The sequence below is a fragment of the Eptesicus fuscus genome, chromosome 11 (assembly GCF_027574615.1).
Source record: "Eptesicus fuscus isolate TK198812 chromosome 11, DD_ASM_mEF_20220401, whole genome shotgun sequence".
NCBI classification, from domain to species: domain Eukaryota; kingdom Metazoa; phylum Chordata; class Mammalia; order Chiroptera; family Vespertilionidae; genus Eptesicus; species Eptesicus fuscus.
Window position 1 is genome coordinate 50,553,692 of NC_072483.1, and position 144,179 is coordinate 50,697,870.

General features: G+C 44.5%; 2 protein-coding genes and 1 long non-coding RNA gene across 5 annotated transcripts in view; 1 reads left to right on the plus strand and 2 right to left on the minus strand.

The window, feature by feature from the left end:
* Positions 1 to 5,016: 5,016 nt before the first annotated feature.
* WIPF1 (WAS/WASL interacting protein family member 1) lies at positions 5,017 to 118,444 on the minus strand. Of its 3 annotated transcripts, none has more exons than XM_008138538.3 (8): positions 118,367 to 118,444; positions 29,443 to 29,531; positions 25,873 to 26,002; positions 19,992 to 20,186; positions 16,176 to 16,916; positions 12,472 to 12,684; positions 11,393 to 11,506; positions 5,017 to 8,063 (listed from the first exon to the last, which is right to left on the minus strand). In XM_008138538.3, exons 2-8 carry the CDS (start codon positions 29,491 to 29,493, stop codon positions 8,008 to 8,010), a joined length of 1,500 nt encoding a protein of 499 aa, XP_008136760.2. In that variant the 5' UTR covers positions 29,494 to 29,531; positions 118,367 to 118,444; the 3' UTR covers positions 5,017 to 8,007. The 3 variants fall into 3 exon arrangements, with proteins under 3 accessions (XP_008136760.2, XP_054578856.1, XP_054578857.1); XM_054722881.1 differs by lacking the exon at positions 118,367 to 118,444 and adding an exon at positions 77,444 to 77,495; XM_054722882.1 differs by lacking the exon at positions 118,367 to 118,444 and adding an exon at positions 42,059 to 42,283.
* On the plus strand, positions 17,105 to 39,028 carry LOC114230468 (uncharacterized). Its single transcript, XR_003616376.2, has 3 exons — positions 17,105 to 17,230; positions 22,439 to 22,514; positions 38,567 to 39,028. It is a non-coding gene; the product is annotated as an uncharacterized LOC114230468 (long non-coding RNA).
* Positions 118,445 to 140,444: 22,000 nt separating the features above from the next.
* The window catches only part of CHRNA1 (cholinergic receptor nicotinic alpha 1 subunit), an 18,032-nt gene continuing 14,297 nt past the window's right edge, over positions 140,445 to 144,179 (minus strand). The window contains exons 7-9 of the mRNA XM_008138537.3: positions 144,069 to 144,179; positions 142,673 to 142,912; positions 140,445 to 142,353 (exon numbers count right to left, since the gene is read on the minus strand). The exon at positions 144,069 to 144,179 is cut by the window's right edge and continues 113 nt beyond it. Of these exons, the coding sequence (XP_008136759.1) occupies positions 142,222 to 142,353; positions 142,673 to 142,912; positions 144,069 to 144,179 (483 nt within the window). The 3' untranslated portion in view covers positions 140,445 to 142,221. The remainder of the gene's footprint in view (positions 142,354 to 142,672; positions 142,913 to 144,068) is intronic.

A 144,179-nucleotide genomic window follows, 5' to 3' on the forward strand; every position in this document is an offset into this window, starting at 1 on the left:
GGCTTGATCACCCCCAACTGCCCTCTCTTGCAGGCCGGGTCCCTCCCAACTGCCCTTCCCTGCTGGCCATCTTGTGGTGGCCATCTTGTGTCCACATGGGGGCAGCCATCTTTGACCACATGGGGGCAGCCATCTTGTGTGTTGGAGTGATGGTCAATTTGCATATTACTCTTTTATTAGATAGGCTAGAGGCCTGGTGCATGGGTGGGGGCCAGCTGGTTTGCCCTGAAGGATGTCCCGGATCAGGGTGAGGGTTCCCTTGGGGCATGGGGTGGCCTGGGCGAGGGGCCTGTGGTGGTTTGCAGGCTGGCCATGCCCCCGGCGACCCAGGCGGAGGCCTTGGTATCTGGGATTTATTTATCTTCTACAATTGAAACTTTGTAGCCTTGAGCGGAGCCAAGCCTCCTGCTTGCTCCGTGGCCGCAGCCATTTTTGTTGGGATTTATTTATCTTCTATAATTGAAACTTTGTAGCCTTGAGTGGAGGCCTGGGCCCACCAGGGTGTGTGGAAAGCTTGGCTTCCTCCATTGCCTGGGAAACCCAAGCCTCCTGCTCACTCTGTGGCTGCAGCCATTTGGTTGGGTTAATTTGCATACTGGCTCCTGATTGGCTGGTGGGCGTGGCTGGTGGTGTAGCGGAGTGATGGTTAATTTGCATATTACTCTTTTATTAGATAGGATACTGACCTTTGTATATTCAGCATGGCTAACCCTTGGCCTTCTCATTATTGAGAAGTTGCTCAGTAATACTTGTCAAATGAATGAAGGCAATAGGGTAAAAATACAATTTGAAGAGGGTGATTGAAATAGTCAGAAAGAGCTTAGTTTTGGCTCCTTTCTCCTGTCAGCTGTGAGTCTCGTCATGTCTCAGGGACAGAACCCAGCATTTACAACATCAGAGATTGGTTTGCTTCTCTTTCACAGGCTGCTATGGGGTAAAAATGAGGCAGTGCATGTGAAAATGCTTTAAACTTGTAGAACCACTTATTTCAATTGTTTTGAGTATGTCTAACCCAATTTTTGCTGAGAATGAGTGCTAGGTTGTCTGACTTAGGCAAAGAACACACACTTTATTTCTGGCCATTATAGAAAAGCAAGTCCTATTATTTAGAATTTAAAAGGGCCACATGACTTCTCCAACTTCAAGAAGAGTAATCAAATAAATTAAATACTAAAAATTTATAATATGAATGGAAGGAGTAACCCACAGCTAATGAAGGGAGATACACAGGGGAGCAAATTATTCCCATTGCAGTTTGATTCTGAGATGGGGACTTTCAGAAGTCTGCAAGTGTTTAATGAAATGACGTCTGAATTTTACTGGCTCCCTCGAGATCATTTAAAAGATAGCATGTATCTGATAAGATGAGCTGAGAAGCGCAGGTATATAACATTGCTTTAAAACCTCAAGGTAGGAATTACGACCACCCCTCAAGCTGTGAAGAACCAAAGAACTGAAAGACGTTCAATCAATGTGTCCGGGTGGTAAACGCAGGTGCAGGGCTAGAGCAGTCCATAGCTCAATGAGGAAAATAAGGACAATGCACAGTGCGTTTTCCTTGGAGCTGTACTTGTTCAATGGAGCCTACTGTGTTTCATTCTAAGATTAGGTATTTTTCTTGTTTTGCCTTATTAAAATGTCCTTGCTTTTATGAAGTGTCAGTATGTTTTTAAGCTGGATATGAAAAGTTGACAATGATATTACGACTCATCATTCAAATTTATTTACTCAGCCTTGATTTTGAATTCTGGATCTATTCAAGGCAAGTGGCTTGAGGATTTCTAATCCACTCAGGCTTTGATTTCTCCATGTGTAAAGTCACGAAGATCAACAGTAACACAGGCAATAATATTTACAAAGATCTTAGCACAATTTGTCGTGCATTGTAGGTAATCAGTAATTGGTGGCGGCTAGATGAAGAATGAGGACAATATGGAAGTGTTGTCTTCTAGATAAGTAAGTTATATGGAGTGTCGATGGTATAAAATTGTGTTTTCATTATTGTGTTTGATGTTTTCCCATATATTCCATGGGGGCCTCATTTGGGACCTATCCATGCCTTTGTTCCAAGCGTTAAGACCAAGGCAATTTCCCTTTCATGCACACAGCCAACCCAAGAGCCTTGTGTCAGTTGTTAGGAACATTCCAGAATCAGCGATAGGGTGGGGTTGTGCCTACTGGCTGAAGTTCTCATTGGATCTAGAATTTAAATATACATCCTTGGTTCTAGGACTAGTACTTCCCTGTTGTAGAATGTGTATCTTTGCTTAAATCATAGTCAGTGTTTGTTGATGATTTGAATGAATAAATGTAAAAATGAATCTCAGGGAATATAATAGCTCCATAGCATTAAGGTTTTCCCAATTATCTGCTGCTGTTTGTTACAGGGACCTAACGGAAATAGATAGCATTCTTACAGGTGACCTTTAACTTACTAACTTGCTAAGAAAGACAGCAAACAGGAAAAAAGTTGGAGTTCCTGATAACTAAAATACATTTATGTGAAGTCCATGATGGATATTGCAGGTGTTCTGGCAGGCATCGTCCTAGTGAAGATTTAAGCCAAATTTCAGCTCATTGTCTAATAACATCCAGACTTGTTTCCCTAATAATTCTAAGAATTCTGTAATTACATTTTATCAGACTCCTTTGAATGCAATGAACATTTTTTACTGAATATGGCCTAGGTTCGATGGCAAAAGGATTAGGAAATGGAATGGAACGAACTTTCACTGAGTGCCTAACATGTGCCAGATATTTTGTACATTTATTTAAGCTTCGTAACCATTTTGCAGTCGAGGGAGCTAGAGTTCAGGGGGCTTAAATAACTTTTCCGTGGCCTTTCAGGGAGCAAGTGGTAGAGCCAGGATTCAGATCCAGGTTCATGTACCCACGACTCATTCTGACTCTGTAACTTATCATTTGTCCTTTTCTTTCCAGTAAATGTGAAAGACACGTGAAACAGACTTTAGCAAGTGACAGGAAGGATTATAAAGAACTGAGTGTGTTATGATGAAGGGCCATACTGCTTGTCTATTAGTATATGATTTGGGACCTTAATTTGCCCAACTGTAAGGCCACAGAGTTGGACTAGATGACCTCTGAACGGGGTGACCACATGGCCCCATTTGCCAGGGCAGCCCTGGCTTGTATCTGTGGTGCCAAGGCAACGATTATTAGCATCCTTTTCACTTTAAAGTGTTCCACTGTGGGTCATAAATTCCAAGGCTGCCCTTATATAAGGCTCTTTCCAGGTCTCAATTTCTATGATTTCCAATTGAATATAATAATTCCTTTGACAACTGAAGTAACATGAATTTTCGTTTCCTAGGCCTATGAAGTATAAGGGGCTGACAGCACCTAAGGTGACTTTCGTCTGGAGGTTGTTTGCATTTCTCATAGGGATAATTTTTCTGCTCTTACTGCTTTCCTTTAAAAGTACAATAGTAAATCCCCTTCTAGTCAATTTGGTTCTAGTTAATTTGAGATCATTATATAAATATTTGTTTTCAGTTCATACTAATAGTGGCTACCACTTATTGAGCACTTAGAGAAGTCAGGGTGAGTGCGTTATCATTTAGTGCACTTATTAATGCTGTAAGATAGCTCACTTTATACATAAGGAAACTGAGGCTTAGAGAAGTTAAGTAAGAGATGGAGCCAGGTCTTCCTAATCTCTTAACTATTATACTACTAGAGGCCCAGTGCATGAAATTCGTGCATGGGGGAGGGGTGGCCCCTCAGCCCAGCCTGCTCCCTCTCCATTCTGGAACCCCTTGGGGGATGTCCAACTGCCGGTTTAGGCCCGATCCCAGGGATTGGATCTAAACCGGCAGTCGGACATCCCTCTCACAATCCTGGACCGCTGGCCCCTAATCGCTCACCTGCCTGCCTGCCTGGTCACCTCTTACTGCCCCCCCCCCCCCGCCGGCCTGGTTGCCCCTTACTGCCCCCCTCTGCTGGCTTGGTCACCCCCAACTGTCCTCCTCTGCTGGCCTGGTTGCCCCCAACTGCCACCCCTGCCGGCCTAGTCGCCCCTCACTGCTCCCCTTGCCAGCCTAATTGCCCCCAACTGCCCCCCCTTGCTGGCTTGGTTGCCCCCAACTGCCCCCCTCTGCTGGCCTGGTCACCCCCAACTGCCCTCCACCCCCTCTGCCGGCCTGGTTTCCCCCAACTGCCACCCCCGCCGGCCTAGTCACCCCTCACTGCCCCCCCTGCCAGCCTAATTGCCCCCAACTGCCCCTCACCCCCTCCGCTGGCCTGGTTGCCCCAAGCAGCCTGCTGTTCAGTCGTTTGGTCATCCCTCACTAACCCCCCTGCTGGCCTGGTCGCCCCACACAGCCTGCTTGTTCAGTCGTTTGGTCCTCCCTCATTAACCCTCCTGCCAGCCTGGTCATAGGCAGCCATCTTGTGAGGGTTAATTGCATATTACCTCTTTATTATATAGGATACTGAGATATGTGCACAGGCACACATACATACACAGCTATTAATTTAAAATCACACAACAAAAGGCAAGGCTGGCTACTCCCTAAGGAGCTGTATTTGCATATCTGCATTTGGATAGTTTCAAAGCAAATTCCCTCTGATTTCCAGTAGTAGTTTCTTTCTCTCAACCCCATAACCATCAGATTTAGATTTTTAGAGGTTTGCCCATCCACCCAAATCTGGTCCCGTCTTCTGAGGGAAGGCCTCCTACATTCCCATTGACCTTTCCTATATTTATCAATGTCAGTGCTAGTCTTTGTGATTTCATCTTCCATTGCTTCCACCATCCATCTTTACCACAGAGTAGAAGCATCTGCCTCAAATATAGACAACAAATTTTGATGACAGGTTCTCAGGAAAAACAAGGTATTAGAAAGTGTATGTGATGAATATTTACTGATAGAGACCTTATTTTCTTCTTCTTCTTCTTCTTTTAAATGTCTTTCTTTACCAGAGTATAAAATAGAAAACAGACACTTGCTTTTTTGTTTACATTTACATAGACAATACTTAAATAAAAACCACCAGTTGACACTCATAGAATTCTGCTTTTATTTATTTTGTGGCTAACTTACAAAGACACAGATGTCTTGGATAGACTCTGTACCATTTAAACTATCCCCATGACTTAGATACCAAAATGTGTTTGTTTACATAGTGCAGTGGTATGAAAAATGTTTTTTCTTTCTTTACAGTCCCTGACTATAAACAGGGGAAAATTAATTTCATACCAAAAAATTCAGGGCACTTTAACAATCATCCCATCCCATATCTGTTACTAAGATAACAAAATTGGTATTACAAGTTAAAATATAAAGGCCTAACCGTTTGTTACAAATATGCAAATAATCTGCTGCTTAGACATAAAAAGTTGATTTCTTTCCAATCACAAAGTAAGGCACCATTGGATTAAACATTTTCTAGGCTTTTACTAAATAAAATGCATAGTGAAATAAATACCGAACACTGAATTTTAATACTGTAATACATTTCAATATAAAATGATATGTGAATGTTAAAATACTGTATTGCATCTTGAATACATTACCTGGAAAATTTATGGAAAAACACACACACGTAAGCTCTGATTTCAGGGAAGAAAATTATTCAGTTTTGTGATTTACCATAGTTGAAAATTTTAGCATAGAACTTATTCAAAGTTTTGGATGCAATTAGGTTGCTAACTTTCAAAGCAAGATGGTAAGTGTATTCATGAAACATTCACTTAAAAAACACATTCTAACGCCTCTCCCTCCTGGTGAATAGTAACTTTGAGTTGGGACCCTGTTTCAGACTTTAGGATGGCACCTGCAAAGTTGAGATATACAAGGACCTTGGCCATTCCTACTTCCCTGTACAAAGTCCAGATCCCCTTTTTATGGGTCACACTTTCCTCTGCCATATTTGCTAGCAAAGCCCCTTTTCTGAAGTGTGTCATTAGGCTTTCTCATAGGAGTTTTAATCAACTATAGATTCAAGAATGATAACTGATCAAAGAATCCCAAATAAAACGATGTTGCTGTATTACCAAAATATGAGCAATACCATTTTTGGGGGGAGGAAATACTTTGCCAAGCTTGTTATACCTTTATATTTTTTTATTCTTTGGGTAAAGGACCCCAAGTGCCTAGAAGACAAATGAATGGTAGAGGAGGGAGGGACCCAAGTTCTCTAATGTACTAAGCCCAGGACTTTGGCAAGAAAAGTTATAAAAATACAGTATATTCAAATGGGCAACATCATAATTATTTAGACATCCCATTTAGTAGAACTCCAAGTTCTTTTGCTTTTATATAAATGAAACAATTATTTCTTCTATAAATAGGAATGCTTCTTTCAAAATTTTCTTTGGATTGATTTCTTGTTAGCATCTCTCCGTCACAGTTGAATAATACACTGAAACCATGATACAAACTTTAGGTAGATATACATATACATTTGTGACCATGTGCTTTTGAAAAACAAGTAATGGTAATTTCAAACATAATCAACTGTTATAAAATAAATGGAAATTGTTCCCCCAACTCTATAGCTAGATGAAAAATCCCAGTAAGGTCTGTAAACAAAATCATACAAAAAAAGGCAAGGCTGGCTCTTCCCTAAGGTCCCTTTGGGAGCTGTATTTGCATAGCTGCATTTGGATAGTTTCGAAGCAAATTCCCTCTGATTTCCAGTAGCAATCTCTTTCTCTCAACCCTATAAGCATCAGATTTAGATTTTTAGAGTTTGCCCATCAACCCAAATCTGGTCCCTTCTTCTGAGTTTCTGATTTGCTACCTTTCCCTGACTACCCCCTCCCCACCCCCACTACTGGGCCTACAAGCCTCCCCGCCTGAGGAGCAAGCTGGGCGGCCTCTTCCAATGGGCAAGGCAGAAGTCCAGCTGACAGGTGAGCTCCAGCCAGCTGGTTCTGAGCCCAGAAGCCCCAACAGGCTTTCAGTTTCTTTGCAATGGCTTTATTCCACGTAACTGTAAACCCTATTAGAGTAACTTCTGACCTTGGGACTGTGAAGCAACACTTGTACACAGATATTAAGGGAAGAGGGAAAATAAGGGAGCACAATCTAAGGTCATGCTGTCTGCCAGGCAAGGTGTTGGGTCCTAACTTTATTTTTAGTTACCTTTTGAATTGCTAAACATCATTGTGCATTTTTTTTTTCCAAACAGGAGGTATTTGTGCTAGCCTCTGTCTTCTAGACCTGCACTGCCCAACATGGTAGCCACTGCCATGTGTGGTCACTGAGTCCTTGAAATGTGACTAGTCCAGATAGCGATGTGCTTTAAGTGTAAAACACAAAACCAGATTTTGAAACATTAGTACAAAAAAAAAAAGTAAAATATCTCATTAATGGTTGTTACTTTAATTGCAGGTCAAAATGATATTTTGGATAAAAATATATTAAAATTAATTTTACCTATTTCTTTTCCTTTTTTATTGTGGCTACTGGAAATATTTAAATTGTATATGTGGCTCACACTATATTGCTATTGGACAGTCTGTCCTAGAGCCTACCTCAGGCTGCCAAAGATTATAATCTATAACCGCAAAAATGTCATGTGCACCCTTGCTCAGCAACTTGTGTAGGTGGTCTGTGGTTCCTGGAAACAGACAGGAGGCCAAGCACGCAAAAATGGCACGGAAGCAAGCAGCTCTCAGGGACTTTAACGTTATCTGTGGCAAACATGCAGTGAATGTTTGAATTTGGTTGGTTGAAAGAAGCTGGGACACAGTTCATCTCTGCCTACTTGCCATAAAAGCTAGTCGAACCCAAGCAGTCGGCACTGGTGGGCTGTAGCTGAAGCAAGCAATAGCTTTGAGGATCTACACAAAATAAAAATCTAGGTGCATTTCTTCATTGGATTCCCACCCCCCCCACACACATATTCCCACATCACCCTCCCTTCTTCCCTACTCCCAATATGAAAAGGACAAGGAAGACAAGGGGAGGAGGGTGTGCAGCTCTTGACAGCAACAACAGAAGTAGCTCTTGGGCTCGGGCGGAGAAGGGCCGGCTGGGATCACCTTGGGATGGGAGGAAGTGGGGGGGCACCCCTTTCTCTTCGGTTGGATCCACCTGGATGGAAAGACAGACAAAATGTAAATTTTGGTTAGAAAGCTTACGTTCTCACTGTAGAAACTCAAGGATGTGTGCAAAGGTATTCACAACCCTACACCCTAACCAGGGATGGAAATAACTGGCACAGGTGGATGAGAAGTGAGAGGGGACAGGAAGAAGCAAGTAAGGATCTGAACAAACATTACCAAGGACGACCCACCACTGGCTACCGAGTACTTGCATAAAGTTAAGAAAATTTTAAAAATTGCTTTTCTTCTTATCACAAACATAGTATGCATTTATTATAGGTTTAGAAAAAATAGATAAGTAAAAACAAAGCAAAAGATTCACCCATGTTTGCACCGCCCAGAGATAACATTATTTACATATTTTCTATATATAAACAGTTCCTTTTTGTCTTCCAAAAATTGGATCATAGTCATTTTGAACATCTTTCAAAGTCATTACTCCTTACACATGTAATTATTGACACACTGCATTCTATGCATATTTGTAAGCTATCCAGGTTTAAGCCATTTACAATATTTGAAATTCATTTGTCCCACACACATTTGTCTGAGGATCTTACTGTTGTTAGGCATAGGGCCAGGTGCTCAGATGCTTAAGCATGTCTACCAGGGGCACATGACAATTGAGTATGCATGCTGAGGCCACTGCTCTGAGACTCAGGTGAGCTGGCACCAGCAGATTCCTCAGCAGGCATCTCAACAATGATCCTAGTGGCCCTGTTAGGGATTTCTGAGATAGAACCAAATCTCTGAGCAAGGACAGGAGTCAGAGGAAAACACTGGCATCCCATTGTCTTGTCTGTTCCTCTTACTATCCCAACCAAGTCTTTTCTTGGGCAGGCATCTGAGGAAAGACTCATCTGGTTTTACAGCAGCCATCTGTCCTGGGGCCTTGACTGTCAACTGCTATACCACAGTGGTTAGCAAAACAAGGGCTGGCCTTGTGCAGAGCTTGAACTAGGTGGCACTGCTCTGGGCTGTCTGGGTGCCCTACCAGGCTGTGGGCCTGGAGGCCAAGGTAGCAGGAGCAGAATAAAACCATTTGATAGTACTTTATGTGTTTTTTAGAGAGATGATCCTTTATCAGTATAAAAATATTAAAATGCACAATGCTAGAAATTTAAAGTAAATCTACAAAAAGAGTTTTGGGGGAGCAGTGGAAATTAATCCACCAATTTAAGAAATATTTTTAAGTGTCTACCATGTTTCAGGCTCTGTGCCACTCCAGAAAGATACAACAGAGCAGGACATAGTTCCCATCTTCAAATTTCATAAAGTCTTGAAGACAGGAGGATGGGGAAGGGAATGTGTTCAGCTTTTAAATAAAAAAATCTAGAGGGGCTGGGGAAGATGGTTCTGTAACTGACCAAAAATATATGGAATCTGTAATACTTTCAACATAATGGTAAATTAAAACACACACACACACACACAGCACACACACACACACACACACAGGGGCAGGCAAAGTAAGTGCATTGTGCCACTGAGACATTCTTTTGAGTTAATAAAGCAGTTCTAATAATCATATCCTGCATGTCTTTTTCCATAATAACCCACTTTTGCCCACCTGTGTGTGTGTGTGTGTATTAACATGTTTAGAGTCTATGTGAACAACTCCTTAAAGCGAATTCATTTATTAGTGCCCAAGAGGGAAGAAAAACAGGCTGTACTCTTATCAGATAGAAGCCCCTCTTATGACGTCAACACACACACTACACATGCACACTACAAACATGCATATAAACACGCAGAGCTCAAAGAGATTTGTCCCATGTGAACTCGTTTTTCACCCAAAATTTCAACCACCAACTTTTGTATGATAATTTTTATTATAACTATACCTCTTTTATTAGGCATCATCTAGGAATGCAGTATTCCACATAAATGATTTCCCCCAGGAATTAAATTTCTCATTTTAAGCAGCAATATTATGTTTACTTCTGTCTATTTGTTCATGAAAATTTTCCTAAAATATTTTCTAATTCTTTAAATTCTTTAGCACAGGCACAAAGCACAATTTGACCTATCTTTGATAACCCAATAGAAACATCTAGTGTTGTCCTGTGCTCTAATATATAGCACAACTCTGTGTCCCTATCTCCTCCTTTGCCACCTATCACTTCTCTCTGAAGCCAGTGATTTTGCTTCTAACCAACCTTAACTTCAGTTGATACTAATCTGCTCTAAGGCTGGGAATCAACTAAATATTAAGAACTCTGTGATAAGAGTCAGCAGGCTCTGAGTATGTGTAAGGAGCTCAGCCAGGGAGTGAGGGCAAGGGGTGTGTGTGTGTGTGTGTGTGTGTGTTAACATTTTAGGGACATTGTGACAGTTATCTGTCATGCTCAGATGCTTTTTCTCCACACATTTCTGCTTTGGGAGTTTGGTTCTGAAGCTAAGCCTGTCACAGGTCTGAGTCTCATCAGTGATATATATATATATATTTTACGGTAATTCTTTTTCAGTTCTACACATTTATTGTTGTAAAATTTTAGTTTTCTGTTTCCTCTTCTTGTTCACATTTCCCCCCAATGGTAGAAAAGTGATTCACTTCTTATGGTAGCATTACACATATTAGCAAAAAAACAGAAACAACCTAAGTATCCAATAATGGTAAACTAAATTATTATATGCGGACTTGATGGAAACTTGTATCATAAAAACCATGTGATAAAATAGGGAGGTGTCTACTAAATAATGTTATATAAACCCCAGTACCAATAACTTCATTCTCTAACTACAACCATATAAATTAATCAGAATTATTATTAGATGGATAAAAATTAGATGAGAACCTGGTAAATGAAAATATGTTATGTGGAGAGATTATGGGTACACTTAAATTTTTCATGTAATACTCTATAAAGCTATAATTATAATATATTTAAAAATATCAAGGCCATTACGGTAAGTTTTTGTCAGAATTAAGACATTTTGCTTGTCTCAAAACTAATAGGAATAGAAAGAAGATGGTTCTATTTGTGCTATCTTAGGAAGATCAAAATGGGGACAATTGTCTAAACAAGCAAAATAATACAATTTGATCTACTAGCAACCCAACAGTGTTTTGGGCTTGTGATGACACATTAAAATAATTGTTTCTCATATGCATTCTGGATTATCTTCATTTTTCCCATCATGTGCAGAAGGGGAGTTTACCAGAATTTAGATGGCATCAAACCAGAAGTGACTTCTCCGAAGTCTCCCACTCCAGGCAAGAGGCCTGGATTTTCTATGCACCCCTCAGTTGTATATAAACCAGAGTTCTATCAATTAGAGTAGGAAGCCACCAAAAGCCCTTGCAGAAATACTCACTCCGGCTTTCACTTCTTGCCAATTTACTGGGATAACTTTTGGTTGTTGGCACATATGGCTCTGGAGGTGGCAAGTCAGAAATGGGATGGAAGTTGAATCTGCTTTCCCACTCATCTGAGGGAGAGAAACAAACAGTGCCTTCAGCAACAGGCAATCTGCTCTGAGAACATGTCATGGAAAGCACAGGATGAACTAGAACTGAAGAGATTGCTTCTAGTCGTACGTCTGGAAGTTTAGAGAAAAGCTGGAAGTGCTAGAAATGTCACTGACAGCGCACATGAATAAAATATACGGGTCTGCCAATCAAACCAAAGCGAGATCCAAGGGATTTTAAGTAGAGTGATGCTCAGGAGCTGGGGGCCAAGGCTTGAGATATCTCTCTTAACTATTCCTCCCACCAGTGGGAGGAATGCCTGGGACCCTCTGATAACAGAGGAAGAGGGAAGCTGCTTAATACCTCAGGCTATTGGGCCTCTTACCTACAGCAAACTGTTTAGAAAGGTAGGTAATAAGAAGCTAAGCTACAAAAATGGCTCTTTTCAGAATTCTGGTATCGCTGGAAAGTTAACTAAAATATGACTCAAACGAACAGCGAAAATGACCTGACTTTTTGGAAAGTAGAGGAGGGGGATCACTATTTTTTATTTGAAATCATGGTGGGCCCTGAAATGGTTAGAATAGTGATTTTCAACTGCTGTGCCACAAGAATTTTTAAAACATGCAATACCTGACTATTTAGTCAAGGACACTGACCTCTTTTCCCTTAGATTGTCAAATAAAAAAAATGACAACAGCAAACACAACAATAGTCATCCAGGGTGAATGAATCACAATTAAACCTATTTTTCTTGTCAGATTGGCAAAAAATATGTGCCTCAGAATTTTAGTAATTAGTTTATGTGTGCCATGAGATGAAAAAGGTTGAAAATCGCTGGATTAGATAGAGCAGTGCAGTGTGGTAACAATGAGGGTCATGCAAACAAGAAATGTGAATGCAAACACACACACAAATATAAATTTCCCATGCAGCTGCTGCTCTATAGCTTGTACGATTTCAAGGAGCTGGGACCACACCTCACCTTCACATGAAGAGTCTTGGAAGCCGTTTCTAATTGATGTTGATGGTGGAGGTGGGGGAGGCACCCCAGCACCAGGCCTGTCTGGAGGAGGGGGCGGCCGGGGCCCACTCCTGGGATTGTCTACTCCTCCTCTGGATGGCAACTGTGGGGTGGCAGGCAGGGCCCGAGATGTGCTGCCATTTCTGTTTATTGGAGGAGGAGGTGGGAGAGGGCCTGGAGCAAAAGAAAAAAACAACACTTAGGGCCATGCCTTACATTCTCCATCCCCAATGTGCAGTTACTGTGTGCCTGATGGATACAGGCCCTTTTACCAGAGAACATGGAGAAATGGTGGACACTTCGTAGGAGATTTAGCCAACCAAGGAGTAGGCACATACAAACTCAGAAATGCACATGTGTATACACAGATGTGGAACGAGGGCCTATGGAGAGCTAAGTGGCTGTTTTGGCTGTGCGTTAGTATTGAGATTGGAGATGATGCAGTTGAGAACAGGTGATAATCTGTTTATACAGACAACTGTACCCATACTGAAAACACATTTAATATCCTTTTAAGCAGCCATTGGACTAATTACTGCAACATGATACTTATTAAATAAATGCTGTACCAAAAGAGGATTTTTAAAGAAGAACAAGATAGCTATGAAGTTATTTTAGATCTTCAGGTGGATTAAGTTCTTTAAATGCAGAGTAGTATTGCTAATCCCACAGGCACGCAATCTCTTTCCAGACAGAAGTGGGTCAGGAAACCCAGTGTTAGTCATCCTGAGAATAGAAGTTCCTTCTTGGTTCTTCCTCTTTCGGGGGGCGATTAACACAGGGAGTGACAGACAGCTCGTCAACGAGCGTGGCTGGAAGTGCTGGAGCAGGACCCTGACCCTGACCCTGACCCTGACCCTGAGCAGGCTGCTTGCAAAGAGCACCACACAGTCACCTTTCCCACCGCACTGTTGCCAGGAATACTTAGTCAAAAAACAAATAAAAAGCACTACATAAGTATTTGAAACCATTTTTTTTAAAAATGCAATGGTATGGTAGAATCAGAAAACCTTAAGTTCCTAGATAAATAACTCAAAGTAAATTCTTTTTGATAATACAAAGGAACCTATCTTGCTTCTTCCATCCTCCAAGTGCAGAGGCTGTTTGGGTCATGAGTAAAATAAACAAAAAGAAGGAACTTAAGCATTTCCTGTAAACCAAAATGACCTTAGTAACTCCTGATCTTCAGCAGTGTGCTCCACTTGTCCGATGCTGACATTTTATGTAACACGCAACTTAGTGCTATAAATACAAATATCTCTTACTAACTGCATATTCAGAATCCAATCAGGGGACCTACAAAGGAAGGACTCGTCCATCGCAGACACCCCCGTCTGAAGTCTTGGCTCAGACACTTGATGAAGGCAGGAGGCATGCCCTGCCCTGGTCGGTCTCTCAACCTGGGCAAGCATAATAGGAAACATTTCTATTTCCCATTGGCAGCATAATAACAAAAATGGTCATTTATGTTGGGAAATAAGATAACCACTATATACACTTAATCTCGTTGGATTTTTATAACAGCCCTGAAAGGTAGAGACAGCAGATGAGGTGTTGAAAGTTAAAAAGACCAAGTCAGGAGGCTAATGAGAAGAACCAGGATTTGACTACAAATCTGTCAAATTCGAAAGCCTATTCTCCTAACAATGAAGCTAAGCCACCTCTCAAAATCCAGGTGGCCCTCGATGATCTCGCATATGTTCCTTGTGGGGATGTAAATTGGTAGAAATTTTCCAGAGGCCAATTTGGCAGTACCTATGAAATCCATAGTTTACTGTGCACACCCATTGACCTAGACATTCCATTTCTAGAAATTCATTCCAAGGAAATAGATAGAGATGTGCACAAATATTTGGTTACAAGAATATATTCCTGCATTATCTGCAACAGCAAAAATCTGGAGATGGCCTATATGACCAAGTGAGGGATTAAATAATCAAGGTATTTTGTAGGGTTTAATATTATGCAGTCATTAAAAGTCAGATTGTATCATATCAGGAAATGTTAATGAAATATTGTTAAATAAAAATCAAATTAATACTAAATATACATAGTATGATACTAATTTTATAAACATTTTAAAAAAAAGATTTTAAAAACTTATGAATGATTATTTTTAGATGTGGTGGTGGTAGGATTATAGATGATTTTAATTTTCTATAATAAACAGGTCTGACTTATGTAATTGAAAGGAACAATAAATGTTATAATTATATGCGACTGCCCTATTTTGGGGGAGATTTAATCTGTTGACTCATCTATTTGGTATAGCCATGCAATCAGCTTCTCAACCACTTTGGGGGGAAATCCATAGCTTTTGGATAAAAGGAAGACAGTGCATTTCACTTATCTGACTACCTGTTCTTGTTAATTCACCTCAGACTACTTAATGAGATGCCCCAATGTCTAGGGACTGGATTGAATGGATTAGTAACTTTGTATGTTTGGAGTGGACTCTCCCTGGCAGGGCAGTTTGAAGGAGCGGCTTTCAAACTCTTCTGCACATTACAGTCACTGGAATATTGCAATCCCAGAATCCTGCTGCCCCGTCTGCAACCCAGACCAACAAAACCAGAAGCCCTGGGGAAGGGGCCCAGGCATCGTGCTTTTTAAAGCTCCCCAGGTGATTGCAGTATATCGTCAAGTTTGGGCCACTGGTTTAAAGAATGGTGTTTATTAGGTTCCCGAGGTCACAGGGTCAAAGGTCCGTTAACTTTGCAGAGAGAGAGAAAAAAAATGCCCCATTTCCAAACATCTTGCGTGTATAAGGTTAAATTTTAAAAGTAGATAGTTCCTCTGATTCCATCAGTAACCGATGTAAAACAAAAGAGCACCTACTATAATTAGCAGAGAGAGTATGATCCTGGGTAACCCTCACGCTTCATTTCATACTCTGAAAGCTACTCCCTCAGACTCAGGTTTCTCAGCCCTAGGCAGGGGCCACAGATGTGCTTCACCAGGTCCTCCAACCCATGAACTATCGTGCGTAGCTTGGGTTTATGCTTCCGAGCATTTCTGTCAAGAGAAGGCCTGTACCTTTATCTGATTCTCCAAAGGCTCTGTGTGCCAGAGACGTCAGCAAACAGCCAAACGGGCCCTAGCATTTGTCTTTAATATGCCAGGAAGTGGCCGGAAAGCTTGACAGATAAAGAGAAGTGCAGGAGAAGTTCACTCCCTCTTCAATAATTGCCCTTGTTGTTGGATAACGGGGCCCTCCTGCAGGAGACAGGGAATTTAGTTCCCCAAGGAGGACATCTGAAAGCACTTTAGGGAGGCCAGGTTGCAGGATGGTGAGATGAAAGATAAAAGTTCTGGCCTCTTCTGTATTAACTAGTTGGTGACCCTCTCACTTGATTGCTTACTCAGTCTCCTCGTCTCTAGAGCACGGACAGAAGTACCAGCCCCCTCCCCTGAGGTTTATGTAACACACAACTTAGTGCTATAAATATAAATATCTCTTACTATCTGCATATTCAGAATCCAATCAGAGGACCTACAAAGGAAGGACTCGTCCATTGCAGACACCCCTGTCTGAAGTCTTGGCTCAGACACTTGATGAAATCACAGCGGTAAGAAAGCAGCCTCCTATGCAGCCCCCCTGAGCAGCAGGGACCTGTGGGCAGGCTGGGTTTCAGGGAGACCACTCACCCCGCGTCTGGCCATACCTGATCTGCCCGGCGGGTCCCTCACTGGGGGCGGGGGCCTCTCACTGGGCGGGGGAGGCAGAGGCCCCGAACGTCCCGGCGAAGGCAAGGGCGGCGGTGCGGACGAGCTGAGGGACAGATTCCGCTGCGGGAGCCGGGGGATTTCGTCGCTGCCGCTGGGACCTGGAGGCGGGTGGGCAGGGCCGGGCCTGCTGGGTGGCGGCGGCGGTGGCGCCTGCGACAGGGAGGACGGCCGCGGGGTGGAGGGCACCGGGGGCTTGCTGTTCTGAGGGGGCGGCGTTGGGAGCGCTTCCCGGTGCGCGGAGGGCCTGTTGCCCATCGGCGGCGGCGGCGGCGGGGGCTTGTCATCCAAGGCCCTGCTCGGGGTAGGGGGCAAGGGAGGCCGGTTCGAGAAGGCCGAGGGGGTCTGGCGGACGGAGCCTCCTCCAAACGCAGCGCCCCGGTTTCCAGGGAAAGGCGGGGGCGTCGGCCCGGGGCCGGGCTGCCTGGAGCCCCCGCGGTTGTGCAGACTGGATTGAATGGGCCTGGGCGTGTTAGGTACCGGAGGGGCCCCGCTCTCGGGCTTGGCGCCCACGTCGGGCCTCGGCGGAGGCATTCGGTTCCTCTGCGGCTCCGGGGGTCCGCTCCTGTGGCCCGGAGAAGGCACAGGGAACCGCCCTGGGCCGCCGGGGGGCGAGAAGGGCTTGGCAGACGTGGCTCTGGCTCCTGGTGGCAAAATCGGGGGTCGGCTTCCTCCGGAATCTGAAGAACACGGGGTGGGGGTGGGAGTGAGGGTGGGGGACGACAAATTCAGTTAGAAAATTAGGAACCTTAAAAGAAACCAGAGAACTGGAGTAGATTCCCAGCAACTGGAAATCCTTTCCTAGATGCTATTAAGGTACAGGCAGCTGCTATTTCTTTCAATCAGGTTCTGTGTGGTCTTCCCCGGAGGAAGAGGAGCAGATCACAGCTCTCCGATTGCCTTCCAGCCTGAGGTTCTACCACCTGTCAGCTCCCCGGGGGACTTTGGAGAGCCCTCCTGGCGTCATGCATGGGCAGGGACCCAGATGAAGCTGGTAAGAGTTCTGGAGAGACCCTCTTCATCGCGAGAGGACAAGAACAGGATTCTTTTCTCCCCATCCCTGCCTCCTCGCCCTGCTACTTCTTAGGCTTAAAAAAATAATTTAGCCATTTAAGGCGAAGAAATTAGTTATCTCAGTATAAATCTTCATATGAGAAGGGTTACCTAGTCTCTTTGAAGAGAAATTCCCAAGAGAAGGTAGGAAAATAGAATGGGAAAGTTATGATAGAAATAAGAAGGAACTAAGAAAGAAAGAAAAAAAACACACACTTAAAGTTTAATTGAAAAAGTTAATACCAGTGGATGGTCTTAATCTGCAAAGAAGTAAACAACTATACAACTTTTTCCCTACTGGGTCAACTCCACTTCAATATTGGTAGGACAGGAAAACCCTATTATCCTATATAATAAAAGCCTAATATGCTAAGTGTCTGGTCATCTGTTCAACCAATCAAAGCGTAATATGCTAATGATATGCTAAGGCCACTCAACCAGTCGCTATGATGTGCACTGACCACCAAAGGGCAGATGCTCTGACCAGTAGGTTAGCTTGCTGATTGGGACCGATCAGGACTGAGCGAGATGGGTTGGACACCCCCTGGAACCCTCCCACGGTCACTTCCCAGCTGGCCAACCTCCCGCATCCCTCCCCGGCCCAGTTGTGCACTGGTGGGGTCCCTCGGCCTGGCCTGTGCCCTCTTGCAATCCAGGACCCCTTGGGGGATGTTGGAGAGCCAGTTTTGGCCCGATCCTGCTCAACGCAGGAGCTGCCCCCTGGTGGTCAGTGTGCTCCCACAGGGAGAGCGCCGCTCAGCCAGAAGCTGGGCTCATGGCTGGCAAGTGCAGCTGTGGTGGACATCCCCTGAGGGCTCCCGTACTGCAAGAAGGCACAGGTCAGGCTGAAACCCCTTCCCCCGCTGAGTGCACAAATTTCGTGCACCAGGCCTCTAGTACAATTAGTATTAAACTGGTTCAACGAAGAAAAGAACTAAAGGGGGAACCAAGGTTATAGAAAAATTCAAACCACCACCCCAGAATCAAAAATTGGCTAGCCTGAAAACTTCTACCAGTACCACCAAGCGATGCCCTAAGTATTTGCTGAGCACCTGCTATATGTCAGCCCTTATTCTAGATGCTAGAGACAGAGGAGTAAACAAAATAGAAAAGATCCTCTCTTTTATAGTTTACATTCTTTTTGGGGAGATAGACAACCAGAAAATTACAAGTACTAAAAAGAAACTAAAACAGGCCGATGAGATGGAGTGCCTGGGGATGCTGGGATAGATGGGATAGCTCTTCTAAGGATGTGACATTTGAGCTGAGTCCAGCCATGGAAAGATGCAGCTAGCACGGTAGGCAAGGGACTGGCAGGTACAAAGACCCTGAGAGGGGAATGACCTTCAAATGAAAAAGCTGAAAACCAAGGCCTGTGTACCTGGCACACAGGGAGCATAGAGGAAAGAGAACCCTAGGAAATGGAGTCCGAGTGCCATCAGAAAGAGCCTCATAGGCCAAAAAGAGTTCAGATTGTGTCCAAGCACAATGACAGACATTTGGAGGGATTTATACAGTGGAGTGATGTGAACTCTAGAATTTTGTTTCAACTTTAGTACTAAAAGAAGATGTAGTGTCCTTGACTGTGTGGTACATTTTTATGTCCCCAACTTGTAATAAGTTATATCTTCCAAGTTCAGATTAAAGCTGCAGCTACTACATTATGTGGATAGGACCCATTATGTGGATAGTATACTATGAACATATATACTTCCGGTATACCATTTTATGCACCAACTTAAATTCCACCTTCATTTTATTATTTTACTTCCAGTTGTCTTTTGCCTTAATTTCTTTACCTTTTTTAAAAAAATACTAAATGTATGCATTTGTCAGCTACCTAAAATCCTTTTGGTGGGTTTTAAATTAATTTCAATGCAGGTCTGGCAAGATAGAATCTCTCATATTATTGAGTCTCTTTCTAGAGTGTGACCATCCAATGCTAAAAGAGTCACTGAGGATTCAGTGACTTTATCTTCAGACCAATGTGGGAATTTCATACTTTCCGCAGTGGACATTTTAAAAGTTCACCAAATTAGAGATAAAATTCTTCTAACAGTAAACATGAAAAAAGAAAGTTTTATGATACAATTTCTTGAGCCCCTGCAATGGTCAGGAGAGCGCCTCATCCTCTGTGAGGTTTTCACTTAGGCACGGCCAGGTTCAGCTCCCCCTCTGCCAGCAGGTCTACACACAATCCTAAAGGACTCATTTCCCTGGATCCCTGCAGGGAAGACTTAGAATCACTGGCCCTGAAATGCCAAATGTCTGTCAGCAAAACACCTTTTTAGACTTAGTGAGATATGTAATCATGTTCCGTATGACACGCTCCATAGTGCGTGTGAAATGTGGCTCACAAGTATTTACTATGCTAGACAGCTGGTCAGGCTGCCTCACAAAGAAAGCTGAATTTGCCAGGTCACCGGGCAGTTTCCAGGGTGGCAAGTTCCATTTGTTCCTTTCTTTTCTTCCCACTCTAGCTCACCCTTTAGAAAAGTACAAAAAAGTACAAGTTACCCCAAGGACACGTCTGCTACCGATATAATTTTTTTTAAAAAGATGCTCAAGAGAGTCTCTCTTACAAGTTAACATTTCAAGCAATCTAAAGTGTTTTAAAGGGCGCAGCGCCTTAGAGGGGATGCCACGCCTCCAAACCACCAAACCCTGGTCTTCAGTGGCTGAGAGAGAAGGAAACTCGTTACCATTGTCCCTGTTGGCCGTGGATCTCAGCTTGGGCATTCCAGCCTGGAACAGCCCTCCCAAACCGGGTGGTCCGCCCCCTCCAAAGCCTCCGCCACCGCTGCCACCGCCGCCGCCACCTCCGCCGCCACCTCCTCCGCCAAATCCGCCGCCTCCACCAAAGCCACCGCCGCCACCAGCTGCGGCTCCTTTAGGTTCTGCAGAGGAAGAAAACAGTGTTTACACAGGCCTGGAAGCACTACCAGCCTACGTCACCAGGCCGGGACCAAGTACACAATAACAATAAAACCTGGGCCTATGGTAGACAACTGGAATAATGAACAACAAACATAAACTGATGAACAAGAACAGACCCAGAAACAAGGAGGCATGGATCAGACTGTCACACCTCAGAGGGAAGGTAGGGGAGGGTGGGGGTAAGGGGAAGAGATCAACCAAAGGACTTGTGTGCATCCATATGAGCCTAACCAGTGGACACAGACAACAGGAGGGTGGGGGCATGCGTGGGGAGGGGTTTGGGATGGGAATGGGGGGATGAGGACAAATATGTGATACCTTAATCAATAAAGAAATTATAATAAAATAAAATAAAAACATTGTAAGGATTCATCCCACCCTACTCAGAAAAGGAGGGGTTCCTGCCACTCCTGGGCAGTCACAGGCCCGGTGAAAGAATGGAGGATAGGTGGTGACTGGCCCCCAGGCCTCCCACGTGGCTAGCTGCCATATGAATCAATATCTGTTTGGCAAATAAAAGGACCTTCAAATAAATAAAGTCTCAAGGGAGGGGGGGATGCAATAAAAAGGTGAGAAAAAAGGAAATTGTAAAAATAAAAAGAAATAAAATATTTCATAATTTCACTACTTGGAAATACCTAGTGTTTGGGCATATTTCCCTGCCCCCGACCCCTGCCAGTGTCTTTTCATTTTTATTTATTTTTTTCTTAAAATTAAGACCAACATTCACTGGACAGTTTTTAGCCTGCTTTTTTTCGCTTAACACTTTATTGTTAGCATTTCCCATGTCATTAAATATTCTTTAAAAAAGATGAATTTAAAGGACTGCATTGTGTTTTAGAACATGATTGATTGTATTGTAATTTATTTAACTATCTACTTATTTGATGTCCTTTTAGGTTGATTTCAATTTTTTAGTATTATTGAGCCCAACGGTAGGCTTTCACATTTTAAAAATTCTTTGCAATTTGAGACAGTGCAAATATTTTATTTTGTATTTATTTTTAAAATATACTGAAAGTGGGCAAACAAATGCAGAAGAAAAAGATTACTAAGTCTAGCCTTCTGTGTTATTTCCCATTGTCTTTGAGCTATTTTACAACTCTAAACTGTAGAACAATAATACAAATAATATTAGTCCACAGAAATGCAAATTGGTTGTGTTCAGTGGAAGGCAATTGATATTGATCCATTTTTCACCTATTCGTAAATTAATTTCAGCACCTGTCTGCCTATCTCCTTTGAACTGATACCATCATATTGATATCACCTCTCATTACTTAACAAGCAAAATAAAATTGTCTCTTATGTATGACCTGATTGGTGTGACTCAGTGGCTGAACATCAACCTATGGATCAGAAGGTCACGGTTCGATTCCTGGTTGGGGCACACGCCTGGGTTACGGGCTCAATCCCCAGTGTGGGGCGTGCAGGAGGCAGCCAATCAACGATTCTCTCTCATCATTGATGTTTCTCTGTCTCTCTCCTCTCCCTTCCTCTCTGAAATCAATTAAAAAAATAATTTATGTATGTATGTTTTATGAGGTTAAGCATTGTTTAAAGTTCTACCCTAAAAAACCTTGGTGAGTCTTTGATGAGTATTATATGAGATCTACAGAATAATCCGGGAGGCCTGACAGAAACACGGTTTATTTTCTGTGTCTACTGATTTATCCAGTAAAGTTTTGTAATTTTCTTAATATGAGTCACACACGCTTCTTGTTAGGGTTACTTCAAATACATTTTTGTTTGCTAAATTTATAAAAATTGTTTTTTCTACTAAAATTTGTGATCGGTCATTATTGGCATCATGAAATTTAATTCGATATCTATAAACAACTTTGTTCTTTTTAAATTAAAATTTATCAATAAATTATTATCTTGCATTTTCTAGTAGACAAATGGTTTGCAAATAATAAAAGTTTTTCCCCTTCTTTTCTAACAGTTGTGTATCTTATTTCTGTTTTTTATAAGTAATAACTTTGATGACTGAACTTCCATAACAATGTAAATTATTAATGTTGCTAAAGGAAAACATTTTGATTTTAATGAGAATGCCTGTAATGTTTCAAAGTTATATGGTTTTTCTTATTTGATATGATGCATTTATAGATTTTCTAACATTAAGGATGAGATAAACCCTGATTTTGGTCAATTATTCTTTTACTACACATATTGAATTAGATTTTTTGTTGTGTGTTTTTTTCGTTAGTACCCTCATCTATGATCATAAGTGGCCCATCTATAATAGGGTTTCTTGCCCTTGGAACAACTGACATTTTGGTCAGGTAAGTCTTTCTTCCTTTTTTTTTTATTGTCTAAAGTTTTACATATGTCTCCTTTTTCCCCAATTGACCGCCGCCCCCCACCCTCCCAGCCACCCCCCCCCCCCCCCCCCCCGTGGGGCAAACCCCCACCGCCCCATTATCTGTGTCCATTGGTTATGCTAATATGCATGCATACAAGTCCTTTGGTTGCTCTCTAACCCCCCTCCCCTACCATTTGTCTCTAGATCGATCTATTCTTGTTCATCAAATTATGTTGATCATTATATCCCACATATGAGTGAGATCATGTGATATTTATCTTTCTCTGACTGGCTTATTTCGCTTAGCATAATGCTCTCTAGTTCCATCCATGTTGTTGCAAAAGGTAAAAGTTCCTTCTTTTTTTTAGCGGCGTAGTATTCCATTGTGTAGATGTACTACCGTTTTTTAATCCACTCATCTGCTGATGGGCACTTAGGCTGTTTCCAAATCTTAGCTATGGTAAATTGTGCTGCTATGAACATAGGGGTGCATATATCCTTTCTGATTGGTGTTTCTGGTTTGTTGGGATATAGTCCTAGAAGTGGGATTATTGGGTCAAATGGGAGTTCCATTTTTAACTTTTTGAGGAAACTCCATACCGTCTTCCACAGTGGCTGCACCAGTCTGCATTCCCACAGGTAATTCTTCCTTGTGGATGGCTGTATTGTTCTCTGTAGAACGTTTACAGCATCCCTGACCTCTACCCACTAGATGTCAGTAGGAACTCCTCCCTCACTAAGTTGTGACAACTACAAATGCCTCCAGACATTGCCACAGGTCCACTGGAACACTGACATATAGCTTTCTTTTTGTTTATATGCTGTCTTTGTCAAATTGTGATATTAGGATCATGCCAGTCTCATTACACCTATCAGAGGGCTTCCCATCTCTTCCTGTGTTTGGGAGTGAATAGTTTATACAGCATTGAATTAGCTCTCTCTTAAAATCTGAAAGAATTTATAGATAAAAATCATCTGGCTCTAAAGTGTTTTAGAGGGAAAGTAATTTGATAAAGCTTTCAACTTTTTCCTTGCTCACTGAGGCTTCATGAGTAAATTAGTAAATTTATGTCTGTCTTAGAAAATAAATTTCTTTAAGATTTCAAAATGACTTAGCATATAACTTCATCATAGCACCCTTGATTTTTAAAAATCTGCTTTGAATCTCTTAATTATCTGCTTCCTGAGTTCTAGTTTTATTCATTTGTGTTTTCTTCTTTCTGGAATAGTTTTAGCATGTCTTTGTTGGCTCTGTATCAATAATATTGTCAATCTATATATATAAAAGCCTAAGCGACTGTTACGACCAGATGACCAACTGGTAGCTATGACGCTCACTGACCACCAGGGGGCAGACGCTCAATGCAGGAGCTGCCCCCTGGTGGTCAGTGCACTCCCACAGCCAACATCCTGTGGTCCCTCCCCCTGGCCGGCCCCAATTGGGACTGGGGGAGATGGCCCCGATCAGCTAGGAGGGACCCCACCTGTGCATTAATTCATGCACTGGGATTCTAGTAATATTAATAATGCCCTTGTCATTCAAACATTATTCATTAATGAATGATATAATTTGGAATATTACATTTACATTTGACACCTTTAAATGGTATTAAACATTCAAAGAGATCAATGCATCATCAGATACCATCCATTAGTGTATCTTTCTGTAGAGAAGCTAAAGCAGTTGAAGACAGCTAACTGGCACAGGTCACTTTGTTAGTAATTAAACTGTAGGACTTTAAGGGTTATAACATGCATAACCCCAATAACATTTTGATATAGAGCCCAGGGAGGTTTCACCTGCAAAAAAATTCAAAACCATAGATGGACTTTGTCACTTGCAAAGAGCTTGAGACAATAGTCTTGGTGGCCAAGTAATTGCCACTGAGGATAACAAGGGCATGCATTGGGTTGTATTTTGTGTCCACCAAGCAAAGGGAGCAGCTGGGAGGAAGAACTAATATTTTTTTCCATTTAATGGGAGGATAAGTGGAGCTTGTAGAATATAATGAGTTTTCACTAGTGGATTCAGGACTAGGTCCAAGACTGTCCAGTCTCCTTCAACATCTGGGGAACTCACATCCACCTCTCTGGAGCCTAGCCTCCCACTCATGGTGGAGAGAACCACTGGGCTCTGTCCTAGAGGTTGGCCTCTGGCCCCATACCAGGCATCATGACTTGATGGTTGTTGGACCAAGGCTCCCCTTACATAAGGGACTGTGCTGGGATTCCCCTTGGGAGAATCTTGTGACATGGATCAGGAAAACTAAGGGATTGATGATACATTAACCACATCAGTTTTGATCTGGAGGTAAAACTGTATCAAGAGTCAAAGACCTCATAATTCCTTTTTGAGATTATGGTGCATTCTTATTTGCACCACCTTGCCCGGTAATAGAACAACATTCAAAAGCCTTTGTCTTGGTTTTCCTCTTTTCCATTTACCTCCCACACCAGTGGTCTCATCTAATTCTCCGTCTCCTTCTCTTATTAGGCATCATTCCTAGAAATTCCTCCTAAGCCCTTCTTATCCTCCACTTGGCTAAAATCCTGCATCATTATTTACTTGTCTATTTTCTATTGAGTCCAAATGGGATCTGTGGTCTCGTATGGATTCAGGAGACATCGGGCTGGCAGTGGAAATATGTAGGAATGTGAGGGGATGGTCTCAAGGCCTGGTTAGTAACTATCCATAGGTTCTAGTCATGGATAATTTTGCATTTTGTTGTAAGTGTTAATAAGCAGCCCTGTGTGTGGGTACTGCCTGTTCCCGAAAGTATCTCAGACTTTCTATGGGTACATAAGCAAAGTTGTGATCTCATTTCCTCTTTCTCCAAGCTCCTAACATCATATCTTACACTTGAGTTTCACATTGCAGGCAACAAAACACTTTACAGCATTGTCTCATTTATGTTCACAATGAACTTGTGAGGACAGTAGGCTTGGGGATGGTAAGTGATGGATGTGCCAGGACTTGAACCCATATCCTTTGATTCCAAGGACAGGGTTCTTTTCCTGTTTCATGCTGCCTTTTGATCTGTGGTGCAAGGAGCAAAGGGTTAATTTCCAGAAAGTGTTTGAATAATTCAGAGAATCGCTGCTGTGTGTGTCTTAAACAAAGAATTATTATACTGGCTTCCTGCAGCATTAGAGGGAACCCAAGCCGAAGCCGTGGCCTACAATGAGTGACACAGTCTCTTATTCTGCTAGCTTTGCAGCTGTTGTTAACCAAAAAAAAAAAAAAAAAATTTTTTTTTTTTTTTTTTGGTGGGAAGGGTAGGGTTGAGTGTTATGGCATAAACCACTTATCTCCATGGAAAAGAACTTTCTTCACTTACTGTCCAGTATCGGGGCACTTCTGTCATTGGTGACGGTCTTCTTTAGTTTCTTCCCTTTGTTGATGTCGGAGAGAAGAGCATTTCTCCCAGCCTGCTCTGACTTATTCAAGGCAGGCTTTTCTGTATTGGCCTGAAAGGAAACCATGCAAACTCGTATTCATCTCTTGAATTAAAATCAAGTGCCACAACACTCAGTGGAGACAGCTAGAGTATGGGGAGCTTGTGATTAAGGCTGCTGGCAATAGGTTATAAATTCTCCACAAGTTTTAGACCCGATGTCATTCTTTTTATGACCCAGCCATTTGGGAGCAGATGCAGAAATAAATTACACTTATTTTTAATGCAGGTAGAGTCAGTTCCCAATAAAAGTCTCTGAAAATTCAGACCACTGTCTGGCCGTAACCGGCAATGCCCGGGTTGATGGCTAGAAATGAGAAGGGAACTTGAATCAGGAAGATTCTACAGGATGCTACAAGGCTTCATTCTCTAGAATGTGTCTGAAGAAGAGCCTCTCTTTTGTATGTTCTGGAACTAACTGGTACAAGGAGAAAACTGTTCCTAACAGAACAGGTCGCCTGTATTATTTTTTAATCCACCAAAGTTTGAGAAACATAATTCCCTGTTTACATTGCCAAAGTTTTTTTTTTCTTTCTTTTTAATTTAAGAGAGATTTGAGGTATAATTTGCATATAGTAAAAGCACCCTTTAAATGTATAGTCCTGTGAGTTTTGACAAACATATACAATTACCTTGCTTGTAGCCACCACCACAAGCAAGGTGTGTAACATTTCCATTAACTCAAAACTCCCTCGTGTCTCTTTGGCCTAAGGTGTTTCTTTGAAAGCTTAGCTCACAGAGATTGCAGAGCCGACAAAAGTGCTGCTTTAAAATATTTGAGTATTTTCTATTCTTTCAGAATTCCTGGGAGAGATCCTTACTATGAAGTTGGGCTCTTGTTTCTCCAGGATTATTGTAGGAAGTGGGGACTCTAAGGGCCCAGGATATGAACGTGGAAGTTGGCATGTGCCTGTGTCTGTCACACTTGGAAACTGGTTTCGTCTGGCCTGGTCCCAGGGAGAGGCCATCTGGCAGACCCGAGAGTCCTTCTCGGCTGGCCCAGCCCTTCAGGAAGGATCTGATCTTGGAGGTGCCGGTGAGGGCCATGGGAGGTAAGCCTGGGCAGTTTAGCTTGATGCTAAACCCGTGGTACCTAGCTATTTATTACAGAGGCCGTCAGAGGCCGAGGGAGAGCTAAGAAAAACCCTCAAGTAGGCTACATAGAATCTCTGTGTGTTAAGCTGCAAGGGTCTTGACATTGTTAACTTATGGAGTATTACTTGTTCATGACAATAACATCCCTTTGACTATGGGTCAGGCACTGTTTTAGCACTTCACGTATATTAATTCATTTAGTTCTCATCAATGGGAGTCAGTAGGTCCATTTTAGAGACAAGGAAACTAAGGCGCAGGCAGGTGAGATCATTTGCCCCGGTCACCCAGCTAGTAAGAGCAGGAGCTAGGATCAAACTTTGGCAGTCTGGCAGCAGAGCCTTCCCTAGAATCTGTTGGAAGGATAAATGTGGGTCTAAAATGTCCCTTCCCCGAATTGGGGAGCTGCTGTTAAAGGGCACAGACTTGCATCTGGAAGATGAAGTTCTGGAGATCTAATGCCCAGGACAGTAATTACAGTCAACAATGCTGCATTATAATCAGGCTAACAGGCAAGATTTTAAATGTTCTCACCACAAAGAAGAAAAGATAATTATGTGATATGATGGAGGTGTTAGCTAAAGCAACAGAGCTAATTGTAATATATAAATGTGTCAAACCAACATGTACAGCGTAAAATTATACAACATTATGTGTCAAATTATATCAATTGAAAAAATTAATAAATAAAGTTTCTCAAATTTTAGTCATTCTGGTACAGCCTTCATGATTTTGGTCATCTTCTCATGCTACCTGTCATTTATTTTATATTTCTACTAAGTCAATGCACTATATAATTTACTACTTTTCAGTAAGCATTTTATTTTAAAGTAACTCCCTATTAAAGTCTGGATGTTCTAGTTATAATTTTTAGAGCACATATTAAGATAAACACATGAACATTGAAATAAAACAAAAATTAAAGTATGTACTACCCAGCAGTGGTATACAACCTACATTTTGGGGGGGAAATATAAACTAATCCTGTGATATTAGATCAGAGCTTTTCAAACTTATCTAAGTAAAAGACCAATTTTTAAGAAAAAATTTCCAATCTATCATGGACTGATATTTTTGTAAAATAACAGTAAATTAGTAAAAAAAACACACAACAATTTCCAATCTATCATGGACTGATATTTTTGTAAAATAACAGTAAATTAGTAAAAAAAAAAAAAAAGACACAAAAAAATGCAATCTTAAAAACAACAGGCAGTTCAGCTGGTGTGGCTCAGTGGTTGAGCATCAATCTACACACCAAGAGTTTGCCAGTTCGATTCCCAGTCAGGTCACATGCCCTGGTGGTGGGCTCAATCCCCAGGAGGGAGCCCGTTGATGTTTCTCTTTCAGCGATGTTTCTATCTCTCCTCCCTTTCTCTCTCTCTAAAATCAATACAAACATATTTAAAAAACAACAACAAGAGTCAAAACACTATCAAGTTGCTGTGTTTCTATATGCTTACTCTCAATTTCTGTGCTTATCTCCTTGGGGGCTCTAACCAGCAGGTGGAGGACCACAACTCAAATAGCAATGAGCTAATTAATGGTCTGTTCTTCCAACCAGGTTCCAACCTTAGATGGTCTAGAGAAATGTGCCCATGGAAGCCTGGGCAAAGGACTTTTCCTCTTTGAGCCTCAGTTTTCCCCAAATGAAAAGTGAAAGGCCCATCCTGGGGAGCATTGAAGCAACGCAGGCTTCCAAGCTGGGGGCGGCCTTTGTGACGGCATGTGGAAAGGCTGCGGGCTTCCTGGAAGAGGGGGCACTAACTTGTGAGGATGGGTCTAACAAGGATCAGGATGAGCCCAGGGAAGAAATTCCTTTGCATTTAGATGTCTAAATGCAAGGATAGATTTAAAGAGGGATGTGAGTGTATGAGGAGGTCTTGGGGTAATGGTGGGAGTGGGGGATATTTGTCAAAAACACAGAGTGGGAAGCATGAGGGCAAATGGCAGAGCAAAAGAAAAGAGTGGGCCTGGAGGATACTTGAATGGATGCATTTTCAGACGGAGACCTGGGTTTCTGGACTGTCCTGCCCAGAAGTTGGGCCCATTTGAATGGAAACAGGGCAGAACTGCCCTTGCAAACCTGTCTTGGGTCAGTGCGTGGGAATGAATGAACAGGACACCTCCCTCACTGGACATGGCAGAGGACACCCAACTGCCCACGGCCCACGCGTGCACTGTGCACGGCAGGAGACGTCGGACAACCAACCCTGGTTCTGGCTCGCCCCAGCACCTGGAAAGCTCCCCCTATCATCTGTGAGCCAGAATGCAAAGACATTAAAACAAGCACATGGGTGCCAGGTCCAGCTCCATTCGGCTGCTTCCTGCATGAATAATGGAGGGCGAGGAACCACTCACCACAGCAAACGTGGGCGGCGGCGGGGGCGCTGGAGGGGGAGGGACGGGCATCTTGGACGGTTAAGCTTTCAACAGTCTTGCTGATAAGCCTGTAAAAACAAAACACGGTCCTGTATTAGTCTTCTTCATAATACTCTGTCCTACTCGGCCCTCTTCCCCACCAAAGTGCCAGCTGTTCACACAGGCCAGCTTTCGTAGGAGGTGGGATTACCTTTGCCATGGTGCTAAGCTGTGATTGTTCTGGAAGGACCCTGCGGGGAAGTTTCTCAGCCTAAGTGCCTGAAGAGACTGGAAGCAGAATCCAGCACCCTGTGCTGCTCCATTCCACCACCCACCCAAGCAGGTGGGGGCATGGCCCGTGCGGGGCCCCTGGTAGCTGGAAGGTTATGATATTGCTGGAAATGGGTCCCGGCAAAGTCTCATGAACAAGTGGCTTCTCTTCCTCACTCATTTCCATGATAAACCCTTTCTTTCTTTCTTTTTTTTGGTATAAATATAATTTCTTTTAAAAAAAATTTAAATTCTTTATTGTTTAAAGTATTACATAAGTCTCCTTTTTCCCCTATTGACCTCTCCCTGGCTGCCCCCACCCCCCAGCACATGCCCTCCCCTCCCCTCCCCTCCGTCTGTGTCCATTGGTTATGCTCTTGTGCATGCATACAAGTCCTTTGGTTGATCTCTTACCCCCTCACCCCCTGCCTTCCCTCATAGGTTGGACAGTCTGTTCGATGCTTCTCTGTCTCTGGATCTATTTTTGTTCATCAGTTTATTTTGTTCATTATATTCCACAAATGAGTGAGATCATGTGATATTTATCTTTCTCTGACTGGCTTAGCATAATGCTCTCCAGTTCCATCCATGCTGTTGCAAATGGTAAGAATTCCTTCTTTTTTACAGCAGCGTAGTATTCCATTGTGTAGATGTACCACAGTTTTCTAATCCACTCATCTGTTGATGGGCACTTAGGCTGTTTCCAAATCTTAGCTATGGTAAATTGTGCTGCTATGAGCATATGGGGTTGCATACTAGTATATCCTTTCTGATTGGTGTTTCTGTTTTCTTGGGATATATTCCTAGAAGTGGGATTACTGGGTCAAATGGCAGTTCCATCTTTAATTTTTTGAGGAAACGCCATACTGTCTTCCACAGTGGCTGCACCAGTCTGCATTCCCACCAGCAGTGCACGAGGGTTCCTTTTCCTCCGCATCCTCGCCAGCACTTGTCGTTTGTTGATTTGTTGATGATAGCCATTCTGACAGGTGTGAGGTGGTACCTCATTGTTGTTTTGATTTGCTTCTCTCAGGTGATTAGTGACTTTGAGCATGTTTTCATATGTCTCTTGGCCTTCCTTCTGTCTTCTTTTGAAAGATGTCTATTTAGGTCCTTTGCCCATACAAAATCCTTTCTTGCGCTCCCTCTTCCCCTCAGTCCTACACCTGCTGTGACCTTTTCTGTGCAGATTCCTGACATTCACCTGGGTCTGGGTACACACTGTAGAATGCAAAGATGAATCTGTTTCTGCTCCTGCCCTCATAGTTCTTAGTCTTCTGGGGAAAGGAGACGGTGATAAGGTAAGGTAGGCAGGTAAGATGATGGGAGAGGTGGCCCCATTTCTAACTTTGTGCACCTTGCCATTTTCTTGTAGGATCTAAATGGAAAAAAAGGAGGGAAAAAGGCTGGGGGCTTGCCTGGCCGATGTGGCTCAGTGGTTGAGTGTTGACTTATGAGCCAGGAGATCATGGTTCGATTCCCAGTCAGGGTACTTGCCCAGGTTGTGGGCTTGATCCTCACAGGAGGCAGTCGATCAGTGATTCTCATCATTGATGTTTCTATCCTTCTCTCCCTCCCCCTTCCTCTCTCTGAAGTAATATATATATATTACAACAATCTGTGCTTAAACCTATGGCCCCTGGACTGTGTACTAGAAATGGGCTTCCTTGGGAAAGTTTGTGCAGTGTGATTGCCCTGGGGACAAAGGCAGGCCAGGCTCTGAGGCGGAGCGGGAGAGTTTAGGGAAGCCCTGGTGGGTAGCAGTGGTGAAGGGCGCAGCAGGCAAACATCGGGGACTGGAGAGACAGCAGTGAGGAAACCCTAGGAGTTACACCAGCCACAGTCCCGCCTCCCTTTCCCTTCATCCTCGGAGTCCCATCCCTGGGTCTCATCCCAGCAGGTCCCAGCCCCAGCAGCGCCTCACCCGCTTTCTCACCCCAAGTCATCCCAACTTTTCCCACCCAGTCCTGGCAGCTGCTCGAAGTGGGGTCCCCAACCAGCACCGTGGGCATCACCCAGAGCTGTCAGAATCATCAAATCTCTGCCCCTCTCCCCGCAGCTGCATTTGCGTCAGCATTTGAGAAGCCCGTTTGCAGAGTTTGGGCTTTACACCAGCGGGCAGCCTGGGACCCTGAGCACCTGAGCTAACACTGCTGCTACGGAACCTGCGTCCCCAGTTTCAAACAGCAGAAGCATCTTCCTTTCCTTCTCAACAGTCTCTTAATTGCAGAACACAATTTCTTAGAATTTAAATTGAGTTCAACCGCTAAAAATTAATGTGGAAAACGTACACCTCGGAAAAAACACATTCCATGAAAGCAGGGATTTTTCAACGGGTGCGTCGCAAGAATGTTTAAAACACGCAACACCTGACCAGTCAGGGGCACTGACCTCCTTTCCCTTAGACTGACAAATAAAAAATGACAACGGCCAACACAATAGCTATCTGGTGTGAATGAGTCAAAATTATACCTATTTTTTGGTTAGATAGGCAAAGAATAGAATATATGTTTTGGTGTGCCATGGAATCTTAGTGATTGGTTTATGTGTACCCAGAGAAAAAAAGGTTGCAAGTCGCCATATGAAAGTATTGCTAGGTGGCTTGCTTTCTGTGCACAGAAACGGGAGGAAAAGCTGAAAGGACGTGGCCGGACTTGTCAAAGCTGCGGGAAGAACGGAATGAGGACAGCCGGGCAGTTCTGTTCCGAGCGGGCCGCCTAGAGAAGGAAATGGAAAACTCCACCGCAGCCAGAGCAGCTCTCATAACTGACAGTCAGTTGGACCCAGGGCGCGTTACTGACATGGTCTCGAACTTTCACAGACATTGCAAACTAGCATGATTCTGCTGGTTTTACAGAGGACACTGAGATGTGGAGAAATTAAGGAACTCACTAAAAGACCCACGCAATCCGTTCAAATCAAGTCCTTCCAGCCCTGCTCTTCTTAGATAAGCATTTTTAAACAGGTAGAGGGTAGCTAACTAGTGCTACGGCTCACCTGTAAACTAGGTCAGAATCTATTCTTCAATAAGAGACTCAGACAAGGATTCTTTTAACATGTGTTCCTTACATTGGTTTTCGGCATGACACCAACTAGGTACCCGGGGGGCTAAGCGGGCAGTGTACTCCGAGTGGCGCCTGCGTTAAGTCTGTAAAGGGGTTCCTGGCTGCAGAAGGCACCTTTGGAGGCTGCAGAGTCAGACACATCCTAGGACCAGGAGGAAGGACAGGAACCTGAAGTTGGATTCAGGTCCAGCTGAGAGACGCTGCAGCCAAAGCCATGGTATCACAGCTGGAGAAAGCGGCTCAGTAAGGAGGCGGTGGGGACGGGACCACCCAGAGGTCCGAGAGGTGGGCTCTGTGGAACAGAGATGGGCTTGGTGGATGAAATGCCCCTCAGCACGCGAATTTATTGTGTCGGATCCCATGTTTACCAACTAACCGGCCATCCTGTTATCCTAATACCGAGAAGGATGGATTCTGGTCAACCACCAGGAATCTCTTATGGGTTTGGTTCTCATGAGTCAGTCTCTGGTTGCAAAGATGAAATTGAATTTCTGTCCTGTACATCTTAGGGGCCAGACTGTGGTAGAGGGACCCTTTCAGGGGGCTCCACCCTCCAAATCCCCTTTAATTATTTTACAATTTTCTGTTGTTGCAATTATGGTTCTGACTGTGCACTAACTAACTTATAAATAAACCCCCGGACCACTGAAGTTCAGCCTTCCCCTCCTGGCCACCTCGGATACAGGGAGAGGGAGCACCTGTGGGTGATACCCTCACCTTTCCGAGGGGATGCAGACATGAGTACTCTGAACAACATGAGGGGATAGGGGTGTTGGGCCCACACAGCTGACCCCATACATAACTTTTGACTCCCCCAAAAATGAACTGCTAATAGCCTATTGTCAGCTGGAAACTTGACTGATAATAGTCAATTAACATATATATGTTACTAGAGGCCTGGTGCACAAAATTCATGCATGGGTAGGGTCCCGAGGCCTGGCCAGTAATCAGGGCCGATCCTTGGGGTGACCAGCAGGGCGATTGGGGGGCCCCTCTGGCACCTGCCTTGGCTTGCCTGGGGCCTGCAGGCTGGGGGAAGCTCCTGTGTTGAGCATCTGCCCCCAGGTGGTCAGTGCACATCATAGTGACCTCAATTTGCATATTAGGCTTTTATTATATAGGATACATATTACATATTACCTACGTATTCTTATATTAAAGAAAGTATTAAGAAAGTCATAAGGAAGGATAAATACATTTACATTCAATAAATATATTTATTGAAAAAAAATCTGCATATAAGTGGACCTGTGCGGTCCAAGCCTGGGTTGTTCAAAGGTCAACTGGAGTCTGTTCTCTTCGCTGCTGCTGCTTTGCCCCCAATTTCTCACTCTCCTCCAGATGAACCCCTCCCTCTTCCTCCTCAATGCTGACAGGTGGTTACAGAGGCTGCCATGTCTCTGCTCCTTCCAAGCTGAGCAGGTGCTTGTCTGGATTTGTCCAGGTTTGCAAGAAACCTCAGACTCAATCCTGCTACCTCACCACGTGGGTCAAAGAAGACCAATCTCACGTCTCCCATGCCCGGCCCCCACCAGGCCCATTTCTTGGCTGTCTTCCCACTGGACTGTGACCTCCACCAGGGCTCCCTAATACCTGGCACAAAGTAGGGTTCTCACTAAATATGTGTTGAGTGGAAGAGCCAGGTGTCAAACAGATACGCCATGTGCTGGCCACTGGCTTGGCTCCCAGCACCAGCCCTTGTGCATTCTGAGATTTGGGCAAAGAATCGGCCGTGTCAGAGGGGCTTGCTATCATTACGCACAGACTTGCTTTCCTGGCAGTTCCTGACTTTGCCAGTGGAGCAGAACCCAAGGCCTTGGGAAAGCCCTGGCTTCCCTCCTCTCAAGGAGTTAGCCCGGATCAGAACCAGAACTTTGAGGCCCTTACTGAAGGGCCTCAAAGCAGCCTGGATCCTAACAGACCAGGCATTCCTAACCTGCATCCTTACACCTGCAGGGTCTGTGGATTAAATTCAGGGGTTCGTGAACATGGATGAAGAAAAGGAGATATTTATTTCCCCTAAGCTCTAACAAAAATTACCATTTCCTTCAATTGTGAATGTAAGCCACAAGTCACCGTACCTGAAACTTTTTCACCAATAGATTTTCACATATTACAACAAGTTGCAGGTCTCTCTTGAAATGATGGCCCTGTTTAGATCTTGTACATATTTCAGTATAACTAGTTTTCTTAGTAATCCTCTGTGTTTTGTTGTATACATTTTACAACAGTCCAAGAGGGAGTCCTTTGGGCTTTATCAGACACTAGTATGGTCGATGGCATGAGAAGGGTTAGAATTCCTGTGAGAACATGAGACCTGGGTCAGGAGAATATGATTTTGAATCTTTGCTCTGCTACCTCATAACCTGAGATAAGACTCTAACCTGCCTGAGCCTCCCTCTCCCATCAGTTAAAGGGGGGTTACTGTGAGGATGAAATGAAATGGTGCACAGGAAGCTCTCGGCATGTCTGGTGGAGTAAGCAATCCACAGGCGGGCCTGGAACTGTCTTCCTTGAGGGTGAGCACAGGTCCTGCCGGTGTGAGTGCCGCTCAAGCACCTGGCAGAGGAGGGACCAAGCTGGCGACTTGGCTGAGGTCCTGTGTGGCGAGAGCCGCACGGGTGGGACTGAGGCAGCCTGAAGATTGGGCCTTGTGGTTCCTCCCTTGGGAGAGGGGAACAGGGCAGGAAAGGCAGCCCTGTCCTGGGGCCAGGAGGAGTCCTCAAACAAGGGAAAGGGGTCCTGAAGTGGGGGCTCTCTCTTGCATCAGAACCAGCTCTTTGAGATCATTGTGTCCCGCCTCCCACTGTAGTGAGTCTCCCTGAAGCTGGAGGATCACTGCCCTACGCGGCAGCTGATCCTGCCCTCCCCCCGCACCCTCACCCCAGGCATTACATTTTTAAGAATATACATTTTTGAGAACTAATTTATTTTAAAGAATCATTTCACTGTTTAAAGAACTTTGAGCACAGGGAGAAAAGCCAGATTTTTTTTCTAAAACATTCACCTTGTGTGTTGAAATTTATGTGCTCAAAGAAAACCCACAGGGATGGAAAAGGCTTCTTTGTTTTCATACACAGTGTTATGGGTTGAATCGTGTCCCTCTCAAATGCACATGCGGAAGCCTCCACCCCTTCCTAGTACCTCAGAATGTGACTCTGTTTGGAGATAAGACCTCTGGAGAGGTGATTAGTTAAAATAAGATCATTAGGGTGGCCCCTAATCCAATATGACTGGGGTCCTTATAAGAAGAGGAAGAGACACCAGGGACGCATGAGCATAAATAAAAAGCCCTGTGAGGACACAGGAAGAAGGTGGCCAAGAAGAGAGAACTCAGGAAAAACCAAACCTGTTGGTGCCTTGATCTTGAACTTCTAACCTCTAGAGATAATAAAATTCTGCTGTTTGAGCCACCCAATCTGTGGTTTTGTATGGCAGTCCTAGCAAACTAATAAGCACAGTTTTAACAATACTTGTCCATTACCCATTGTGGAAATTACAAAATAATAGCTTTTGAATAAAATATCCATCAATCGATTTCTTACCCCAAAATATTTCTGGATTGTCATACATTAAAGATATATATATATGTAAAAAATCATCCCAAACCCTAGGTATGTGAGAGACTTCAAAAGTTTTATTGAATGGTTGAATGCATCATTCAAAAATCATCAAATTTTAGGTGAAAAGCTGTTGAAGTGAGGAGAGGGATCTACTAATAAAACTTTTATAAAGGGATTGGTTCTATGGATTGAGAGAACAGAGCAGGATATTTTGCATAAATTAAAAATTCATTAGTTGGTTCTTCTTCGTTGCCTACACACATGCATGCACATACACACACAACATGCATCAATATTTAGAAACCCTGGAACTGCCTAGTTCTGTGAAAGAAATGGTTGACTTTGTTGGTTTTACCATAATGCCATTAGGTCAGCATTATGGATTAACACTCCCTAGATAGCATCGCACATTGAGCCTAGACCAACCAGGGCATCTTGCGGCCCAGAGCCATTTCTTAAATAGGTGGTACTGGTTATGAGGAACACTTGTGAGAAAGACTCCTCACCCTCTACCAGACATATTCGCCCCGAAGGCATGGCCATCTAGAGGCTCAACCACAGCCCACAGTTCAGCCCAGGGAACTTACGGTTTCTTCTTCAATGTGCTCATCCAAGAAAGCAGAATTATTTCTGAGTATAAAATGATCCACTTTCTTAGGATCAAGAGAACTACTTGGTTATTTAAGTAAACCATTTCTTAGTTTCACAGAGCCAACTTTCAATTCATTCTAGATCATGCCATGTGAGGCCCACACTACAGAATGACATGAAGAGGGGAGAGATTTCCAACACTGTCCAATGAAAACACCTGATGATCCTCAGAAGGCTGCCTCTATCCCAAGAGTGTGTTTGTGGAGGGGGGTGGGGAGAAGGGGTTGCTGAATCAGCCACATTCTATTCGAGACCATAAGAAGCAGGTTTATCCAGTTATGTTTTATCACCATTTTGTATTATTCAAAAATATAAAACATTTTGCTATATAAATACTGCCAAATCGCTTAACTACTATACTACAAATAGGAGAAAATTAAACTTTTTTTCCCAAAAAAAGTTTGACTCAATTGAGTAATTTATTCGCTCTGTGTGTGTGGAGTTCGGGGTGGGGTGGCTATATTAGAAATAATACAACTGGACAGAGACAAAGGTCCAAATGCTCTCTTGCCCTCATCACTTTTTATTCTGCACCTTATCTGTATTTATATTCATTTATATTTTACTTTATATACAATGTTCTTAAAGTATTTTTATGTATGTATTTCTCACATTCTCTTGGCTTCTTCAGATTGATTTTGAGATATTTTTCTTCTAAAAGTAGCATTTATTCATTTAGAAAACAATAGACAATACAAAAAATACACAAAGATGAAAATAAAACACCACAGTGGCATTTAACCACTGAAGGAAGCATTTGATAATAATTAAATTTTAGGTGAAAAGATTTGGGGTTAATAATGCCCAAGTAATTTTCATTAACATTATGATGTATTCCTTCTAGCTTATAAATACACAGGTGGACACACACACACACACACACACACACACACACACACACACACATATATATACATACATGTGTGTGTGTGTGTGTGTGTATATATATATATATATATATACAATTATTTGACCAATAAATACTAATATAAAGAAATTTATAATACATATAGCTCAACAGTGTTTTAATAAGAAAAGGCTCTTAAATTTAGATTGGTTTCTTACAATCATAAGAAAAGATTTCAGAGGCATTCATTATAAAGACAATGAATCCACTCCAAGTTACAATGGAAAAATAAAGCCATTTAGCCAACTCAAATTGCTGCTAAAATCCTGAATTTTAAAAAGCTAGTAGTTTTGGGATTTCTACTCAATTATTCTTGGTTCTATTCTTTAGAGGCTCCTCCATGATGCAAACTTAGTGGGATGTGTTTAAGATCTGAAAACCATTAGTACAACTGAAGATGAAGTTGGCTTTGTTCTTCAACTTCCTGTAAAAATGCTCAACAGGAAAATTGATGCTCACAGCAAACCACAGCCATCCTGTTTCTTTAGCACAATCTTTTCACAGCTGCAGTCGCCTGTAGTTTCTGTTTGACGACACCAGTCACAGTGCAACATCTCCGTGCCCCAACCCGCACCCCCACCAACCCTGCATGTCCTTTGGCCATTTTAGAAAATTTAACATCTTTGCATAAAATTTGTTTCTATTATTGTTACTCTTCCTCTTCTCAGGCCCAAGCTCAGAGGGCTGCAGGCAATGAGGCAATCAATACAAGAGGAAAGCCAGAAAAGGCTGCTCAGCCCAAGAGGAAGCAGAAGGTGGAGAAGAGAAGCAAGGGTTGCTTTATAATAAGCAGAGCGGCAGCCTCACCTCGTTATGTGTTGCTGTTATTCTCAGTCTGAGCTGAATGTGGAATACAAGCTTTCTGTGCCTGAAACCCCTCATTTCTCAAAATGTACTTGTTCCTCTCTCGGTTGAACATGATTTAAGATGACAGCTTAAGCTAATTGTGCTTATAGGCTGTCTTCTCAACGGTAAGAGTTTTTGCCTAAGGGTTAGAGGGTCTTTGGCTATGGTATAAATACTTCTTTTAGAACTTGTTTAGATAAAGATTGATTAATTTGGGGAGGTGGGAAAGGCATTTTTCAGAAGACATTTTGGAACATCTACAATGTTATTACAATTAGTACGACGCCAACTCACAATTTTACTGTAAGAGTAACTGCTAGGAAAATAAAGGCTGCTATGAAGTGAAATTATTTTTTTAACCTGCTGTCATATATGTTTAATTTAGAAACTAATGCAAATTCATGGACATCAAGCCTTTTCAAAAGTGAGAAAATGAAAGTAAGTTGAATGACCCACCTACCTGTTGTTTAACTGTGGGGAAGCAAAGGGAAGCCCTGTTCTACTTTATCCACATAACTAAACAGTATTGGTTTCTTCCCGCTACTTCCCATCTCTGCCAAGCATTCTCTTTAAGTCTTAAAGGGGCTCAAATCTCAAAGCTAAAGTTTTCCTAAATCCTCAGCACCATCTTTAGTTTTATCATGGAATTAAGATCTACCCCTGTTCTCCACTACACACACACATACATACACGCACACTCATTCACACACAGATTCATACACGTGCATGCACACACACACACACACTGCATATATGTCAACACACTTGATGTATTTTATTCATTTTATTGTTGAAACTGGGGCCTTTTTTTTTCTTGGGGATGTTTCTTTATAAAATAATTTTTTTTATTGATTTGTTTTTTACAGAGAGGAAGAGAGAGGGATAGAGAGTTAGAAACATCGATGAGAGAGAAACATCGATCAAGTGCCTCCTGCATGCCCCCACCTGGGGATGTGCCCGCAACCAAGGTACATGCCCTTGACCGGAATCGAACCCGGGACCCTTCCGTCCGCAGGCCGACGCTCTATCCACTGAGCCACACTGGTCAGGGCTAAAATAATTTTTTAAAGAAAAGGTGGAGCCTTCTTACATAAGTTAGAAGTATTACCAAACTTACTTCTGCAAAAGATCAAAGACTTAGAAAGAAAAATGTCTTATTCACTTTAAAGCTATTTACTGTTGCTGTGACATTTAAAGCGAAGCATTTGCACAATCCCAGACTCCAGGCCTGGAAAAGGGCATCTGATCCTTGTCTCTAAACTGCACTTAAGGAAAAAGTTCTTTAAATTACAGAGCGCTTCCTCCACCCTTAGTCGTCAGGTGGCCTTGGGCAATTACTTAGCCGCTCTGAGTCCAGTTCCCACAATAAAATGGGGAAAATGGCACCTATTAAGTAGGGTTATTAAATGAGGCAAGTGCTTAATAACGTTAGCCATTTTAAAAAAATAAAATAAGTGAAATTAAAGAGCCTCACCCACAGGAAAGGGCTCAATAAAAGTTAGTTTTTCCCCCTATTTTACGATGAGAAAGAGAAAACACAAGTTGATTTAAACCTTACTCCACATGTCCATATCTTTGTAAACCTCTGCATTACAAATAAATGGTGAAGGGAGGTGTGCATGAAATTTTAATTTTCTCAGAAAAGCATACTAATTAAGGCATTCCTTATTCTAGTATTATTTTCAGGAGTGAGGGCTGCAAAATACAGACAGAGGTACTTATGACAGGGAGGGGAAATGCTCTTTCCAACAAGAAGTAAATGTATGAAAATTTGGTGAAACAAAAATGAGTCAAACCGCAAGTAGCCAGAAACTTCCAAAGTAAATGACGTGTTCCCGAGATGTTAAGCAAGCCTTCAAAAGGGCATAAAACTTAAAGGGCCCAGGAATTAGGTAGCTCATTCCTCTAACGTTTTGGCATGGGTTGGGGAGCTCCCAACGTACAGGCCAGATCTAGAATTTGATATCATCAGTGATCAGGGCAAATTTGCTGCTGGCCCCACAGGGATGATTTTCAGGGGGATTTCTCTAAGTATTGCAATTCGTTCACAGTATGTGCAGTCCTTTCAAGGTTTAGATATCGGAGTAATTGAAGAGCTGTGAACAACTGACCCACAACGGAACTTTTCAAAGAGCCTTAGAAAACCCGACAGGTTTTAAGAGAATTGTTTAATCTCTTTAGACTACAAAATAGTTTTAACTAGATGATGTTCCAGTTCAGAAGCAAGATAGCTTTAGGAAGTTAACATATAATGCTTAAGACCCCCCATCCAAGTGAATAGTAGGGTATTTTCCACACGAATTGACCTCAAAACCTTTCCCAGGCTTCTCCTCGCCCTTTCTTTCTCTCTGCCCAGCTTTCTCAATTAGAATCTTCCTGCAGCCTTTTCATTTGACCACTTCTGCGTTTCCTACTGTATACCCTAGTCAGACCATTGAATTATTTAAAAGAACTTGTACTTATTGACTAAATTGGCAGGTGCCCTCTTAATATTTTAAAGCTTATTTTACATTATTTTATGAGGGGGCAGGGAGGAATGTAAATTCAAGTTACTTTTTCATACATGCCCCAAAGGAAAAAAAATTTTTTTTGATACCCCAAAATTTCCTCAACCCTGCTCTGTAGGTCTCTGGGTACTGGGCTTGAAATTTTAAAACTACAATATTTTATGCCAAAATATTAATCATATTAAATGTAAATAGTTATAGTGAATGCTACGGAATTTGATTAGCAACAGTGGTTGTGCACGGATTGCCCTGGTAGGATGTTGAATGATTCTAAAGAGAAATTGTCTTCTTAAAAGACTCTGCTTAGAAATGGTTTCGGTTGGGGTTTGTACTTAAGTAACGTCTGTCTGTAGCAGTAGAATGGCAACAGTTCAGTTCCATGGTGCTTTCCTTTGAAGTCTCCAATGACTCCCTTTACTTTAAAAGCATTTGCTGTTGCTGGCCAAAGCGACAGTTCAAAGGCAACCGTGTGGATAACTGCCCCATACACGGAAAAGTTACACTTCCTGACTGACATAAGCCCCGGTTTTAAATGGGGGGGTTGGAGGAAGACCGGTGGATCAAACAGTCCACGGGTCAGGAAAAATGCTGCTGATAATCTTGCTTACATTTTGGCTCCCAACACAAGTTATGAATCACCTGCAATCACCATAGCGGTGAAACTGGCATTCTGTGCAAGAGGAACACACCACGTGGTCTTCCATTGAAACACTGAGCTTTATCTCAACATACTACGGCCCATTAAAAGCCACTTAGTTCTCCCCTCTAGCTGATAAAGAACACACATTTAAATATAATTTTTCTTACCGTTAATGGATACTGTAGGAAGGCATGATCAGGGACACAGGCAGACAGAGAGCAAGGGAGAGATGAACCCCGAGAGAAAACGGTCCCTGAAAAAGGCATCATCTTCTAAGGCAAATGCGGGGTCGTTTTTGGACAGCCATTTTGGACACACTCTGGCCTCTTATTAAATGTGACATACTGAGTCAGAGGCAGACGTTCTTCTGTGGTTATTCGCTTCCTGTATGATTAATTTGTTGTTTGTTCCTTCCTCCTTTGCTGCAGAAAAAGAAACTAGATTGGTTTTACTTAAGAAGCAAGCAAGCAAAAAAAACCCAAAAAACTAAAACCAAACAAACAAGAAAACAACAACAACACATACACACACACACACACACACAAACAAAACAAAACAAAACAAAAAAAAAACACACCTAAACTAAAAGGATATGAGATGTTTCTCCTTCCCACAAGGTGTAACATACCTGCTTGGCACAGTAAGAGGAGGAGACTAGAACGTCCATCTAGTTAGCAGCCCAACTTTATTCTAGATACTTCCACAAAAATAATTGTTCACGGAATCCGAGATTCTTTCAGGAAAATTCCATTTGAAAGAATCACTCTCGATATTAACTATACCATTTAGTATTAAGAAAAAGAGTCACCCAAGAATTAAAAGCTCTCAAATGCACCAATAATTGGGACAAATGATTCCTCCTCATCTCCAGAGCGTTCAAGTGTATAGGGAGAAAGTCACAAATGCAGGTGAAGAGAGCTGGTCAGGTGTATGAAAGCAATTGCGTTCTAACAGGTGATTTCGTGCCCAAGTCAGGATACATGATACACAGCTCAGGCCATATGAAGATCCAGAGCTTTCTATGCCAGCATGTTTTGTTTCTGTCCTTCATATTTAATGGGGTAACAATAGCTCTCCCAGGAGATGCTGGACAAAGGCACAGAGACAATGAACACGGAAGGGAAGTCAGGTTTCTCATTAAAGGGCTCTAGGAGGTGGATGGGCAATGGAATGTAGGTAGAAAATAATTACCAAAAACTTGTATGTTGAAATAATCTGAAAATGCTCATAATTTTTTTTTCTAGATCCATCTGAAAGGATCAGATTTAATGTTCTCAATATATACCATATAACTCTGATAAAATAATATCAGTTGAAAGAATGAAAAACAGAGGCATATTTCAGTAACTAACCTTGTAACATTTAAACTTTCGGTCTTGATTTTCCGGGTTCTGAGAAAAATGGCATGAAAAGACAAGTTACCTAATATTCTGATAGAGCTGGGTAGAGCAGTGGTTCTCGCAGTTCAGGAGGCTGTTGGAAATGTGTGGAGTGGAGGACAGTGGGTTGGAATGGTATTTGGAGCCAAAATATAAGCAAGATTATCAGTAGCATTTTTCCTGACCTCTGGACAGTTTGGATCCACAGTACTTCCCTACCCTCCCCCCCGCCCCATTTAAAATAGGGGCTTATGTCAGTAGGATTCATGAGCGGAGCCAGGAACGCAAAAATTTCCTATGATGCTTAGGGCAGTCTCACCCAAAATACTGGAAATGCTTCTACTGAGGAAATGCTCCTACTGAGGAATACCGGCATAGTTGATGTCTAAGGTTCTTTCAGACTCTAAACTCTTTGAGAGATGAGTCCAGCTGCACAAGCAGAGTTATCATGATGCCAAGCCATGGCAGAATTCCTGAGCACAGAGCATTGAAGGATTAGTGACTAAGAATCCTATACTTTGCCTGGAGCTCTTGAAGGTATGACTGTATCCCTCCTGCCTAACACAGGGTCTGGAGTCCAAGGGACACTCACTGTGTGAATAACCCATGCAGGCGTGGGTCGGGGCAGAGGTGGAGGCCTGCAGCTCTCATCTGCTTCCCCCTCTACTAACTACCAAGTAAATGCCTGAGTGAACCTATGGGGAAGTCTAACTATAGTTGGGTCTAAAAAGAGAACATGAGCAATAAGATGATTTCTCTATGTATTTTGAGAATTATTTTTAAGTTCTTAAAGTGAGCACCCCAAACACACACACACACACACACACACACACACACACACACACACACACACATACTATGCAAAGGAGCTCATGGCTATTCTTATCCACCAGCAACAGCTCAGTTAGAAGGGAGTATGTCACTGAGAAGGCTGGAGCCTCTGAGACAGGCAAGGGAGTAGTTGTCTAGAGTTTGGGTTTATTTCATCTTTAATGAAAACTTGTAAATACAATCAACTTTGGACACATCTATGAGGTGTCTACCAGGCCCCCATAGGACCTAAATCTGATAATGTTTCTCCCCTGATTAAAATCCTCCAGTGGTTTCTCCTTTCACTTAAAAAGTCTAAACTCTCCACCTGGACTGAAAAAGACCCACAATATCTGGCCCCTCCCTAGTCCTCTGACCTCATCCCAAGTAACCTCCCTCTTGCTAATTTATTTTCTAGCCCTTTCTGTTAAATGCACCTATTTTGTTTGCGTCCTGGGCCCTCACACTTGTGAGCCCTCTCAGCAGGTAAGCTCATCATCTGGTTCCTTCTCATTCTTCAGTTCTCAGCAAAAATGAACTCATTCATGCCCATCTCTGCTCCTGTTTTCTTTTACGCATAGTACACGTCACCACTTGACATTTTCCCCATTGATTTAATGGTTTATTTACTGGTACCTCTCTCCCCACTGGAATTCAAGCTTCATGAGAGCAGGGACCTTCTTTCCTACTATCACCTCAGCATCTAGACTAGTGTCTGACACCTGGTAGGTGCTCAATTAATATTGGTTGTTGAATAAAAAAAACAATAATTCCTAAAAGTTCTACCAAAACATAACATTCCCTTAAGAGCTTAAAATTGTTCCCTGTGACACAGTGAATAACAAATGCCAAGACTAGACTTGAACCTTCTTGAGAAGGCTTAAGTTAACAGGAACATTTCCAGAAGAAGGAAAGCAGGTAAGTCCTTGGCAATCTTAGGCAGTACAGGTGGCTTATGAATTGGGCAGTGGGGAGAAAAAGCATGGGTTAAGAAAGCTGAAAACAAATAATCCAATCAGAAAGAAGCGGGGGAGGTAAAGGGAATGAGACAAGAAAAGATGGAGACGAGGGAGAGATGATGTGGCGGGCGGGGGAAGAGTACTTGATCACATCACTGACCCCAGGTTGCCTCGGAGGCCACACTCTGCATAGGATGAAACGCAGGTGTTGGACGTATAAGTGCTTTCTGACCTTCCTCCGTGATGAAGTGTCCCCAGATCAGCAGCAGCTTCTTAATAGGTAATGTTAAGGCTGAACCAGACTACAGAGATCAAAGTCCACACCATCACTTAAAGATGAGGACACGGGGGTCCAGAGAGACTAAGCACCCTGCTCATGTCATACCACAGGGCACAGCAGAGCGGGGCCAGAAGCCCGGTCTCGGCTCCATGGCCCAGTGTTGTTATTGCCTTTAGCCTCAGTTTAGGTTCAGAAGGATTTCACTTAATTCTTTTCTATAAGCATGAGAAGAGGCAGAAGAAAGAGGTAGGGAGAGGGCTGTGATGTGGACCAGAGAAATTGAGAGCAGTATTTGTATTGATTGCTGGTAGGGCTGTTATTACAACCAAAGGCCAAAGATAAGTGAATTGAGAACTCCAGGCAAATAAAGGCAATCACAATTTGGACCTCAATGAGAATTTAATTGTGCACACCCCACTCAATGTATAGACCAGCCTGAGCTTAATGATAGAGTAAAACAAGAACCAATAGGCTCTCAGACCAATCAGGCAAAGAATCCTCCATATTTAATCTACTGAAATAATAATAATAACAAGAGCAAAAGGAAGATTATAAAACAGCAGTGCATCTTGGAAACACCAGTCTTGGAAAGCAGTAAAGAATCAATCACAGCCAATGACCCTCCTGTGGTGACCCCGAATCAACAGAGACTGAATCAGGGCAACAGTAACATGTATAAATATGAGCGGGGCTTAAAAAAAAAAAAATTCTAATTTTTCAAGTTGTGTTTCCATGACTACCTGTTACGGTGTGGCATTTGCACTCCGGAAGCTGGGCTCCCTAGCAGAGAGCACCAAACTGAGCACCAAACATCTAGCTGTGAAAAGCAGTGGGGTACTGTCTGCCAGGGAGTGGCAGCTGAAAGTTCGGGCACCCTCTTAAAGAGCCAACACACAAAAATTCCCTGTGGAGCCACCCACCTTGTGCTCCAGCAGAGGGAGGGTGAAATGGACTGGAGCTGTGACAGCAGAACCCAGGACTGGGGAGTCAGGGGATAGAGCCCAGAAGGCAGACACCCCAAGTTTTCTGGGCTGAGTCATTCCCTCACATAGTGGAGGACATCTTTCCCACACAGACATCTTGGGGGAAGACAGTTGACACACCCTATTGGAAAACACCTTGCCCTGAGGCCAGTTAAGAGATTAAAAGTAACTATTAGCCTCCAGGCAGAAGCAACTGCCCAACCAGTTGAAAAAACTCTCCCCACACTTGAGGACTATCCTGGGGGCAATTCAAGTCAGAATCCTATTAGTTTGTAGACAGAGGCAGTTTCTGGAGGCTTTGAGTCTTTGCCTGATCCAATTAGTCAGAAGCAGCCTTTAACACTGTCCTGCACTAGAGATTGAGAGGTATAGAGGATCTACCTAAAACAGAGTCACAAACCCAAACAGACAACCAAAATGAGGAAACAAAGAAACAACCCCCAAATGAAAGAACTAGTGAATTATCCAGAAGAAGAGATAAATGAAGCAGAGATAAGAAAGTTATCTGAAACAGAATTCAAAGTAATGATGTTAAAAATGCTCAACAGTATGAAAAATAGTATAGTAACTATGAAAAAAGATGAGGACATAACACAAATAAAGAACACATTGGAAGGAATACACAGCAGATTAGAGGAAGCTGAGGATTGAATCAGTGAATTAGAAGACAGAGTTGAAAATATCACTCAATTAGAGAACCAAAAAGAAAAAAACAATTAAAAAAACAACAACAACAACAGAAGGACAGCTTAAGGGAGCTGTGGGACAATGTGAAATGTAACAATATTAGAATAGTACATGTGCCAGAAGAGACAGAAAGGGAGAAAGGAATAGAGAAGGTGTTTGAAGAAATAATGGTAGAAAACTTCCCTAAACTGGTAAAGGAAAAAGTCACACAAGTTCAGGAGGCACAGAGAACCCCAAAGAAGAAGAACCCAAACAGACCCACGCCCAGACATATCATAATTAAAATGCCAAAAATTAAAGACAAAGAGAGAATCTTAAAGGCAGCAAGATAAAAGAAAACTGTTACCTACAAAGGAGTTCCCATAAGGCTGACACCTGATTTCTCATCAGAAAATCTACAGGCCAGAAGGGAATGGCATGAAGTACTCAAGGTGATGGAAAGCAAGGATCTGAGACCAAGATTACTATATCCAGCAAGGTCATCATTCAAAATAGACAGTTAAATAAAGAGCTTCCCAGACAAAAAAGAAAGGCTAAAGGAGTTCATCACCACCAATCTAGCATTACAAGAAATGCTAAAGGGATTGCTGCAAGGGACTGCTGAGAAGAAGAAACCGAGAGAGAAACCTAGCCATACAGAATTAAAATGGCTATAAATAAGTACCTGTCAATAATAACCTTAAATGTAAATGGATTAAATACTCTAATCAAAAGGTGTAGGGTAGCTGAATGGATACAAAAACATGACCCAACTGTATGCTGTCTACAAGAGACCCACCTCAAAACAAAAGACACACACAGAATGAAAGTGAAGGGATGGAAAATTTTTTTCCATGCAAATGGAAAAGAAAAGAAAAAAAAAGCTGGAGTAGCAATATTCATATCCAACAAAATAGATGTTAAAAGTATCATGCTAAGTGAAATAACCCAGTTGGAGAAAGATAAATATCATATTATCTCACTCATTTGTGGAATATAATGAACAACATAAACTGATGAACAAAAATAGAGCCAGAGGGGGGGAAATATTCTAGAATATAGAAGTAATCCTGTTCTTTGCAGATTTTTATATTTCCTACAACTTTTGTGATATCATACTATGCTAGTACAGTTTTGGTAATATTATTATACTTAAAATTCTTTCATTCTTGAAATATTAATGTTTATTGCATGTAATATTACTATATGTAAGATAATTTTTCTTAAATAATTGGTGTTTATTGCATGTAACATTATCATATTTAAAATCGTTTTTCTTGAGATATTAATGTTTATTGCATGTAACATTATTATATTTAAAATCGTTTTCCTTGAAATAAAAAAAAGAATATAAACCACAACCCAGAATAGATAAGCCCTTATCAAAAACAGCCCTTAAAAATCAAAGGAAGCCTGAATCTAAGAGAACTGCAAAGCAGGAAGCAAGAAGTGACCCGAGTACAGATTTGGCGCCTCTTCCTGCCCCTGTTCCTGCAGACCTCAGCACAAAATACTCTCAGCCACCTTCTGGAGAACCTGAGATAGACCAAAAATCAAGAGCTTAAAGGAGAAATGAAGCAATCAAACAACTGAAATATCAAGTAGAAACTGGAAAACAGCTTAAAAAAAATCAGTTGGAGAAAATTCAAAAAGAGAAAGCCCTTCTCCAGGAGCTGGAAGAGTTGGAATTGGGTGTTTAAGGATTAACAGAAAGCAAGTTGGTTACCAGAAAGCACTGCAAACACATCTGTTAAGCTCGTTGCTGTACGCGTCTGCCCATATTTAATGTTCATCTTTAATTTTAACCATTTGCTCAAGATTCTGCATGTGTGAAATTATTTCTAATGCTTATTAAATTGATTTTTGCACCCTGCATTCTATATCATGTCAATATCCCATCTAATAAAAGAGTAATATGCAAATTGACAGTCACTCTAACACACAAGAGTCTGCCCCCATGTGGTCAAAGATGGCTGCCCCCATGCAGACACAAGATGGCCACCACAAGATGGCCAGCAGGGGAGGGCAGTTGGGAGGGACCAGGCCTGCAAGGGAGGGCAGTTGGGGATGATCAAGCCTGCAGGGGAGGGCAGTTAGGGGTGACCAGGCCGGCAGAGGAAGGAAGTTGGGGGCGACCGGGCCTGAAGGGAAGGGCAGTTGTGGGGGACCCAGGCCTACAGGGGAGGGCAGTTAGGGGAGAGCAGTTGGGGGGACCAGGCCTACAGGGGAGGGCAGTTAGGGGTGACCAGGCCTGCAGGGGAGGGCAGTTATGGGTGACCAGGCCTATAGGGGAGGGCAGTTAGGGGCAAACAGGCTGGCAGGGGAGCAGTTAGGCATCAATCAGGCTGGCAGGGGAGTGGTTAGGGGGTGATCAGGCTGACAGGCAAAAGTGGTTAGGGGCAATCAGGAAGGCAGGCAGGCAAGCAGTTGGGAGCCAGCAGTCCTGGATTGTGAGAGGGATGTCCGACTGCCCATTTAGGCCCGATCCTACCGGGATCAGACCTAAACGGGCAGTCAGACATCCCTCGAGGGGTCCCAGATTGGAGAGGGTGCAGGATGGGCTGAGGGACACACACCCCCGTGCACGAATTTCGTGCACCGGGCCTCTAGTATGATTATAAAAAACACACGTGAATTTTCTAGCTAAGCTTGACAGATTGAAAGACAAAAGTCTTTTTTTTTAAGTAGGGATGGTATTTGTCACATAAATGAATAGAGACATTTTACATTAATAAAACATGTTTGTATCCCTCAAGAAAAAAAAAGAAAAGCTAAAAGCAAAATTCCAACCAACCAAAGAACAAAAGAAAAAAACCCTTCAACTAGATTAGCACTGTCCAGTAGAAATACAATGACTCATATGTGCAGATCTATATTTTCTACTAGCTACATTAAAAAGAGTAAAATAAATGAAATTGTAATAACATATTTTATTTACCACACTATGTGTTTGAAAAATATTATCGTTACACGTACTCACAATAAAAACCCGGGAGGCTCTTGCTTCTCCTGATGTGCCATGGAAGAAGACACCTGGGGACCTGCCACCACATTCAACAACTCTTCCCCAAGCAGGGCTATTTGCCAGGGTCAGGGATATGGCAGGGTCTCTTAATTACAAGGCAAAGATTTCAAAGTGGGTCGCCAACATCCAATACCAGTGGTCCCAGGGGGAACCCATGTGAAATAGAGAGAAGTTTCTTACAACTCAAGGGGCGAAGCGGTGGAGAGCCCCATTTTCACATCCTGCCATGTATACTCTTGTGCACACACACAGGGAGAAGCTACTGGCATTCGGAGAGCTGCATGTTCCTTGTGGTTGCTGATCACTAGGTAGGAAGCAGAATGGAGTCTCTACAATGATCTCTGGGGTGGGGACAATAGCCATCTTGTTCCTTATTCAGACTTCTCTCCAACTACATGGTTACACGGTGCCTCCCACTGGAGGACAGAACCACATGCTCATGAAACCAGTTCCTTGGGCTACTCAGGAAACAAAGGTCTCTACAGCTCTGCACCTTTGGGCCTGACATCACCCATCTGAACCCTGCAGGAAGGGCTCAGCGACCTGAGACTTCCCCTGGGACCCCTGACTGCACTTTCATGCCTGGCTGGTGCAGCTGCTACGTAGGGGAGGCAAACCCAACCTCCCTGCATAAGAACAGGACGTTGGTAGGTATCATAACGATGGGGGCCCTGCTGCGATTCAGACCTGGGGACCAGGGATGCCAGACGACATGCAATGTGCCAGACTGCCCTACTCAGGAAAGAATTTTCCCACGTGACCGTCAAAGGTCCTGTTGGACATTGGTGCATGTGGAAAAGCTGTTTATGGTTATCTGAGCTTAGATCTCATCTCCATTTTACATACAAACGCAAAGTAATTACTGCACTATGTATTAGTTCCTGAATTTTCCAGTAATGCCACTGTCATATAAATGAAATACTATGTTTTGCTTGGATTTTTACCAAGAATTGATCACCCCTCCTGGAAAATTATGTGCCCAAAGACATTGCCATTGAGGTAAGAGTCTCTAACTCTTACCAAGGTTAGTTCAAAGTTACAGCTGTCCCATTTACGGTGATTACAGGTGTAGATGCAAATACCTGACCACTTACTCCACTTTGTTTGATAATGAGTTGTAACTGATCACTTCCAAATTGAAGGTATTTTGTAAGTTATACTAGAGGCCTGGTGCACGGATTTGTGCACAGGTGGGGTCCCTTGGCCTGGCCTGCAGGGATCAGGCCAAAACCAGCTCTCTGACATCCCCCGAGGGGTCCTGGATTGTGAGAGGGTGGTTCTCAGGTGATGCACCCCATAATCGGGCTCCCTCTTCTCTGGTTCCAGGTGCATCATCTGAGACCTGCAGCTGCCAAGTCATGGCAGCCCAGCAGCTCTTGCGTTGAGCGTCTGCCCCCTGGTGGTCAGTGCACATCATAGCTACCGGTCAGGTGGTTGAATGGTCAGCCAGTTGCTTAGGCTTTTATATATATAGATTCCTCCTATTCCTCTTTTTAATTACAGATAAAAATTACATGGATTTTGGAGAAAATTATGTGTGAAGGTTCATTGAAGTGTGTGAAGGGGACATTAGAAAATATTGTTATTAAAAGTGGGCATGGGGTCAGGGAAGGCTGAGAGCCACTGTTTCCGGTGCTTGGCAGATATTTGCATGTCCCTGGGCTCTGTTTAAAGTCATGAGCAGAGTTTGATGGCTCTGCTCACAGCTGCTCTCTACAAATCTGGGAGGGAACCTTGTCTCTCATTTCCAAATGGTCACAGATGTGCAAGGTGCTTTTTCCTCCTGTTTCTTAGCAGGCCCTGCTTTTCTCAGTGGCTTGCACCCAAACAGAATTTGTTCTACCCCACATTCCCATCTGACTTTGCAACTCCAAGAACTTTCGGCCTCCCCCTTGGCAGCTCTGAAAACAGACAGTTGGAAAAACACTACCAGGTTGTCTCCTAATGGGATGGCGACCCTTTCAGCCACAGGAAAGACAACGGGAAGTGCTTCCTCCTGGACCAATGCACACACGTTGTTCCCTCAATTCCAAATAGGGGCGCAGGGGCAACAGGATCAGAAAAGGTGCAATCACAGGGTGATTAGCTTCAGCATTTGGAGGGGGTGCAGTGGGGGGTGTTTTGTTTTGTTTTGTTCTTTTGCTTAATGCTAACTTTCCCTGCTTTATGGAAGCTGCTTCCTTCAGTCTTGGACCATTTCATTCTGTTTCAGAACCATTCCAACAGAATGATCAGTTGGTGGCTTATGTAAAAGCAACTCCATGACTACATTTAAATATTGACTAGTTTGAGAGTAACCAACCACAAAGACTTGAGGTATGAAAACCACATGTGGTTTATGTTTTGTAGGATACCCTCAGAAAGACAAATGGACAGTGTAAAAAAATAAAACCAAACTAAATGGTCTCTCCCTGCCTCACCCTTACCGTCATTAAAACAACAACAACAAAAACAATTAACAACAAACAAAAAACCACTAAGCAACAATTAAACAGAACCCAACCCGGGTGTTCCTCTTGTCTCTTGGGTGACAGTTGTGTCCTAGCAAAGCAAATAAGTAGCTGACTGGGTGCTGTGGGGCAAAGGTCAAGAATAACCTGTTAGCATAACCTCCACTTTGGCCAGCATCCCCTTCCACCCCTAACCACGGTCCCTTTCCATCACCACAGCTGTCTCCTTCCAGATTAGCTTCTCCAACTCCAGGCTCTGCCACTGATGCCTTTCCTGGCCCCACAACCAAGCTCTCAGCCCTCTTCTCCAGCCAAAACGACAAATACACAAAGAAAGTTACTTTCTAGTAATAAAGATGTTTTCTTTGATCTTTTTATTTGTGTGTCTGACTGCATGGTTAACCAGCGAGCAGGGACACTGTTAGAGCCCCTGTATGTAGCAGTCATTCAACACGCACTGTCTTAGGTGTAGCGGACATGGCAGTGAGCAAACAGACAACATTCTCCACCCTCATGGAGCTCACTTCATATCTGAGTCGATGCTGTGCCAATAAAAAACGAAGACCAACCTTGAAAATTCCCTGAGCAGATGAAACCAGTAAAGTCATACAAGCCAAACTGAATTTGTGTATTTTGCAAGACTAACTTGACCTGGGTCATTTCTTGCTTTTATGCCTCTGGAAATCATAAGCAAAACTTGAACTGTTTCCCAAGGTTGACATACGGTTAACCACTGACCAATGCACTATCATTTAAGCTCATCCTACTATCATAACCAATCACTGTGAGGAATAAGCAGTCACTGCTTTCTCACCCTATCAGCTGCTTTATAACAATATGCCCCAAGCCTCACTCCATGTTTTGGTTTGAGTGCTCCTGGTTTGTAAACTGTCTTTTTGGTGTGTGCACAATAAGTTTTTACTGATTACTACTTTGGTGATTCATTGGTTTTGCTCCTGTTATTTCTGCACTTTTGACAATATGATGGAAGGAACAGGAATTTGTCCCCGTTTTGTGCAGTGCGGGTGCTGGTGTGGATCCAGCTCATCTGATCCTACAGGGTCACTTCACAAGTCACTGGCAGGGGAAGGGCCAGTCAGGCCGAGGCTGCTGTGAATGTGGGGTGCTCCACAGTCCTTGGGGGGCAGTCATTTCTATTTGAGAACCAGTCCATACAAGTATACTTGAGGGTATGTTGATGGGCCAGCCCGCAAAAGTCTATTGAATACATAATGTGATTAAACCGAAACTTCAGTTCCAAGTCTTCAAAGGAAAGGACCTAGAGGGGGCGGAGGGGAGAGAGGTTCATCACTCTGGGGCGCGCTCCAGCCTCAGCCTCTGTCCCTTCCCCCAAGCCAGCCCCACATTTTCCCTTGACCCCACTCGGAACCCTAGAGGCTCCTGTCCCAAAGTACTTCTGACCCACAGGTCATGATTCCCTTCCCCAAGATAATACGATCTCATCGAAATGGAAGAAGGAAATCAAGTTGTTGCCTTTAATTTCATTTTAAAAATATATTTTTATTGCCTTCAGAGAGGAAGGAAGAGGGAGAGAGAGATAGAAACATCAATGATGAGAGAGAATCATTGATCGGCTACCTCCTGCATGCCCCACACTGTGGATCGAACCCACAACCCAGGCATGTGCCCTGACTGGGAATCAAACTGTGACTTTCTGGTTCATAGGTCTACACTCAACCACTCAGCCATGCTGGCTGGGCTTGCCTTTTAGTTTTAAAGAGAGAGCAGTTGTTAACCCAAATGATGTTCAATTAATGGTCTTTTTGTTGAGATGAAAGAAGACATTTGGTTGGAAGGAGACACCATAGAGTAGAGTCACATTGTCTAGGGTTAACTTCCTTATGTTTCTCCCACTTTTTATAGTCAACTTCCTTCAAATAAAAAAAATTTTTTTATTAAAAAATCATACATGGAAAAATTTGGAAAATATAAGTAATAGAATTTTAAAAAATTAATCGTCTGCCTCCTGCACACCCCCTACCAGGAATCAAGCCCACAGTCCAGGAATATGCCCTGGCCGGGAATTGAACTGGTGACCTTTCAGTGCATGGGAGGACACCCAACCAACTGAGCCACACCGGCAGGACTTTTCAGTGCACTAGGAAAATGTCCAAGAGCTCTTTGGGGCTTTGGGGTGGTCTCAACCAACTAGGAAATGGAAGACAGAGCTTATTTTCAAGGCTGCTTTTTTTTTTTTTTTTTTTTAAAGTGATTGAGAAATGGAGAGAACAATAATGGTCTGTGCATGTTTTCAGAGGTGGCATATATTGAACTGAGAGAAAACAGGCCTTGGGGCAAGATCTGAGCAAGTGAGAAACAAAACCACATTCCTATTATTATGCCCAAGTTCAGCTCAAGATGATGGCACTCTGACGTGAAGGACAGTAGTGCCAAGAGTCAAATAGAGCTTCAACAGAATTTAATACCACACAGAAAACACACACAGGATCCTACTCTTGTTGGCTGACAACTCATGGAAAACCAATGTGAAGATCACCAATGTGAAATTTTATTTTCCAAAGGACAGAGGCTTCTGCACACAGGACTTTCTATCCAGTTTTATTCCAGTTGCAGAATACACTGCACTCTGTGGAGGCCCATTTCTGATAATTCTTCACTAGAGGTGTCTACTGAATTCTCTTCAACCTCTAACTGCACACATGTGGAGCCAAGGTTTTCTTCCCCCACCTTGTATCTTGAAAATACAGATAAGAGTTTTTTAAAAAATGCCTAGAGATACACAGAGATGAGGAATCTCAAAATCTTTAGAGGCATAAGCAACATGTAGAAGTGTAAGCAATGGGAACAACAGTAACGCGTTCCTTTCTACTCCGAATTCATTAGAAATTACTATCTGGGACGTGTCTATCACCAGCCTTAAAATGCAGCTTTAAAAAATGTCTTAAAATGATAATACATTCTAAAATGCTCCAAGACAATAGAAAAGACAGTGTACAACATATTACTCGGGGAAATAACTGGTACCTGTTATCAGTTTGCTAAGATTTGGGCTTTTCCAAAAATAAAGTCCATGAAAGGACTGGATCAACTCAGCGGGTGAATTTACTTAAGTGTAACGCCCACTCCCAACCCTTTCTCCACAAGAAAAAGCAATTACATTTTTTAAAATGTAAAATTAGAATGTGGTAAAAGTCAAATCAGTTCTTTTTTAAATGCATAAATTCGGAGTATAAAAATCACTACAAACTTATTATATTTAAATATCTAGTTTTGTTTTCTTTAGCATATGTATAGAAGCACTTAAGAATTTAGAATTTATTCTGGAGATACTATAAAATATTACTATTTTCATGACAAAAATTTATGAATTTATGGAAAAGGGCATAATATTTATAAAATGTGTTAGTAAAAGCACTATACATGGTTGTTTATCAACATTTAAAACTATTCAAAGATCAATACTAACAATATTTAAAGTACAATAAAAGGAAAATTAAGAATGACTATTTTTATTGTAATAAAATAAAAATAAAGTTATAAAAAATAATAAAAATAAAAATCACGATTGTTTTTTTTTTTTTAGGAATGGCTTTACTTAAACTTGCAGTTTCTAAACTTTAACAGGACCAGAGAATCTGGAAGCATCAAAAGTTAAGTAGAAATCCACATTCAAAAGCGTCCATGGGATTGTCAGAAAGAGAGAGCAGGCAAAGGGTCATCTGAGGACATTATTTCAGCCTAAACTTTGAGTATCATTCAAATGGGGGAGCCAATGCCTGATATTAACAAAGTGAGGTTTTCTTCTGCTAAACTCAGATGACATCCCACCCTATCTGCCAAAATTAGTGGAAGAGAAATCGTTTCATGAAGTCATGCACAGACACGAAATACACTAGTAAAAGTTTGCTGCCATCCATCCATCATCACTTTGCTTGGCTAGGCTGGTGGCCAGCAAGAATATCGCCCTCTGCAAAACTGTTCAAAGCAATGGCGTGGAGGAAGTGGTGTGCTGATACTATGAAAAAAAAATCCCTCAGACACAAAGATAGTTCAAAAAGCATCTGTATATGGCTCAGAGGAAACAAACAGCTCAGCTAATTTAACTCCAAATAAACCCAAGAGACCAGTTTACCTTGGCCATAGCTACACACATGTGCAGGAAACTGAAGGATGGCAACTGTCCAGTGATTTTCTTCTGTGCCAAAGCAGATAATAGGGCAGGGTTATCCATCTGAGGTCAGGAAGAAGAGAAGATACCCCACCCCACATGGCTTCTGAGAGAGACTCACAATGTGTAAGAGGACTTCACACCTTTCCATGAGGCAGGTGGGCCCTAGACCACTGCTGAAATGCAAGTTTGAGGTCCTTTCTTGAAGCCACTACTAGATCAGAAGCTAATCTTGAGCCTGTAACACATGGTCTCTCCATTCTTGAAGCCTTTCCATGGGTCTTCCCTCAACAGTGTTGTCCTTACACAGCTCACAAAGGAGAAGGACATCTAAAACAGTTGTTCCATTTGTCAGCCTTGGGCCGAAATACATTTTACAATCTTTAAAATGACCAACATTGAATTTTCAACTTGTGAGCATTAAAAAATAGTCTCCAAACTAAATGAACACATCAGCAGCAAAGATCCTGTTATATTTGGCTTTGAAAACCATTTGGAATTTTCTGAAAATGCAGCTGTTTTTTTTTTTTTCTTTTTTCTGAGAGAACAGGTGGAGACTGCTACCCACATCTTTAAAAGGTCCTTATTTTTATTTTCAAATAACTTTTATTTGAGATCATTAGATGTGTCAGCAAAAGTCTTTAAATTTTTTTTTTTCAATCCAGGGTATGTATGGCTATTTTGACCTTTTTATTGCTAACAGGGTTAAGGAAGCTCAAACAGCCCTTTGCTTTTGATCACTTGATGAAATTTATCTCACAGCTCAGGACCTATTTATTTTATTTTATTTATTTATTTATTTATTTATTTATTTATTTATTTATTTATTTATTTTTGTGAGAGGAAGGCAGGAAAGAGTGATTAATCTTGATTATCAGAAACGTGTGACACTGACCTTCCACTGGGTTGTGAGATATTTTTTAGTTCAAAACATTTAATACCCAGATCATACGTGGAGGCGATGAAAATGTTTCAAATGCTGCATTCCCTTCTTCAAGTGTTGGGCATAATATTCAAGCTGGGGGCACCGAAAGCAGAGATTTTTGTCTCAGCTAAACAGCCGACTCAAAGGGTCACTCCAAACTCTGCAGCCCGTGAAACCCAGCGCCATCTTCCCGGCGGCTCTGGAAAGAACACGTTGAGTAATAAGGGATGGAATGCTTTGTGTTCAATGTTTCCAGAGCTAGTATCTGGCCAAAAAATACCACATCACAGGCATCTGGGGAAAAGAGATGTCCCAGAAAGAACAATGATCTTACACAGCCCTGGACCCCTACAGGTGTTCTACCCATTTCCCGCTGTCTGCTTCATGCTGAGCTATAGGCACGGCAGCAGGCAGCCATTTCTATCAGTCATGACTCCAGCGCCGAGGTGGTCTGAAAGTGGCCATGGTCAACTCCCAGGGAGTGAAATGCTGTTTTGACCACAGTGAAAACACAGGGAGTGGTGCACCGATGCGGGTCCATGGCAGTGAGAGTGAGCGGGCGATGGTCTATGAGAAGGTGCACATGGGCCATGAATGTTCTCCAAAAGGTAAGGCTCATTCAGCCACAGAAAATAATTAGTCCACTGGCATCTCTGTGAGTAGTTGATACATTAGACTATATTTTCTTGGCTGGTCCACGGGATGGAAAGAATTGAATAAGAAGCCAGAAAATAGACAAGCTGCAGCGTGAACTGATGCAGAGGTGGAAAGGGCATGGCCTAGAGAGGCCGGGGTTCAGAAAAGGCCTCTGAGGTTTTGTTTCATTGCCACAGTTCTTAGCCACATCATTTCCTTTGAGGATCTTACCAGAAACTAATGGGCCTTAGAAAATGAATTGGTATGCTCGTCAAATTCATCTTGTCTCTTCAACAGTGTTAAAGTTTTTTGTTTTTCACCCTTTCTTTATTCTCTGAGTCCTTTTTTCAGAATAATTTAAGGTCCCGTAATTACAAGAGCTCCCTCAATGCCTACGTTCCCCTTCTGCGATCAGCTGCAGCTGGACCCACCCTGGCCACAGCCAACTGGACAAGACCTCCGGCCCAACGGTGGCCAGTCTTCAGGCTGGAGAAGATCCTGTGAGCTGGCCAGGCATGGGAACTGCTCAAACAAGGCAGCCCGGCTCCTCCCTGCCTCAGAAGTATGACCTGGGAGTCACGGAGATGAGCCCATTAGTGGCACCAGAGAAGTGAGAAGAGACAGAAAGGAACAGCTGAGCCAGTTAACTGGTGGACGTAAGACAGGAGATGATCCGTCTCCTGGGACTGAGGGCAAATCAGGGCTTTCCAGGCACCTAACTGAATCCTAGTTTGGAATAATTCTAATAGTATCAATATTAGCAATAACAACAATAATAATAGCTAACATTTATTGTACCTTTACTATGCGCTGCAGAACATTCTCGGCATTGTTACAAGTATGAATTAATTCCTTTTCCACAGTAACTCTATGAAGTAGATGGTGGTGGTGGTGGCGGCACTAACGCACAGATAAGTTAAGGAGCCTGACGAACGCTACACAGCTCGTAAGTGGCAGAGACACAACCTGAAGTCAAATGGCCTCGCTCCAGAGTCCATACTTCCAACCAGTATGTGCCTCCGTGTGGGGACAGTCCTGAGTTTTCCATCTCCTTTATTGTCCATCCTTATAATAAAGCCCCTTTCTAAAGGGGGCCTGACAGAGAGTCTATTTCTTGCTCCCTTGTTGCCTCACAATCAGCATTTTTTCTTGGTTCTACTCATTACGAATCTTAGTAACTTAAGTGTACATTTATTAAGTCAAGAACTATTTAATGCTTACTGTGCACCAGGAACGGCTATGAGCGTTGCCAGCGGAAGATGAATCAGCCCTGCTCTGGCTCTCAGGAACCTTCTGCTTAGGTCACACTGCTGACCTTATGCATGGAATCTATCCTCTCCTATCCTTGTGCATACTGTATCCTGCTTTTGCTTAATAATGTATTGTATCCTGAGCTCACTGATAAAATAATGTCTCAACAGCACATTTTAAAAATCACCATGACAAAAACAGACTAGGAGATGATAGCTTCCTCAAAGCTCTTCCTCCCTAGGATTCTGGCTCAGAGCCACGGGGATGGCAACAAGTCATGCTCAAGCGGCCTGGAACCACTCTGACGGAGCAGGTGCCTGCGGGCGGTGCTGCAGTGCCCCTCCCAGACACCGAGGGCAGTGCTGAGCGCTGGCAAGGCCTCTCAGAAGGATGAACTCTGGCCTCTCCGTCCTATAGTAACTCACTGTCAGTGACTTGTTCACAGTCTGGACGCCCCTCGCCGCCACACAGGCATTTATATGTGTCTGTGAGCTGTGGCACCTGCAAGATGGGTGCTCGCAGACAGCAGGTGTCCCTTCTATCTTCCACCCTGCAGCACCCAGCTCACGTCTTTACATTTGACAGGCCTTTAATGCACATTATTTATTTATCTATTTTTATTATAACAGTTGACATATAATAGTTTCAGTGTACAACATAGTAACTTTACATTTATCTACCTTCTGAAGTGATCACCACTGTAAGTCTAGTAACTGTCACCTTACAAAGTTATTACCTGACTGATTATATTTCCTGTGCTTTAGATTACACACCCCGTGACTTATTTATTTTATAACTGGAAGTTTGTACCTCTTAATCCTCTTCCCCTTTTTCACTCTTCCCCCACCCCTTCCTGCTGGCGACCATCAGTTAGTTCTCTGTATCTACACATCTGTTTTGGTTTGTTTGTTCATTTGTTTCATTTTTCAGATTCCACATATAAGTGAAATCTTACAGTATTTATCTTTGTCTGACTTATTTCACTTAGCATAATAACCTCTAGGTCCCTCTGTGTTGTCACCGATCCTTTTTTATGGCTGAGTAATATTCCGTTGCATATATGCACCACAGCTTTTTAATCCACTCACCTGTTGATGGGCACTTGGGTTGTTTCCATAGTTTGGCTATTGTAAATAATGCTGCAACGAACATGGGGGTGCATATATCTTTGAGTTAGTGTTTTTGTTTTCTTTAGATAAATATCCAGAAATGAAATTGCTGGGTCATATGGTAGTTCTATTTTTAATTATTTGAGGAACCACCATAGTGTTTTCCATAATGGCTGCACCAATGTATAATCCCAACAACAGTGCATGAGGGCTCCCTTTCCCCCACTCTCTTGCCAATACTTGCTATTTGTTGTCTTTTTTATAATAGCCATTCTGACAGGTCAGAGCACATTTTAAATGATTGCTATACCCTAATTATGACAATAGCATAAGTCTATTGTGGAAAATGGTGAATGCACATTTAGAGAAAATAAATAACCTATAATCCTACTGGGTAGAAATACATAGTTAGCTTTTTGGAATATTTCCTTCTAGTCTTTATATATAAAAATGTTTTAAAATTAGCATTACAATGCATGTAGTTTTGAATCTAGTTTTTGTTATCCTTTCATGCCACTAAATATTCTTTGAAAACATGATTTCTATACCAAAATTTAACATTCCCCTATTGCTGGTCATTTTTTATCTCTTACTTTGGTTTTATAAATGTCCTAATATTAATATCCTTATAAACAAATTATTGTGCTCAGTTAGGATTATGTTAGAATAAATTGCAAATGGCCCACTGGGAAGGCTCATACTTCCTCTGGCATCATAAAAGAATGCTCCCTTCATCACATTCTTGCCAACACTGAACATTGTAGTTTTAGAAAATCTTTATCCTAGTTTGGTTTCTTTTTCTTTTTTTTAAAGTATACTTTATAGATTTTTTACAGAGAGGAAGGGAGAGGGAAAGAGAGTTAGAAACATCGATGAGAGAGAAACATCAATCAGCTGCCTCCTGCACACCTCCTCCTGGGGATGTGCCCGCAACCAAGGTACATGCCCGTGACTGGAATCGAACCTGGGACCTTTCAGTCCGCAGGCCGACGCTCTATCCACTGAGCCAAACCAGTCAGGGCCTAGTTTAGTTTCTTCAAAGGGTCAGAACAGAGCATGTATTTCAACTCATGCTCCTAAATAAGATGTCACAAGGGCCACTGACAAACAATGTGAAAGAAGCCTATCACCTATAGTCCCCAACTTCAAGCTCCTGAAGCCTTAAAATGCTTTAGAATTTAAGCCATGGAAATTGCTGTAGAAACCACTGAGCAAGCAGATCCAGTAACCAAAGCTCAGAGGGGCTGAGTGGTCTGGGTAACGTATTCGAGTTAGAACTAGACTCTAGTCTTGCCCTGTGAGATTCTAGAACAGGTTTGACAACCTAATGGAAGTAACACAGCACTGTCATCAGAGTGAAAATATAAAGGAGAAGAAAAAAAAAAAAAGGAGCATAAAAGTACATTTGAAAAAGAAGCCATAATTGTTCTAAATTTGATTTTATCTTCATGACACCAAGTCAGAATAAACTGTTTGGCACACAAAAGCAAAAACTCACATCTAAGTACTATTCTCAAGACCCCTGCTTAAATCTACAACAATTTTATTTTCCCTGGAACTATTAAAATATTCAGCATTGATCTGTTATCTTCCCCTTCAGCCAACATTTACTAAGAATACTCTGTGACCAGGCACTGTGCTAGGTAGCAGGGGAAGGGTCCCAAGGTAAGAAACAAGGGATTCATTCTCGGGGCGGTGTGCAGGGAGATGTGTGAGCAAATAAGCCTACTGCGTGTGACTGGGTGGTGAGGGGGCACAAGGTGCTGTGGGACGGGTAGCGCAATGGGTACGAAGGCTTCACAGAGGAGCTGCACAGGAGCTGTGCCTGTGCTGGAAAGCCGTCTATGGGGCAGAAGCGGGGGAAGAGCGTCCCAGGCAGTGAGAGAACAAGACTGCTTGTCGGCTGTGGTGAGACACAGTGGCCTAGGGAGACGAGCGCTGGTGGGAGGTGAGGCTGAGAAGGTATTCTGGGGTCAGCGGTATCCAGGAATTTGGACTTTTGCCTGGAGGTGCTGGGGCCCCGGGGGATGTTTAAGCTGTGGTGCCATGGTCCAATTTGTGCTTTATCAAGCTCACTCCGATGGCCTGAGGATAAATCGAAGACTTTGAAGGCAAGAGACTTATTTGTATCCGTTCAGGCCACCGGCTTTGAAGGTCTAAATTAGGGAAGAGGCAGAAGAAATGTAAAAGAGAAGATGGATTTGGGGAATATTTAATAGGAAGAAATAAGACACAGAGATGGATTAGACATGGGTGGCATTAATGAGATGGGGAAGGAAGGAGGAGATCCAGGTTTTGGCGGGAAAGGATTTGCACACATGGACCTTGAGATCTGGCAAAACATCCAGTATATTCAGAAAGCAAATGGAAATACAAATCTGGATGATCAAACAGAGTCTATGCCTTCGGTTGGTGATGATGCCACAAGTGCTGCTAACGTTACTGCAGTTTGATGGCTACATTAATAATTGAGGGAGATTCAAGTTTTCAGTGAGATGTTAGTGAAAATAAAAGTGTATTGTTTTCCCCATCCAGTTACATGGTTTGGGTTAAAATTCCCTGAGTCAAAGGGTTCAGCATAGCTTGACTTGCACCATCTAAAAATCAGTTTAATGCTTTGTGGATGGGCACAAGGACTCCTCATATACCCCTGAAATCCACCATGATCGGTATTTACTGTGTTTGTGAAAGACTCCATTTAAAAAACAAAACAAAAAAACACCATGTAGCCCTGACCGGTTTGGCTCAGTGGATAGAGCGTCGGCCTTCGGACTGAGGGTCCCAGGTTCGATTCCGGTCAAGGGCATGTACCTTGGTTTCGGGTACATCCCCAGTAGGGGGTGTGCAGGAGGCAGCTGATCAATGTTTCTAACTCTCTATCCCTCTCCCTTCCTCTCTGCAAAAAAAATCAATAAAATATATTAAAAACAAAGCAAACAAAAAAACCACTATGTAGTACCGCTAGTCCAACTCAGAAATAAATCAACTTTGAAAACTGTTCCCACAGCTGCAAAAGGCAAGTGATTGGCACTAATACGTAAATCAGGGTTAGGGGAGCTCGGCTTATAATGAACCTTTCACCTCCTCTGGGCAGGTTGTCACCAAGCCATGTTTCAAAGTAGTAACCAATCAGCCTCCCTGGTGGTCTAGTGGTTAGGATTCGGCGCTCTCAAAGTAGTAACCATTTTTCTAATGACAGGTAGGACTGGAGTAGGGAGATGGATTCCTGTAATGTTCAATCTTCTTAAACTTAGGCCCTGTGAAAACATGAATCACAATTATGTTTCCTGGGCCCTGCCTGACCTCTGCTTATTACTTTCCCAGGCATAACCACTGCAGGTATTTTCTTTCCAGATAGTGAATAGCCTGGGATGCTACCAATAGGTCCCTCTCAGGGAACCAGGGAACTTACGACCCAATTATAGGTTTAAATTTTGCCCTCCTGGACCCCAGGTTTGTCATCGCCTGCTCACAGAAATGCCTTCAGTGTTCCATTTTATTGGGGGTAGGGCAGGGTTATATTAAAAATATTTAACACCCAATAAGGCCTAGGGGCACTAACCAATCACAACGATGTCTGATGTGAGAACAGGGCCCTGGGGCACCCCACGCTGTGCCAGGCACCAATCCTTAGTTGTTCGAATTATGAGAGAGATCTTTGAGGTCCTGGGAGTCCATTCGCATGGCTGAGATTGGTAATGAACCAACAACTAGTTTTGAAGCAAGGCTCTGCCCATGCGAACAGACTGAATATCAGCTGCTGAGGTGAGGGCCGCTCCTCCCCAGGGTCCCCGTGGAGGGTTAATGGGGTGGGAGCTGACCCAGTTGCTCTTCAGCACTCTAGCTCGTCCTGAGGGGACAGAGCCCAGCCCTCCTTCCTGAGCCTGGAGCTGAGGTCAGTGCCTCCGGGTCCTGAACCACTTCCAAGGCTCTCAGAAGCTCCACTCATGTCTCCTCGGGGCGGGCTGGCTGCAGACTCCCGGCTCCCAGGCGCCTTCTCCGAGCAGCCTGGCCCAGCTCTGCCAGTTGGCACCAGCAGACTTCTGTGCAAGAAGATGGTCAGGTGTTTCCTTCGGGGTTTGATGGTTTTCAGTCCATAGGTGTCATACCACCCAAGTAGCCCTCCCACTCTATGGGGCAGAGGCCAAAAAAGAGACGTTTCCCACAAACCCTTTCATGTCAAGGATTGGTTTAGCAACCGCCTGAGGTTTATGACTAGAGCCCACGTCTCAGGTCCATCATAAAAGAGGTCATTCTGCATCGCCTCGTGGTCTGCAATATTTAACTGAAATGCCCTAGCTCAGTGGTTCTCAACCTTCCTAATGCCTCGACCCTTTAATACAGTTCCTCATGTTGCAGTGACCCCCAACCATAAAATTATTTTCGCTGCTACTTCATAACTGTAATTTTGCTACTGTTATGAATCGTAATGTAAATATCTGATATGCAGGATGTCTTAGGCGACCCCTGTGAAAGGGTCGTTCGACCCCCAAAGGGGTCGCGACCCAGAGGTTGAGAACCGCTGCTCTAGTTGGTTTTACTTTGCTCCGTGCTCTGGGAAGTAGAGTCGGTCAGGCTTTAGAGACAGATGGTCCCGGGTCCGAGTTCTGGCTCTGTGAACTGTGGGGCAGTCCCTTCGTCCCTCGGAGGCAGTGTCCATGTCTGTGAAGGGGACTCATCCGGTGCCCACCTCGGAGGCTGGTGGAGGGGCTGATGAGATAGAGACAAGCTTGACGGATGCTCTTCTTATAAACTGAGCGTAAGATTGAGAATAAAAACTCTCTGTCTCCGTTTGGGGTAGGAACTGCCAGTGTTAGTCCAGTGTACCAATTTAGGTATTTTTAAAATAGATCCTTTTTGCTTACTTAGGCTAACTAAAAAGTAGACACAAAGTAAATTAGAGGTCAAAAGGTACGTTTTGCACAGACTTAGATCCAACCCATAAGAACTCAGAGTTCTTCCAACTGAATAAAGATAACATACCTCCTTCTCTCTAAGAAAATAGCCAGCATAGATTAATTCATTAATTTTTTATAACTAGCTAACATCTGTTTCAATGACAATAAATGCTGGCTGGTGTTTCTCAGTGGTTAGAACATTGGTCCATGCATGAAGGACCACCAGTTAGAGTCCCAGTCAAGGGCACACACCGGATTGCAGGTTTAATCTCCAGCCCTGGTCAGGGTGTGTGCAGGAGGCAACCGGTCTATATGGCTCTCTCACATCGATGTTTCTCTATCTCTCTCTTCCTGTCTCTCCCTCCCTTCCACTCTCTATAAAAAAGCAATAGGAAATATATCCTCAGGTAAGGATTAACAACAACAACAACAAAAAACAATGTCAATAAACACAATTTTAGCTATTAAGATAATATTTACATAAACATTAAAATATGAAAATAACTTCATAATATTTTATTCAACTGCCATGATGTATATGCATAGAAAAGCTTGATTTGTTTATACTGAGCATTTGAAAAAATAAACCTTATTTTTGCCCACTTTGCTAAACATTTTTCCCCCTTAGAAAAGGAATCATGGAATCACCGGGGCTTATGCAGTGAAAGGCAAGGCCTAAAACAAAAATCCTCACCCTTCTGCTCTTGTTTACCCACGTAAACACTGTCTCTCTGATTTCAGTCCCAGAAATCAGTCAGTGAATAAGTCCTTATGCAGAGACTCATTGCATGTTTTCTGATAGGAGTTTTACAAGCTACAGATGTATTTAGGAATAATATTAAATCATTAAGACCATTAAGAAAGATTAACTTCTTCTAGGATTCTAACTCCTGTGTTTAGACATGTATATGCAACTGCCTACTCGATATTTCCGCGTGATGTCTAACAGACATCTCAGACAGCATATCCCAAACTAAACTCCATGTATCCCTCCTCCACCCCCACTTGCTGTACGTACCACCTTCCCTATCTCAGTTTGATGGCATTTCCATTTTTTCTTTGGTTAGACCAAAATCCTTGGAGTCTTCCTTGACTCCCCTCTTGCGTTTATTATTGTTCAAACCAACCATTTTGTTGATTCTACATCAAAATAACCAGACTATTTACTCCTCAACCACCTCGATTGCTGCCACCTGGTCAAGGCACTATCGTCTCTCGCCGGAGGACTGCAATAGCCTCCTTACTGGTCTCCCGCTTCACTTTCTCTCCTGCAGTTTATTCTCAACACAATAGCCAGACAGACCCTGTAAATGTAAAGCCAGGTCCTCCTCTCTCCTCTGCTCAATGTCCTCCCAAAGCTCCCTCTCACTCTAAGTGAAAGTCAGAGACCCAACAGCACTCCAGGACCATGGCTCCTACCTCTCTCCTCCTCACTTACTCTGTCCTAGTCACACTGGCTCCTTGTCATTCCTTGACTATGCCAGGCATGCTCCTGCCCCCAGGCCCTGTGTTTTCCCCGAGGTATCTGCAAGAATTCTCTCACCTCCTCCAAGTCTTCTCTCAAATGCCACCCTCTCCACAGTCACCCCACTTAACCCCGCACATCTACCACTGCACCGCTGCTCTTCCTTACCCCGCTGTACTTCTTCTTCCATAGCACCTACTACTTTCTTTCTTTTTTTAAAATATATTTTATTATTAATTTTTTACAGAGAGGAAGAGAGAGGGATAGAGAGTTAGAAACATCGATGAGAGAGAAACATCGATCAGCTGCCTCTTGCACACCCCCTACTGGGGGTGTGCCCGCAACCAAGGTACATGCCCTTGACCGGAATCGAACCTGGGACCCTTGAGTCCGCAGGCCGACGCTCTTTCCACTGAGCCAAAACAGTTTCGGCGCACCTACTACTTTCTAACCTTGTAGCACACTACATAACGTAACAGACTATTCTACTGGGTTTCTTGTTATTGTCCAAGTCCTCCAACTAAAATGTATGCTCCACATGAAAGGCACTCAAAAAACTATTTTTGGATTAAGAGAAAATGCTAAAAAGCAAGCAAACAAACAACAAAACACACACACACACACACACACACACACACACACACACACCACATGAAACATCCATTGTCCAAAAAGGGCATTGTAATGTCCAGTAGTAGGACCCACATATTATATCATTTCCTCATTCTTATAATGCTTGTGGTATTTTGAAGAGGAGTGATGAAGGAGAGGCTGTTGTTTATCCAGGAAAGACCCCCTAAGAGTGGCATTATGGGAAGGGGTAGATCGCCACATTTCCAGCACAGAGACTTTGTCAGAGGTCCTAAACCCCCTTTTATCTGGGAGCCAGACTCAGCATGACTGACCCACAATACAAATTCATAAGAGGCTGCTGGGCACACAAAAATTCACAAATGATGTCATTTCTAATGACCATGTCCATTGTCCAGAATACATTCTTCTGAAATAATGATACCCAGAAAGCTGATTTAGTGTTCAGAGGTGGTTCAGGGACCTTGGAATCACAAGTAAGGATAGAGAAACCTTTTGAGGGCTATTTCATCTGGACACTTCTCACTGGACAACCCCTCTCAATGCATATTCACACCCACAAGTTCAGGGTTTCTCTTCCCGGCCAATCTGGGACAGCCACTGGAAGTTTCCTTTCTGAGTTACCCTCTTCTTTGCTCCATGGGGACCATCACCATTCACTACACACAAACTTTCTCTAGGTAGGATGAATTAGATGTCTACTTATAATGCAGGGGTTGGGCAAAAGTAGATTTACAGTTGTTCGTACACAAAACATGAAGTTTATTCTTGTACTAGAGGCCTGGTGCACAACATTCATGCATTTGGGGGCGGGGAGGGGGGTGGTCCCTTAGCCTAGCCTGCGCCCTCTCACTGTCCGGGAGCCCTTGGGGGATGTCCGACTGCTGGCTTAGGCCTGCTCCCTGCCAGGGCTTCTGGCTGAGTGGTGCTCCCCCTGTGGGGCAGCTCCTGCATTGACCACCAGGGGGCAGCTCCTGCATTGAGCGTCTGCCCCCTGGTGGTCAGTGTGCGTCATAGCAACCAGTTGTTCCACCATTCAGTCAATTTGCATATTACCCTTTTATTATATAGGACTAGTGGCCTGGTGCATGAATTTGTGCACATTGAAAGGAAATTAATTAGAAGAAATATTTTAATATCACTATTCGCCCTTTCTCTCTAATAGAAGTGTCAGAGATGAAAGAAAATTAGTAAAATGTATAAGAAAATAATATATAAGTTGATTAATAATCAATAACATGATATAACAACAAAGACATGAAATAAAAACATGACATAAAAACAATAAAAACATGATATGAAAACAACAAAAACATGATATAAAAACAACCTTGATAAAAATAATGACTGATAAATTGATTAAACTTATTCTAATATCTCCCTGTATGCCACATTAAGAATAAAAACACTTTCAGAGTGCTTGGCTAATTTCCCTTGTGATGAAGTATTTACAACTTTAACTTTAACGTCACATGCTCTTCGAACTCAAGAGAAAGCAACATATGACTGACGATGTCTGAAAACAGGTTCAGGTAGGAATATTCCTACTCTGTCTAGAGTTTGTCCTTGTGATTTACTAGTATTAATAGTCATCACAAATGCTGGCATCATGGGAAACTGTCTTCAAATTAATTTAAATGGGAGGCCAGTGTCAGACGGGGACAAATCAATTCTTGGAATCAGAACAGCCTCTCCTTCCGCAGATCTTGTTAATACTTCAGCTTTGATTATGTTAGGTTGCAATCTTTTGGTAATAAATCTAGTAACATTACAAAGACCCCATTTGCTATTAAGATTTCTCAGTAGCATGATGATTGCGCCTACTTCCAATTTTAATTTAGGACACGGCATTCCTGAAGGAGTAATACTATTAAGAAATTCGATGGGAAAATTTTCCTTTTTGGCATCATCTGTTAAATTGATAGAATCATCACTCAAATAGGTGTGAAAATCTCCATCGGGTATATCCAAAATGTCATTTAATTTATGAATATGCTCATTTTTAGGACAAAGAATTGCACATTTAGATATATATTTTATGACAATGCCGCTTTCTTTCAGCTTCAGAATGTCAACAAAAACAACCAAATTTACGATAGACAATGACAGATCAAAACACATGCATGTGATTGGTTCCAGTGAGAGCTTTATATGTATCGCACATTTGTGAGTCAACACTTATTTTTATATTGCCAGTGTACATTATATATCCTAGCTGGTCAGACTGATGGATAGACAGATGGACGGATGGTTGGTCACTTAGCCTTATATAGGTAGATAGACAGATAGATAGATATAGATATAGAGAGATATAGATAGATATAGATAAGCGAGGGTTGAGGCAGCCAGGACTGTGAGGGCCGACCCGCTTGCACGAATTTTGTGCATCGGGCCTCTAGTATGCATATAAGATTTTTGGATGATCTTTTCCCCCACTCCTCTCTCCTCCCTTATCTCTGAGATTCATCAGTCTGTTCCATGTTTCCATGCCTGTGTGTTGAGTGTCTGCCCCCTGGTGGTCAGTGTGCATCATAGCTACTGATCAAATGGTCAAATGGTTGGACACTTAGCATATTAGCCTTTTATATATAGAGATTATAATTTATTAATTATTGCATTATTTCCCATATGAAAAATTATAAACCTACTTTTGTCCACCCCTGTATTATACCCATATTGCTGTGCTGTCTTCCAGGAATTGAGTAGAGATCACTTAGCTAGAGTTTTGGGAGTTCATAAACTCCTCAGTCTCTTGGTCTACTCCCATTAGGCATGGCTCTAGCCTCTGTAGATACCTGAGGGCACCTGTATCTAGATTCCAAGTCCTCGGGACCCTTCAACACTGTAGCTGGTGACCCAGGCTGGAGTTAGAAGCCTTGGTCTGCACCCACTAATTAGTTATTTGGACCAAGAAAAATCACCTAACCTTTCTGAGTTTCAGTTTCCAAATCTAAAAAGGAGGGGATTGAACCCTTGAAGTTCCCCTCTATTTCTAAAAATCCAGGATTCTATTTTCCACCTACCTCTTTAAGTCTTAAATAATGACAACAGCCTCTGAGAGCCTCTTTCCGAAACTTTTCCCAAGACCAGATGTTCCTGGCACCAAAGTAGGAGAAAAAAATATTTTTTGAATAACCTAACATTTTTGTCTTTTAGAGCAAATTATCCTCTGGCCTTTTCAATTCTCTTTTTCCTACTGCTCCTCCTTATGAATCCTTAAAGTAAGTTTTAAAAAGTAAATTATCACCCTTCCTGATTCATCAGGACCTAGCTTACAACATTGTTTTCCTTCCAAAATTATTTCTCATACATAAAACCTCTCAAACGTTTTTATACCAGTAATTATGCTCATCAGCCTTGATTTGTCCCTGTTTTGCAAGGAAGGTTACTCACTGCTCGGGAGAAGAGGAACAAAAAGCTTAGAGACTAGGTTGGCTGAGGAACCATGCAGTCCATGCAGGTAAATTCTGGTCAAATTTTCACGAGGCGATGGGCACGAAATGGCAGGAGGGAAGAAAGAAGAGAAAATACAGAGGGAAGAAGAGAAAAAAGTGAAGGCACAGCTGTTCGCTTTGAAAGAGGTTTTAGGCTAAGCCCTGGTGGCAGTTCATCAAGAATGTTCATTTGGTTAAATGACTTCTGGCACTGGGACTTTCCTGAGAAGTCACACCGCAGCGAGAAGGCAGAGTTGGAACACCAATTCCCTTTCACAGCTCTCCCCACGCGGCCTCTGCGTAGCAAGCTGCTGAGGTATTGGGCAGCAACTCTGTTGGTCCCACACCCAGTTTTCAGGAATCAAGATCCTTCTACAGGTCTCTAAGCCTTTAAGGGAGACCAAATCTTTCCATTGCTGCCCTGGAAATAAAAGAAGACGCTCCAAATCACCATTTAGTAAGTCAGTGATTTACTGCAAAAATAGCAATCCACAGGCAAACCCTCCCAATGAATCTATAGGTATGATATATGCAAAACCTTCTAATCTGAAGTTAGGAGCATATTCCAAATAATGGTAGATTCCAAGATATTATCTAATGACCTTTAATTGAGGAGACATATGCCCTAAAGAAGCCGTCACTAACCTTTCGGACCTCACAGACCACCAGTGGTCCACGGACCACCGGTTGGCGACCACCGCTCCAAAGGTTTCCTTAAACCAGCGGTCGCCAACCTTTCGTACCTCACGGACGACCAGTGGTCCGCGGAATTTCCCCCTATTAAGAGATATATATTTTTGTGTGTGCACACATGCATGTGTGTGCAAATATGTATCCTACTATAAAAAAAAAGACTCTGTTTTTAAGACACACAGGATTATAATCCAATACAATGAGTGAACTTAAATATGATATATTAATAAAACCCAGACACAAACAAAAGTAGAAAGGAAGCCTAATTCATCAGAAAGTACCAAAACAGACACCCTAGTCGGTAGCCAGCTAGACAGTCTCAAAGCAGTAGCTTCTAATTAGTATTGAGAAATTACAATGTTAGTGGCATATGAACACCTCCTGGTGAAGCTGACATAGGGTGTCACATAAGCTAGGGCTAGGCACCTCTTAGATTTGGTTTGTTGCAGCACAACAGAATTCCACTTTAAAGACTCATCTTTTCCCAGTTTATTCTTTTTTAAGGAAAAGCTTTTCTCCATCCTTTAATAAACAAACAAACAAATCCAATTGTTCTTGTCATTTTCTGATGCCCCCTCCCCTTTTTTGTGGGAGGGGAGACACTAAGAGGATTTTTTTGGAAACTTTTTTTGAAACAATACATTTCTGAAGAAGTGGAGGGAAATTGAAATGGCAGAGTAAAAAACCAATCAGGCATAAGGCAATCCCTTCCCTGGAAGTGTAACAGAGAATTAATAAGTGTAAATGAGCCTTAGTAATATTTCATTTAGAGGACAGCACCTCCACCAAAATAAAACCACACTGCACTGTGTCAAACTTCCATCACAGCTTCCCCACCATTTCCTTCCAGAAAATCTGCAATCTAAACAAATAGCATGCCCGAACTCCAGAGGAATCACACTGTTCTTGCTCCTTTTCCTGGGACAACAGCCCAAGTCCTCTTCCTCTTACTCCTTAAAACCAAAATATAACCTTTTGTTTGAGGCGTTCACAAAGGAAAGTGACAATGATCATATGCTCGGAGTCTGCAGGTTTGGAGGGAGGGTGGTATAAGAAGACATAATTACTGGATGATTCTCAGAAAGTATGTTTATTTCTTTATGGAGTCTGGTTTTAGTCAACAGAATCCAGGTAAGGATTTTTCTTGAAGTTTATATAACCAAAAAAGTATAAATCATAGAAGGAATAAAAAACATCTCAAGCTATCTCTTCTCTTCCCTTTCCTTTCCTTTGCCTTTGTAAGCTCGAAAACTAAACTGCTTATAAGCAGAAAATGACTAAGATTTTTTTGTGTAGCACTTCAGGGTCAAGATAAAAATATATTGCTGAAAAACACACACACATATTATTGAAACTCATGCTCTTTTCATGGCTGTAAACCACAGGAGGTAACTGGCTAATAGCAAATGATGTGGACATTAGAACCTGAATATTCAATACTTTTTAAAAAATGTACGGATCCTATCCAGTTTGGCTCAGTGGATAGAGTGTTGGCCCACAGACTGAAGGGTCCTGGGTTTGATTCCAGTAAAAGACACGTACTTCAGTTGTAGGCTCGATCCCCGGCCCTGGTCGGGGTGCGTGCAGGAGGCAACCAATCAATGTGTCTCTCTCACATCGATGTTTCTCTATCTCTATCTCTACCTGTCCCTTCTTGTCTCTCTGGAAATCAATGAAAAAATATCCTTGGGTGAGGATTAACTACAACAACAAAAGGGTAAAACTTAATAAAAGCTATAAAAGCTTTAATAAAAACTATGGATCTTTAATATCTAGAATAAAGAACTATAGCTAACACCAAAAATCCAAATAACCTCATGAAGAAAATGGGCAAGATACTTGGACAGACATTTCTCCAAAGAAGATACACAAATGGTCAACCAGAGTATAAAAAGATACTCAATATCACTAATTATTAGAGAAATACAAATAAAAATGAGATATCATCATATACCCCTTAGGATGGCTGCTACAAAACCACAAAATAACAAGTATAGTCTAGGATGTGGAGAAATTAGAACCCTTATGCACTGTTGGTGGGAATGTAAAAGGGTGCAGCTGCAATGGAAAACAGTATGGCAGTTCCTCAAAAATTAAAAATAGAATTCCCATATGATCCAGAAATTCCACTTCTGGGTATGTACCCAAAAGAATAACGCAGGATCTCAAAGAGATATTTGTTTAGCTCTGTTCAAAGCAGCCTTGTTCACAATATCCAAAAGTAGAAATAACCCAAATGTCATCCACAGATAAATGGATAAAAAAAATGTGGTATCTATATAATAAAAGCCTAAGTGACCTTTAAGGTGGAACAACCAGAATGATGGGTTGCTATGATGTGCACTGACCACAAGGGGGCAGATGCTCAACGCAGAAGCTGAGCTGATGGCTGGTGAACGCAGCAGTGGTGGCGGGAGCCTCTCCCAACTTCGTGGCAGCGCTAAGGATCAGCGAGCCGAGTGGTAAGGAGCAGTGAGCGGACAGTAAGGAGTGAGGGGTCCCAGACTGTGAGAGGGCATAGGCCGGGCTGAGAGAGCTCCCCTGGCAGTGCATGGATTTTGTGCACTGAGCCTCTAGTATACATATAATGGAATATTATTCACCTGTGAAGATGAAGGAAATTCTGACACATGAGCTACAACATGGGTGAACCCTGAGGACATTATGCTAAGTGAAATAAAGAAGTTACTAGAAGACAAATACTATACAGGGGTGGGCAAAAGTAGGTCCACAGTTGTTCATATGAAAAATAATACAATAATCCTATATAAGAAAGAGCTAATATGCTAATTAGACTGAATAGCAGAACGACCATCGGGACGACCATCCGGATGACCTTCTGGATGAAGCCGGGGCTGTGAGGGGCTGTGAGGGCCAGCCGAGGCTGCAAGGGCTGTGAGGGCTGAGCCCCTTGCACGAATTTCATGCATTGAGCTTCTAGTTAATAAATAATAACACAAGAATAAACTCTGTGTTTTGCATAATCACAATTATACATCTACTTTTGGCCACCCCATATGATTCCACTCACATGCAATACTTAGAGTAGTCTAACTCACAAAGAGAAATACAACATGGTTGCCAGAGGTTGTAGGAGAAGGAAAGGGAGAGGTGATGATTGGCTCTCTGATCATTTTGCAGGATGGAGAAGTTCTGGAGATTGGTTGTACAACAATGTGAACGTATTTAACAGTACTGAACTACACACTTAATGGTTAAGATGGTAAATTTTATGTTATATGTATTTTATCACAATTTAAAAACAAACTATGACTCCATGTATTTCTCAGCATGATGGCCTTACATATGGCCAGGGGCTTCTCTCTGAGGAGTCCAGAGAGCTGGGCCTCCAGACTTGCTGATGTCAACAAAAAAGGTGGCCCAGGTTGAACTTCATGGTAAAGGTTGCACTCGTCAGAGTTTTATTTTCTTTTTCCCTCCCAGCATGAATGTTAGAGGGTATCATTTCATCATTTCATCCCTCTAACACCCAGGCCACCTAAACACTGGTGGATGCTGACTCTGGGGTTTTGGGGAGCAGAGGCCTGCCTACATGTCAGGGTCCAGAAGAGAGATTTGCAAAGTCAGCCCCCTTCCTCCTTCTTATTTAGAGAATTCAGTGACATGCCCCATAAAATTCACCACTTTTTCTCTAGCTAAAAGGTGACCATTTATCTCTTTCTACTGTTGACTTCCAAACTGAACTCAGTATTCAAGTTGGAAGTAATTCCTGTCTAAAAATTACATGCGAGATTAATATTCCAGTTGCTCTCCATTATCCAACATGATTTACCACCTTCTGCCATTCCCTGTCTTCCTCTTTTTTTTTCCCCCCAGAATCCACTTCCAGGTCTGGGAAACAGAGGCATTGTATAACAACGACACTCTATAAATCTGTCTTCTTGCCTCTGAAACACAAAGGAACACAGCGAAGGTGGGAAGCGAGAGAAGGGGGTGAGACACGGCCCCGGAGAACAGATGCCTCAGAAGAAAGGGGAACAGCATTTACCAAACACATCAGGTCCATCTGGAAAGCATTTTAGCAAAACAGAAAACCCTTTTCTACCATGAGCAGCAGATTAGCAAAATACAAAAATTCCTGAACAACAAAGCTCTACGACCAATGAAAAAGAGCAAAAGAGCAAAACAAAACCGAAAGAGGAGCTCCTTCTAGGGATGAGCAGCCTCCTCTGAGCTGTAGGCCTGTGGGGTGCTCAGGGGTGCTCCTGGCGCCACGTGCAAGAGACCTGCCCACGGCAGCTCCCCTGTGTTTCCTCCAGGGGAACACTGATTCGTGCAAAGGGCTCCAAATACCAAAAAACTCCAATCTCCCCTCCACCGCCTACCCCGATGGGACCGTGGCTGCCTCGGTCTGGTCCTGTCCGACCCAGTGCAGGGTTTCTGAAACCACTCGGCCTGCGATCCCCAACTTAGGATCCTCCCTGATTCTGTCCACTTCCTCCCCATTTTCTTACACAACATGGTAGTAAAAAATGAAAAATGTGGCAATCCGAGGACAAAGTAAACAATGATTTTTCTCTTTCATCACTCTCCTGGTTACTTTGCCTGACGGGTATAAACAACATGTGAGTCCCTTCACCCCTCACCCCTCCGTCATTGTTTTTCAGTCCAGACACTGAAACACTCTGGCATGAAAAGATAAAACGAGAAGCTACCAATCCTGGTCCCTTCTCTTCATCCCTCTCCCTGCCTCTAGCAACACATCCACAGAGCCACAGAAGAAATCTCCGTTTTCAAAAATGCCCAGAAAAAACAACAACACAAACCTCAGCATCCTCTCTGGCTAACCTGTTCTAGTCCTTAACATAGTCTAAGGATATAGTGATTTCCTTCTTCTAACTCAAATTTGAGACATTTTCCTCCTTCCTGTGGGTCCGAAAGCAGCAGGTTTGCGTAGGGACCTTTCATTGACTTGAAGTTCTTAATTCAACTGTCCCTCGTGGCCCGGGGATGAATAATCTTGGGCCCCTTCCGCTGTTTCTGGGCTCTAATTTCCAGCCCTTGACCTAGGTCTCAGGCTCTTCTCTGGACTCTCCAAATCTTTCTTTACATGGGAAGCACGGGCTGAAAACACACCACACAGCTTGAGTGACAGCCAGACCTCAGGGCGTCCGCGGGCCCTGCCCAGCTCCAGCCCAGGCTGTGCGCGCGCCTTCTTGCACCGCAGGGGACTTCCTCCTCTCACGTTCAAGCTGCCCGGCCTCGTCTCTGCTCCCCCTGGGTGTGTGTGTCAGTAAGAGAAGGAAAGGAGAAAAAAGGAAGAAAGAGGGCAGAAAAAATAGAAAGGGGAACTTAAGAATGTATCAAGACCCGAGAAAGTATTTTAACATATTTTAACAAAGCCCCAAGATTGTCTCCCACCAGATGAAAGGTACACCAAAACAACAAACCTTTGCAGGCAGCCTCGCAGCAGCACGATTTTACCCGCAATATCCCTGCCTGCCCTGCCGCCCTTTGAACCCCGGAGCCCGCCTGCAAACACGAGCTGATCTGTCCCCTCGCAGACTTAGGCTGATAGGTGACCGGGAGGAGAGGCTTAGCTGAATTCCGCACAACGAGGTGTGGAGTGCACATCCCAAGGTTTGTTTGTTTGTTTTTAAAGGCGCAGAAGTTCCAAACGGGGCAGCCAGAGATTTGGATTTCGTTTTCACCATAACGGCTGGGTGCGTGTTCCTCCCACAACCTGTGGTTGTCACAGTCCAAGCCAGGGCGGCTACCCCGCATGACAAAAGGAAAGGCAGTTCGGGAAGGAGAGCCGGGTGGGTATTCCGGAGTGGCGATGGAGGATGTTTTTTTCAGGGGGGCAGGGGGCGGGGGGCGCACTCACCTGCGCTGTCTTAATCCGCTGAAGGCGACCCGGTTCTCCAGCCCCCGCGCCGGCTGCCGGCCCGTTTCCTGTGAGCGCTGCATGTGACCCTACACTTCCTCACTGCACCTTCCCCGCCTGCCCCTCTCAGCTCGGGGCCCTGTGATAACATCCTCTCTGCACGCTCCACGCCCGGGAGCCCGCGTCTGCGGACGGGGCTGTCTGCCCCAAAGGTGACGGCAGGCATCCCCAGGGCTCCGGGAGAGGAGCTGAGCCTGGGAGGAGGCAGGGAGGGAGAGCACTGCCTGCGCTCCTGGCACGGGTGACTCCACAAGGAGGGAGCGGGGAAAGGGAGGGACAGACTCTTGGGTTCCGGGGTTCCCCTTCTTGGGGTCGGAGAGGCAGCTGAGAAGGGGTGGACCGCTCAGCGGAGCTGGGTGCTCGCCTGTCCCCGTCCTGGGTTCAGGCCTGGGCCCCTTGCCCTCCCTCCAGCAGAAGAGGGAGGATGAGGAAGGGCGGGTGGCGTGCGCCCGGGATGTCCGCGGGCTGCCCTGTGGAGGGCGCCACCACAAAGGAGCACACCCGGGGCTCACCTCACATCTCTGGGTCCTGCAGGGACACCCGGAATTTCCTGGGACCGTCTCAAGTCCACAGCCCATCTATTCAGTCCCGCTGTCCAACGGCGTGGCCTAATTCTTGGTTCAGCAGACAAAGGCACGATACTCTATGCCCCCCAGGCAAAGGGCTGATACCCACATCTTCCTGTGGGATGGTGGGGGTTCCTGGTGGCATGTGAGCCTTGGCTATGGGGGCCTGATGCTGGCCTGGCAAGAGATTGGTGGGGGGGATGTGTGCCTGAATGTGCCCCTCTGTGTCTCCAAGGGGGTGTGGAAGAGCTGAGGCAGGACCCAGCATGAAGCCCAGGGTGCCATTTCTAGTCTCCCTGTTCCTGTGGTCAGTGCTCTCTTTCCTTGTAAAATTCCCCTGGCTCTCCGGAGGGCCTCACGCACTGGAATTGGTGGATGTAGGAAGTGGTGTGTGGGAGTGAAACGATGCCCGGCACCAGGGAATATCTGCAATTTGTACAGCTTGACTCAGTGCAGAAACCCCAAAGTTGTTTCTATTTGGCTTCCTTGGAATAATTTTTTTCCAAATGCTTTTAAAGGGATTTTTTGGTTTGTTTTTTAGAAAGGTAACTGTAGACCATCTCACTGTTCCAAGTCTTGAAAATATCCCCCTATAATTCCCCAATGAAGTTTTCCATGTGCGAACACCGAGTAAGAAAACGAGTCCTGAGAGTCAGAACTTGGGACAACAGTCAACCCTTGAAGTCTCACCGCATGCTCGCATTTCTGGCTTTGAAGACACGGAAAACTGTTCTGCCATTGTGACAGCTGAGGGCTGGTTTTCTGATTGAACTGTACAGTTAGATTAGCCGGCTGAGTCAAGATGGATGTAAGCGTGGCGTAAGAGTAATGGTGAAATTTTGCCGTCTTGAAGAAACAAAATACTACATAGATGAGAAATAATAATGGCTCCATTTGAATGTATTTAGAAGTGTCACATTCTGGTGAAGCTGCCAGTTCAATTTTTCAACTAAGCAGTTACATATGTTCTACTTAAGCCAGGCTCTGCGTGGAATTTTTAAAGGTCTGAACAAAATGCTTTATAACTTTCCTTTGAAACCCCTAACCTGGTGTCCTGTCCATGAGCTGCTTCTTCTTCTTCTTCTTCTTCTTCTTCTTCTTCTTCTTCTCTCTCTCTTCTCTCTCTCTCTCTCTCTCTCTCTCTCTCTCTCTCTCTTTTTCCCTGTTTAGGTATTTAAAAATTTTAATAAACTTTATTTTTTAGAACAGTTGTAGATGATTAGAAAAATAAAGAAGATAATACAGAATCCCTACTCTTCATGCACACAATCTCCCTCCCCACTATTAAAAATCTTACCTTTAGAATGTTAATGAGTAGCAATTAATAAGCCAATATTGGTACATTATGATGAACGAAGGGCCATAGTTTATTTAGATTTTTCTAAGTTTCCCCCCCAAATGTCTTTTTCTGTCCCCGCAGCCTGTCCAGGACATCCCATTACATTTAGTCATCATGTCGCCTTAGGTTCCTTGTGATTGTGACAGTTTCTTAGACTTTCCTTTTTTTTTTTTTTTTTTTATATCATCTTGACAGTTTTGAGCACTGGTCAGGCATTTTGTAGAATGTCCCACAATTGGGATTTGTCTTCTGATGTTTTTCTTATGGTAAGACTGGAGTTATGGGTTATTTGGAGTAAGACCACAGAGGTAAAGTGCCATTTTAATCACATATCAAGCATATATATCACCAACATGATTTAATACTGTTGATGTTGGCCTCGATTGCCCGAGATAGTACGTGTCAGGTTTCTCCACTGTAAAGGGGTCCCCACCCCTTTCCATACTGTACACTTTAGAAGGAAAACCGTCAGGGTGGAGTATCTATGTAAGTTATTTGGAACTCTTCTGCATGGAAGATTTGTCTCTTTTTCCTACTTGTTAATTTATTCAATCTTTTATTTGTATCAGATTGGCTTTATTTTTTATTTTGGGTTAAAATTCAACACTGTTTTGTTGTTCAGATTGTTCCACCTTCGGCCATTGGGAGCTCTCTCAGTTGACCCATGGGCTCTCTGACATGCTTCTAGCAATTTTGTGTTTTGCCTTTTGTTTGTGAGCAGTTCCTTAAGTTCTGGCAATACAAGATGCTCCCGTCTCACTGTGTGCAGCACTTCCCCAGCTGTCCGTGATTTTTCTGTCTTCACAGAAGAGAATAAAAAAAATAACTATGGGCCTGAGAAAAAAATTTTTGCCTTTAATTTTCATCAGTTCTGCCATATGTATTAGTAAAAAAAAATTTTTTTTATTGCTTTCATAAAATTAGTGCTAGCCTCTATCAGAGAGAAAACACCAAAATACTGAGTGAAATTCCAAGATGCATGTTTTTGTTGGCAATGTGTTCTCCTTCATATTTTAACATTCCTGAAATCAAAGTTGCCTATGTTAAAAGCATATCTCTCCCCCCTCCCCCATATGTCATTAATGTGATGGTACACCTTACAGTTGATGGTGTCTCGGGAAGGGAGAAAGTAGAGCAGTCAATTAGTTCTTGTTTGAACCAGAGACATCAATTAACTACTTTCACCTATTTCCCCTCCCACCGAACACATATGTTGATTAAAGAGGTTTGATGTGTAGCATCTACAGACATTAAAACAACCCATGATTTTTACCTACTCCCATACCTATTCTACCTTTGCCTCAAACCACAAATCCTCAAGTCCAAAATACTGATAAGAGGTGGGCATTAAATTTTCAATTTTTCTATGTTTACTATCTGACTCCTTATATGTTTACCTTTGAAGCTCTCACGAATCCATCCTCACACCTGAGGGTCCTACTGCTGACACCGAAGGGTTGTGAGAATGACAGTTCACTCCTGCTCATGAGGAGTAAAAGCCTTCACAGACCAGGGAGGACTCCTGGACTCTGCCTTTCCCACTCGGGAAGCCAGCTGGCTGCCGACTGGCGGAACTGGCCAGGATCTTCTCTCCAGCTCTGCTTTGGGAGCATCATGTTTCATAGAAGTTCTCTCTCCACAGACAGAGTCCTGTCTGACCATTCACCATGGGCATATCTCACAGCCACAGACAGAGTCCTGTCTGACCATTCACCATGGGCATATCTCACAGCCACAGACAGAGTCCTGTCTGACCATTCACCATGGGCATATCTCACAGCCACAGACATAATGCCAATCTTTTCATCCAGGTAGGCGGGACTTAGCTACTGGAAGCACTATTTTCTGTCTCACTCCTGGGTAAAACGTACTAAGCTACTGAGAGTGCCCTAACCATCTCACCAACACCCAGAGAGACTGGCAGGAGATGCTGCACTGACTTGCTTAGGAAACTATTGACCAAGCCCTTAGCACACGTCAAGCACTGAGCTAAATGCTTTCCATATTAGTACTTTTAAAAAATATATATTTTATTGATTTTTTACAGGGAGGAAGGGAGAGGGATAGAGAGTTAGAAACATCGATCAGCTGCCTCCTGCACACCCCCTACTGGGTATGTGCCCACAACCAAGGTACATGCCCTTGACCGGAATTGAACCTGGGACCCTTGAGTCCGCAGGCCGACGCTCTATCCACTGAGACAAACCGGTTAGGGCTCCATATTAGTACATTTGTTTAATTCTCACTGTAATCCTGAGAGGTAGGTACTGTGATCACCACTTTTCAGAAAAGGTAACCAAGTTGGAGAGGCTAAATCATCTCTCCAGGGCCCTTTGATAAGGTTGAAGCCAATGTGCAAATTCAGCTCTGCCTGACACCAGACACGCAGAGTCTGCTGCTGCTCTTTGTGGTCGAAAGGTTTACCATCTACAACTCATAAAAAGGCACTTTACTGAACGTAGTCCTGTCCTCTAATTATTTTCTGCACATACTTTCACCTCAATCAAACCTAAGTGGCAATTAAGGACAGGGATAGTTTCTTTCATACCATTAACTCAGCTTTCCAAGCTCATTCCAGCAGCTTTTCCATAAACCCTGCATTCCGCCTTATTGCCAATCTATTTTTCTAATTTATTAGAAAAAAAAACTGTAATATTTCTAATAAAGGTAATTAATTTACATTCGTTATTTCCCTCCACCGACTTTGTCTTGTTTTTTTTTTTTTTTACATTTATTAGCTTCTTAAGTTACAAACTCACCTTGTTTCTTTTCAGTACTTTTAAATAAAAGCCTTAACTTTTTATCTAAGTATACTTTTAGTCCTGTACCACACATCTCAATGCATTGTATTCTCATTGTTAATTTTTAAATAGTCTATAATTTGAGTAGTGATTTCCTGTTTGACCCAAGAATTATTTAAAAGGGTCATATTTTAGTTTTGAAGGCTTGGATGGAGGTAGGGGGAGGAGCCATCTTCCGTTAATTTTCAATGCTATGTTATTGTCATATGTGACCAGTATGTCTACTTCCTGGTTAATTGTAAAGTTTCTTTTTGGTCTAGTAGTCATCAACTCTTGTAAATGCTCCATGGTCTTTTAAAAAACTGTATTTTCTATTTGTTAGGTTAGGTCAATAACAGAAACGATGTTATGCAAATCTCTTGTTCCTACTTATATTTGTCCACTTGATCAAATTCAGAAAGCATTTTTGTTAAAGTCTCCCACTATGATTATGAAAACTTTGTGTCTGTAAATTATTTATTTATATTTTTATTTGTATTATTTTACTTGCATTTTTAATAAAACTTGCTTTATCTAATCCAGTGCTAAGTTCAGTGCATGAAGGTTCATTATTTTTAAAAATATATATTTTATTGATTTTTTACAGAGAGGAAAGGAGAGGGATAGAGAGTTAGAAACATCGATGAGAGAGAAACATCGATCAGCTGCCTCCTGCACACCTCCCACTGAGGATGTGCACGCAACCAAGGTACATGCCATTGACTGGAATCGAAACTGGGACCTTTCAAGTCCGAAGGCTGACACTCTATCTACTGAGCCAAACCAGTTAGGGTGAAGGTTCATTATTATTGAATCTTCTTGTCTGACTTATTTCTCTTATTCTTTTATGTCTTATTTAATATTTATTTTTACATTGAATCCTACACTTTTTAATATTAATTTACCATCCTATTTTTGTTTTGTTCCTTAGCATTCACAAACCTATCCCTTTATTTTCTTCCTTTCTGTGTAATTTTTGTGTACATATGACCCCTGAAGATAGCATATAGCTAGATTATCTTTTTAATAAGATAATAAGAGAGTCACTGATTTTATTAAAGGAATTTAACCTAGTCACATTTATTATTATATGTTACCTTATTCCTGCCATTTTATCATATGTATTCTATTATTGTTTTCTTCTTGTTTTGCCCCTTTTCTTGTCGTTTACCAATTGGCCATGCTTTTATTATTGTAGTACCCTCTACCCTGACTCTGTGTGTGTGTGTGTGTGTGTGTGTGTGTGTGTGTGTGTGTGTGTGAATATCTAATGGTTTAGAAATCCTACCTATACTTTTTTCTAAAGATCAAATACACGCGACCTTTCTTGGTAAATAACAGAAAACTACACAGCAGGACCCACTAATTGGTAATATCAATACATTGTTTGGAGAAATTTAATGGTAAATTCATGTTAATAACAATAATAAATTGTGTGTTCAGGGGGATGACATTACACAGGCAACAGAAACCCTTCTAAAAGCATATGCTGCCAGGTCTCCATTCATTTCCCTTCCCATTGTCTATGAGGAAGACTGGCTACAGCTCTCACAAATCATGTGGACATGTGTAGGATAGAGGGACAGCTAAGAACCCCGGGGCTAGGACATAGCCAGGAAAATCCAGGGAATGCTGCTGCAAACTTTGGACTCTGAGACAGGCAAGCAATCCAGAGCGCTGGAGCAGCATCTGCAGAAGGGAGGCTGGCAGGGCAGGTTCCTGCTATCTTACTTCCAGTCAGTAGAAGTCATTATCCACTAAGGAATCTATTCTAGAATTAGGTAAGAGCTAAACTGTAAGATCATAAGAATGTAAACATATCCTCTAAAGAGTTGAGGAATTCAAATGAGAAAATAATGTTGCTAGACTTGCTCAGAGACTAGAATGTTGTGTTTCCTAAGGTCTGGTTATGAAAGCAGAGGAATCAACAAGAATCCACACTTTTTTGTTGATGTTGTTCAAAAAATGAGGTGGTTTCTATCTTTCTAAAGCTGTCATATCAGTGCATGGTGATGGGGGAAATTCTGGCTATAAAATACGTAAGCAGGTAATGTTTGTGCATGTTTGTATATGTGTTTGAATGAAGGTTAACATTAAAATTTAATGTTTAATTTTTCATGGAGAATCCCAGGGTAGTGGGAAGGAGGGAGTAGAGATAAAGGTGTAGCAACTGTTTGAAGACCTGCTGGTTACTATCAATTTACTGGACTAAGATCCTGGTTTGGACCACAAAGAAGATGCGATACACTACCTTAAAAGGGTGTTTCTGTTCTAACATAACATTAAACATTTAATTTAGCTGCAAAAACATTTTATGGATTAAATATTATTTTCAATCATTCTCATAATATAAAAGGGAAGACCAAGAGTTGAAGAGACTGGTTCAAAGTGAGTAAGTGATAGAACTGGGATTTAAACCTCAAGCTTCTGACTACAAGTCTGGTGTCGTTCCCAGTACACCCCAAAACTACGTCCTTGCTGCTCTGTCTCCGGAGGAAGACAGACCCCTGCACACCATGTGCATGTTGCGCAGAGAGGAACTGCAGGGAGGCCCGCCCTTGGCAGTCAGTGCTTCACAATGTAGGTCAAACAGTCCAGTCAGACCCCAGAGCAGTGGTTTCTCCATGGTTCCTGGGGGACTTGGGGAGCACTAAGTCATGTCAAAGGCTTTCCTCATTAGCTTTCATGCAAAAAGACACGCTATACCACTTTTTGAGCCCTTGGAGCAGCTAAAAAGAAGATGAAAGGTCAAGAAAGTTCTCTTGCTGATGCGCTGCATTCTGGTACATTTGTTTATGCCATTGTAACGTCATCTAAGCCAGAATTATCAAGCCGGAAGTATTCTGGCCAGCTGTCTTCAAAGCCAGAGCCCTCGCAGACTCATTTGTCTTTGGCATTGTAGAGGGCCTGATGCCAACAACCAAATTGGCCCTTTCCAGTACCATGCAGCTGAATTCCAGATAACTAGGCCCCACACTCATCTTGGTTGTCGATCAAAACATTGAAAGGGTATGGCAAATTTCCTTGTTCATAAAAAGACTAACTAGGGACACAAAGAAAGCTTCGCCACTCATCCAGTATAAGTTTTAAGTAAATACAGAACTCCAGAGGTAGAAGACAGTGCTAAGAACCAAGACACTCTCACACACTTGTTGCTCCCTTCTGTGAGGCTGAACACCAAATAGGAGAATGCAAGTCAATGTAAATAATTCCAAAGTGTTCCCAGGGTGCTGGGAGGGATTTGTGGCTCTGATTCAGGATTTATGCTTTCCTCACACACATGCATAACATGAAACCAAGAGAACACCTAATTAATTGCCCGTATTTGCACAGTCTTCCTACTCAGATGCATCCCTAACTTCCATATTAAAGAGCACAGAGAATAGGGCCGAACTGGTAAACAAGCTATGTCACTCCTAAAAGGAAGGCTTCAAATTACCTGGGTTCAAATCCCAAATCCATTACTTACTAGTTGCAGTGAATTACTTTATTTTTTGGGTTCCCAGTTTTCTCATCTGTAACAGGGACATAATTTTGTGAGTATTGAATGTGATGGCGCAAAGAGCTTAGCCAGTGCAGTGCATAAATGGTGGCCGCTATTAGGTGGAAATTTTATTATCAGAAAATTCTATATTAGAATATCTCACAAGAAGCACTGAGCCTAGCAATGAGTTTTATTTCTGAGGGAGCTGTGCCTGCAGGAAATAAGGGATATTCAGGAATAAGGGGAAGTGGAGGTACAGGTCCTCCAGTCACCCTAGAGAGGCACAGCCCATCCAGGAAGCAGAACAGGAAGTCCATATGGGTACTTTGAGCCTGGAGGTGGAATAGCATTTATACTTCTATATTTGGAAGAGTTGGATATATTTGTGTCTGATCAAAAATAAGGAGGAAAATAGAATGCGAATTATATCTTCATAATTTTTCTTAATGAGGAAAGCTTCATGGCCAGTGAAACACTATGTGGATGAGAGTGACAAAGAGAGGTTTAGCAGTGGCCGCGAGTGTAGGTAGAATAGAGGCTACATAGAAGCTCTTTATGTGGAGTGCAGTGTAAAACCTTTAAGCCATGCCTTTTTAAAAACTTAGGTTAAAGAGATAATGTTATTCTTCAAAGGTTTCTGATGTTTTCCTTGAATGAGACTCCAAATGAGAATGAGAATCTGGACCCTGTGGGGTCTCAGGATTTATTCAGGTTACAATCAGAGTGTGGATCATATCCAGTTGAGCAACATCAAACCCAACCACATGTGTTTATCACATATTTCCTGGATTATGATTTGGACTTTGAAGTGGCTATAGACATGCTAAATCACATGATTCTGTAAATGAGGTAAACTTTCAAAAGATAAACATCTCTCAATATCATATTAATTACTCACAGTCATTCTGAATGGGTAACACTACATTTTGTATATCAGCATCCAATATTTTCTTTGCCTTCAAGCAACTTCTAAAAATAACGGTGGTGCTCGGGGAGGTACCTAAGAGAAAACTAGGTACTGTTTACTAAACTACTGCTGTGTATGTCTCAATGATATACTTACAGTATTGAAAGCAACATCGTATCCACCAATTAACTTCCAAGGACAAATTTATGTACAAAAGTGATCAAACATGTCTGTATCTAGTAACCTAAGTGTGATTATTGAAATATGAAATTTTTATAAAACTGCACTTTGACCTTGAGGCACTATGGATCATTAATGACAGTGACAGAAGTAGCCACAGAATAGGAGTTAATGAAATATTACAATGAGTTGATTATGGTTTTTGTTTTTAATAAACTACATTTCCCTCTTTTTAGAAAATTACCCCCATGAACTGTAATCAGAGCATTTTGAATTTTTTTTTTATTTTTTAAAAAATATATTTTATTGATTTTTTACAGAGAGGAAGAGAGAGGGATAGAGAGTTAGAAACATCGATGAGAGAGAAACATCGATCAGCTGCCTCTTGCACACCCCCTTACTGGGGATGTGCCCGCAACCAAGGTACATGTCCTTGACCGGAATTGAACCTGGGACCCTTCAGTCCGCAGGCCGACGCTCTATCCACTGAGCCAAACCGGTTTCGGCCATTTTGAAATTTTTAGTAACTACTTTATAGGTGTGAAGCTTTCCTAAGCAATGAGGAATATGCAGGGGGAAATAAGTTATGATGAGTAGTATACTACTAAATGTATAAATTCAGCTTAAAAATTCATATAGCTTGATTCAAGACAAGGACAGAAGGTTATAAAAACCAAACCAAACAAACAAAGCAAAGCAACACCACCACCATCCTGGGTTGTTGTGCACAATGAACTGCCTCATGCTATCCAAATTGTTAAAAAAAAAATTAAAAATCCAGGAACTCTTAATAAAACTGTGCAAACTGTGTGGACTGACACACCTTGGGATTCCATTTCTCATCTGTGCAGTTACATAACATGCTTATTTTACTTACATAAATCCAACTCTTATGCTTGAAAAAGAGAGATAGAAAATTTAAAGTGACAGCCATTTCACCCACCACCCTACACATCCAGTGTGCCCCCAGAGTATCCTGAGACGACGGACATAAATCTGCGGTTGTCACCACCGTGCCACACCAGGTGTGATTCCAGTCTTTAAAAACACATATTTTCCAAATGCCAGGGCCCACAACTGGCAGCCAGCCACTTCATCTGGAGGTCAAGCAAGGAAATAGCAATCAAGAGTAATTCTGAATAGATGCGATTTCTATCTTAGCCACAACCGAAGCCCTAACTTCACCCCTGCTCTGGATCAGATCAGTCAATCTCAACTTGGTTCCTCCTGTCCGGGCAACAGTAGGTCAGAAATTGCTGCTGCAGTGACTCGGAGGCTCAGTTATAAACCACACTCCCTCTGGGAAGCCCCTCCCCCATATTCTCCTTCCACCAAGTTGATGAACTAAAGATGGGAGAGAGATTGTTTTGTTTTGAACAGAACCCTTTTATTGTCCAGCACCTGTGACGGTTTCATCTCTCTGTAAAGGAGGCAGGAAGTTTGGAGCATAATTGGCCCTTTTAAAGGGAAAAAGGAGTGGGGACGCGCACCCGGAGAGGAGTATCTTCACACATGAGAATGTGCTACTAGAACAACCAGGCCCACAGTCTGCTTTTCCATCCCATTAAAAATATCCAGAACAACATGTAGCAAAACAAATAAATTACTTGCCATCTCTCAGCACATCTCTAAAATAAAGCTTGACATGGCACCTCGGAGAGAAGTGGCTTGTCTCCCTTAATGCAATCTTGGCCTTGGTTTCGGGGGTCAGCCTCTTCTTTCCAGACCCTCCCAGGTAGAGCCACGCCCCTCACTCCATTGCTCCAGGGGTCTACTACACCACTCCCTTACGGATCCATCTCCTCCTGGGAGGGAGCAAGGTCCTTGGCACCTTGCAGGTGTCTGCTGGATGAATGAAAGACTGCCGCCTCCCAACACCAAAGAACAGAAGACTTCCTCATTCTCAAATCCACCATCCAGTTCACCAGCTTTGTACATGGTCCGCTCTGTGTATGCACAACGTATAAGAGCTTCAAAATAAAAAAACGCTGATTTGGATTCTAAGTTAACTTGTCTAGTAATTTATAGATTTTAAGGTTGAAACTGGATATAAAACTCCCTTTGTTCCTCCTTCTACAGTCTCCTATATACTGAGGAGTTTCCTGGACCTTCCACTTTCACTGAATCATCATGCCATCCAACTGCTCTTCTCAAAAGATGAGCTTTTCAGTTTTCCTTTTAGGATTAAACATAAATAGCACATCTCCTGACAATATTATCAGCAAGATAGAGTCCTGAACAAATGAAAGCACCCAATCTACCTTCAGCCGTATCTGTGCTAGGGATCTTTGTTCTGGTTCAACATGACCATGGCTCTCTTCCGAAGGATGGGCAGTGAGAAATACCCAAATGCCGTGAGAACTCGTGTGTGATCTCCACACAACTTGCATGAAACCAACACCATGACCAACTTATGTGTATAGAGACAGCCTAATTGCCTGGCATCACATGTGCGGTGGACTGGCTACCCCTGACCTCAGAGCATAACTTTTGACCGACAGGGTGCTGGCATTCTATGTTGTTGGCTGGATGAAAAGGCAGTATTGGAAAGAATAAAGATTTCTTCACTCAGCCTCTCAGACGGGATACGCCCTGTGATCTGCCACACCCTGATTTTCAAAACTCAGCCTGAATTATCTGTTCATAAAAAGACCATTAAACTGATTCCAAATGGAAGTTCTAAGACTGTTATTATATTACAGATCAGCTGCTTCTAAATGACTAGCTATATCAGGCCCTCACGGCCCAATCTTCCTGTATATGCTCATGTTGCTTTGTAAATGCTCTTACTAGCATGAACTATTAGCATGATCCATTTCCCTAAAATAATTATTACATTATGTGTATCAACAGTATTATCTTTTTATTAAAAAAACAACCCTAAGTGCTTTTTAATGCACTAATTCATAATCATTGAGGAAAACTGTTATTTCTATTTTAGGGGTGGTGACTATAATATGAAAAATAGCAGTAACATACCCTTCCAAGCAAACTATAAAATTGCAGAAGAGCTTGGTTTGTGGCCTTTCACCATGGGTCTCAGTTCAATAAATATCTGTCAACTGATTAGCTAATGTCCCATGTTATCTTGTATGGAAAAAACTCACAGTAATATGGCATATTTTGATGGACCAGGTGGTTCTTACAGTCAAGATCTTACAAACACATGGTATATGGTAACAACCCAAGATATGAAGCCAGGCCACCTTGCTGGGTAAGTGCTCCAGTTAACTATTGCTGTGTAGCCAACAACCCCAAAACTTAGCTGCATAAAGCAACCACTTCATTTTCCTCATGGACCATGTGGGTCAGGGATTCAGAAATGCCACGGTGGAGACGACTCTTCTGTGTCCCATAACATCTTGCTGAGCTCACTGATAAATGGGGGCTAGAATACTAGGGTTGAAGGATCCACTTCCAGGAGGGTTTCTTCATTGATGTCTGATGCAAGGCTGGGAAGGCTAAAGGATGGGCTCAACCAAGACTGTCCACTAGAGCATGTGGCCTTTCCACCACCCAGCCGTACTTCTTACTTGGTGGATCAAGTCTCCAAAAGCAAGTGTTCCTAATGAACAAGGCAGAAGTGGCCTAGCCCTGGAAGTCACATGGGGCCACTTCTGTCCTCTCTCTTGGTCAATGTAGTGACAATCCCCCTGCCCCACGAGATTCAAAGAAAAGAGCCACAGATCCACCTCTTACTAGCAGAAGTGTCAATATATGTGCAGCCATGTTGTCAAACACTCACAGTGTCTTCAGTTTCCCATGGTCTGGTGTACCAACAATTTCAATTTGAACTGTCATTGATATATATGTATGTTTGCAGAATATCAACCATAAATGGCTGCAATTTCACTCCTAGATTATCAGATTCTGAATTATGATAGTCTATAGTTCTGATATAATGCCTACACGGGTATTAGATAAATATTAATTTGAAATAACAACAAAGGAAACAATTGGCAGAAGATCTATTGACATGTTTGGCCTTTAATTTTATAAAAATTATTCAGTTGGGGGAAAATTATTTTTCTCTCCTATCTCCATTAAGACTATCAGATGCCCCAAGTTAAATTAAAACATTTCAGGAGTTCCCTGGCTGGGTAGCTCAATTGGTTAGAGTGTTGTCCTTATATACCAAGGTTGTGGGTTTGATCCCTGGTCAGGGCACATACAAGAATCAACCAATAAATGCATAAATAAGTAGAACAACAAATTGATGTTTCTCTCTCAAATAAATAAATAAATAAATAAGTAAATAAATGAATAAAAAATTTTAAAGGGGAGAAGAAACAGGGTGGAAAAACACTTACTAAAAAGAAACATTTCGGGAGGTAGGAAACTTGGGGGAAAACAATTTAACTTTATAGAACTATTCAGCTTGAGGTGGCAAACTCAAACTCTTGTCAGAGCCAGGCAGGTAGAGAAGTAAAAGCAGGGTGGGGTAAGTAAGTCAATGGAAATATTGGAGACGGGTTAACTGGAGCACCTCAGGCCCTGCCTGAAGGTATTTGAACCCAATTATTTAAAAAATAGTGCATTTTCCAGAATTGGCTCTTAGACCACAGCTAACGTTCTTTGATTTAGATTAGGTGGCAGGTATTTTCTAGGTTTATGTTTTTTTTGCCTGATTCAATTGGTCCATTTTGTACTGCTCTGATTTGGAAAAATAAACACTCAATATATAATTCTGTAGCTAATAATAAACATGTTGTTGTTGTTGTTAATCCTCACCCAAGGATATTTTCTCCATTGATTTTCTTTCTTTCTTTTTTTTTTTTTTTTTAGAGAAATGGAAGGGAGGGAGGGAAAGAGAGAGACATCAATGTGAGAGAGACACATCAATTGGTTGCCTCCTGTACATGCCCTGACTGGGTCCAGGGATCAAACCGGCAACTCAAGTACATGCCCTTGACAGGAATCGAGCTGGAGAGCCTTTGGTGTACGGGCCAACACGCTAACCATTGAGAAACATCGGCCAGGGCTAATAATAAACATTTATTGAGCATTTACTATGTCCCAGACACTGAGCTAAGTCACTGACATTTGTATGTTATTTAATGCTCAACAGTCCTTTGGACGTATTGCTGAACCCATTTTACAGGTAAGGAAATTGAGCTTCAGGGAGGCCAATTAATAACAAAGTTGATAAAATCAGTGAGTGGCAGAGAGTGGGTTCACACCTAGACAAGTCTGACCTCCACACCTATGGTCTTAGCCACTGCATCTAATAATATGGTGCTTTTGATGAGTGTGGCTCCCCTAAACCACGGCTGAGTGGCCCCCAGAAAGGGGGATGCCTTTGCCAACATTTCTTTGGTTGTAACCTGTCCAGCCGTTCTAATTTTGGGGTAGAAATGGGGGTTTACCCCAGGCAGTGAATATTCACGGACAGTACCTCTTACCCAGGAACCCTGGAAGTTTAAGACTAGATAAGAAACAGTGTCCCTATACCCCTGTGACCTGACAAAGTTTCTCTGGACACGAGAAGAGAATGCAGGCTCAGCCCCCCGGAAGATGGGCAGTGCTTGCACCATTGCTCCCCCGAGAGAAGACAGCCCCACCTCCCAGCAAGGCACACTCACAGGCAGGGCAGCATGGACGTCGGAGTTCCTGTGCTCCACAGCCTCTCCTGGCAGGCCACGCGATGACGTTCCCTTTAAAAACCTGTCTCGAAAAATCCCCTTCAAAAAAAGTCCTCCTCTATTTCCTTGAAGAGAAAATTCAAATAGAGTTCTCACATATCAAATATGTGACAGAGGCCGTTTTTAATCATTTAAATTATTTATCCTTCATTGTTTAATGCTTTATACCATTCCTCCATGCATAATTTATTATACCATTTATGTTTATTAAAAATTGATCATGCTCCCTCTCCATTCTCTCAGGCTACAGATATGTCTCTGTCAGATCACTTGGAAATAGACATTTTTTTTTTTAAATTCACTTTAATGGTTTGTATGCCTCTTTCTTTTCTTAGGGTTACTTTTCTTTGACAAAAGGACTAGAAGTTGCCTTAAGATAGTAACTGCTCATTTTCTTTATTAAATAACAAGCCCTCCCGCACCCCCCAACACACACACCTTGAATTGGGCTGTACCTATGACTTGCCTTAACCAAAAGACAGCTGCAGAAGGGTCACCCTGCTGGTCCTGTGCCTGAGCCTTAAGAAGGCCTGGCAGCTTCTGCTTCTGTGGCCCTAACCCCCGTGTAAAAAGTCCAGCGACCCTGCTGAAGAGGCCACTCGGAGAGTGAGGGGTCCGACACTACATGGAGAACAAGAGAAGCCCAGCCGTCCGTGATTCCCACTGTGTTCTGTCCCGGGTAACCTGCCATCTGAACGCAACCCCGGTCTGGTTAAAGTAAGAACAGCAGAAGAGCTGCACAGCTGAGCCCACCCAGCCCAGACTGCAGATTCACAAACAATTAAACGTTGTCTTAAGCCACTACGTTTGGGGTTCATTTGTTACATAGTAACATTTAACAAATAAACTAAATATATGAGTAAAAGGGAATAAGAACTTCCTTCACAGGGTAAATTTCATGAAAAGACAAGTCCATGTTTCTAGCAGGCATGTCCAAGAAAACAGCAACAGAATTTCAAGGATATCGAGAACTCATACCACCAGCTTCCTGTGCCATTTTCATTGGTTCTAAGACATTTTCCAATGAAAAGATTTTCCTACTTTTTATTTTTATTTTTAAGGATTCCTGGTCTGACAGACAGTTAAGGAGTCCAACCAAGTCTGCTAAGTGAATATTACCACATGAATGGAAACTAGACCCTGGCCAACCCATCCTGATGTTCCATTTCCTCTTATTCACCAGCAGCACAGATCCACAGCTGTGGCTGAGGGCAAGGGCGCTGCTGTGTTCAGGGAGATGAACACTGCGGGGCTTCTGGCTTAGTTGTACTGGTCACCAAATGTTCAGTTCTGTGGGAAACGTCACCTTAGGGACAGAATGGCCAAGTTTGACTAGTAGACTGAAATGATTAGAAATAAACAGCTACCTATGCCTTAGCCCAGGCATGCAATCACACACACACACACACAATATCGATGTTCCATGGAGACAGCTGACGCACATCCAGGATATGGCTAGACTATTTTAAAAAACCCATGCACATTTGCAGAATGAGGAGAAAGGCTGCTACATTTATAGTGGCTTGGTGGAACTTTGGATTGCTACTTCCAATAATTGCTGCTCTTTTAGAATGGAAAAGAATCATTACAGAAGAACTATGGGTCTAAGCAAAGTGTCTCTTGTAAAAATCAAAACACAGAATGCCAAGAATATTTCCTAACAGTTTACACTGGACTAATGCTTTGAATTTTCTGAATGACCTCTTATAGGTAAAATTATCAATGCATTTTTTTTAATATATCACGTCTTCTAAAACTATCTCCGATTAATAAATAGTACGTGGTGGAGATTAACGTAAAGAGTGGACTTAGGAAAAACCTAGTAGCGTGAAGGTTGCAAGTTTAGAAAGAGAAGAATCAGTTCCCGGTGTTTGCAAAGCTCCAGGCACCAAGCAAGAGAAACAGAACCTTATGCGTGCACGTCAGTGACCTGCCAGTTGGTGACGCTGAGCACGAACCCCTTTCAAACTGCTGAGAGAGAGCAAGCGCTGGACTCAAAAATGGGAAATATTCCCCATTCATTTTTTTTGCCCCTACGGAAGGGTGCTCGTTGAATAGATGCCACTCGGCTGCTCCTTGGGACACAGCAACCCCGGAGAGAAAACTGTTCTCTAACTTCTCTTCTGCTTTAGTCACTTCTGGTGGAGGCATAGGCTGTGATGTGACAATGGAGAGAGGTCAGGACACCCAGGCAGTGAAGATTACCCAGGTTTACCTTCTAGGGGAGAGAAAAGGCTACATAACAGCCAGAGGTTTTGCCATAGAAGCAACTGGGAGCTCGCCCTGGTGAAGCCAATCATCTCAGACACGAGGAAACAAAGGGGCCCTGTGCCTGCAGGGGCGGGGGCTCATGCTCCTTACGCGCCAGTCCCGAGGCGGGGCCTGCTACCACAGCTGTATTTGGTAAGTGGTTAACGAGTGTTTATGGGGTGGCTGGAGGAATAGTGAAGGCAGGAAGGTAACATGCAGAAAGGAGACATGACCCTGGTAATGGGACTGGGCAAGGCGGGAAAGCAGGGTGCAGAGGGTCATCACTGAGCCTCAGGAGTTAGGGGAGGAGAAGGAGGGGGAGGGAGACAAGGCTCCTAGCAGAGACCGTGTTCACACAACCGACCCAAGCCCCGTGATGGTCTGACCAAGTGGCTTGGAATCACAGTGAAGTTCATGCCGTGCAACAAGTCTATGTGGAACGAAACTGTGCGGAATCCCATAGCATCCTCTCTCCTTGAAATGGGCAAACCAGCGAGACACCTTGGAAAAGGGTAGTGTTGTTCAAACCATGCTCCGTCGAGGTGGGGAGGGATGGGGGTTTTACAGAGCCCCTCGCAGAGGACCACAAGAGGCAGGTGCACCCTACTTTACCTGGAAAAGCTTTGCTTCTTTTGAAAAAAATGGGTTCTCTGCTTGAAAAACACACACAAACCGAAAACTGCAGCCGTGACTCTGAGCTGCAGTCCCACCGTTAACTAGCGGTGTGTCCTCTCACGTCATATTGTCTCCTGAGGCCTGTTTCGGCATCGGAAAAATGAAGGTACTAGTAAAGCTGCCCTTACATGGCCTCATTGAGGATCTAATGAGATAAACTGTGTGGAGACACTTGGAAATTATGTCACAGATACAGGTTTTAGGAACTATAAAAGGTAAATTTTTCAAAAGAAATTTCTCAATAAGTCAACAGGGAGTTTCAAAGGAGGCTGTTTTTTTTGTTCCCTGTGTTTATATCGACAAACTCCATGGCTGTCTCAGAGGGAAAACATTATTTAAAGAAGCTACTTAGTACTCGGGCACAATTTCACAGACACCCCAGAAGCAGGCTAGATAAGGGGATCGCTGGCACTCTGAAAGCCGGCTTCTAGGGTCTGGCATATAATGCTGGTAGAAGCGCTGCAAAACACAGAAAATGGATTAAAAACGCCAACTTCCACGTCCGTGGCTTGAGAGTGAGGGTGTAGGCAGGAAGGCTTACATGGGATCAGAGGTTTAGGACTGGAAGGGACTTCCAGATTACCAACCTCCATTTCACAGACGAGCTAACTGGGAACTCCAGATGGGAGGTGACTGATCCAATCACATCAGCGGTTGTAGGACTCCACTGCACATCCAGCACTTGTCCCCTGCAAGAAGTCTGAGCAATGGCAGACTCCTGAAACCCAGTTCCCATCCATCAAGAATCCGTGTGGAGTCAGCTCAACTTCCCCAGAACCCCCCTGAACACACTCTGTCTTCAGAAGGCGTTCGGAGCAGTGGCATTTCTACCCTGGCCTGGGGGTAGGGAGAGCCACATCCTGGTTTGCCCTGGACAGTCCCTATGTATGCCTTGTCCCAGCATAATTATTAATAGTGCTCCCTGGCCTCTCACTGGATTTGGACTGCAAATTATACAGCACTCTGTGCTTTTCTGGGAGGAACTGGGAGACCTAGGATAGAACTGCTCCCCGAGAGCGTGGTGGGACGGTTTGGAACCAAGAGAGATGTGATAACTGTCCTCAAATGTTTACAGGCCCATCCTGTGTTAATGAAGCCACACCATCCTGTGGCTACAAGGATTAGGACATGGACCGCCACGTGGAAAGCACAGGGTGGAAGTCTTCAGTAGAAGGAAGAGTACTCTAAATGCTTTCTGGAGCCAGCCTGCCTGGGTTCAAATCCTGGTTCCGCCATTTACTAGCTCTGTGACCTCAGGCAGGCCGCCCGCCTAACCTTTTTGCGCTTCAGTTTCTTCATTGGTAAAATAAAAATAGTAAAAAGAGATCCAGGTACATAGGAAGTACTCCATAACCATTCGCCCCTACCGTTATTACTGTTGTTTGGCAGGTGGTGGGTGTTCCCAGAGTAGAGGTTCTCCCACGTGGACTAGAGGATTGTGGGAGAGGACAATCAGTGTCGATCTCATAGAGTAAATGCTTAAAGCAAGTGCCTGATGAACATTGTCACTGCGATGTCAGTGCCAATCACTGAAGCTTGCAGCTGGAGCCCCTGAACGGAGGTGGGAACTGAAGTCAGGAGGGAGGAGCCTGCCCAAAGGCTCAAGGCCTAGTACACGCCTCCCTCTCTTCTTTGTCCAGTGCTGCAGCCCAGCCCAGGGCAGAGGGAGTCACCCATCCTTTCAAGCCCAGGCCTGGCTGATCAGTTGGTGTTGGGGCTGCGGAAGTGAGGGACCTGGGCTCAGGACTGGGAGGGCCGGGGTGCAGCAGAAAGAGCTGGGGGCACCCTGATGGGAAGAGCAGCTGTGAGTTAAGGAGCGAGGCATGCGCTCAGAGCTAGGCAGAGGTGCGGTGGAAACAAGAGTGACTTGATTAAAACACACATCTGATGATATCCACTGGCTAAAACCCTATTCCAGTCCTTCCGGAGCACTGGGCCCTGGCCTACATCTCTGGCTGCGTCCTTCGCCCTCTCCCCACAGCCACACTCTCCCGCTTTCTTTGTCTGGACTTGGTCAACTTATTCTGACCTCAGGGCCTTTGCAGTTGACATTCCCTTTGCCTGACGCACGGTTCTCCCCGGGTATTCATGTCTGGCTCCTTGTCATTTATATCTCAGTTCTCAGAAGCTTTCCTGGGCAGCTGTATCTCGAGGAGTATCCCCAACATCCTCTTCCCTCCATCTGTCAACCTTTTTCTTAGCACATCTCACAATTAATTATCTAAGTAACTAATCTAAGTATGAATTATGCATTAATTTATCTGATAGTTATTTGTTTGCTTGTTTACTATCTGTTTCTCCCTTCTGGAACACAAGCAACTCTCAACAGTGAGCACAAATGTTTGCTGAGTGAATACGTGAAGCAGGAGCAGGCTGCAGAGGAGCGAGGTTTGGTGGTGACTGCCCTGAGAGAAGGGAACCTGATTGGTCAGTGGGAGCAGGATGTCCGGGTGGGTGTGGCTGCAGCTGCCTTAGAGACCAGGGGCGGGCTATCCTGCCTGCCCTGCAGAGGAAGGCGAGGCCTCAGAACAGCAGGGTGAATGATCTTCATCTTCTCAGCAGAGGAGGGCGCTGCCCTCACTGGCTGGCACAGAGCCCCTAGCCGGGCCAGCTTAATACTGTAGATACTCCCAGCAGGAACAGGCCTGCACTCTAGTTCCCTCTGGGATTGGCATTTCAGATGGTGAGCACCTCGCAGACAGGAGGCGGGTGAAGAGCATCTAACATTTGTAAATGCCTCCAGTTTACAAAACTCCAGAGGAGCTCAGAAGAGGAACATGGGACTTAAAATAAACATGCCTGATTATGGTTCCATACAGCGGCAAGTTTAGCTGCTTTAAAAGAGTCCAGAAACCATAGGAGGAAAAGTGTAAGTATAGAATTACAACCATATTCAAAGCCAAGCGGAGCTAATCTGAGGGTTCTGAAATAGGGCGACCAGACATGTGAGGTCCCGATAAGTGTTTCTATCTTTATGTCGTTTGATTCCCAGCCCTCGACAGCAGCAACCCCAGATGAAGCCAGCCAGAGTCGTCAGTGTGTTTTCTCTGAGGGAATACCAGGGCCTCTTTGACCAGAAGGCTCTGCACTGGAGATCCAGCAACAAGACAAAACAAAAAGGAATGTGGTTCCTGCTAAGAGTCCTTGGGCATTTATCAGCCTACTGTATGGATTTTGAGAGGTATTTTTCCAGGAAGTATTTGGAAGAGATACTCTGAGTCTATGAGAACAATGATGAAAGTTTTAACAAGCATTGGTAAATGTTTATAGATCCGTATTTACTCAGATTTCATTTCTAGGAAGAATATTCCTGCTTTACAAATTAATTTTTGTCTTAATGTTGGAGGGGATTAGGCAGTAGAGAAGTTAGAGACCGATGAAAGAGGGACAAAAAGCATTTCTCTATAAATATGCCCTTCGGTGAGCTCTTTCCCAGGAATTAAGGTCAGGAGTGAAGAGGGAGGGATGGAGGGAATAAGGTCTTTCGGACCAGTGGTGGGAACCAGGCCACAGAGGAGGCTTTGCGAATAAGGTTGTGCCCTAGAAAGAGTCACTGTCTTGACCTGAATTTCGGAGTAAATGCCACCAGTTTACAGGAATTGTGGCTCAACCACTACCAAAACCCCCAGGGAGCTCAGAAGAGGAACATGAATAAAGGGTTACCTTGGCAGAGAAGGAACTAATAAAACATTTTCCCCTTCAAAGCCCGTGGCTAATGTTTCCCAATTCAACTTTCAACTAACGGCAGCCATTAATAGTCCTCGTTTTAACAGACCAGAGAGAAAGATGACGATAAATGTGGGAACAAAACTCAGGAATCCATGTTCCTCCCCAGCCTCCAGCCCCCTTTGCACTCGGATGTCGAGTGTGACTCGACACGGTTAGCAGTAGAATAAAGGAATCGAAAAAAGCAAGCGAGTGCAAAGGGTTTAGGCTTCCAGGGGAGAGAGGCAGTGAGCTCAACACTCGCTTTGCTTTTAGCAGGACTTTACCTCTGAAATACCCCTCACCCGGCGCACACCCCCCAGAGACAGCGCGGAGAGCAACCTGCCCAGGCGATGCCAGATATGAACGCGCACGGTGGAAGGAAAACACACGCAGTTTTTTGTCTCTTTCCACTTTCCACCACTGAGCTCCTCTGGTTGAGCTCAGCGGCACAAGTGCCTTGGATAATCTAGAAATTGCTTCCATATGTGGGCACAGGAAAGAATGTGCTCATTGGCTGCCTGAGAAAGGAGCTCGGGGCAGCCTCTCCTTCCTGCCAGAGAATGTTTCTCAGGCTGGAGAGAGCCACGGGTGTTTGAGCTGTGGGAGATCACGGGGAGCATCTCCAAGCTCCCCAATTTAGAGATGAGGAAACTGAGGCCCAGGTCACACAGTGGCAAAGCTGCAGCTAGTACCTGGGGCTCTCTGCCTGCCTTTCTTATTTTTGAATGCTCTTTGGCATGCATTCATTTATTTATTCTTTATTGTTTGAAGTATTACATTTATTTTTTTAATTAATATTTTTTGTTGTTGACACTATTACAAATGTCCCCCATCTTCTCCCTTCCCCACTAGATTTGGTCTTACCCAAGAGTGTTCTTTATCTTAAATAGATAGGTATCAATAACTAAGCAGATTATTAAACAGACAGAATTGCCTAGGTGGGCCTGCCATCCCTGACACAGCCAAGGTGCCAACGCCCACGTCCAGGCCTCAGAGCCCCAGGCTACCTGTTCTGTGGCCGGATCCCCAGGGATTTTGTGAAGAATATACCTTGTCCTCAGTTCCCAGTGGTCCCTAGCCATTTTCTCTGGGGTCAGGTCATGTCAAACTTGAATGAATATCTAAAATACACAGCAATCACCTTGAGGTTAAATGTGTCCACTTTTAGGGGTGTTTCCTGAGCACAAGTTCTTGAAGTGATGTGACCTTCTCATTTGGAAAGAAACCATCCTATTTTTCTCAAGTTACATATCGTCTTTCCCTCTCCTCTTTGCAAACGCCTGCTTCCCCTACCCTCCCTCCCCAACCCTACCTCCTGCCACACACACACACACACACACACACACACACACACACACACCAATTGCTTGAAAGAAGGACCTGTAGCTAATTTAGTTTAGCAGCAGGACGGTAAGTTGGGATCTGGACCGGCAGGCCTAGGACTGAAGGCCAGCACTTGGGGCCAGATGCTTACAGGAAACCCGGCTTAGGGGTGCAGGGGGCTCCTTTCACTCTGCACCGGGCCCCATGCCAGGTCTCCATGGCCCCAGACCACTTCTCAGCCTCAATGCCCTGTTAGTGCAGGGGTGGCTCAGAACTTGAAACAAAGGCTCCATTTAGGATTCAACAGAGAGTAGTCTGCAAACACCCTCCTTTCTAGAGAAATCTCCCAACCCCAAACTTGGGTGATTCAAGCCCGAATCACATCATCTCGAACTGCCTGACCCGGGTGGGTGAAGGAGGGCAGTTTCAGATGCAGCGGTGGAAAGTCAGAATGACGCTCGAGTTCCCAGCTCAGCCAGCACCAGCTCGCCCCACACCACTTCCACTTCTCTTTTCCAAGCAAAGTGCCCCCAACTTGATGCCTAACTGCTCCCCAGCCAGCCTGATTGCCCCTAACTGCCCTCCCCTGCAGGCCTGGTCACCCCTAACTGCCCTCCCCTGCAGGCCTGGCCCCGCCCCCCCAACTGCTCTCCCCTGCAGGCCTGGGTCCACCCCAACTGCCCTTCCCTGCAGACCCAGTTGCCCCCAACTTCCCTCCTCTGCCAGCCTGGTCACCCCCAACTGCCCTCCCTTGCAGGTCTGGTCCCTCCCAATTGCCCTCCCCTGCTGGCCTGATCACCCACAACTGCCCTCCCCTGCTGGCCATCTTGTGGCGGCCATCTGTGTCCACATGGGGACAGTCATCTTGTGTGTTGGAGTGATGGTCAATTTGCATACTACTCTTTTATTAGGTAGGATAGAGGCCTGGTCCATGGGTAGGGGCCAGCTGGTTTGCCCTGAAGGGTGTCCTGGATCAGGGTGGGGGTTCTCTTGGGGCATGGGCGGCCTGGGCGAGGGGCCTGTGGTGGTTTGCAGGCTGGCCACGCCCCCCGGCAACCCAAGTGGAGGCCCTGGTATCTGGGATTTATTTATCTTTTATAATTGAAACTTTGTAGCCTTCTGCAGAGGCCAGGGCAGGCCAGGAACTTTGCTTCCTCCATCGCTGGGGAAACCCAAGCCTCCTGCTCGCTCCATGGCCGCAGCCATTTTTGTTGGGATTTATTTATCTTCTATAATTGAAACTTTGTAGCCTTGAGCAGAGGCCTGGGCCAGCCAGGGTGTGTAGGAAGCTTGGCTTTCTCCATTGCTGGGGAAACCCAAGCCTCCTGCTCACTCTGTGGCTGCAGCCATCTTGATTGGGTTAATTTGCATACTCGCTCCTGATTGGCTGGTGGGTGTGGCTTGTGGTGTAGCAGAGGTATGGTCAATTTGCATATTATTCTTTTATTAGATAGTATATTTACTATATATGAGACAGAGAACTAGGGATGTAACACTAAACATAACCCTAGAACAGTGGTGCCTCCTTTTAGGGACCTCAGAGGACCTCAGGTTCTCTATATCATTCTGTTTGTGCTTTCATTTCACTATAAACTGTACTGGATGGAATTACTGCACACTCATTCGACTACGAGCACTCTTACACTATGAGCAGGTTCTGTGTCTTATTTGTGCCAAGACAATGCACCATGGATACTCAACTGTTCTCTGTCTGAACAGAATTAAAATCAGACCCCTACTCCCTCCATCAGCCATGAACTCTGCTCCCCTCCTTGGTCCTCCATCACCATCACTGCCCACAAACTTTTAGTGATGGATGAGTGAAGAAAACCTCTTCTAGGGTCATGAACCCTGTGTTACTGGATCTCCTTCTGTAGAAGTCTGACAGCTACAATAAGACTGGTTTCTACATGCCTGACACATTTCTATTATAATCAGTAATTTTCAAACTACAAGTTGCTGCCTATTCTCTAACAGCCAAATCAATTTAGTGGGTTGCAACTAGCTCCTCTTTCAAAAATATAATAAAAATAGCCTGACCGGTGTGGCTCAATGCTTGATCATCGACCTATGAACCAAGAGGTCACAGTTCGATTCCTGGTCAGGGCACACGACCAGGTTGTGGGCTTGATCCCCAGTGGGGGGTTTGCAGGAGAAAGCCAATCAATGATTCTTTCTCATTGTTAATGTTTCTATCTCTCTCCCTTCCTCTCTGAAATCAATAAAATATATTTTAAAAATATGTATATACTAAAAATGTATTGCATTGGGTAAGAATGGGGATTGTTTTATAGAACTTTTGTTTCTATTATCTATCTATCTGTAATGGATCGCAATGAAAAACGTGGATCACAGTTAAAAAGGTTTCAAAACGCTGGTTTAGACGATGCATGCTCCTTTTTGTTGTGTTTAAACTCTAAAGCACGTGTAGCCTCCTACATTTACATTTTCTCTCTTAAAAATGTTTTTGACTCTGGAAAGAATCGAAGGGACCCACTACCCTGTTTTCCTAGGCCCCAGGACACACAGTGCAAGGCTCCTCTACAGAGGACCGACTTTATTTGTGCAGTTCTTCCGCCTCGGGTCCTTCCCATGCACCTCATGGGGGGAGGGGGAGGAGGAACTCAGTGTGTTAACTTATGCAACAGGGTTAGTTACAGCACACCCTGCCCTCTAGTTCCTCCAAGGAAGCAGGCCATTACTGGTTTCATGAGAGTTCATACGTTCCCATTGCCGCTGAGACAATAAATTCAGGAGAAGGTGCGGCCCATTTACACCAGCCCAGTGCTTGCCCACAGCAGGACCCTCTGCTCTCCTTGACTACTCAGCCACTTTCCGGACCATCCAGGCTTAGGGAGGGGGAGGAGCAGCAATAAGTCAGAAGTCTGCCTGTGCCAAGGAGGCATCACAGGAGGCGGGCTGACCCTGGAGCAGCACGCTCAGAGACAGGATGTGTCACCAAACTGCCATTCTAATCATTTCTAGAGGCAGAGGGACCAGGGACTCGAGTATCAAAAACTTTTACATTGGAGTCCTAGCTCTGCCTCTAGTTTTTTGCTTCATTCTAGAAGAGTTCTGGGTCACATCAGAAAAAAAGAGATCCTCTTGTCCTCTGACCAAGAGCAGGGGTCTGCGGGTTTGAGGTTGGAAAGGCCCCGTGGGGCTGGTGAACAGCGCATCTCCCCGAGAGCCTTCCCGGATCAGACCGGCCCTAAGAACAGGGTTGGTTTTGTTCTACCTTCTGCTCGCCTGAGAGCTTTTCCATTGTGTCCATCTCTGGGCTTGAAAAGATGGTTAGATAACTGCCACAGGAGAAATCACCATGGGGCTGACAGTACTGTGGGGCCTGCAGGAATAAAGCACCCCTACCCACTTGGTGGCCCAGAAAGGAGGGTGCTGTGGGGACTAATGGTCAAAGTCTCTGCAGGGGTTGTGGATAATGGCCCTCAAGTTTCTTCTCTGCACGTACAGTTTCAACCCCCCCCCCCCCCCCCCCGCCCCCAAAGCTCTTGCTGTGGGTGGGGTCACACAAGACCAGGGCTGAAGTCAGCCCCAGCCAAGGATACTCCGCAGCCCCCGCTGAGCCCTGAGCAGAGCCCAGAGGTGGGAAAACAGTTCCGGGTGCCCTTCTGGCCCTAGGTTTCTGTCCTTATCTGATAAAAAGCTGAATTCTTCCCCATTCTGGCTTGTGGGGATCCCAGGTCATCGATCTGCAGGTACAAGGTTGCCTGTTGATCCCAGATGAGTCCTGTGTTGACCTGCCCAGGTGGCTGGTGAAGCAGAGCTCCCGGGAGCCCTCTGCAGGCTCCTGGGCCTCTCCCAGGAAGGGCCTACTCTTTGGAGGCCTTTTGGACGCCAATGTCGCCAGAGCTCGAGGAGGCCTGGCTGCCTGACAATTAATCTCAGCAGCATGGTTTTGAGAAATATTTTTCTTTATGAAAACAAGGTGACCATTTCCCTCTCTCCCCCATCCCCCTCACTGAACTCTGCTATACACTGAGTTACTTTGATTCCTTCACCCCCAAGACAAGTAATGCGAGCAGAGGGTACTGGGGACAGGTGTCTGCTCTCCTCCCTGGAACTGCCCAGAAAGCAGAGGCTCAGCGCTGGGAGCTCCGTGGGGCAGGTGCCGTGAACACACGGCCTTCTCCTTGGCTGGGCCTACTGTGCGCTGCCCTGGAAGGAGGTGTCCAACTACACTGCTCACATCTGTACGGCAAGGTTCACCTGGTCCCACCCAGCAAAGAAAGATCATCCTAGGGTTCACCTGGGATTTAGTAAGAAAGGCATTCCTAGGATAGTGTATGCACTCCCAGGCAGGGGAAGGAGGGCTGGACTGACACTCAGCTCTTGTCTGGGCTCTTGTCTCAACTCTGTTACCAACAGCCACCGGCCTTGCGAAAGCCATCCAACTTCTCTGCGATTCTGTTTCCTCACCTGGGACATGGAGGTCCGGCAAAACGATCTCCATTTTCACTTTGCTTCCCAGCTCACACGTTCTGGGATTTTATGAAAGGCTCTCCATTTTATCGTTGACTAGTATAGTCTTTGCCCCACTGGCTGAATGTAACTTACGTTACTCATTTATTCTTGAGAACATAATGGGACACCGGTCACTGACACCAGTCTTAGGCGGAATTCGTGATACTCGAGGAAATGTTTCTTCCTCCTTAGAGACCGCTGAAGTCTTAGGGGGTCAATGAGAACGCATGTCTGTGATGGGTGTCAGGGGTCAAAGTGGGTGATTCAGATACAAAGAGCAGGGCCTTCTCCTGGTGGATCAGCCGTTGGTGTTGACCGTCTCTAATTGTCCTTTTCTCAGTGAGTTGGTGACCGTAACCCAGAATCACGCAGGGAAACAGAGGAACAGAAAGCCTAGGTACTCCCCAGAACACTGTACCAGTGCTCAGCTATCTTTCCAATTGGACGATCCTTACTGGAGGGAGGCGGGGACACCAGGGTTCCGAGGGGGCTCTGAAGCCACCGGCCGGGACTGAATCTCTGGCAAGTTAGCTGCGTGAACTTGGGCAAGGTGACTAACCCAAACTCCTCGTCTCCACAATGAAGACATAGAGCCTGCCTCATAGAGCTGTTATACGGATTCAGTGACTTAACTTAGAGCATTTAGAACAGTGATGGCGAACCTATGACTCGCGTGTCAGCACTGACACGCGTAGCCATTTCTGATGACACGCGGCCGCATGCCGAGGATTAAACATTTGCTGCTCCTGAGGATGAAACATTTGCGAAATAATGTTTTATCCTCAAAGGGACACACTACCCGAGTTATGCTCAGTTTTTTGGCGAAGTTTGACACACCAAGCTCAAAAGGTTGCCCATCACTGATTTAGAACATCGCCTGGTCCACAGTAAGCGATCTATGTTAGATGATATTAGTATTACTTCTCTAAAAATGATTGCTGGAAATCTGAAGAGAAATACTTCATTCCTGACTTCTGTGTAAGCAGGAGGAGAGCAGACATCTTCTTATTTCTGCTTCCTGATGAGTTCTTCCTAAGGGCAGACCACAGCTTAGTCCCTCTCACCAAGTTTCCCTGCACTTTCAACCCCTCCGCCCTCTGCCCCAGCAACTTCACTCGGCCAGGGAGCTCCTTACCCCTGCGGAGGAAGTTTAGGATCCAGTCCCGTCACCCCTGGCCTCCCCATCCCACTCTGGGGCTTCTCCCTGTAGCTCAGGACCACCTGATTCTTTCCCCTGCTGTCACTGTTGACCTCTGCTCTCTCTCCACCACCAGGACCCTCCTCCCTGTTCCTCGCCCCCTCGTGTTGCTGGGGCCAGAGCTGAAGGGGAGTAGAGGGAAAGCTTCTCCTGGGGCTCCATCCTCTCTTGGGCTTCTGGGTTGGAACTCAGAAGGCATTTTCTCCTTATCTACAGACGGTGGGCGGGCTCTCTTGGACACCGTCCTAAGGTTCAGCTTCCCAGTCAGACAGCGTGTCTAACTTCTCTGTAAAGCAGGGTGTCCACAGGGGCACCATTTGCCAGAGTGTTGGTCCAGGATCTTTCTGTGCACAGCTGGAGGCCCTGTCATGTTAGCACCAATCTCGGGAAGCAAGAGCAATGCACAGTTTCTTGGATGCCACCCAAAATGGTCTGCCTCTGAGCCAAACAGCAATGTATTATTCCTCAGACCAGAAGTAAGAAATGCAAACAAGAGCCTCAACCAGCACCGGTCACCACCACCAAGCAACAGTCTTGGTAGAACTCCCCAGGGAAAGGCCCCCCCCCCCCGGTATGTTTACCCACTCCCAGGAATCAGCACCGTCACAGGGTACATCCTCCAAAGCATGCACTACAGGCACCTGCATATGCTGTGTTGTCTGAGACGGCACACACAGCACCACAGTGAGCAATGACCTCTGCCTTCTAAGAAACTACAAAGGCTGATGAATATAAAGCTACAGCAATACATGTGTTTTCCCATTGGAGTCTGGAATTGGTACTTCCTGGTCATATCTGAAGTGCTCTTTAAGTGGGTTTAGCCAATGATGTACCTGGGCACGCCTGTGCTCGCACATGCTCCTGTGTGCGGTAGACGGTGAGGAGAGGTGGTTTAGGTTGTGAGGACGTGTATGCTAATTCAGAATAAGGATGAGTACAATGGGTGTGTGTGTGCATATAGTGAAGTAGTGTGATTTTCACTGCATGTAAATGAAACAAGGTCTACAGACAGACCGGGACTCATCCAGCTCATAGCCAACTCCTGCAAATAACATCACAAAGAAAACCTCAGGGTAATAGTTAACGTTCTTTCTCCTGCAAACATATAGGAAGGTTCAAATAAAAATGAACAACTGGATGAGTTTGCTGAAATGTAATTTCACATTTATATATTACACATAGCACACAATAATGGTTTAGCTAAATGAGAGATGTGATAGACACACACTTCTCTCCCTTGTTGACCAAATACCTAGTCAAACACGGGCACAGTAACATCTCAGACTCATCCTATTCCCGACTGGTAAGTTAAAATGTTAACCGTTACATTGTCTAGACAGCGCCGTGTCCAGAGATGTTCCATCTGTCCCATCACTAGCCTCAACCTTCTCCCCATTCTTACAGATATTTGCAGACTGCCTATTGTTGTCAAGGTCATGTGACCACTAGGCAACAAAACTGGGATTAAAATACAAGTGTTGAACTCCTGGTTTACTGCTCTTGCCACTTTACCACTCTACCGTCAGCAGATTCAATGCAAAAGGAATTCAGTAAGTGCGCCAGTTGATAATCAGGTCTTACCCCTCATGGGAGTTAATTTTCAAAAGTCTACACTCTCTCTGAGGATTGACAGACATCCCAACCCAGGGCAGGGTCAACGTGAAGTCAGGGCAGGGGCATCAGCAAATGGGGCCCCAAGAAGACGTGTTTGCAAATTCCAGTGCCACTGCTGTGGTACGCAGCGAGAGGAAAGCTGCCAATGCCCCCGGCACCTTCCCTCACTGTGCCACTCACGGGGCAAACCCTCAGGCAGCGCCCTCTCGAGGTTCGCTCCACCTCCGGCCAACCGGGCACCCGGAGCCCGATCCGCCCGACGACTCTGGCTAGTCGGGGCCGGTGGGCTTCTGGCCTTGAGAGTGACCTGTGTTGTTAAGTGGTAGAGTCCAGGGTTCCTCAAGCCTGCGGCACACATGGAGACTCGAGGGCTAAAGATTTCCCTGCTCTCAGACCTCCCGTCTCAAGATTAGCGCCAAGGAACCAGATGGATGGGGTTCATTCTGTGAACTCATTCCCCTCTCACGGACCTTTGGGGTTTGCACATGAACACATAACCCGGGGAATTCCTCTGGCTACATTAGTCAGGACTCTGGCCCCCGTCTCGCTTGGGAACTCGTGTCTTCTCCCTGATTTAGTGTGGCTCCCTCTGGTCACACAGGTCAGTTTGCTTGTCTTGTCTGTGACACTTTCCCAGCGCGGGGCCTTGGTGTATTCCAGCCTGTGAGGTTTGGCAGAATGCACGCTCTTATCTGTCAGGGGACCCCGATCTGGACAATCCAGCCTCATTCAGGAGACCCAGCCTTCGGAGGATGCAACTCTCCCGGGTTCTTTTTTGAACACGATGTCCCTTTATGAAGCTCCCTAGCCTTTAAAGCACCAGCACTGAAAATCGAGTTACACTTGATGGTGGCAGATATCAAGGACTCACAGGGTTCCTTAATTTTTAGTTCCAACCTGTGCTGCCCAGATGCAATCTTTCTACCATCTGTCAGGTTAGTCACAAAGCGCTGTTATTATTCTGAGCTACACAATGTTGGCCCCCACCTACCCGAATGCAAGAAATTTGGCTGATTGATTTAGTCATTCTGTTCATATAAACGAATCCAGTTGTACAGCTGTTTCTGATTAGCCAATGTACTCCTGGAGTTATATACAAATAATTTTATAATGAACTCAGCAACTGCAAGGACAGGAGAAATGGAATCTAGTCTCACCTCCCAGAAAAACAAGTGGAAGCAACAGGGCAGGGGCTCTCAACAATGCTCCAGATTTGAATTCCTATCTGCTGTGATTCATTTTTCCTCTGGACGTAGTTCAGAATAACTTATACCTAACGCTCTCAAAGAACCTTTGTCTTCAGACTTTGGGATTCAAGAAGGATGCCTCGCTAGCTTTGCAAGCTCAAAATGCCTTTAAAATTTCCCATCTTCGTGTGTTGTGACTTTCTGTTTTTCCCATCAAAACATTTATATTTCCTGAGACCATTTCTCAAATAATACACTTTTAGAAGGAAAAAATGAAGATTGACAGGTCCATATTTACCTTATTATAAATAGAAATCAAGTGTTTTGTTTCATTTCAATATAGAGTGATTAAGCTCAGTGAGCTTAGGCCAAGTTTTCTTCTCCAGTTCTGTAAGAAATCCTATGCACATTAGAAAATTGAGGAAAAGGCAGAGCATGAATAATTCAAATGAATGGATTTTTTTAAAAAAGAGGTAAAGATAGTGACAAGTGCTCCCTAAAGAAATAATCTGAAACAAAACAGGAAAAAGAGATTAGAAATTTAATACTGCTAAAATGAATTAAGCTGGCAAGAATGTGGGAAAATATATAATTTCCTATCGTGTGAGTCGAACTAATAATTACTATAACTTTTGGAAAGTAATACCACTTTGGGGATTCTGACAGACAGAAATGAAAGCTTCTGAATGTTAGCAGAGTCAAACTCACATACAAGAATATTCAGAGAACTGTTGCATTAGCGCAAAACTTGAACCAATCTGATTAAGTAAGCAGCCATGACATAAGTGAGTTTTTAATTTGGAGAGGATGTCTATAGCATTTTGTTATGTTGAAAAAAATCTGGATATCAAAAAGGTATCTGCATCCTGATGTTTATTGTAGCACTATTTAAAATAGCCAAAATTTGGAAACAACCCAAGTGCCTATCAACAGATGAATGGCTAAAGAAGACATGGTATATATACACAATGAAATATTATTCAGCCAAGAGAAAAAGGGAAATCCTGTCATTTGTGACAACATGATGGATCTTGAGGGCATTAAGCTAAGTGAAATAAATGAGACAGAAAAAGACAAGCACTGTATGATTTGACCCATATGTGGAATCTTAAAAAGCTCACCTCGTAGAAACAGAGTAGAATGGTGGTTACCAGGGGCTGGGAGGTGGGGGAATTGGGGAATGGTTGAAGGGTACAGACGTGCATTTAGAAGACGAGTAAGTTCTAGGGACCTAATGAACAGCATTGTGATTATAGTTAACAACACTGTATTATCCTATATAATAAAAGCCTAATATGCAAATCGACTGAACGACAGAACCACCGGTCTGTGGGGGATGGGGCCAGCAAGCCGGCAGTGCCAGGCCAGCCAAGGCGGGTGCCGGTGGGCAGAGGGAGGGGACAGTGATTGGGGAGGTGGAGGGAGCGGTGACCGGCAGCAGAGGGGCAATCGGGGGGTGGAGCTGGCTGCTCACCAGCTGGTGCATCCCCTGATTGGCCCCCAGTCGCCTCCCACAGAGGGAGGCCAATGGAGGCAGCAATGGCAGGCGGCAGCAGGGCGATGGGGTGTGGGGCCAGCTGCTCACTCGTTGGCGCCATCCCCTGATCGGTCCACAGGTAACCTCCTGCAGAGGGAGGCCAGACGGGGATCGGGCCTAAGCAGTCAGTTGGACATCCCCCAAGGGCTCCTGGACTGCGAGAGGGCACAGGCCTGCAAGGGAAGGGGGACCCCTCCCCCGAGTTCATAAATTTTCGTGCACTGAGCCTCTAGTATTATATACTTGAAAGTTGCTAAGAGACTCTATCTTAAATGTTCTCACCACAAAAAGGAATAATTACATGACATGAAAGGTGCTAGCTTATGCTATGGTGGTAATCATATTGTAATATAGAAACATATCAAATCATCACAGACCAGCTGGTGTGGCTACGTGGTTGAGCGTTGACTGATGAACCAAGAGGTCGTGGGTTTGATTCCTGGTCAGGGCACATGCCGAGGTTGTGGGTTTGATCCCCAGTAGGGAGCGTGCAAGCAATTGATGTTTCTCATGGATGTTTCTATCTCTCTATCCCTCTCCCTTCCTCTTTCTCTAAAATCAATAAAAACATTAAAAAATCATCACATTGTACTTCTTAACCTTACACAATGTTACATGTCAATTATATCTCAATAAAAAAATATTGTAGCCTGATGTGCACTGTTTCTAGTTTTAATAGAAAAAATTATATATGTGCATATATATTTGTATATAGTTATATCAGCAAAGAGAAAATTGAAGGAGTATCCTGATAATATTGATTACCTCAAGGGGTTAGAATTTGAGAAAGATATGAGAAAATTTATTAACTTTTTCTTTTTGTACTTCTTTCCTTTCTGTCTTATTTATATCAAGCATATAATACTTCTGTAATCTGAAGAAAATAAAAACTATAATTTAATTTTTAAAAAGAGTCACATTTTCAGCAAAAATAAGAACGCAAAGACTGGTTTACAAATGCTGAGCGCCTGGCCTGGTGGTGAACAAAAACCTCTTCCTAGACCTAAGAACATGCTGCATCATCATAGCAGAGTAGAAAAGATGTATATAAAAATTCTGTACAGAAAGGAATTTTATGGTTAAAGTAATTCCATAACACCCCCTCACCCTCTGCATAGTTCTTTAACTGAGACATTTTTTTTTATTTTACTTCTTCCGGATCCTCATCAAAAAGGGAAAATGACCCTGGCCAGTGTGGCTCAGTTGATTGGAGTGTGCACCGAAGGGTCACAGGTTTGATTCCCAGTCAGGACACCTAGCCAGTAGGGCACAGACAGGAGGCAACTGATCAATATTTATCTCACATCAATGCTTCTCTCTCTCTCTCTCTCTCTCTCTCTCTCTCTCTCTCTCTCTCTCTCCCTCCCTCTCTCTCTCTCTCTCATCAATATAAACATAAACATACCCTCAGGTGAAGATATTTTTTTTAAAAGGGAAAATGAAGGAGAGAAAATTATGATGTTCAATTAGTAAGGCTCTAGCTCCAATACCTTGTCAAATATCACTCAAGTATGCCCCAGTTTTATTTTTTTATTTCCTTTTCCCTCTATCTAGCTTATTCCCAACAACATTCAAACATGGTTGTGTAGCTCCACACAAGTTGAACAAACATCTAGTTTTTTAATTTGTCTTAAAATGTGAGGCATTTAAAAAAACACACAAAACAATGCTAAAACACGAAAGAAAAGAACAGTGTAGAATTTTACCCACAAAATCAGAGATTATTTAAACTGACACATTGGGTTATTTCTTAAACCATGCATAGCAATCTACTAGTAATTCTGGCCCTACTAGGTACTATTAGGCATTGCTAAAGTAAATTGCTTTACTATTTTTAAAAGGTTTTAGAGGCCTTCAACTACTTTGCCTTTTTCTAGACCCTCAAAATTCAAATTAGAAACTTCAGTACCACAGGAAAGCTTGTCGTGGTGTTCCTCAGCCTGAGATCTGGGAAAGACAACTAGAATAGTTCTCTTCTACTCTCCCTCCCCACACCCCTCTCAATCCATCACCTCAGTCCTTCCTGGAAGTCCCTCCCCCAGCACTCACATTGCTGCTTACCGGACATGGGCCTGTTAACAGCCCATTTTTTCCTCTTATATCTCAGGCAGATCTGACTGTCTCCATCATTTAAATATCCATCCCCATAACACAAGACTGTTGTGGTTAAGACACTGAGCTCACAGTTTACATTCTCAGAAAAAAAAAAAAAAGCTAAGTACATGTTTCCTGAAGATCTTCTCCAAGGTGCCCTTCACGTCTTCCTGTGGCCCCAAAGGTTGCGGGTTCGATTTCCAGTCAGGGCACTTGCCTGGGTTGTGGGCTCAATCCTTTGTAGGGGACGTGCAGGAGGCAGCTGATTGTTATTTCATTCTTACATGTTTCGCTCTCACATCAATGGTCGATGTTTCTCTCTCTCCCTCCCTCTCACTTCCCCTCTCTAAAAATCTATTAAAAATCTTTTTAAAGAAAGAAAGAAAGAAAGAAAGAAAGAAAGAAAGAAAGAAAGAAAGAGAAAGAAAGAGAGAAAGAAAGAGAGAGAGAAAGAGAGAGAAAGAAAGAGAGAGAGAAAGAAAGAGAAGATCTTCTCCAAGGTCTGAAGGTTCTCTGCTTTCAAAATTTATTCTGCTGGGGCTGGGGGTCGGGGGAGTCTCAGAGTTTCCTGAAATATTATTTGATAACATGTTCAACACTTCAGCTTTGCATCACTCTAAGATGTGCCAGATTTCTCTCTTGGCCCCACCCAGCCCTAAATTCTTCAGTCAACAGATAAAAATCTCCTGCGTACGTATGTCTATAGAAAAATGCTTGGGAGGTTTCAGAAATGGGCTGAGGAGACACACAAGTGTTTGAAAAACACGAAATTCAACCAACTGCTCAGTTGGCCTGTGGATGCCAATGAAATGACTATATTTATTCTGTCACTGAATTGGTTGGTTGTTTGACTTGACTCAATGGATTGATTGTTTGGGCATCATTAGCAAGAGCTAACAGGTGAGCCGATGGTCACTGAACTGGCAGTGCCAACTCTAATGGGTGACTATGAATAACTAATAATGCACCAGTCACATATCTCCATGCCTACAGCAGAAGGTGCTACAGCTGTTAAGAATACAGTAGCAGTATAGTAGCACTATGTTATAAGGTGTACACATTACATGCATTTAAAGTAATCAAGTATGAGGATTTACTAGAAGAGGCAGGAACCAGCTCATGGAGAAGAGAGCATTTTGGCTCTTGAGAAGAATGTTTTTACAACGTGAACCATGTTGAAATGAAGCTACTAAACTAGTGAAATTTGTAGGTGATTGTGCTTCCTGTTCATTTTAGCTATATTCTCCATTTATCGAGTATTAGCAAAGTCTATTATTTGTCTTCTCAAAAAGTATTTGTGGCCCATAAAGAATCTATAGGATTCAACATCAAGCGAAAAGAAGTAGCTGTGTGGGGAGAAGAACTGGCAATGCAAAAGCATGCAGACGGGAAGAGAAAAGAGCCCCCTACGGGAACAGGAGTATGCAGTACCGCCAGAGCTGAAACTAAGGGTTAGAAGGGCAGAGTTTGGAATCAGACTGCCCCGGGTTTGAATACTAGTTACGTCACTAGCTGTGTGACCTTGGGCAAGTGAGCTCACGTCTCTTAGCCTCAGGTGCAGGACCTACCTCACAGGGCTGTGTGACCAGAAATGACTCAATTAAATGACAAATAGTAAGTGGTAATGTTAAAGAAAAAAAAAAAAAAACGAAGGAAAAGAAGGAAAGTGGATAGGAAGAAAGGAAAGAGAGACTCTTTTAAAGCTTGGGTCTGATCATAGAAAGTTTTGAAAATCCAATTCACTTAATTTAATATAACTAAGAGATCAAAGGAAATTAAAAAGAAGAAATTGAGTTACACTGGAAAGGTGGCTTATTAGATGGGGAAAAAATATATCCATAGTAAGCAATGCCAAAATGTTAAATTTGTATAACATCATAGCAACATGTTTTTACGATATGAACCATGTTTATTGAAACTTCTAAACTAATGAAAATGGCAGGTAATTGTGTGGACTATTTTTTTTAGCTGTATTTTTCTTTTATTGAGTATGAGCAAAGCCAATTTATAACTAATATGAAGACTAATAGTGAGCATGTTTCCGATCAATCAAAGTTCCCTGACCCCTGGCCACTAAAGAACACAAAAGCAGGGGGATGTCCACCCCACAGGCTTAGGTGCTATCCCTGTGACCTAAGCCGTCTGGCCTGGGGCAGGCAGTCCCACTGGTCACCCCATAGTGACAGTGACCACTGCGTGATGGCCACAGTGTGGTACCCTGACACTTCCTGGTGCCGAAGGGCCAGGAAGGCAGCAGTCTTTGGTTTCCAGCCCTTCATCTGCCCTGATGATCTCGGCAGAGTAGGCTCCACTGGGGAAGCAGACACCGAGGGCGGGGAGCCCCAAGGACTGAGATTCTGTTCTGTGAGATTCCTTCTTCGCTGTTAAGAGAATACATGAGGTGACTGGTGTGGAACTCTCAATAGACTCCAGACAGCTAAGGGATTGTTAAAAACGTTAATTTATATAAAAAGCAGTTCCTCTGCTTAGGCTCTTTTTGTACTTCTGTGTGGAAAGAGGACTAGCAACACGGCTTTATACAAGCGAACACTGATGCGAACAGTAACGACCCACAAATACTGACCGGCAGCACATCTGCTACGTGTCCCACGTCCATGACTTCATCCCACGCTCAGAACAAGGTAGGTTTTAAAGGTAAAGAAACAGAGGTCTCAGAACTTGTAAATGACAGCGAGCTGGGACTGCAAGGAAGCAATTCCTGGCCTGCGCGTTAACCTTTAGCAACTCTGCCCTTGGCCGCGCGTCAGCACCCCCAGGGGGGCTTTCAAAACCTAGATTCCTGGGCCTCACCCCCGACGAACAGAATCAAACCTTTATAAACTTCTAGGCACGCCCATGGCTAAGGACCAGCATACTTCAGCGACTAGTTAAAGCGTGTTGGGCGGAATCGCATTACTCAACTAATTGAAGGTATTCTGGGGGCTTTGATGAGCCTCGAGTTTTTACTATTCCGAAGTACACAAGAGACGGAGTTCCTGATTTTGACAAATGTTGGGCTGGGCAGCACCAGGAGGCCCCGTGAGAAGTGTTCCCTTGTCACAGGGAGGCAGGACCTGAACTGCTCCTCAGCTGCAGCGGTGAAGGCGAAGCACAAGGCGCAGGTGTCTATGCGCCCTCCCCGGCCTGGCGCGTAGCAGACACTTAATAAACACTTGTTAAATGGACCAGCAAATGAGGGAAGGACCGACTCCCTCCAGCTGGATGTAATTGCACTCTCCTCTAAATTCCCTGTATTTGATCCGTACCGTTTGTTGTTGTTTTTTAACCTTATTTACTACATTCTGTCGTGCATTCCTGCTGTTTGAAACCATGTCTCATTTCTCCCAGAAGGTAAGCATTCGGAGGGCAAACATCACCTCTTTCTGAGCTAGGTGTCCCCCTCTACTCCTAGCACAGGGCACAGCAGGGGCCCCCAGCAGGGACCCTAGGTGCTGGATGAGTGTCTGGCTTGATCCCACCTGTGGCCCGATTCACACGTGTGGGCAGTGGCTGTGCACGAGGAATAAGCGTCCCAAACCGTCCAGTGCCACGGCATAACCGTGGTGCTGAGCCTCAGTGGCAGAGAGGCCTCTGCATGGAAGTCCCTGGCAGCGTGGTAGACCTCACTGGAGGGCAGGCTTCAGGAAGACCGTGGCTCTGGGAGGTAAAATCCCAAATATCAGGAGCTTAAAAGTGAAGACATTATAGCAACAGGTAACAGGTACTTTGGCTTGATTTTGTTCTCCTGATGTGCATTGTAGAAAACATGTATGTCCCTAAAATCACAACCTGAAACATCCAAAGACAGTGACACAGACCCAGTAACCCACAAAAGAGGGTTCATCCCCGGCTAGAGGACCTGAGACCGTAAACTTAAAAGATGAGGCCATACAACTTCTCTTCGCTGCCCCCCATCCTGCCACGTCCGCTCTTTATCCCTCTGTGTCTTGCTGCTACACACTCCACGGTGTCTGGGTAGCTCCCCAATGCCTGTGCTGTGCTGCTTTTGGCGGTTTCACACCCCATTGTCACACTTGATCCTCGTACCTTATGACTTTCAGTAGCATCTGCAGAGTCTGCTGAGGGAAGTCTATGAGGGAAGGACCGACTCCCTCCAGCTGGATGTAATTGCACTCTCCTCTAAATCAACGGGTAAGGAAGGGGCTTCTACAGAGGGCTGGGGGTTTGGTCCCTGAGAAACTCGACCTTGTGGGGATAACAGGCAGGTACAGATACACAGCAAAAGGAGAAGGCTGTGTTTTGAACACTGTGAAGATAAAAAAAAAATGCTGATGGGTTTCTTTCTTTTTTTTAAAAAAAAATATGTTTTTGTTGATTTTAGAGAGAGAGAGAGAGGAAGGGAGAGGGAGAGAGAAGCCTTGATGTGATGTGAGAGGGAAACATTGATCCAGTGCTTCCCACACGTACCCAGACCAGGGATGGAACCCGAAACTGGGCACGTGCCCTGACCCGGGAATCCAACTGGCTACCCTTCGGTGCATGGGACATGGCTCAACCAACGGAACCACACCAGTCAGGGCGACGTAGGGTTCCTTCACCTCAAGAAGTAAAAATGTGATTTATAAAAACCGAAATGGAAAATTTCTCAAAATTATTTTGTTAATGATAGAAAAGGGCATTTTTTTTTTTTAAGGAAAAAGATGCCAATGAATCAAAATGAAACTACTGTTGTTTGAAATTGCCTTTGGAAACTGGCAAAAGAAAACCCACCCAAGGCGCTCTGCCCAGGGGCTCCCGGCCGCAGGGCCTGGAGTCTGGGGTCACACGGTGTCAGCAATTGGGGGTGGGACCCAGTGACTATCCAGGGGACAACAGTGACATACAGTTTTCAGAAAAAGGGACCGAGTCCGCCCAATCACTGCTGACCACTGGAGAGGCTTCCTGGACAACTGAGATGAGGCCAGGAGCCCAGCCCAGGAGGACTGTTCCTCGGGGATTAGGCAGGACCAGAGATCTGGCCAGGTTGGGTTCCTCACACAGACACACCTTTGTTCGTCCCAAACAGTTCACTGTCTAACCACCAGCTGAAGATCTGCCCCCCTCACCCCCATACTGCCCACTGCCCCCCACCCCCGCCCGCGACTGGGGCAGCTGTTTCCTCTTCCACTTGCAACTTTCTCTAACTGTTCTTTTAAAATAAAAGAGAGACTTATTTTAATAGGAAAAAGCGGGAGAGGGAGACTGCAGTGCAGCTGTCGGGAAGTTCGGAGAGGCCCGGAGGCAAGGCGCTGACCCGGACTCGAGGTGCCTCTAAGGTCCGCGCACACATCTAACGCGCGTCTACCACGACCTCAGAGCGAGCACCAGTCCGGGGCCACCGGCGGGCGGCTTGTCGGGGAAACCGATCTGCGGGATGGGCACGAGTCCCCGGCGGAAAAGGCGCGGCAGCTCCACGGCATGCCCCGACCCCAGGGATGCCCAAGTCCCCTCGGCCGAGCTGGGGCGTAGATGCGGCCCAGGCTCCTTCCCGCGAAACCCCCGTCGCGGTTAACGACGGCGCCTACGGTCCCGAGTTCCCCGGACGGCCCGGGGTCCACGGAGTCCAGGGGCGCGCCCGGCCCGGGAGGCGCCCGCGTCCGGAGCCCCTTCCTTCCCGCCCCATCGGCCGGACGGGCAGGGCGCGCGGGCCGCGGGGCCGGAGACGCGCCCCTCCCGGGGCTGCGCCCGCGCCCACCGCCTGCAGCCGCGGCCGAGGCAGCCCCGACGCCCCCCGCTGCCCCGCCCGCATCCCCCGCCGGCGCCCACCCAGCGCCAAGCCGCGTTTCCGAACTCCGTCCCCCGCCCTGGGGTCCCGGGTAGCCGCGGGGTCTCCACGATCACTCCCCGGAGACCCCGGAACCTGGTGGCGCCCGAGGCGGCGGCCGCGCGTCCCTTACCACGCAGCGACTCCGGGCGGCTCCAGGGCCCCGCGGCGCGCCGGGCATTTTTTCTGGGAAACTTCTCCCTCGTCTGTGGGGCAGGCTGAGCCGCCGGGCAGGAAAAGCGCTCAGCGCTGGGAGGCTGCGACCATCCGGGAACTTCTCGGCGATGTAAACCCTCCCCCCTGGGCTCCCGGTCCCCCCGCCCCGCCCTGCGGCCCCGCCACATGTGGACGCGCCGCGAGGCCGCCGCTGGCCCCGGGCCCTCTCCTCGGGGCGTCCCGCCAGCCCAGCTTGGTTCGGAGGCTCAGGGCCCCATCTGGCCTCGGGCCCCCCCAGGGGAGGGCGGCGGGCGCGAGGTGAGTTAGAGTCTGGGACGTGTGTGTTGTTCCAACCTCCTCCCCTGCGCCGTGGGGGACACTGCGGCTTTTGCAGAGGAGAGGGTAACTGGAAGGGGTGTCCAATCGAGGGCCCTTCCCCCCAAAGACTGCATCCTTTCCAGCTTTCCGCAGCTTTTTCCCATCGCCATCTCTTCTCAAAAGAGAGGGTCCAGCATTGAGATACCTTAAATTCACATTGATTTTTTAAAATGCATTTTAAAATGGAGTGGAACCCACTGTTAACTTAAAAATAAAAGGCCAAAGTAAGAGGCAACGAGCATTTATTTGAGAACCCAAAGAAACACTGGTTCAGGTAGAAACAAATCCAAATAGTGTTTCCACTAGGGGGTGAAGGCAAGGGGTTTTTATGAGAAAAGGAAGGGAATAATTGCCTGAATAGAAAGAAAGAACTTCTATTGGTGTTAAAAAGTCAAGGAAAGAATTTCAGTAGATGCACATAGGCTTAGCTATTCTTTAGCTATACATGATGGTGCTGATTCTAAAGAATGGCTTTAATTTTCAGTCTGCTTTCCTGTTAGCTTTGCAAATAGCTTTGGAATATAGTGTTGGTTTGACCTAAAGTTTATTTTGCCCAATTTAAACATTCCAAAGGTTTGAGGACATAAGACAGGTAAGGCAGTTCTGGGGTAGCAGCTCTGACTCCATTTTGAGGTGGATCCATTTATGTTATTTTTCACATTTCTCCTGTTTGATGATCTTTCCTTGAAAGCATCTCTTCAACCATTGGAAAGCAAAACTGATCCGTTTTGAAAAGGACGGTATCATCTCATCGGTATCAGCTCCATTGTTAGAAAGTCTCATTCCTGTTAGGTCGTGATTTGCGTCAGAGGGAAAGATCTTTCCTTAGGAGCTTAGGCCACATTTCAGCAACAAGAATGCCAGAACAGCCCTGGCCGAGGCTCAGTAGTCCTTACACCAAAAGTCTGAGAGTTCAATTCCCCGTCAGGGCACATGAGCTTTACCATCATGAACTTTTAAGGACAAAAATCTTCTGTAATTTCTAGAGGTTTCTCATATGACATCCCATAGGCCTCAGTAATCACCTGAAAATGTTAAGCAACCATTATCTGGGTGGTGTCTTTATAGAGTCAAGCTATGCAAAACAAAGTTTTATAACAGCAAAATTTTCTATAATAACAAACAAAATGACAAGTCCAATTTGGAGATCTGAACCAGGAGGCAATACCTGCAGTCAGCCAGCTGAAAATATCAAAGAACTGTGGCTACCAGTGGGCACTGTATTTAATCATTCGGTTTGTGCCCAGATCTTACCTAGTTCCATTTGTACTTCACCAGAGGTGTTTTATCCAAGTATAATAAGTAAATATTAACAGTAGAGCAAAACCCACCTTCTTTAGCTAGAATATGGTTGAGAGCAATTATGTTGTCTAATACAACTTGTCTAGGGAATGCAAAGATTTTTTTTCTTGGGTGGCTATTTTTTTGGTGGTAGATCCAACAGTTTCTTCTAAGGTTTTGCTAAGTTCCTAATCATGTATTTATTCACTGCAACACTGGCCCAAGGAAAAACGTATTCTTTGAAATCTGACCTTTGCAGGGGTTGACATCACCAGGAATTGAACGCCCTTAACTATGTGTGCAACAAGTTGCATGTTTTGACCTATGAAGTAGGTTTAATGACGATGCCCATTGGTGAGTTATCTTTCCAGGTAGAAATTTATGGGGAAAAGGAAACAATAACTATTATAGTGAGTGCTTAGACTCTCATATTACTTGTGAGATAGGAAGGAACAAAAAAAAAAAAGAAAGGTTTAGATTATACAAGCCTACTCCAGAATTTTGGGTTAACTGTCCACAACAGATGCTGTCTGACTCACTTCCCAGTGATTTTTCATTTTAATTCCTCTGTTGGTGGAGCAGTCCAGTTTGGGTGCACGAACTTTCTTTAAATGGGAAACATGAACCCACGCGTCAACACCCTTCAAACTGGCCGCCCACAGGTTAGTGAAGAGTCCCTGATACAGTCCTTTTCCTCTTGGGCAGGTTCAAGAGTCCTTCTGAAGGTGTCTTTTCTAATACACATATTCATCTGGTTACATATTGTGCTGTTTAACTTTTTGTTTCCTTTATTTAATTGGATAACAAAAGCAGATAAAATTAAATGCACAGGTCAATCTGTAAATATTTTTAAAAAATGAAAGCTTATGTTTACCAAAGGGGGCAGATCTGAAGAAGAATTGTAGATGTCAGGGTTGAAGTTTGATATATCTCTGATGATGCCATCAGTTATTCAGGTAAACTTTCCAAAGGGCTTATACAGTATCAGGCACAAAATCTATCTAAGCATAAGCTATTATGATGACTTCTCTGAAGCTTATATAAAATCATTTACATTCATTTTGTAGGGCTTCATGGAAAATTTATTTTCAGGTTAAGAAAAAACTCTTTAATTTTGGGAAGTTTGTAAAAAAAATATATGTGTGTGTGTATGTGTGTGTATGAAAGATTTACAAACACTCTGTCAAATAGGATCATAGGTCACGTGAAACAAAATTTAGAACACACATGAAAAGCTAATGAATATTCTGTTAAGACCCTCCCCTGAGATCTCCCCTAGGATTCAAGCCAGCAAAGGAAAGATAAAAAAAGCCCACCCTTCCTTCCTACACAGGCATGCATCTTCTAAACTCCAAGGGACCCCATGAGACTTGCAGCCAGGGAGCCGTGGCAGCAGCAGCTCGACAAGGGCTAACCCCCTGAACCTGTCCCCAAGGCCCCCTTTCCTCTGACTTCCTCCTGTTGCTGCTTCTACCCTAAGCCCTCCCTTGGTTTCACTGTCCCCAGCCTTAATAAACATACTCTCAAAAGCCACCTGGACTCGCGCTGTGAAATCTTTCCTACATGAAGGCAAGAACCCACACATTACCGGCGGGCCCGAGGCAGACAAGCCCTGGGACCAGACCTCATCCGGTAACACTGTTACCAAAAACATTATTTTTCTTTCATCTTAATTTCTAGTGAAAGCTAAAAGCTAAGCAACTGTGAGTAGCCATATCAGTATTTTATGGATTGGCAAACCCACACATTTCACAACCTCTACAAACATAGACTCTTTCACTAGAAACATATTTCATACACCCTCTCAACAAAGCATAAGACATTTTTAACAGGCCCAAACTTATCTTTTAGTTTTTCTGAAATTAGGAGCCCAAAATAGGTAAACTTACACTTTATTAGCAACTAATGTTTCAGTATTTTTTCTTATTTTGAAATGATCTAAATATTCAATCAATTTTTATTATTTAATTTAGCTAGCAAAATTGTAAAGCTTGAAGCTACCAAAAGAGTTTTGTTCTTTTTTTTTAATTTTTATTTTTTACTGATTTTAGAGAGGAAGGAAGAGGGATAGAGAGATAGAAACATCAATGATGAGAGAGAATCACCGATTGGCTGCCTCCTGCACACCCCGCACTGGGGATCGAGCCCACCCAGGCATGTGCACTTGGCCAGAATCGAACCTGGGACTCCTCAGTCCGCAGGCTGTCGCTCTTTAGTACATATACCATAACACATAATTATTGCTAAAAAGTTTCACCAAAAATCCTTTTATTTCACTTACATCTATTTAATTCATTCGTTCTTCACAGTTTAAGTTTAGATTAATTATGAAAATGTCATCATAGTGAGTTATTTTTCTTGCTGACAAATGTGGAAGCCTAGGTAGAATAAGAGTAGTAGTATACTTAATATGGATAACTTGGTGGTGGTGGCAGCTGGTGTTAGACCAGTGGGGTCAGACCAGACCTGGGTTCGGCAACCTTGGTACGTGAGTTCTGGCTCAGAAAGAATTCAGGGCCAAGACTCAAACTATAAGAGAACATTTATTTATAAATCACAGAGGTAGGAGAAGTAATTCATAGAAGAAATGGGCTTAGGAAACAAGTTATAGAGGCAAAAGAAGGGCCGTTGGAGCTTGGGAGAGAGGAAGGAAAAAGTAACGCACCTGGAGAAGCGGCAGGGAAAGGCACAGGCAGAGCACCCTGCGTCCTGGTCCTAGGGGGTTACGGGTGGGGATTTTAGGGCAGGTCCCAGGGGAAGGTCTCAATAGAATATTCACCAGCTTTCCAGATGCGTCCTTTCAGGGTTGGGGTCTCCACTGATTGATTGGTCAGAGTCAGGGCAGGGAGTCATCATTCAATGCAATTGGTCCTGAGGTCAGCCCTGAAGTCACTTGTCTGGTTTTGCTGCAAAGATATGTTGGGCCCTAGCTGGGATGCTCAGTTGGTTGGAATGTCATCCTGTGCACCAAAAGGTTGCAGGCTCAATCCCCAGTTGGCAACTGGCAACTGATCAATGTTTCTCTCTCTCTCTCCCTTCCCCCCGCTAAAATAAATAAATAAATGTGTATATATATATATATATATATATATATATATATATAGATATAGAGAGAGAGAGAGAGAGAGAGAGAGAGGATTAAAAAATTAATAATTAAAAAAAGATATGTCTGTTTAAATTAGCATTAATACCAAATATTTTCCCAGAACCTGAAAACATTTGGGTTAGTTTCTGCTATGTTTCTTAATTTATATAAGTGCTTAATTTCTTACAGCCAATTAAACAGAGCTCTTTGCAAACCAATTTTAGTAATATCCTCTGGAGGTAGACAGACACATAAATAGACAGGTGCAACCAGAGACCTGATATTTTCTTTTTAAAATTTCAGCCATGAGCCCTGGCCAGTGTGGCTCATGGTGGGGCGTCCTCCTGTGAGCCAGGAGGTTGCCGATTCCATTCCTGGTCAATGGTACATGCCCTGGTTGTGGCTCGATCCCCAGTAGGGGGCATGCAGGAGGTAGCCGATCTATGTTTCTCTCTCTCCCTCTCCCTTACTCTTTCTCTAAAAATCAAAAAACTATTAAAAAAAAAAAGTCAAAAGACTTGTATGTGTGGACGAAAGGGGCCGCATGCTGACCTGACAAGCTCAGGGGAGGCCTGCATGGCAGTCTTGCAAACTCAGAGACCTAAAGTAACCACAAAGGATGGTCTGAAAATAAAAGCAGTGATGATGGGTAGTTACATCCTAGGCCGGTATCTTCACTGACAAGGTCAACCTTTACCTTAACTGAGCCTATCTGTCTTTTTGCATCTATAATAACATACCCTTTGAAATGTCTAGGTAACTTGTAACTTCCCTTTTTTGGCCCCCTTGGGGTACAACCAAGGACAGATACCACAAATTCCTTCATTATCTTATTAGTTTTTCCTGCACCCACCTAACTATGTGTCTATCATTTTACTTTTTATCCAATCCCAGGGGTTTTCCCACTTTGCTTTCTCCCACCTCTCTAGTCTATCACCAATGGATTTCATGTAACCCACCTACATCCCTTTCCTTTGATTGCAATGTATAAATACAAATGTAACCCGCCATTCTCCGGAGCATTATCTCAATTCGTTGAGGTTCTGCTTCCCAGCATATGTTGACAGTTTGGCTCAAAAAAATTCTTTAAAGATTTCAATGGTTTTTTTACGTTAACATATGCATGCATATTAGCATAAGCAATGGACATGGACACTGGGGCGGTGGGGGCTTATCCTGGGGGCCGGGAGTGGGGGGGGGGGTCAATCAGGGGGAAGGAGACGTGTAATAATTTAAACAACAATAATAATAATTAAAAAATTTTTTTCAGCCATGAGACAAGTACAATAATGCAAAACCCACTAGTTTATAGCAGTCATTATAAGTTAAGTTCATTTGTTTAGATGGCAAGGCTTTTACTGTTTTTAGAGAAGAGTTTTAAGGTTTGTATTTGTCTTTGACAAACAATATTTAAGGAGGGGAGTGAGAGTGGGAGGGTGGAGGGTGGGGCTGCGTAGGCAAAGGGAACCTTCAGCCTAATATTTTCCCCCTTTGGTTTGCTCAGTCCCAAGCAGTTGTGAACTGTGTTTACATTCCTGATTTTCTGCAGGAGGGCCTGGAGAGTTGCTGAGGAAACCTTAAAAATGTTTCTGTCAGACTTATAATTCTACCAAAGATCTGGTCACGGAATTATTAAATTATTTGAATTATCTTGTCAGGTCTAAGGTGGGACAAACAATAAATATGTTTGACAGTAAAACAATTCCATGGGCCCAAGAGTGTACGAAGGTTACAACCTCCCAGAGTCATTCCTTTGACAGCTCAAGGAAAGACCTGACAGCCTGCATGTCCCCGAGCAAGCAGAAAGCTACGTCAAGCCCTTAGAATACCAAAGAGGGCAATAGCTATTCCTGAGAGAGAAAGGATAGAAAAACCAACTGGCCTTAGAGTCTTTTGTTTTAGGTTCCTCTTATATCTTCAATTTTTCATTAACCTTTTCGAGGAGACTCTTGCGCTTAGGTGCACAAGTTAAAATTACCTTCTCAGTTGGCCAAAGTTTCCTTTTAGAACTGTTTTTGAAGCCATTTTGTATTTTATAAGTTTCTACCTATCAAACAAAGAATGCATTCTATTGTTCCCAACATATTTGAAAATCTTTCTTTATGGGAAGGCCATTGAGGTAGACTTAAAAAAAAAAGGTTTTCCTAAATTATTTTTTGCTAAGTTGGTCCATTTTATTAAAAAGGCATAAGAGGAGAGACCAACATGTTTGCATATATAACTAGCTAAGTTCCCCGGGGAGGAACTTTTGGGGGAATTTTAGAGGGTGAAGGTCCTTGTTGAAGCTTTTATGGCTGGACAAAGAGTCAAAAGAGTTATGAATCTAAAGCCACAGGTAGCTTGACTGCCGAATGCACACTGGAACATACACGTTCTGGATGGCAGGAACCAAAAGGGAATTTTTAGGATAAAAGTAAAATTCTGTTTGTTTATTTTTTAAATTACATGCATGTTAACAGCTTTAGCTAACTAAGCCTTGGGGTTTTTGGAGCCATACTAAGACCTAAGAGAGATGTACCATGGGTTTGGGGAGTATGTGCACTTTTTAAAATACTCATTGTAAGTCATTTTTCATGAGGTTGTCATTTTTCTTGAGGTTTCTGATGTCAATCTAACCTATTCCATGACCAACTTATCCTATCACGTGAGCCTTTGCTTGAGGTGGTAAGTGTCCTGATGACTCGTAAAGGCTTGATCCATGCCCAACAATTGCGGCATTGGCTTCCAAGGTTCTCTCAGCACTGACTTTTACCTCATGTGCACATAGTCCACAGTAAAGCTTGTTTACATACAGCCAGTCTGAGGAGGTCTGCAAACATGTGTTTGTAGGGGCTGGCCAGGATAACAGGTTTATAGGATTTATGCCTGTGCAATCTCTTTCTTATGACAAGAATACAACAGACAAAGACAAAGTAAGGTAAGGAAACAAGAAAAAAATGCACCCTACTCTCTAAATTGAGGATATGGGGCTGGGTGAAAGAAGTGAAGGGATTAAGAAAACAACAACAACAACAACCTCATAGACACACACAACAGTATGGTGATTACCAGAGGGTGGGGGTGGGAGGGGGTAGAAGAGGGTAAAGGGGAGATAAATGGTGATGGAAGGAGACTTGAACATGCAATACAATATACAGATGATGTATTATAGAATTGTACATCTGAAACCTATATAATTTTATTAACCAAGTAGAGGCCTGGTGCACAAATTCATGCATGGGTGGGGTCCCTCAGCCTGGCCAGCAATCAAGGCCCATTGGGGGGCCAGTCGGCCAGGGGGAGGGGCCACGGGAGGTTGGCTGTGGGAGAGCACTGACCACCAGGGGGCAGCTCCTGCATTGAGCATCTGACCCCTGGTGGTCAGTGTGCATCATAGTGACTGGTCAACTGGTCAATCCGGTCATTCTGATCATTTGGTCTTATAGGTTGCTTAGGCTTTGATATATATATATATGTATATGTATATATATATATATATATATATATATATATATATGTCATCCCAATAAATTTAATTAAAAAGTAAAACATAAATAAATAAAATGAGGATGATAATAATGACATTTCTTTGTATTAGTTATCAGTTGCTGTGTAACAAGTTACTCCAAAACTTAGTGACTTAAAACATACATTTATTACCTCAATTTTTCTGGGTGAGGACGGGTGTAGCTTAGCTGGGTGCGTTTGGCTCAGTGTCTCTGATAAGACTGCAGTCCAGGCGTGAGCCAGGGCTACAGGCATCTCAAGGCTTGGCTGAAGGAGGATTTGCTTTTGAGTTAACTCACATAGCTGTTAGAAATCCTCGGGTCATCTCTGCCTGTTGGCTGGAGACATCAATTTATTGCTACGTGTGTATCTCCATTGGATAGCCCACAACATGACAAATGTCTTCCTTCCAAGTGAGAAGGCTGGAGCCTAATCTTGAAAATGACAATGCATCTCTCTGCTATATTCTAGTCATTAGAAGCAAGTCACTAAATCCAGCCCATACATAGGGTGAGGGTGTTACCAGGGTGTGAATATCAGCAGGCAGGGGTCATTGGGTCATCCTAGAGGCTGCCTACCACCCTCCTCAGGAAGGTGTTGTGGGGTTAAAGTGAATTAACGCATGTAGAGTAATATGCATTGCTTTTATGCAAGTGTCTGACTTTTAGTAAGCACTCAAGAAAAGTTCATTATTGTTGCTGTTGTTATGACACCCATTTTCCTGTTTGACTCAGTATCACAAGGACCAAAGAATGGCATTTGCACGAAAGCTACTATTTGGACAGTTCCTATCAGGAAACAAATCTTCTCAAGTGAGGTAATACAGGAAAGCTTAGAGGAATAGTTTGTAAAGCTGTTCAGGAGCAGAGCAAGGACGATAGGCCAGGTACAGAAGGTCAGCAGGGCTGAACGCCCTGGCTGCCTAACAACTGGGAAAACAAGGACCTGGCCCCCAGGTAACCATTCTTCCCCTAGCATATCCCTGATCATGTGGTAGATCGCCTTAGAGGAGGACAAGGGCTGAAGAGTGGCCTCCTTCCACTCCCATGTGGGCCCTTGCACAACCGCTCCCTTATGCATTACCCCCTAGGGATAACATCTAAGCCTCAGTTGTGTTTCAGCGCCAGGCCCAGAAAAGCAGAAAAACCAGACAAGGGATGGCATGGCTGACATTGGGACCAGCTGCATCGATGAATGACTCCCTGCCCTGGCGCTGACCAATTAGTGGAGACCATGACCCTGAAAAGACACACTTTAACCCACAGTACCTTCCCGAGGAGTGTGGTAGCCAGAACTGAAGTACTGAGATTACTGACCCGAGGTCCAGTCTGATGCTACCCGTCTAACACCTGGGTGCCATTTTCTCCATCAGCAGCAGAATGTAGCCAAGAGGGGCAAGACTAGAGGAATAAATACCTGACTTTCCTCCTCTCCTGCCAATGTCTCTCATCATGTGAGCCCAGTCAGGAGCCGAAGAACAAGGAAACGCACCATGCTGTCTGTGTATGGGTCAGCACCCCAGGACTAAAGGGGTGAATGAAAAATGTCCAGTGTGAAAGGTTGCAGGTTCAATTCCCAGTTCAGGGTGCATATGGGAGGCAATGGATTGATGTTTCTCTCTGTCTCCCTTCCTCTCTCTCTAAAACCAGTAAAAGCATATCCCCGGGTCCAGCCGGGTGTGGCTCAGCGGTTGAGCCTTGACCCAGGAACCAAGAGGTCACCAATTTGATTCCCGGTCAGGGCACATGCCCAGGTTGTGGGCTTGATCCCCAGTGTGGGGCGTGCAGGAGGCAGCCAATCAATGATTCTCTCATCATTGATGCTTCCATCTCTCTCTTCCTCTCCCTTCCTCTCTGAAATCAATAAAAATATATATTTAAGCCCTAACTGGTTTGGCTCAGTGGATAGAGCATTGGCCTGCGGACTCAAGGGTCCCAGGTTCAATTCCGGTCAAGGGCATGTACCTTGGTTGTGGGCACATACCCAGTAGGGAGTGTGCAGGAGGCAGCTGATAGATGTTTCTCTCTCATCGATGTTTCTAACTCTCTATCCTTCTCCTTTCCTCTCTGTAAAAAATCAATAATATATATATATATATATATATATATATATATATATATATATATACATATATATACATATACACACACACACACACATATATATATGTGTGTGTGTGTGTGTGTGTGTGTAAATAAAAAAAAAATAAAAACATATCCTCGGGTGAGGATTTAAAAAAAAAAAACCTGTCCAGTGTGGGCAGGCACAGCCATTCAATGATGGGATATTTCCTGGGACATGACACCTGGTCCCTTTGCATAAAAGGAACTGAAAAGCAGTTAATCCTGAGTTTCCAGCACAGGGGTTGGCTGCTGGAGTAGTTTATGGTGCCTCATTAGGGGCTTCCATTTGGGCTGGTGACGGGGGTACAGGGATTTAAACTCACAGCTGGCAGGGGGGTCCAGAGTAAGTGTCTCAGGAAGCAAACGTGGGCTGCAGGTTTTATTTATCTGGGGAACGGCCTTAAGGACACGAAAGGATTTGTGCTGCTCGCTCAGTCTGGTGACTCTGACTGATGATTACACTTTGCTTCCTTGGCCAGGTGCCAGCACTGGTACCTGCGAACACCTTAGGGCAGGGGTCCTCAAACTTTTTAAACAGGGCGCCAGTTCACTGTCCCTCAGACCGTTGGAGGGCCGGACTATAGTTTAAGAAAAACTATGAACAAATTCCTATGCACACTGCACATATCTTATTTTGAAGTAAAAAAACAAAACGGCTAAAACACCCGCATGTGGCCCGGGGCCGTAGTTTGAGGACGCCTGCCTTAGGGGTTTCCAATGCACAGGGTTTTCCCAATGTCATTCTCCTCCCATAACGAAGTCCAGGAGCCTCACTTCAGCGAGACCAGGCAGTGCCGCTGGAGGAGAGGACGCAGCACCATAGCCAGGAAATGGGGTGAACCCAGGACTGAGCTGGGCCTTCCCCTCCCAGTCTCAGCATTCACAGAAGCCCCTGTGGCAGTGTGGGCGTGTTTGCCCAGTTGTTGCCAGCTTCAGGCCTCTGAACGGAGGACCCTGCCAGGGGACAGGGAAGGCTGAGTGTATTTAATACAGTTATTGTGGCCAATTTATACTTGTTTGGGGGTTTGTTTATTGATTTCAGAGAGGAAGGAAGAGGGAGAGAGAGAGAGATAGAAACATTAATCATGAGAGAGAATCATTGATCAGCTGCCTCCTGCACACCCCACACTGGGGACCCAGCTTACAACCCGGGCATGTGCCCTGACTGGGAATGGAACCGTGACCTCCTGGTTCATAGGTCAACGCCCAACCACCGAGCCACGCCAGCCGGGCTATACTTGTTTTTTAAAACACTCGATGAAGATGCTATTAACTATGATTGGTCTGAAAGACAACTCTTTAAATGATGATGAGGGCACTTGCTAAAATATCCCAAGAATATTTTGAAGAACGATAATGTGTCCCAGATCCAGAAGAGTGATGAACTCATTCTTCTGCAATAAGGATTCAAAAACTACAAAAGTGAAATATATATTAAAATATAAAACATATCAAAATTACAATAATAAAAATAATAAACAGTAGACTATTAGGTGGGAGTGACTAATGAAAATCTATAATTTGCAAAGATTTCTTATCTGTGTGAAAGTACATAAAGATGTTACTAAACTTAAAAATTTTTAACTTTAAATGTATATAACTCTTCATTTAAAAAAAGGCAAGTGTTACAAATTTGCTCTTCTTTTCTGTGATGATAATGGTGGCAGTGTGCTAATTAAAAACAATTAATTGAGCATATCCATTATAGTCCTCTTAGAAAGAATAATTTTTTAAAAATTTTGCTTTAGCCCGGCTGGTGTTGCTCAGTGGTTGAGCGTTAACCTATGAACCAGGAGGTCAGGGTTCGATTCCAAGTCAGGGCACATGCCTGGGTTGCAGCCTTGATTCCCAGTAGGGGGTGTGCAGGAGGCAGCTGATCAATGATTCTCATCATTGATGTTTCTATCTCTCTCTCCCTCTCCCTTCCTCTCTGAAATCAGTAAAAATATTATTTTATTTATTTGTTTATTGTTTTTATATCATGTTTGTTTTTATTAAGGTATTATATGTGTACATATCTTACCATTGCCCCCCCATTCCCATACATGCCCTCACCCGCCAGAGAAAAATATTTTTTTAAATTTGTTTTGCTTTAAATTATATTTGATTATATTTTTTCATCACCATTTATCCCTGCTATGCCCTCTTCCACCTCCACCTACCCTCTCTGTCCCCAGTCACCGCACTGTTGTCCATGCCCCTGAGTTCTCTTTTTTGCTCAATCCCTTCACCCCCCTTACCCCCACACCACTACCAGAGCTGTCTGCCTGCTTAGAAAGAATGCTTTTATTGCATATCTTAAGTGAGAGTAAAGGTTTTTTGTATCATTAGTAAATAAAAACACTTTGTAAAATATTGTTTACCTTTTACTCACTGGCTTTGATTTATATTTTTTTCTATGTTCAATAGTGTTCGCAATGGATTATTGCAGTAATATGTGATTATAATCTATAAGTACATCAATGATCCATCTATTGGGGGTGTATCCTCCAGCATGTTTATTGATACTGTGCACATTCAAAATATGTGGGGCTTCTTGGACCAACGCTTTCCCATGAAGAAGGTGAACTTGGTAAGGAAGGCTCAGCGCCCCCGGAAGGTGGAGCTGGAGGGAGAGTTAGCAGCCGCCTCTCTGGGGTGGAAGCAGCACAGCCCGAGGGGCGAAGCCCAGGAAGCCAGGGCGGCAGTCTGTTAGGGTGAGGGACAGTCTGTTAGGGTGAGGGACAGTCTGTTAGGGTGCGGGACAGTCTGTTAGGGTGAGGGACGGTCTGTTAGGGTGAGGGACAGTCTGTTAGGGTGTGGGTCAGTCTGTTAGGGCGAGGGACAGTCTGTTAGGGCGAGGGACAGTCTGTTAGGGCGAGGGACAGTCTGTTAGGGTGAGGGACAGTCTGTTAGGGTGTGGGACAGTCTGTTAGGGTGTGGGACAGTCTGTTAGGGTGAGGGACAGTCTGTTAGGGTGTGGGTCAGTCTGTTAGGGCGAGGGACAGTCTGTTAGGGCGAGGGACAGTCTGTGAGGGCGAGGGACAGTCTGTGAGGGCGAGGGACAGTCTGTTAGGGTGTGGGACAGTCCGTTAGGGTGAGGGACAGTCTGTTAGGGTGTGGGACAGTCTGTTAGGGTGTGGGACAGTCTGTTAGGGTGTGGGACAGTCTGTTAGGGTGAGGGACAGTCTGTTAGGGTGTGGGACAGTCTGTTAGGGTGAGGGACAGTCTGTTAGGGTGTGGGACAGTCTGTTAGGGTGAGGGACAGTCTGTTAGGGTGTGGGACAGTCTGTTAGGGCGAGGGACAGTCTGTTAGGGTGAGGGACAGTCTGTTAGGGCGAGGGACAGTCTGTTAGGGTGAGGGACAGTCTGTTAGGGTGTGGGACAGTCTGTTAGGGTGAGGGACAGTCTGTTAGGGTGTGGGACAGTCTGTTAGGGTGTGGGACGTGGTTCAGGTGCAGAGCAGCCTAAAGGCACTGGGATATCCACGGCCGGACCCAGTGGCGGGCGGCCTGGGCGGCAGACGGGAGCATTGGAGGAGGGAGACCAGCTTAAACTCAGCACTTAATGAGGTAAGTAGTGGTGAGCAGGGGGTGTGTGGGGGGAGGGCAGCCGGCTTTAAAAGGGAGAGATTTCATCAGAAAGGTCAGTCGCCTCAGGGGTCCCTGGGGTGCCCATCCCCATCGGCCGGCCCGGGGGGAGTGGACTCAGAGGAGTGTGAGAGGCCGTTGGGGCTGGTGAGGCTGGTGGTCAGTGGGTCCAGCCGGGCTAGCTGGCCTGGGAGGGAGGAAGCAGCTCCAGATTTCTCAGCATGGAGTGAAATTAGGAAACGAACCGGCCACTTCCCGGCCTGTGGAGGGAGAGCACTCCGGGGGTATCTACCCATCAGAGGAAACCCCCAATGCAGCCCCTGCTGACCCCTGAGGTCCCGAGTTCCTCCGAGATGCTGCCCGGCACGCCCCGTGGGGTTTCACGGCCTCTGGACCGCAGGGCTCTCTGCAGGGGGCGCAGGGCAGCGGTCTGCAAACAGCGGAGGCTGCGGTGTCTGTCCACCCGGGCCTTCCCAAAGGGACCCTGGGGCGCGATGTGAGAAACCCTGGAGGAGCAAGCCCAAGCCCCTTGGGGTGGCGCTGGGAGACTCCCCGGACACTGCCTCTGTTCTATCCTCCCGACTTCCCTTTGGCCAGGCCTCGCTTTGCGTCTTAGGCCCAGAGTCCAGGACTGCTTCCGCCCGTCTGAGCGGCCTCAGGCCTCGTGCTTTGCTCACGCACTTCCTGCCTGGAGTGCCTCTCCACCTACCTCACAGACGCCTCCTGAGTTCACTTTGATAGCATCTCCTCGGACCAACCCTGGAGGCCTGGCCTCTGAGCAGTGACCTCTCTGCTGAAATTCTCCTGTGTCTGGTACCCGCCCTCGGCTGTCAGCCGTGCATTTCCCAGGGGTGGGCATCTTTTGACTCTCTGAGTTCTTGATTCCCATTCCCAGCACCTGGCTCGGTCTCGATGCAGTTGTTTAAACAGTATCAGTCATCAGTTTGGAATGTGAAGGATCCTTTCTGGAAAGCAAGCTTGAAGAAAAGAAAAGAGGAATGCACAATAAAGGAAGGAGGGGCCCAGTACCTGCCAGGAGAGGGGAGGGGAGCGGAAGGGAGGGGAGGGGAGGGGAGGAGGGCAGGGCTGGACAGAAAATGACTGTGCCCGGGAGTTTTGCGCAGTCACTGGAGGTTCACGTGAGGTCTCGGGCCTGACGCACCTGGCTCCGCTGCGGCTGATTGAACTCGTGATAAGTAACTGGGAAGGGGCACTGCTGGTCTGCAGTAGCCCGGCCTTTCAGGAGCTTCTGATTACTGGTCCGAGACCCTGCAGGCCCCCGGGGACTCTAACCAACGTAATGGGCTCTGCCAAGGCGGACCGCTGAGCTGGGAGAGTTAGTTCAGGTCCCCGGGGATGAGGATGGATGGGTTAAGGACGCCTTCCGATCTGCCCGGAGGAAGAAACCTCTGGCTGGAATCGGTTGCTCATGGTTAGGGGGGGAGATGGAAAAGGCACGGGTTTTGCATTATGAGAACCAGATGGTTCCAGGCCTTGCTTTGAAACATGCAGCACGCTGCACCGTGGTGTGCTCCACATTCAAAATGAGTGACCAGCCTCCCACTCCCTCCTTCGCAGGCACGCTGCCGCTGGCTGGCTTGGTGACCTTGAACAAGTGCTTTGAACTATCTAGGCCTCAGTTTCCTCATGTGTAAAATGGGGACATGAATGAAATAATCCATGGAAAGCGCTTCACTCCAGGGCCTAATATAGAGTAAGAGTAAGGGCTTCATACAAATTAGCTAACATGATGGCTGCGGACACCCTGGGCCATGGGCAATGCTTAGCAGGGGATAACAAGGCAGTCAAACTGTCCAGAGGCATAAAGCCTTGCTGCTCAAAACGGTGATCTGTGGCCCCGCAGCTTTGCCATCTTGTGGGCACTCCCTGTCCCACAGGAGCTCAGTGCCGCTCGCTGTGCAACCAAGGGGTGCAGGAGCTCTCTCAGCGAGAACCCTGTCCGCCAAGGAGGGCGGGGAGGCCGGCTGGGCCAGGTGAACACACCAGCCTGCCCCCTCCCCTGACTCACCGGATCCTCCCTAGACTCTAAGCCCCACGCTGGTCGGGGCCCCCGTCTGGCTCGCCAGCAAGTCCAGTGTGTTGCCTGCTACACAGTGGGTGCAGGTGCCAGGTGTACCGTGTGGACAGATGAAGGACAGACGGATACTGTGGTTACAAGCACGGGGGCCAAAGGGGAAGCCCTTCCCCTGTCCTCGCCTGCCTGGGGCCTGCAGAACTGCTGCTTCGACTATGCTGTCCCCCCTCACCGTGGCCCCGAACTCCCTAGTCTCCCAGCTCCTCTTGGTGAGTCTGGCGTCACCGTGAGAAGCATGTGCTTTTAAGGTAGGAACAGTCTCCCCAAACCCCAGTTGGGTTCTTTCTGTGAGGTCAGCAGAGAACCCTTCATCTGCTTCAGCTAAATTGGGGGCGGGGGGGGGGGGACCCCATTGCTTGGAGAAGCAGCTGGGGCACAGTTTTGATTCCAAGTCCCGAAGAAAGGGAGGGACGTGGCTCTCCAAGGGGGTGAGTCCCTGTGGAAGGCGGGGACTTCTGTAGGCACGGGCCCCACAGCCTCCCTCCGAAGGGGGGCGGCGTGCAGAGGAGCAGGGCTCTGAGTCCCGCAGACCTGTGCGGGTTCCTGGCGCTGCCGCTTCCCAGCTTCCTGCATGACTTCACGCTACTTGTTTATTTCCCCTGAAAATCGATGGCCTTATCTGCAAAAAGAAGATGATAGAACCTCCTGCATAGGGTGATCCTGGGGGTTAAAATTAAAAAGGAAGATGCATGAGTACCCACAGTGGGCCACTCGAGAGAGTGAGTGGGGGTGCTACCCATCAGCACGCCTGGGCCTCCTGCGTGACCGGCGTCCCTGACAGGCACAGACGGTCTCCCTAAGGTGCTCCATGAGCCATAGTGTCATTTTTATCGTTACATCTGCTTAAGCCAGGACTGCCGGTTTCAGCATAGACGACTGTCTGAAATATTACATGGAATGTACTTCTACTAAAAAATTATTTGTTGTTTATCTGGAATTCAAATTTAACTGGATATACTCTATCTGGCGACTCTTGTTTAAGAACATTGGGTCACAGGAAGTTAAATTATAAATGGAAAACTGTTACAACTAATGGCACACAGAGAGATCGCCTCCTATAAACAAACTGCTGCCCTGGAATTTTTTTCTTCCGTCCTCGCTGGGGCTGTTGTGAAGTTGGCCCGAGGAGAAGGAGGGAGGAGGAGCGGATGAGGGCGAGGGAGGAATGTGGAGGGGAAGCAGAGGGCAAGGTGACTAAGAGATGGGCTCAGGAACAGCTGAACACGCGCTGAGCCTCCAGGGCCTGGAGGCTTCCTGCAGAGATTGGGGAATGCAGGGACCCCTGGGAGGAAAGATGCAGAGGAGATTGGAAAGCTGAGAGTCCAGGTGAGGGGTTGCATCTGCAGTGCCCCGAGGTGCAGCTGAGAGCCCTCCCCCTTCCTGGTGAGTCTGGAGAGGGAGGGAGGAAAAGCCAACCTCGGCCCTTCCTGGAATCGGCGGCTTGCTTGTGTGGGGATGACCAGGCAGAGAGGCTGTCGGAAAGGCAAAGCAGGCGACCGCCACCCACTCCTACTCTGTGCTGTTTCCCTGGTGGTCAGGAGAGGAGGGAAACCCACTCCCACCCAGCAAGTGGGGTCAATCCCTTCGGCTCCTTTCCCATCTCCCACCCACACCGCCCAGCCCATCCAAGGCCACCCCACAAACTCCCAAACCACACGCTCGGGCCAAGAAACTGGAGAAAGTGGAGGGTAGACGTGAGGGCACACACCTGACACCTGTCTTCCTCTCTGGCCTGGGTTTTGGCAGCAGCTGGTTTCCAGGCTAGCCTCTGTTCCCCAGGGACGTGATTTCTTGATCATCACACACACTAGAGGGCACACCTGAGGGAGGGAATTATCAAATGGAAAGAAACCCTTGAATCCAACAGAGGAAACGGTGGGCAGATACGGGTGTCGGGAGTGAGTCTGTGTGTCCACCCTCCGAGTTCTTTCTCCAATTTCTTTATCAAGGTCTAGAACGTGAGTTAAATGTATACAATAGAAAAAAACCTTTATTCTGAGAGTATGGCCTTCCTCCTTTTGGTGTTAAAATGTCATGTTTTTCATACATGAAAGTCATAATAAATGATAATTTTTAAAAGTGAGCAACCTTATGTCAGTCCCTGAAAAATGTTTAAAAAAAATTTAACATGAGCCCTGGCCAGGTGGCTCAGTAGGTGGGAGCGTTGACCCGTACACCAAAAGGTTGTAGGTTTGACATTCCCATCAGGGCACACACCTAGGTTTCAGATTCAATCCCCAGTCAGGGAGTGTCCGGGAAGCAACTGGTTGACCAATGTTTCTCTCTCTTTCTCTGTTTCTCTCCCTTCCTCTCTCTAAAATTAATAAACATATCCTCATGTGAGGATTAAAATAATAATAGTAAATATATATAAATTTAATGTGAAATCCCCATATCTGAGAAGCACCGATTTAAACCTTGGTCTCCCAGGTGGCTGGGCCAGCGCAGGCATCTGCGTTCAGGCACCTGACCTGGAGCAATCCAGCATCCTTTCACGGCCGGCAGGAACTGGACGAAGCCAACTCTTCCTGACACAGTGGGATCTAGGATAAAATAAATCTTATCTTTCATTGGTGGCCTTGTTACACCACAGAAATGGATGATAAAAATTCAACATGCAACTTGGCAGCTACACAACCATGGCCACATACTCCATTTGTGAGAGTTATGTGTGCAAAGCTGCTGAAACCGTTCGCTGTGGCTCTGGAGCTCCATTGCTTTCTGTTTGGTTGTAATTCAATTACATTGAGCAAATACGCACTTGGATACCGACCGGACAAACGCAGCAGGAGGGGCCGTGGGAACACTAAGAGGGATCAGATGTGGCTGCTGCCTTCCCAGAGTTACAATCCAGTCGGAAGATGGGACAAGCCAGTGACTGATAAGCAAGAAGGTGGCGATGACTCAGACTCTGGGGTTGGGGACAGGGAGAAAGGAGACAGTTCAGAGGCACGAGATCTGGGGGACAGCAACGGGCACCAGTAAGTGCTTAATAAGTGTTTGAGGAACCAATCAAATAAGTAGTAAGGCAGTGCATGTTCCAGTTAAAATAAAGAGTTACTAAGCACATGCTTCTCTTAGACTGAAAGCATTTGGGGAAAGCTCTTACTTGAAGCAAGTAATTAAGGGATGCTTTCCCCCATTTTAATTCAGTGGCTGCAGTACTTACTTTTCAGCACAAGAGGGAGCTGCTGCCCGGTTTATTTAACCAAAATAGAATTTCTTCAGGTTTGTCCATTTCTTCCCAAATTAAGTGTAGTATGTTGGGCCTTTTAACCACCTTCCCTCCAAATAGCCCACCAAACAAAAACATACTATCAAAATTATTATCATTGGTGCATTATGTCTAAAAGGAATCGGTGCATTATTTTCTAAAAGGAATTGCATGATTAATAGGGGGGGGAAAGGTACCATTTAAAATGTCTTCTAAATGGATACCCTAGACCAGGCTAGAGGGTTCTTCAGAGCCCTCAATAAACTCAGGGTTTTCTAGTAATGGAAGCTCTACTTATAAAAATGCTTCAGAGCTTCATGTATGGGCAACAAATCTGAGATAACAGCCCGAACACAGTGCCGAGGTTTCATGAGGGTCAAAGTCTAGCTGAGGGTGTTTGTTGGCTGAGTCCAGGCCTTCCAACTCAGGACGTGCACTTTCTTTTATGAGGTGCTGCAAATAATGGGCTATGGAAGTAGCTAACATTCAGGTGTGTCTTTTAAATGTACTATTTTGTTACTTAAGGTTCCTGTTGTGACAGTAGGTCCCAGCTTTCTGCCATCAGCAGTGGCCGGACTCTCCCAAGTCTGAATGCCGTGTGTGTGCGCCACCTTCTACCTGTGCTGTTGCTCATTCTGCTCACTTCTGGAGGATGCAGACCAGGCCTCTGGATTTCTGTGTCACCCATAGAGCCTAGCCTCGGGCCTGCATGTTTAGAAAAAGTAATGCCCAAGGGTGACTGATAACATGGGGAGGAAGGAAACAGGCCTTCGTGCTTAAGGGTTCTATGTTTGCGTGTGTTTGGCTGGTTGGTGTTAAATCCTAATGCCCTGGTCAAGAGGGAGCAGGAGTGGTGAGGAGCACTGCTGAGGGAGCCTTGGGTTCAAATCCCTTCTCTGCCCCTTCTCGCTGTGTGGGCTTGGGCAAGATTCCGGTCCTTTCCACGGCTCAGTTTCTTCATCAGTAACAGGATAATGATGCTGATAAAACGTACCATGTTGGATTTATTGTGTATAAAGTACTCAAAACAATATCTGACACAGGGTGAATACCGTCAGTGATTATAAAGTAGAATAATTATATTTAGTGTGATATAGTCAAAATGTGCTTTGATTCATTTAAAAACTAAACAAAGCTTTAAGGAAGTAGAACTCAGAGGGGCTGATGGAAATGTACTGGCATTACTAGTGTATAGTGAGGATGAGCACATTGCCTGGTGACCGTATTAACAACCACTGAGGCCTGCCGGCCTGGCTCAGTGGCTGAGTGACTCCCCATCAGGGCACATGCCCGGGTTTCAGGCTTGAGCCCCAGTGGGGGGCGTGCTGAAGGCAGCCAATCAATGATTCTCTCTCATCATTGATGTTTCTGTCTCCCTCGCCCTTCCTCTCTGAAATCAATTAAAAATTATATATATATTTAAATGTATGGAGAAAAAATGCAACAAATGTCTGTGGACACTAGGTACTCAACCCTCTCCTGGGTTTGGTGGAGGATCTACAGGGGGAGAGGGGTGGTGGTTAGGGCGGACCTTTGCCTGGAGGGTCATTGAAGGCGCACTGCAGAGTGCCCGCCACACTCCCTGGAGAAGTGGGCACCATCACATGCCTTCCTCTGGGCTCAGAAGGTTAAGTAACTTGCCCGAGGTCCCACAGGAAGTACAGGTAGAGGATCCTGACTTCCTTTTCCAGGTCGGCCCCATCCCGCTGGAGTCAGAAGATTGACATCCGTGAGAAGCAGGCATCGGGGAGCTCGTGGGGTCCGGTGGATGTGATGAGGCAGAAAAGGGCCGGGCCCTGGGCTGTGCCGGTGCAGAAGGCTGTAGTGATGCAGGCCCGCCGGAGGGAGTGGCGGGAGTGGCGGTCTGGAGAAAGGGGTGGACGTGCTCACTGATGTGCCTTCCCTCGCGGTGAGCCCGTTCTCGGGCTGTAGAGCCTGTGGCGGGCCTAGAGCAGGCACAGGTGTCAGGAGCTCCCGGACCCCGCCGAAGCCGCGGGCAGTCTGACCAGTTGCACCCAGGCGGGATGTGCACCAGAGAAGGCCATGCGGCGCCTCTCGGGACTGCTCACCCTGCCTAGCCATTCCCTCGCCATCTCTTCATTCCCTCAGCACATTTCCCAGCGCCTACCTAATACCCGTGAGTAAAACAGAAACAGGAAACCACCTGTGTCCTTGGGACGGTGCTAAGTTGGGAGTTCAGATCAGACGGGTGCACAGGAAATACTAGGAAGCGACAGGAGGGCTTTCGCAGAAGGCTATAGCAAGGAGACTAGAAAGAGGCTTAAAGCACTCTCTTACCTTGATGCTCAAAAAATAAAGATTGTTCAAGAAATCGATTTTTCTGGCTAAAAATTAAACTCCTGCTAAAAGCACCTTAGCAGGGCCTTCCCTGGGTGATGGAGAGCGGGGAAGGATTTGGGGAAGAGCTGCCCCAAGGGCTGGGAAGAGAGAGGGAGACCGCCCCCCCCCCCATCTCTGCTTCCTGCTCTCCCCTGGGCGGCGCCAGCGGGTGGGCCACTTGTCCAAAGTGGTTTAAACTTGGGGGCGGGAGGGGGGTGGGCAGTTTCCCTGCTCTAGTCTTCCTGCTGACTTTCTGAGGGTAATGTGTCAGGGCTCAGTTGTAGGAGGTGGCTAGGCCCCTAAGGGATGTTTGTGGAGAGGGGAGAGGGAAGGAGAGAGAGAGAGAGAGAGAGAGAGAGAGAGAGAGAGAGAGAGAGAGAGGAGCACTCCTCCAAGGGGAAACTATTTTCTCTAGCAGTGCCCCATTTTCAGCCAATCCTCACCCAGGGACCAATTTTAAGGATGAGCAAAGGAGCAGTTTATGATTTAAACAACAACAACAACAACACTTTTTATTGCGGTAAAATATTCATATCACAACATGTATCACTTTAGGCGTCTTTCAGTATACAACTCAGTGGCATTAAGTACATTCGTGAGGTTGTGCAACCCTCACCACTGTCCATTTCCAGAACTTTTTCATCATCCCAAACCGAAACTCTATCCATTAAGCAGTAACTTGCCCCTTCCTCTAACCCTGGGAACCACTCTCCTACTTTCTATCTCAATGAATTTGCCTACTCTAGGTACCTCATGTATGTGGAATCATACAATATTTGTCCTTTTGTGCCTGGTGTGCATTTTGTTTAGTATGTTTTCGTGGTTGATCCATATTATAACATGTGTCAGAATTGTATTGCTCTTTAAGGCTGAATACTATTCCATTGCATGTATGGATTACCTTTGGCTTATCCACTGATGGACACTGAGGTTGTTGCCACCTTTTGGCTGTTGTGAATAATGCTGCATGAACACTTGGCACACAAGTATCTGTTCAAGTCCCTGCTCTCAATTCTTTTGGGAGTGGAATCGCTGGGTCATATGATAATTCTGTGTTTAGTTTTTTGAGGAGCCACCAAACTGTTCTCTCTTTAGTTTACTCAAAAATGAAGGCACTCAGTCCTGCCATGGGTGTGTGAGAGGGGCCCCCACGGAGAAGTAGACAGACCAGCCGGGTTCAGTCAGGACCCCAGCAGTGCAGGTCCCTGCTCTTCCCCGGGACTGATGTGGGCAGATGTGTCCTGGTGACCCAAGGCCAAAGCTGCACGTTTTCTAGTCCTGCGTGAATGACACCGTGGCTAGGAGGTTGCTAAAGAATATTCTCCATGGGATCGGGGGTAGGAAGAAAGGCAGGAAGTTTCATTGGGAAGGCAGAAAGATGGTGGACACCGACACTGAAGCACTCGAGATACTGACCAGAGTGACAGAATGGCCAAGATCGAGCCAGGGGTGGCCGGGAGGGCAAGGAACAGATGAACTGACCAGCCTGGAGCTGCTTCAACCCAGAGCTGGTCGGGGTTTGAATCCCAGTTCTTCTCTTTGATAGTTTAGGCAATGAACTTAACCTCCCTCAGGTTCAGTTTCCTCATCTGTATGAAAGTCATGAGGATGAAATGAATCTTGTCTGTGATTCCCTCGTGCCTGGCCCATCCACTCACTACAGGTCAGGACCTGTGTTCCCTCAAACCCTGAGCGTCAAACTCAGGTGCTGCCTTAGACGGGGAAACGCTGTCCTCACCCACCAGTTGTAGACACGGACCTTATCACAGGGGTCTTGATGCCGTTTGCATTGTGGCAGCCTTTCTACCGCCTCCTGTCTCTCCAGAGCCAGTGCTTTCTTTACCTTTCTGGGACTGGTAGGTGGGGCTTTCCCAGGAGGCACAAAACTGGCTTTTAAGCCAAGGATACATTCTTTGCTTAAGTCAATAAAAATAGAAAAACAAACCAACAGAAAACCTCAGCTATTTTGGGCAAAACTCTCCCAGACACCATTGGGGGTGGAAACTTACTGTCGCGATCCAGTGTGATTTCCTGAAAGGGGTTCCCTTTCCAGGCTGACAGAGATTGAAGGGAGAAGCAAGGTGAAAACACTTGGAGGCCATAACCTTGTAAATGTAAATTATTCTTGTTCATCACACATATAGAAAATTAAACGTTTGATAAGTGAGCTTATATCCAGGTGGACAAGTCTTCCTGTTTTGCCCACCTTTCTCTGCTCTGCCCGGTGCTGGGGCGGAGCTAGGCTCAGCTCAGCTTTCTGCTCATCCTTGCTGATTTAATTCAATGAGCCGACCTGCAAACACAGCCAGGGTTCCGATTATACAGACAAGCATGAAGACTCCAAGGAGAATGTGGTCCATCACCATTGCGACATACTTCCATTCCTCAGCCGCCTGGGAGGGAAGAAAAGGTTAGAATTTCCTTAAGGTGGTCATTCGGCCCACAGTGCAGGTTAAGCATCTTTTACTGGTACAGCCTTTAATTTGTAGATTGCAAAGCCTTCAGCATCCTTCGGCTGGCATTACGATCTTTACATGTTGAATCGATTATTCAAAATGCTGACGCACTAAGGTGGCCTAGAGGCGGTCACCAGGCTTACAGTAGCTGCCTCTGAAACCCTGGCCTGCCCATCAAGCCAAACCCACCCCCATCTGCACTCGAGCACTCGATTCTTTAAACCCAGAGGTGTGGGGTTCAAGTCACGGAGCTTACGTTATTGGACTCTTGGTCTGACTTCATGGTCTCTGCGATGTACTTGACGCCCTCGATGGCACTTTTCACCTCGGGGTGCTTGATCAGGGGAGAGTGGAAGGCCATGGGCGGAGGCCCCGGCTTCCCAGAAATGTCCGAAATGTCAATGTCTTCGCTGAAAATCTTCTTGTCTTGTTTTTCTCTGGATGGCCTTTTCATTGTGGAGAAGAACATGATATTTGGGATGGTGTCGATAAAAACCTGCCGTTGGGAAAGAAATCCATTTATGAGAATAATGGCCGGCAAGGCAAGCATCAAACTCTGACTTTGAATTAGCAACGTAACTTTAGGCAAGTCATTCGGCTCCTCTGGGCCTCCGCCTTTTTGTCCTTAAAACGAAAGGACTCTACTAGATTTTCTCAAAGATCCCTTCATGCATACATAGCCTGTGGCCTGTGGAATTACAGTGGTTAACAGTGCCGATTCTGTCATGTGAGCATTTCACCACTGGAGGGCGCCTGTATGCAGCTGTTGAACTCCGGAGAAACCAATGATGCTTAGCTTCTGGGCCCCCTGCAGGTACCTGCTTCTTTCAAGATCATATGGTTAAAGAAAGGGTCTCTCAGGATAAAAATATATAAGGTTCTGGCGCCACAAAACAGCTAAACCATTTTCTTTCATTTCTTGTTTCTGAAAAAATGCAAGACAGGTATTGCCAGAAGTCATTCAACAGTCTTAATACAAACAGGGACCATTTCTTCTCCAAAAAATACATTGTAAGCAGTAGTTTCTGTCAATTCATGACAAATATTTTTAATTTTACACCAAAGATCCTGGCCATTTGTGTGTGTGTGAAGTTTTATATAAACAACAACAACAACTGACATTTGAAATGTGAATGCATTTTACATTTCAAAAATGTAAATACTTGAGACCAGGTTCCCCATTAAAACTCACTTTGGCCATCTCTCATCAAGCCTCCCCTCCATCTCTAGCCCTTATTCTCTGCAGATGATTCTACCAGCAAAAAATAAGCGACCTCTTCACGAACTGCAAGCCATACAAACAGAAACCTCAGAATCCCCCAGCCTTTGAATAAAAAGGACAGTGATTTACTTATCGTCGCTAATTACAGGGGTTCTTAAAGCTTGAATTAGAGGTGAGCCTTGTTAATTCTGGTTTTCTTCTCTCTCTGAGGAAGCTGCGTGGGCTATTTATCTCTAGAAAGAGGCCCAAGAACGTTCCTTCCAAAAATGCCCTACAGCCCGGAAAGGACTTGCAGCTCTGAGTACCCACAACGGGGAGCAGAATTCTGGCCATGGGGACAAGGGCGGGGGAGGAGGGGAGGGAAGCCCTGCAGATGCCCTCGAGGGGACGGCGGACCTGTGTGGGGCTTGCAGGGGCCTCGCTCACTCACCTTCCGCACCCAGTCGGGCATGACATGGGTGCTGGGGGAGCGGTGGTGCGTGTTGATGACGATGACAGTGATGATGATGGACGCGATGACGAACACCATGGTGAAGAGCAT

Excerpts from the sequence above, each read along its gene's own strand:
- WIPF1 (XM_008138538.3), bottom strand. The coding sequence starts at position 29,493 with ATGCCCGTCCCTCCCCCTCCAGCGCCCCCGCCGCCGCCCACGTTTGCT. Across the intron at positions 26,003-29,442 it reads CGCCGCCCACGTTTGCTGTG|GCCAATACAGAAAAGCCTGC; the intron begins GTGAGTGGTTCC and ends GTTTCCTTTCAG. Across the intron at positions 20,187-25,872 it reads AAGTGCCCCGATACTGGACA|AACCTAAAGGAGCCGCAGCT; the intron begins GTAAGTGAAGAA and ends CTTCCTCTGCAG.